Genomic DNA, 122,500 nt, shown 5'->3' with positions numbered 1-122,500 from the left:
CTTTTTTTCTTAATTTATTCTAGAGGAAAGAGTTTATCATAGTCCATAAATGTAAAGCAGGGTTTTATAATTAAAAGGTGGGGGTAAAATTCCATCCGAGTTTTGCAAACAGATGAGAGCAAATGTCGTCGTAAAATCTTTTCTTGTCAATGGTCTTTAAAACTGAAAAATCTTCCAGTCGACACGGATGACTTCTATTTTGGAGCAGCTGAAACAAGATGTACTGAGCGTTCATGAAACTTTTTCTTTTCAATTCCTTCGGCTTGTCTTTTCCGTACACCAGATCGTACAAGAAAGACAAATCCTTAAAATCTTTAATCAACTGCTCTTCCAGATATTCTATATCGTCTCGTTTACCAGCGAGAACGTAATAGATATAGTTGGCATTTTCATACTGGTTCGTGTAGTTGAGTTGTTTTAAAAAGATCAAAATGTGTTCTTTGGTGATGCGAGAGTATTTCACATTGGTGTTTTCAGAAGCGATCAGCAAGTTGAGCGCCTTGAATTTTTTCTCCAATTTTTCAAAGACTTCTTCAGGAATCTTGCAATTTTGTTTGCCTTGATATTGTTTTATGCATTCTTGAAAATGCATGATGCGAGAATAAGTGTATTTGTTTACCGAATTGGATCGGTCGTAGTCTTTATACGGGACAGCTGTTTCTAACATTTCTTGCTGACCCGAACACAAGAGACAGTATTTTTTATTGCTATCGTCCATTTCAAACTGACTCGGGTCATCGTTGATGCAAAACTTGCATTTAGTGCGTGAGACGAGTTTCTGAGTGATTTTAATATCGGTCCACTGTCGTTGAGAAAGCGTTTCTTCCGCAATGGTAAAATATTGACGTTGAAGCTGGTTTTTTTCTTCGTCAAATTTAGCGCGATCCTCAAACGAAAGCTGCGTCTGTAGGATGTCTTGATATCGCTGAATGAGGTGGTTTGTCTTGGCGATAAAAGTCATTTTCTCGGTCTTACGTTTATCCAATTCTCCCTTGATCTCCAACAGATGCTTCAGAGCTTCCTCCGACAGGTCGTGTTTGTTTTCCAAAAGAAGAAACACGGATTTCAAGTGATCGATATCATCAAGATTATCCTTGTCAAACTTGTCCATAATTTTCGTGTTTAATAAGACAATGCTCATTTTTTTAATGAGAGCGAGTTCATTCTTTTAATCCATCATCGTATTTTTCTATTCTACAGTAAACGATAGTGACGTATATATTGTGAAGATGCAAATTTTATATATCTGAAAAATATATAAAATAGTTTTTTCTTTGTACAATTTACAAGAGTTTATTCATAGAATAGCACCTAAAAAGGGAATGCTATTAAAGGGTGAGTTAGGTCCTAGCAATAAGCCAGATCCAATAGATTGATAGTCTTTTCCATTTTTAACAAAGAGTCCTTCACCAATAGTAGGTTTCACCCAAGGTCTTAAAAAAATTCCTGATCCTGCAGCAGTCATTTTCATTCCACTTCCATTCTTTTTCAAGTAAACGATTCCTCTTCCTGCAATTTTATCAACCATAGCAGAGCCAGCAGAAGAGCCTACTCCTGCTAACAATCCAGTAGCGAGAGCAGGAACTACTCTTGTAGCAATAGTGCTGCCTAACATACCTAATAACGGCAGAAGAGCTCCGATAAATCCACCTTCAATGGTTGAGTTGTGTGCAAGTTGTCTTTTGCTCAGTTTGAGTGTGACTCCTTTACCAGCTTCATACGCTTTTGTAATTTTGTTCAATTGCGCATGAGTGATAGCGAGAATATGTTCACCGTTCAAGTCTTGATGAGATAGTCTTATATTGACATCAGTCTTGTCTTGAATCGCTTTTTTTATTTTGTCAGATTGACTTTGTGAAATGTTTAATTTTACTTTTTGGTAACTCATTTTTTAAATAAAAGAAAAAAATTATCGTTGAACAGCGCTGCTCGTAAAAAGGTCTTGAAGCACAGAGCTTATTCTTTCTCTCACGTGAAGTCTGAGGATAATGTCTTCACCTCTGAAGTCGATCAAGTTATTGTTTTGATCTAAAATTCTTGTTTCCATTCTTGAAATTCTACCCACCACTATGGGTAAGTATATCAAGTGGAAGGGTTTTTCGCTAATTTTATAGCCTGGAGGAGAGTCAGGATGAAAAGAGTAAATGTCAGTTGATCTTTTTCCATCATCATAAGATGCTCCGATAGCATCGTTTGTGATTCTAATGATGGTTACATCGTCTATTCTCGAAATTGCTTCAGACTCGTAATAGTCAATATAACTTGTGACTTTATCCGGATTAGCCGGATCTTCTTTTTTCTCTACATAGGTATATTCTGCTTTATTAAATCCGAGAACAGGAGCTAAACTGTTATTCACGTTGAAATCCACCCAATATTTTGTTGTAGTTCCAGGTTTTCCAAATTTCAGAGTAGATCTTAAAGTCATTAGGTTTGCACCGATAACAACACCATCCTTTCTATACAAGGTTCCAACTTGTTTTTCCATTTCCTTCTGAAGATAATCATTAATCTCGCTAATTTCATACGCTCCTTCTTCGATGTAAATGGTGTAGCTGTTTGAACCAGCGTTAGGACTGTATCTGAAAACATTATTTGTCGAATTGATGTTGGTGTAGCTGTGAATAGTGTCAAAGCCGACAAGAGCCATTTCATACTTTTTATTAGGATCAAATTCAATGGGGTTGTCAAACTCGGTTTGGATGACGCTGTTTCTTATGGTTGGAGTTTCTTTTTTTGCTTTTGTAAGGAGATAAAATCCGCTCATCTTTTTATATAGAGTTGGGAAAATAAAAATTGTCGAATCCGCTTCGATATTTTCCACAATCCTTTTTAGAGGATAAATCAATGACGGCGAATCCGTGAGGTTGAGACCAACAATATTTACAAAACTTTTTAAACTCTTCTATCTTCATATCGCTTGAAACGTGATCTTGATAAATGTGGTTTATGTTTTTAAAGTCTTGAGGAAACAAGCAAATGAAATTGGCATTTTCTCGAATGGTTTGTCTAGGTAGCATAAAATAGTTTTGAGCGAGGTAAAAGCAGTCAACGTTAGAATGTCTTCCTCGGATGTAATATTTTTCACATTTGTTTTGTTTTGTCAATTGCAAATCGTCAAAGATCATTAAATTGTTTTTGGATGAATCAAGATCTTCAGGATTAGGCACATCGTCAGCCGTTTCGAAAAATTGGCATTCCATATCTTCTGTGTTATCCCATTTTTTTGAAATTTCATCAATAACGCATTCAGGGCTTACGTTTAATTCCTCAATTTTGCTTTGAATGTTAAACAAATTAAGAATAACTTCCTTTGGCAATTTCTTCTCGAACGAGTTTTTGAGTATTTTATATTCCGGTTGAAAAAGAGATTTTCCAAAGACTTGCAAATGATTATAGTCTAACCATCCAGGTCTTAAAAGTAAATTGAGTAGCAACGTTGTTTTCCCACATCCTGATTTCCCAATAATGATTCCGCGTATACTTCTAGGCAAAAGCTTGTTGTTTTTCCTTTTGCTTTTATTTACATTCCATGACAAATCAATCACTTCCATTTTTTATTATGTTGAATATAAAAAAATGTATTGTGTCAAATGTAAAAAAATAACAGAAACGAACAACTTGTACCATTCTATAAGCAAGAGCAATAGAAATATGCTTAAAGGAACTTGTGCCGTCTGCGGAAGAGGCAAATGCAAGTTTGTTTCTGCGAATGAAGTCAATGGAGGAGACTTGGTGGAATCGATCAACAATTTTTCAAAAAAAATAAAGCTTCCATGGGCAAAATTTCCAGGAGAAATGCACATTCCAGGAATGAATTTTGCAGGACCTGGCACAAACTTGGACAAAAGACTCACATCCACCGATATGTATCAAGATTGGAGCAAACCAGTAGATCGAGTGGACAATGCAGCATACCACCACGATTTAGCTTACAAATATTTAAACGATGTTAAAAGCAGAAATGTAGCAGATCAAATGATGCTTGAAGAAATGAACTCCATTCCAAACCCCACTCAAAAAGAGATTAACGAAAGAAAACTGATCACTCCCATCATCAAAGCCAAAGCTAAATTCGGATTAGGTGTATCCGAAGGATCTAAAAAAAAGCACCGGAGAACTTGAAATGGACAGATCAACTTGCAAACGAGCTTCATAAACCAGTGATACATCATTTTAAAAGAAGAAAAGTGTTTGTGAACGACATCGATGAAATATGGGCTGCTGATCTGGTTGACATGCAATCGTTTTCAAAATTCAACAACGGAGTAAAATATTTGCTCATGGTGATCGACGTGTTTTCAAAGTATGGATGGATCGTTACGTTAAAGAGTAAAACTGGAGTTGATGTAGCTAACGCTCTAAGAAAAATAGTTGAGGAGAGAAAGTGTACAAAGATGTGGGTGGATAAAGGTAAAGAGTTTTACAACAAGCATGTGAAAGCGTTGGGAATACAATTATACTCCACTGAAAATGAACAAAAAAGTTCTGTTGTTGAACGATGGAATAGAACGATGAAAGAGAGAATGTTTAAATATTTTTCAGCCAACAACACCAATAAATACATTGACGTATTAGATGAGATGGTGAAAAATTATAACAACACCAAGCACTCTTCCATCAAAATGACTCCAGTGGAGGCTAGCGACGAAAAGAATAAAGGTAGGGTATGGTGGAATCTGTATGGAAAGGATCAAACATTACCAGCAAAACCAAAATTCTTAATGGGAGACAAAGTGAGGATCGTAAAAAAGAAGTCTTATTTTGAAAAGGGATATACACCGAGATGGACTGAAGAGGTTTTTACCGTGTTAAATGTTCAGCATACGAATCCACCTACGTATAAAATCGCTGACGCTAACGGTGAAGAAATTCAAGGTACCTTTTACGAGCAGGAGATGCAAAAGACGCAACAAGACATATTTAGAATTGAAAAAGTCATTCGTAAGCAAAAGAACAGATCTTTAGTCAAATGGTTCGGGTATCCAGACTCTTTCAACTCATGGGTGAATAATGAAGAATTGATACGTTTGCAAAAATAGTCACGTCGTTTTGTATGATAAGAAAAAAATTTGAATTTTGAGTTAAATAAAAATCTTGTATATAGAAAAGAAATGAGTTTTATTACAATTGAAAATTTTGATGAGAGTAAATTATCAGTTGGAGAAATTTACGCAGCAACCAAACCAGTAGCCTATCAAAAATTGCCAATAAAATATTCTTATTCAACTGGAGACGGTCCTCTTGTATTACGAACACCTATATTATTTTCGTATGGTGTATGCGAGAATAAAGATCCAGCAACACAAAAATTGACTGGATATTCCATGTCCTTCGTTTGCTTTGATGCTAAGAAAGGAAAGACAGAACAAGAAGAAAAGTTTATTAGCACAATGGAAAAGATTACTTTGTTCATTAGAAGTGAAGTAGATAAATTGTCAGCCAAACTTAAAAAGGGAGGAAGAAAAAAGCAAATTAATTCAGACGAATTGACTATTTTAAAATATAAAGCTGACCATGCTGATGCAGCACCAGTGTTTTATGCTAAAATGTATATAACTAAAGGATCTAAAAATGAAGACGAAATATTCATTACTTCTGTATTTCATAGAAAGAAAACAGATCTTGATACACAAAATGGAGTCAAAGGGGAACGTGGTAATAAAAATTTGGTTAGATCTTCTGGACATGATTTTATCAATCAAAGATGTTATGCTATTGGAGGACTTAGAATTGAGGGGGTGTATATTGGTCCTTCGATTGTGTCTATTCAAGTTAAACTGGTCGAAGCCGTCATCGTAAAAAATGCATCTTTACCTCATAGCATCATGATGTGTGAAGACATGAATTTAGAGGTGAAAGAAGATGAAATAGAGCAGGATGATGAAATGTAAAAACCCTTTTTAAAATTTTTCTGAATTTTAAAAAAATGATCAACGTTGAAGGAATTGTACTACCGAACAAACCTCTCACCAACTTTCAATTAATAGATGCTGTGAAAAAGCTAAAAATTAAAAACTTTAGAGGTGTTTTTGTGAGGGATGAATTGCCTAAAAAGCCAAGAAAAAAAGAATGTGGAATTACCAACACGGGAGATTCTAGCACAGATGGGTTTCATTGGGTCTGTTGGTATAAAGACAGAGACAAAAAGTATAGCTTTGACTCTTATGCTCAACCCCCTCTCGTCGAGCTCGTTGACTATTTGAAAAGCCCTGTCTTTTACAACAGCGAAAGAGTTCAGTTTGGTAACACGTCTTATTGTGGGCACTTGTGTCTTTACGTCTTGAAAAAATTACAGGAAGGAGATGACTTTTAAAGCGTTGTTAACACACTTTGGTGAAAAAAAAAGTTGTGTCTATATAAAATGATTGACAAATTTGGAAGAACTGAATTAGGAAGGTATTTTTATGATCCTTCCTCATCAACAACCATAACAGGTGATCTCTATGTCAGAACAGATGGAAACAGCACCATCACTGCAGATTTGGATTACAATTCTCATAAAATCATCAATTTGGGTGAACCGACTAACGCACACGATGCTGCTACGAAAAACTATGTAGACACACATGCATCAGGTGGAGGATCATCGATTGGAACTGCAGACTTGGATTTGAATTTTCACAAGGTGATCAATTTGAACGAACCCACTAATTTGCATGACGCCGCGACAAAAAATTACGTCGACGTCAGCTCGAGTCTATGTGTTAAAACAGATGGATCTAGCACCATCACTGGAATCATCGACATGAACTCTCACAAGTTGATCAATGTGAGCGATCCTACCGCTTTAAAAGACGCTGCAACAAAAGGCTATGTAGACACCAAAGTCTCTTACAACACTATTTCATACACCGACATTAACATGACGTCGCACAAATTAACTAATTTATCTGAACCTACATCAGCTTCAGATTCGGCTACGAAAAATTACGTAGACACGCATGCTTCAGGTGGTGCAGCAGATTTGGATTTGAATTCTCATAAATTGATCAACGTGACTGATCCAACCAACGCGCAAGACGGAGCAACAAAGAATTATGTAGACTTATTGTTACAAAAATCAAGTTTGACCAGTGTCGTTCCAGGATCCAGTTTTACCAGTTTAGGGTTTAAGTCTCAGACGGTTGCAGCATTAACCACTTCGCCGGTGTTTGCGTTTTCTGGAAAATCAGGAGTGTTGAGAAGACTGTGGCTGGCTTTATACAGCTCCTCTGACACGAATATTCCCGGTCAAGTTTTCATTCGAATCTTTACAGACGGAGAAATCAATGTGGGAAATTATGCAGAAACAACAGAAGGAATTGGAGTGGATCAAACAGGACTTGCTACCGATTTGCTTTTTTCACCATTGGGAGGAGCTTTTTACGCCAACTCTTTGCAGGGATGCAACATGTATAACACCACTTCCTTGGGAGGATATTTCACGTTGGACATGCCTTTCAGAAACGACGTCTCCATTCAACTGGTCAACAGAAATGCCACAGCCATCACGTATTGGATTCAACCGTTCATTTCCACACTTGCTTCTATTCCTGCTAGCATCCCTCTTTACAAGCTGTACTGCAGAACGTTTCGATATTTGAATACCACTTACGGCAGCGAATACGTTTTGCTGAACACCAACGGAAAAGGAAATGGTGTGTCGTTGAAATACATCAGGATGCACATCATTGGCGCTTCTGGAAACTGGTGGGAGTCCAGAGTCAGAATGTACGACGGAAATGTACCTCCAGGTAACGGAACCGTTCTCACTCCTTGGACACCATACAACACCAACAATTACACCTACTTTTCAGGATATGACGGTGACAGCACATGCTTCTTTTCCTCCTCAGGACTGGAAGATTTTTACTTGTCCTCATGGAATGGAGCAAATTTAACTTCATTCAACAACAAATCGACAGGGCTGTTGTATCAATCCACTTCATCCATCGGCTCTACATCTACCATCTCTTTTTACAGAAATTTCGGAGAAGCAGATTCTATGCCTACTGTCGCAGCTGGTAGAAGACTCGTTGTCACGCTCAACTCTGGTGATGCTCAAGTCGGTCAATCCGGAAGCTTTTACCTTCTTCTAGGTCAAGTCTATTATTACGCATAAAAATCACTAGTGATTTCCATGAATCCGCAAAAGGATTTAAAAATCATTAGTGAAATTCTACGATGAAATAAAAAAATTGAAAATGACTTAAATAAATTTCTTTTCATATAAAAATAACAATGAGTATGTCAGATAATGAATTTTTAGAAGATCAGTGCGATGATAGTTCTGTTGCTGAGGATAGGTCTTACAATTGGCATATGTTGGTTGACCCTGAAGATGATGATCCAGAGGATATACCTAACAATAATATTGAAGCGAGTGCAAACAGACTTATATTGGTTGACCCTGAAGATGATGATCCAGAAGATTTGCCTTACAATGGACCTTACAATGAATTACCGAGGGAAGAGAGACGAGAAACAATAATTAGACGTACCCAAGGAGGAAATTATGAAACGAGAGCAAACAGAATACGTGATGAGAGAGAAAGAAATCAAGAACATGATATTATCGAACGACGACGAATAATTGAACGTCCTCCGTCTGAAATAATTATAACAGAGCCTACTGAACCTGGTGGAAAAATTAAAGTTAAACTTATTATAAGGAGACCGTCTGTAGTTGAAATTACATTAGAAGAAAAATTAACTCTTAAAAAACAAAAACGATATGAAATAATTGAAAGAGGACCAACAGTAATATTTAATAGACACAGACAATAATCATTTTATTCTTTACATGTGAGTAATAAAATGATGTATAAAAATTAATTTTTTTGTGATAATAAAAATGGAGAATCATGTGCATAAAAAAAATTTTTTTAATAACGATCGAAAGGCTCGCCATAAATCATATCTTTTTTTCGACAAGTATTTGAAGCATCCTCCTGTAAAAGTGGGAAGTAAGTATGAAATATTTGCTCAAAAAGACATCACACTACTTCGTCTGAGTCATCAGAAATTAACTTTTATGTTTGGAATAAAACTTAAAAGCGGATTAGCTTTAGTGAATTTGAGAGAAAGCATAAAATCTAAATTGGATTATTTCAATCAAAGCATCATACTATCAGAGTCGGTGGATAATGTGATCATGGAAATTCATAGTAACAGCAAGTCAGATGTTATTATTAAAAAAGGGGAAAGTTTAGGCTTTGTCAATTTCATTAATGAGTGAAAAAAAAATATTTTTTTTGTAATAAAAATGGAATACAATCACGATGCTAAATCTAAACTTTATCCAGTTCTTCCAACAGCTCCTGCAGATGATGGAGGACACATTTACCGTCTTCAAAAAATAAGCGAGGTTCAAAAAGAGATGGATAACGAGAGGAAAAAGAGAGTGCATCTCAGCAAAAAGTATCATCGCGCTTTCAGAATCATTTCTTTTGTAGACTCTACGTTGCAAGCAGGTGGTCTTGCACTTGGAGTTGTTGGAATTGGAACTTTGAGCACCATCGCTGCTGCTCCTATTGCGATTGCGTGTGAAGGTGTGGCTATTGGAATGGGGTTTTTATCCATTGTAGGAGGACAAGTCAACAAAAAGCTATCATTAAAAGCGGAGAAGCATGAAAAGATTAAAGTGTTGGCCGAGTCGAAATTGAACACCATCAACAGTCACATTTCAAAGGCTTTAGTAGACAACATTGTGAGCGATTCAGAGTATGAATTGATTTTAGACGAGCTTCAAAAATTTAAGAGTCTGATGAAAGAAATAAGAACTAAAACAAAAATCAACATTGACGAGATAACTAAAGAGTCGTTGATCCAAAAAGGAAGAGAAGATGCAATAAAAGCGTTCAACAACATGTTTAAGAAAAATTAATATTTTTTAACGGATTCGCAAGCGAATCTAAAAAAGGATCAACGTAGTCGTTAAACATAGATAAGTTTACGTTTAAGTTTTTTTCTTGCGTTTTAAAAAATGTCCTTTTTTAAAATACTAGACCCTAACAAGAGGGATGAACTGGTGAAAGAATTTGTTGAAAGAAGAAAAAGAATCTATCAAGATAGTTTGAATGAGAATATTTATGATGCTAATCTTCAGACTGATTTGAGCAAGCTTTACAAGCCTCTGATTGAAAGCAATGAAAAGATGATCAAAAGCATCGAAGAAAGTCGCAATGAACAAGTGCCTCCCAGTTTTGATGAGACAAATCATTTAGGAGACATTTCATCCGTTTATTTAAATAAGTATAAGAGTTCTAAAAAAAGAACTTATGAAATTAATAGATATGGTAAACAAATGTACATTGGAAAAATGGGGTTGGAGGTGGATGGAAATGATATCATTGTTGGAGGAGAAAAGTATGAAGGAACACAAGGTCTTTGGGAGTTGCTAACCAATCCGAACATTTCAAAAGAGTTTTTGAACAGCAGCGCTATAAGCAAAGAAGATAAGGATAACTATACAAAAATTCTTTTCAACTCTGGTGCTATTTTTTCAGAATCAAACAAGATAAAAGGTTCCAAAGGTCTAAAATACAGAGAACTTATAAAGCCTGTTTGGGAAGAAATTAAAAGTGAAACCAAAGTCAAAAAAGGCAATGGTGTGATTATTCTTCCAAGCGATCCAAATGCTCTTGTGGAAAATCTCAACTTGAGCATCGCTGCATGGCATGCTGGAAATAAAGAGTCGAGAAATGTAGCTGTTTCCATTTGCGATGAGCTGTTGAGGCAGAATAGGATTAATAAAGACGAGTACAAGGCTATGATGGCGTATATCGATATGAAATAAAAAAAATCTTTGGAAATAAAAAAATGATCGTTTATAGAAATAGATATGTTAAGAGGCATATTGTGGGTGGGAGTGGAATCATGGACACGCTTAAGAATTTCTTGAGAAGAGCGGCATCTTCAAGCGCTTCAAGAGCAGCATCTACTTTGGCTAATAAAATTGCAAAAACTGAACTGGGAAGAGAAGCCATCATGGCTACTAAATCTGCAGGAAAAGAGCTGGCTTCAACAGCCATTTCCACTGCTAAAGATGTAGCTATTGATAAAGGTAAAAAGACCATTGAGAAATTGTATGCCAAGACTGGAACTCCAAAGCCTCGTGAAGCTGCAAAGAATGATCTCAGTATTAAAAGCAAGGAAATTATTTCAAGCATTGTTAACAAAGCAGCGGCAGCAGCACCACCAGTTATAGATGAATATTCTATGTTTGGATCAGGATTGTCAAAGAACAACGCGATTAGAATACAAGACTTGGTAAAAAGAGGAAATGGACTTTTGATTGCATGAGGATCTAAAAAATTTTTTTCTTCGACATATAAAAATGGCAAATTCCGATGTTTTAAATTTTACAGAAGAGATTATTGTTGATGAAGAAATTGAGAGATTCGAGTTTCATGAATACGAGCCTGAGAGTAAAAATCTAAATGTGGATGGAGAAATAAGGATCAATATTGAGAAACAAGATTTGTTCACGCTTCCATCTGAGGCATACCTTTTGGTTGAAGGAAGACTTTTAAAAGCAGATGGAACTTCCTATGCTGATGCAGACCTCGTTACTCTTGCTAACAACGGCATCATGTATCTGTTCAGGCAGATTACTTATCGTTTGGATGGTCGAGATTTAGAAATCATTTTCGACCCTGGACAAGCTACCACCATGATTGGATACCTCAAATATCCAATAGAGTTCCAATTGTCTGAAGGAATGAATCAGCTGTGGCAAAGAGACACATCAGCTTTAGCAAATGAAGCCAACACTGGATTTATCCAAAGACGAGATTACATCATCAAGCAAAGTGAAGAAAAAGGATCGTTTTCGTTCTGCATTCCTTTAAAACACATTTTTGGATTTTGCGATGATTACGATAAAGTGATCTATGGAGTTAGGCATACACTTACTCTTGTGAGAAAGAGTGATAGTGATGCTATTTTTAGAGCAGAAACAGCAGCTGCAGGAAAAATAGATCTGAGCAAATTATCCTTGTTTATGCCTCATGTCACACCCTCTATCGCAGCTAGTAACAATCTTTACAAAATCATTGAATCAAAAGTAAAGGTTCCAATTTCGTTCAGATCTAGACAATGTGACACCATCGCTGTTCCTGTATCCAACAACTTTAGTTGGACGCTAAGCACAAAATCTGGTAGTGAAAGACCAAGGTATGTCATTGTTGGATTTCAAACCAATAAATCTGGAAGTCAAGTAGAGAATCCTGCAGTCTTTAATCACTGCGACTTGAAGAACATGTATGTCACTTTAAACAGTGAAAGATATCCTGCTGTTGATTACGATTTAGACTTTAATAACAACAAATACTCAAGAGCATATAGAGACGCCTCTAAGTTTGACAATAGACTTTATGGTGTAAACGAACTTATATCTCAACCTAATTTGACTGCCTTAAATTATAAATACATTTGTCCTCTTTTTGTTTTCGACGTAAGCAAGCAGTCTGAGAGGTTAAAATCTGGAGTGGTAGATATGAAAATAAAAGCGACATTCAATGCAAACGTTCCTGCAAACACTCAAGCCTTTGTTATCGTCATTTCCGATAGATTGCATACCCTTGAATCAGATGGAAACAAATTTACTTTTGTTTATTAGATGTAGAGCATCCAATTCATTGAAATGTTTTTCAAAAAATAATATTTTTAAAATAAAAAATGAGATATACGATAAAGGATTTGAAAAAATTACTGAAAGAAAACGGAATTTCCAAAACGTCAGACAATAAAATGTCATTATTAATGCTTGCGATTGAAAACAACTTGATTGATAAAAACATATTGATTAAAGACGTGAAGGAAGATCGACCTGTGGGTAGACCTAAAAAGGATTTAAATCTGTTAAAAGAAGAATAAAATGATACAGTTTTTTCCATTTTTTCTAGAATGCAGTATCAAAGAGACTGACGCAAATAAAAAAAGACATCTTGAGCTTCTTGCATTTGGAAAAACAGGTGTGTTTCACGAATCTGTTTACGTCACTGAAAACGAAAATTTTAATATTCCAAAAGAGTACAGTGATGAAGAGAGAGACAAGCTTTACCGACTTGTATGGAGTGGTGAGACAGAATATTCACGAATGGAAAAGAAAATCAAAGAGCATCTCAGTACTTGGAAAGCCTTGCCTAAAAAAGAAAAGCTAAGAATGATTGACAATTATGTGCTTGGTTTTGATTGTGATTTCAAGGAGAAGAAAAAGATTTCTGGAAATCTAAAAAGCGCAATTTTAAATCATTCACTAGGTTCCAATGACATTGTGTATGAAAACTTTAGAATCCTTCGGATCCATGGAAATTCTTCAGATGCTAGAAATGAAAAAAATTGATTTAAATAAAATCTTGATATAATAAAAAAATGCCATACACAAGAAAGTTTTTGAAAAATTTGTTAAAAGAAAATAATGTTTCCAAAACGTCAGACAATAAAATGTCGCTCATGATGATTGCTGTTGAGAACAACTTGATTGATAAAGATGTCATTTTGGAAAACTCGAAAGAGGTGAGACCAGTGGGAAGACCGAGAAAAAATGAGAAAAAAGAAAAGAAGCCTCTTGATCCTAAATATGCGAGACTTGGTTTAATTAGAAATAATCCTTTAAGTTTGAGAATAACTCATGTTGATACAGGCGAGGTGGTGGAATACAAGTCTGCTTACGAGTCACAGAAAAAGACAGGACATGGATGGAATTACTTTGAATCTAGAAATGGGAAAGTAATAGATGGATGTAAATATGAGATTTCTGGAACAAGAAGTTTTTAAATTCTTTATTGAATTTAAAAAATTGAAAAATGATATAAATAAAAAATCTTGTTTTAATAAAATGGAAAACAAAACGGTGAAAGAATTAAAAGAAATTGCCAAAGGACAAAAAATAAGAGGATACTCTAAAATGAGAAAGGGGGAACTTATAATGGCTTTGCAGCCTCCTAGAGTTTTCTCTGCTCCTGCTGCTTTTCGTAGACGAACGACTGAGGCAAGACCGCTGCCTGAAAGACCTACCATGGTTAGGTTTGTTCGACCAGCTGTAAAAGTTTCTATAAAGCCTACAAAAGTTTCTGTAAAGCCTACAAAAGTAAGGTTTGCTGTTGGTTCTGAAAGACCTGTTCCAGCTCCTCGTCCTGCAGCTGAAAGACCTGTGCCAGCTCCAAGACTAAGGTCTAGCGACTTGATTTCATTCGAGCCTTCTACTCTCTTGCAAAATCAGACGACAAGAGATGAACCCTCTATTCTTAACACACCGGTTGTCGATTCAACAAACGTTATTACACCTAGACCAGTCATTCCACCTAGACCTTCATTTTTTTCAAGTCTGACGGCGACTACAAAAAGTGTGGCGTCCTATGTTAAAACTAAGTTAAATGATGTTAAAGAATGGATAGAACCCTACGTTCCTGAAGTAGTCAAGAATCAGGTAAGCAAAGCAGCGAACAAAATCGATGAAAAGATAAAGTCTATCAAATCGCTTATATCAAAAACAGAGTATAAACAGCCCGTTCCAAAGCCAATTATAGTAAAGTTTAAAATGACTGAACATTCAGCGGAGGGTTCTGTGAGACAATTTTCTTACACACCATCTTCTCGATACCAAGACATTGCATCCTTTTTTACTTTGGTGAGAGAGTCTGCCATTCAAACCATGGAAGGGGAAAGAAACACCAGAGTAAGAATTGTTTTAACGTGTGAAATGAAATCTGTAAGCATGATGACTGGTGAAGAAGTGACTCGGGAAGCAAGCTTTTCATCAAGATCAGAGATTATTCTAGCAACTACGGATGTAAGAGAGCTCATGGGTGAAATGGAAGGAAAAGTCTTGGAAAATAGTGTCAAATACAATGCTTTAGGTTCTAATAGCATCCTATCTAAGATTTTAAGAATGGATATTAACTTTACTGATTATGAACCTCTCAGCGGTTCTTCCTATATTGAGTTGTCTAAAGAGCTGAAAGACAAAAAGGCGATCATCAACATGGAAAACAAGGACGATCAATGCTTTAAATGGTCAGTCACTCGAGCGTTGAATCTGAAAAATAAAAACAACGAAAGAATCGATGAAGACTTGATTAAAAAATCAGAAGAGCTGAATTGGGATGGAATGGAGTTTCCCGTCAAGCTTAATAAAATCAAAAAGTTTGAGAAAAATAATCCAACGATTAGCATCAACGTCTTTGGGTATGAAAATGAAAAACTTTACCCTTTGCGAGTATCTGAATTTGTTGATCGAAATAACTGTGTTGATTTGTTGTTTATTTCAAACGAAGACACTGACCATTATTGCATGATTAAAAGTTTGAGTCGGTTATTGTCTACACAAACATCAAAAGGTAAAAGAAAACAACATTATTGCAGAAATTGCTTGCAAGGTTATGACCAAGAAGAAAAGCTTCAACATCATCAACCTTATTGTTATGATAACACCTCAGTAAGAATCGAACTTCCTAAAGAAGGAACAACCGTTCAGTTTAAAAACTATCAAAAGGGTATGAAAGTTCCATACGTCGTATACGCAGACTTTGAAAGTTTCATCAAACCCATCGAGGACAACACTGAATATAATAATAAAGAGTCATACACCAAACAATATCAAAAGCATGTCCCAAGCTCCTTCTGCTATTACATCAAATGCTTTGACGATAGCCTTTACAAAGGAGAACCAGTTTCATACACAGCTGAAAGCGATGATGACGATGTGGCTCAAAAGTTTATAACCATGCTTGAATCAGATCTTATAAAGATTTTCGATAAGATTGATTTAATAAAAAAGAAAGTCATGACTGTTAAGGATGAGAAAGATTATGAATCTGCAACCCTATGTCATATTTGCGAAAAAGACCTTAACGGTGACAAAGTCTTAGACCACTGTCATTTGACTGGAAAGTATCGAGGAGCTGCTCATAACAAATGCAACTTGGATTATAAACTTCCAAAATTCATACCTATCATTTTACATAATTTGTCCGGCTATGACAGTCATTTGTTCATCAAGAAATTAGGAGGGAAATTAAAATGTATACCCAACAATGAAGAAAAATACATCAGCTTCTCTAAACAAATCAAAGTGAGAGAATTTACTGATAAGAAAGGTAAACTAAAGGAAGTATGGAAAGAGCTAAGGTTTATTGACAGCTTCAGATTCATGGCTGGTAGTTTAGACAGTTTGGCTAAAAATCTAAACAACGACCAATGCAAAAACGTTGCTCAATATTACTCTGGAGAGCAGTTTGGTTTATTAAGAAAAAAAGGTATTTACCCTTATGACTGGGTAGACTCGATTGAAAAGTTCTCCGAAACGCAATTGCCTCCTATTGAATCATTCTATTCCAAACTGAATGATGAGGGAATAAGCTCTGAAGACTATGCGCATGCAAAAAACGTTTGGAATGTATTTGGATGTGAAACATTTAAAGATTACCAAGAACTGTACAACATGTCTGACGTTCTGATACTTGCTGATATCTTTGAAAATTTCAGAGACGTGTGTCGTAACTATTACAAGCTTGACCCTGCTTGGTATTACACCTCACCCGGTTTAGGTTGGGATGCCATGTTGAAACTAACTGGAATTCAGTTAGAGCTTCTGTCTAATGTTGATATGCTCAACATGATAGAAAAAGGAATACGCGGTGGAATCTGCATGATCAGCAAACGACATGGAACTGCTAATAACAAATACATGAGTGATTATGATCCTTCACAACCATCCACATTTATTCAGTACTTAGACGCTAATAACCTTTATGGATGGGCTATGAGCAAACCTCTTCCCGTTAGAGGATTTAGATGGATGACTGAAGAGGAACTCACCAATTGGAAATCCATGCCTTGCATTCTTGAAGTCGACTTGGATTATCCTAAAAGCCTACACGATTTACACAACGACTATCCTTTAGCTCCTGAAAGACTAACCATTGGAAAAGTAGACAAGCTTGTTCCCAATTTAAACAACAAGGAAAAATACGTCATTTATCATGAAAACCTAAAACTCTATGAACGACTTGGATTGATCGTTACCAAAATTCATCGAGGTATTACCTTTGAAGAAGAACCCTTCATGAAACAATACATTAACCTCAACACTGCATTAAGAGCAAAAGCTAAAAACGAGTTTGAAAAAGAATTTTTTAAGCTCATGAATAACTCTGTCTTTGGAAAAACCATGGAGAATATTCGAAAGCATGTTGATATTAAACTGGTTACCACAAGAAAAGAAGTCTTAAAATTAACAAGAAAGCCTAATTATGATAGAAATACCATTTTTGATGAAAACCTTGCTGCGGTTCACATGAAAAGAACAAAACTCTTTTACAACAAGCCTGTTTACTTAGGATTGTGTGTTCTAGACATAAGCAAAATTCTCATGTTTGAGCATCATTACGACTATATCAAACCTAAATACGGAGATCGCGCGAAATTACTCATGACTGACACCGACTCGCTCATTTATGAAATCGAAACGGATGATTTTTATCAAGACATTGCTAACGATATTGAAGCTAAATTTGACACGAGCGAATTTCCAAAAGACCATCCTGCCGTTCAAAACTTTGCATTTGACGTTGGGTTTAAAAATAAAAAGGTTATAGGCAAGTTTAAGGATGAGACTGCTGGTAAACAAATTAAAGAGTTTGTTGGACTTCGTCCTAAACTCTACTCTTACAAGATCGCTAAAGATGAACACAAAAAATGCAAAGGAGTTAAAAAGAAAGTCGTTCAAAAACACATCACTCATCAAGACTATTACGACTGCTTGATGAATAAGACAGAAAAGCTTACAGCCATGAACGTTATCCGATCACATCAGCATAACATTTACACCGAAGAAATCAACAAAGTCGCTCTCAGCGCTAACGATGATAAAAGACACATCTTACAAGACAGAATTCACACCCTTGCCCTAGGACACTACAAACTAAAACCCTGCTTTACATTTATGGACTATGATAAACTCTTTCCTCTAGAATAAATTAAGAAAAAAAGATACAGTTTTAAGATCTTTGCAGGTTCCGGCATGATATTAACAATGAGATGGAAATCTAATAACATTTTTACATTTTAAAAACACAACACCATCTTGAATTCCTTAAGTATGGAAAAGTATCAATGAGCCAGAATCCGCAAGTCCTAGTAGTGGCATCACTCATCATGGAAGTAAAAAGAATGCTTTAAATGAAAAAATTGAAAAATCTCCTTCTCTTGATATAAGTAAATCAATTGCGGAAAAGTTTGGAATTATTAAGAAAAGAAGTATCTTTGACGCATCAACCTAGCTTTTTGTCCCTGGCGACTCTATAGAATTAGGCTGAATCCTTTGGAGGCTCAAAGTAGTTTTGACCCTATCTGATCAACTGTGTAACTCTAATCTTAGAAAATTATATATATATATATATATATATATATATATATATATATATATATATATATATATATATATATATGATTTTTTTAAAGACTATTTTTAAACCAACATATTTTATTCGATGTTAAACTTATGCGCCGTTCATACTAACGCTAAAACAGGGTTTAATCGAAATATGGTATACGAAGAAACAAATAAACTTTTTACATAACTTGATTAAACTAAACTAGATTTAAATTTTGGGTGAATAGCAAAATATGAAACAAGTTTAAAATGATATAATTAAAACCAGTTTTATTCTTGGTAACAACGGCGGATTGATTAAAAAAAAAATCGTCTCGAGTTTTATATTAATTCACAAGTTTGAACCGATGATATAAATAATAAATTGAATTAAATGCTTTCTCACGCTTTTCTTTCTCTATTTAAAAAAGCGTATTGGTTTTTTATTGATGAGCATATTTGAATTCAGCAAAAGTTCGGTAACAGTTAATTAAGTCAATTATTTATATTAACCATAATTTGAACCTTTATTTAGTATGACCTAACTAATCAATTATCCTTATCACTGTTATCAAAATTGTTACGGAAACTTAATGAAACTTCAGAATTCGACACCATAGAAACGTTTAAAGAGAAGTGTCAACAATAATTCAGTTTTACAGCTGAAGTTTTGAAAAAAGATAAAATTTTAACTGGTTTTGTGCAGAAATCAAAATCCTTGGTAGCTTTTCTGTAAATTGTAGGTTATTGATTTTATGCTTAATTCAGAAAGTATATTTTATACAGATAATTTATCTATCTTTAAGGAGTAAAAATTAGTAAATATTCTTTAATGTTTAAATTATTTTTTTATATCTATACAAAAAAATCTTTTCTTTTATCAAACTTTAAATTTGGTTATTATTTATGTAAATACTTATGTAAGACTTAAATATATATACAATATATTGTTTTGTTATTACTATTTATATATATATATATATATATATATATATATATATATATATATATATATATATATATATCAATAGATATAGACATTTAACATAAACATGGGTAGTAATCATTCAGCATTCAATGAAGATGAGTTAATAGAGTATCAGGAACTTACATATTTTACTCAGAAAGAAATTTTACATTGCCATAAGCGCTTTAAAGAGCTAGATGTGTCAGCAGTAACAAAAGATAAAAATGCTCGTTTACCTCAAAGAACAATTTTAATGCTTCCAGAGTTAAAAGTTAACCCTTTTCGAGATCGTATATGCAAAGTGTTTTCCTCAAGTCCAGAGACTGGTGATATGTCATTTGATGATTTCCTTGATATGATGTCTGTTTTCTCTGAGAATGCACCTAAAAGTGTTAAAGTTGAATATGCTTTTCGAATCTATGATTTTAATGAGGATGATTTTTTATGTACAGGTGATCTTTATCGTGTTATTCGTAGACTTTGTGGTGAACAAAAGTTATCTGAGGAGAACATGGATGCTATTGTAAAAAAAATAATGGCTGAAGCAGATTTAGATGATGATAATCGATTATCATTTGCAGAATTTGAACATGTTATTTCAAAAGCACCTGATTTTGTCAATTCTTTTCGAATTCGGTTTTAGTTTATATGCACAGCTATGTGCACTTAATTTGTTGGAATGCTAAATAAGATTTTTGTATAATTTAAAATCATTTTCTATTTAATTTAGTTTAAAAAAAAAATCACTTAATGTTATAGTTAATCATTTTGCAATAAATTATTTTGTTGAATTTTACTACTTTTAGGTAGTTGTACTTTCAACTTCATATGTTGAAAGTACAATTACCTAAAAGTTGATGGAGAAAAGCTCTGATGGAGAAATCAGAAGAAAGATTTCAAATGTTCACATGTAACACAAATTTTTGAAAAAAAAAATTTTAATATTGTATTTTAGTATAAGTATATTAGACTGTACAAATTTATCTTATTTTCATTTGTATGATAATGCAGTTTATGTTTGTGTAAATTAATTTTCAAAAAATATAAGTAATGTTGTATTTTCTATTGGAATAATAACCAACGATTTTTATTAGGAATATTTTAGCTGTTATTTTTTAAAATGAGTGTGTTGATTCTTCTTCTATTATGAAGCTATACATTTTTCTTGTCCTAATTTTATTCAGAAAAACATTTTTTGTTTAGCAGTCTTAAGAAATGTCTAGTAGCTCTGATGGAGAAATCAGAAGAAAGATTTCAAGTGTTCACATTGATGAACAAAAAGTATGTAGTAATGCATCTTCATTTTCTTCCTTACTTTCTGACAATTCATCAAGAAAATCTTCAAACAGTTCTATAGATCTTTTGAGAGAAAGTTCTACAGATCATTCATACCACGAAACAAAAAGAAAAACTAAGGAGTGCAGCATTTTGAGCAACACATCAAGAGAACAGGCTAAAAAGTTCAGCTTTGATAAAGACTTATCAAGAGAAAGTACTTCAAAATCTAGCATTGTAAATAGTTTATCTAGAGTGAGCACAAATGAGTATGTGAATACATGTTTAAAAGTTGATTCAAATTGTGAGAGTGATAGTAGTATTATTTCTGAATCATCCTCTAACAACCAATACTCTATGGATGGGTTCGAAAAAGAAGATAGCATGCTTGTTGAGCGGGAAGGAAAATTTGAGCTTATTGATGCACAGAATTTAAAAGTAAAATGCTCTGATTATTTAAACAATAATTCTAAAGGCAATCACCCTTATAGAAGTAAACCAGCCTTAAAAAATTCTGAATATCAGCACATTAAGTCAAAATATGCCATGCCTGAGTTGCTGCAGGAAATGAAAAAAAAGAGAGTAAGTATCATTCAAACAAGGAAAGAAGAGGAAAAACACAAAACAAAATTAGAAGAAAAGCAAAAGCAATTAGCAGCAGAAAGATCGTTTCAGGTAAGTTTTTTTAAATTTCTTTTGTATAAAATTTTAACATGCTTAATGGTATTTTTTTCACTGTGCTATAAATGCTTTAAATTTTATTTTACATATCATTCCAGAAATGGCTAGAAGAAAAAAAAGAAACAAAAAAACTTAAATCTGAAAATCTGAGTGAATCTGTAAAAAAACCGATTCTTGATAAAGAAAGAATTGAATTAGCGCAGAGAGCTTTTAATGAATGGCTGCAAGTAAAGCAAGCTCATCAAAAGGAAGAAAAAGAGATGGAAAAGTTAAGACTAGCTGATGAAGCGCAATTTTATGTGATAAGAGATAGAGGGGTATGCAATAAAGCTTTTAAAGAGTAAGTGCCACCCTTGCATTTTTATTTGCCTATGAAAAAGTTTTTTTTTTAAAAAAACAGCTTAAATTTTTGAAATAATGTTGTACATGTATATGTTCAGCATTCTATGTATACATGCAAGAGTATATGTTTATGCATAACATTCAATACATATATGCAAGAGTATATGTTTATGCGCAATTACAATTAATATATCCAATATTACATATACCTGGAAGTTTGAAAGCAACCAAAACAATCACACAGTAATCACATGGCAATTACCTTATTTAGCTTAACTGTATAACATTTTCTTGCAGTAGAATTAAGTGTCAGTAGCACCTAAAACTGCCTAATAATACAGTTATTTTATTACTGTTAATTTAGCATACTATTACAATTTAGTATTTATTAATAATTTAGCAAGTAATAAAGTTGTAGATCCTAAACTTAGCTAATAATGTTTTTGTAATAAAAAGCATTCTGATTTTAAAAGCAAGTTGAAGTTAACTTTCTGTTTGAAAAATTTGATTTTTTTTTTTATTCAAAATTCAAAGAGTTGAGCATTTCATTTTCTTTTTAAGGAGGCAGCAAAAATTCCTCAATATGTAGAATGAAAGTACAAATGCCAAATGACAGGAAAAACCAAAAAAATATTTTTCTCAAATAGGTTTACCAGAGTATTGTACATTTAACATTAAGAAAAGACCAAAATCCAGCCTAAAAAGACCTAAGTGGCTGAAGTGACAACTTGCTTATGTTTCACATCTTAAGTTTTTTTTTGTCAAAAGAATGCAAGTAGTTAAACCATATTATTAAGAAAAAATGATATTCACTCTCTTCATAGTCATGAAAAAATAAAGATTAAACTTCAAATTTACAGAAATAATTATGAAAATTTTGTTTGTGAATTTGTAATTTTGAACATTTATACCAACCTCATGGTAAATATTTAATTTTTACAATTTCAAACTTTAATTTAAAGGAATAAGAAATTTTTTTACTTTAATTTATTACAACTTATACACTTATTATAATCCAATAAGTGGTTTAAAAAGTAAGAAATTTATATAAAAAACTATGGAATAAATTCTTCTCAAAACTCACAATGAGTGTTCTCAAAGATGTTTACTGTTGTAGTCAAGAAAACAGCTTTCTAGCCTGTTCCCAAATTCTACATTGCTTGGAGTTCTTTTGCACCTCTACCAGTGGTGTTTGAAGTTTTGGTGAGCAGTTTTAACGACCTGTTTACTGTAAACAGATAGTGAAGATTTGCAATAAATAAAGTCTTTGATGTGATGGAATATTGCCTACTCTTTTGGAGTGATACTTCAATTTGGCATTGCCAAATATGATCTTTTGAATTGGTCAATCTTTTCAGTAAATTCTGCATCCAGCTTGTTTCTAAATCATGCTTTGACAACATGTAAAAACTTAACTGTTTTCTGCATGAAGCTGAAGTGTATAAATATTGTTGAGAAGCTTTTCTGCAGTCATTTCCTTCAAAATATCCTCCATGTATGATCTTTGCTGAATGTTAAGTTGAACAGGAAAACTGTCTGCTTGTGACCAGAAACCTTGCAGCGTTTTGAATAGATGATTCACAACACTGATTAACATATGAAGCTCCATAGTTGCAATGATGTCTAGAACAAGAATGCTGTCATGTCCAGAAATGATTACCTCATGGTTAATATTTTCAAAAACTTTGGCTTGCAAAAGATCACTGTCTGCATTTCTAAACTTTTGAAGAGAAGCCTTGAGTGGGTCTATTGTTCTCAAGTTCTTCTAGTTTGCAATCTGTTTTTAGTCAATCACATCATGTACATAAATGTAAACTTGAGTAATTTTTGGGCTTTAGTCACACTAAAGTTCAGCAATTCTTTGTGTTAGCGGTCTTTTTTGAGGAGGGGATCTTAAAGTCTCAAGTATTAGTGGATCTTTTTCAACTACTCCTAGACAGAACTTCTACAAACCTTTTTCACTGTCTATGCCTAGCTTGGGGAAATACTCTAAAGAAACTTTTTAGGAAACAAGAATCTGATTAAGAAGGTCAATCAAGTTTATGTAGTGGACTAGTTGATCACTCATACCATCTTCTTTTGAATTGGCTGCTTTTATTATTGTTTCCATACAAAAATCTCTTAGCAGTTGACCAGCCAGTTAAAAATTGGTATGGAAATTAGACTATTTGGGCTTGGGTTGTCACGGAAATTGAATTAGTCTTCATCTTTACACAACTGGAATCTAATGTTTAGAATATAGTAAATGGTTTATGAATGAATTTTACAGATAAACTAGAACCATTGACATTTTTAATAAAGCAGCTTTGCAATTGACCATGTTAGGATTTTAAGTATTTTGACATTTGCATTCTCAATATAAAATTACCGTCAAAAAAAAGACCAATTAAAAGATGTTAGTAGAATGGGAAAATGCAATCTCTTGACCTTTGTCCTATTAAATAAAAAGCAATTTAATTATGTTACCTGGAGTAAGAGGAAAAGATGGTCCTCCAGTGTCTTTTGAAAAGCCAAGTTCCATAGGGTGAAACTTCTTTCGATGACAATCACAGTTGATGCAATCTGCTCAGCTGTCTTGGCATCTTATGCTGGCAGAATTTTCAAATTATCTCTGAACATTTGTGGTGTGCTGTGTTTTATGGCAAGCCTTACCCAACTAGGGTCGAGCAAGTCAAATATCTTACACTTGAGGATTTGTCTCACTGTTTTGGTTTTGCAAGAGGGCATTTCTCATTAAGTTTTTTTGTCCAATCTAGCAGATCATACAGCTACAGTCTTGTTCACAAGTTTCTATTCTGACATGAATAGTTTTAAAATCAAACAATTTGGGTAGTACAACCTCTTTGCCTTCATCCTTTCTTCTCAAAATTATAGGCCTTGTGGCCTTCTGGCATTACAAACATCTAAATTTGTTTGATAGATTTGACAAATCCTTCTTGCTTGAAAAGCATTGACTGAGCATGAGCACTTCTGAAGGAAAAGCATGCAAACGTTTTTCCTGTTCTGATTGTGGTCTTTTGTTTGGTAAGGCATCTTAAAAACCTATATCTCATTTTCTAGTCACTTAGCACTTAGACTAAAATTTTTTTAAATGAATCAAAATTGCAGTTCAAGTTGACAGTAATTTTTCTAATTTTATGTAAGAATAAATAAAATCTTACAACTATCTTTTACAGATGCAATAAAAATATCACCCTACAGACCAGGTCTAGCATCCAATATTAGAGGTTATAAACATCGTGTTGGATCAGAGTTTGTTAAAAATTGTTTAAGTAGACAACACTTGTTTACAAACAGGGTTCTCTTTGGATGGAATAATTTACCGGAATTGGTACTGGAGTCTACATCAGTCAAAGAGTTTAAATCTAGACTTAAGCTGATTCACTTGTAGATAATATTGAACAAGAAAAACAGGTTGCAGCTAAATTTTTAGACATCTATTGTGTTGGCTGTCATAGATATTGCCTGGTGCTCTATCTCAACAGCATTTGAATTAATATTATTATCATCACAATTTTATCTTTTCCCAAAAAAAGATAAAATTGTGATATTTTTATTGCATCTGTTAAAGTTTTTTTTTTCAAATTTCAAAATTTAAATCCCTAATTGAAAAAATAACAACAAATCTAATTTGTAAATTAGTTGCTAATTGATATATTTTATGTTTTTTTTTGTTGAATAAAAAGTACTCATTTGTAATCCTAAATATTTCTACTTCTTTTGTAGTTTTTGTCATTTTACCTGCACTTTTCTATGTCATTTGTTATTTTACCTGCATATAATGAATTTTCATGTTTTACAAGTATTTTATCAAGTGTTATTTACATACAAAAAAAAATGTTTTATTCATATTTCATGACATAAGGGCGTGTCTACTTGCAATCTATTTAATCAGAAATTTTCTACTGCTGTAAAATGCAAAATTTTCATATGCTGTCATTTAGTTCCTTTATGTAGAAAAAAATGAAATAGAAAAAATCAATTTTTTTCCATTTGATACTGTAATGAGATTTTAAATTTTATATTTTTGGGCTCTGGGGAGCATACATTTTCATCTCATATAAGTGGAGTTCTTGGATTAGCTTGACTGCTATTTTTGACAATAATGGGAGGTAGAGGGTTGTGTATTGGAAATTTAAATGTCTAAAAGACCATTTTTAGAAATGAATTAAATGACCATTAGAATATATTAAATGGTCGTTAGCAATGAATTAAATGGCAGAATGTAACCAAACTTATTCTGTGATTTGAAATTATATTATAAGCATAGCACCAATATCAATATTTGATTCATTGTGTGAAATTGTAATATATTTCTAATAGGATTATTTATAATTTATCATGTTTATCATATTTTCAATATTACTCTTTAGTTTTATAAATTTTATTTAATAACTGAGAAAAAATGAGATGCAATTCAATGAAAATAAACTGGAATTTCAAAAATTTGTCTTGCTGGAATTAATACATAAATGATTGCGTATAAATTATATGCAGAGGTATATTTTGTTAAATTGATTAACAGGTGGCTGCAAAAGAAGGAAGCCAACAATCAGAAAAAACAGTCAAGTGTGCGACCACCTAAGCGTATCAAATCAAAACTTTCTATTTTGGGTCACTGAGTTCAAGAGTTATTAAATCTAATTTTTACTATTTATATTTAGAACCTGTATAAATGTTATATTTTATATAAATTCAAAAAAGGTTTCTATTGATTATCAGAAGTAACTGAGTTTCGCGTTTTCATTAGGAAGAGCAATGTGGGTAAAAAGTTTTTTTTAGTTCAAATTCCAAAAAAAACCATCAGATTTAAAAGGTTTGTAAATTTTGAAAAGCGCAATTATATTTTTTTATTTATGACGTAAATATATTTTTAAATGTAGTATTATGATTGTTTATTTATGAATTATATTTTAAAATGAATCAGTGAGCTTTTCTTCGCCTTTTTTGATGCTCTTAGCATCAAAATAATAAATTTGACACTGGCACTAGGTAAAATCGATTTGATTTAATTTTTCAATCCAGAAAACATAACTTACTATCAAAAATCATAAATAGCAAACTGATGGTATCAGTCTATTGAATTTTCATTATTCTGAAAGTTAAAAAACGAAACATTTTTGAATTTTATTTTTAACAAGTAAAGCATATTAGTTTATGCTTTTAAAACAAAAAAATTTGTCATCCTGTTTTTCTTAAAAATGACGATGTTTTTTAACAAAGTGTAACAAGCAATAAACAGAAATCCGAAAATAATTCAAAACGATGACAGTGTACATTTTAAACCTTTAAAAACGTAAACTTGTTTTTTTTTATTTCTATTCACGTTGTAAATAACTAGTTATCAATAATACGTTTTTTTGTAAATATCTACATTCTCTTAATTGGCTTTAAACGCTTCGTATCTATAATAAATAATTTTATTAGAAAATAAGTAAAAAACCTAAAGGTTTTTATCCGATTTATTGATATAGTGCAGAGATATCTTCCCTAGATCAAAGGTTCGAGACTAGTTCTATAAAGCATCTAGCAACTTAGAGGTAAAGTTAAAATTCCTAATCAGGATTTTACAACACAGTCAAAAACCCTGTTCTTATTACCCTACATGCATGTTCGAAGTTAAGAAATATTTTTGAAAGAAGGTTTCAAATAAAAAACTACAGGAGCTGAGAACCCACTATTCAAAAAGTTGAAGAGCATCTGGTTTTATCCTTTAATCTAGTAAAAATTGGGAAAATGTTGACTTGTTTGGGAAAAAAAAAAAAATTGGGAAGACTGATTGACATTTGAAAAGTTAAATACAAGTAAAATGAAAATGACGTTTTGTTGAATCGTCAAAAAACACAAGATTTTTTTATCAAACCTAAGTATTTTTGTTAAAGTTTTAAAAAAAGATTCTAAAAAGTTTAAATAAAACTAGGGAAAAATTAGGGTCTACCCATTTGTTCTGATGTTTTTCATCTTTATCTTGATATTGTGAGGGTTTTTAGTTTTAGATAAAAGTTTAAATATACAAGTTTAATTTACTTTTTATTGACTATTATATTAAAATCCAAACAACAATTTTAAAAATTGAGTTCAAATTACTAACACATTAAAAACTTCTGCTTTTTAAAATAGTTTTAAAAAAGGAAAGACTATATCTAGTAATGAAGAACTCGTTACTTCAAATGTATAGAAATTTAATTCTCTATAACATATCCGGCATCTTAATGTGCTACCCATACAGAAGGAGTGGCGTTAATAATAAATAGATTAGTTATTTATATTTGTTTGTTAGTTATATGTGGTTGTGATACGGTTAGGGTTTAGGGAGGTATGGATTTAGGGTTATGTGAAAAGGGTCTTGTGGAAGGTTAAGATCGAGGTTGAGGGTCCGTGGATTACTTGGTTAAGAAAGAGCAAGGTTAGGGGATAGTTTGGTTAGGAATGGGCAAGTTTTAATCGTTAAAGGACTAATGTTGTGTTAGTGTCCTCAGTATATTCTATTATACAATATAACTCAATAAACTTTCTATTAGTGTGTAATGGTTATCACTCTTTTATTCATTGCGTTTGTAAAATACAAATAAAATTCTCTTACTCTACTTGTTGTGTTCGATCCTGTTTTTATCAAATACTTTTCTTCTTTTTTATACGAATCTCTTATTTATTTGAAACTTCTGGTTATTCTTCTTTAATCAATATTTCTTCTGATTTCAATTTAGTTCTTTACTTCTTCTGATTATCAAAATTTTCTTCTTCTTTTTCTCATATGTTCACTTATAAGACTTCTTGCTTATCCCAATATTCTTCAATCACAAAAATTCTCTCTCTTTAAAATTCTTCTTAAAAAACTTTCCTAAAAATTCTTTTACTTCTCTTTAAAATCCTGTCTTCCTCCTCTTCTCTCCGACTCCGACTCTCATTATATATTTTTGAACTTTTATAGTTTTTGCTTGTTTTCCGGTTTCGATATTCATCATTTATTTATATGGTAGGTTGAATAAGTCTCAATGAGTACGTCTTTTCTCAGTTGTTCTCAACTTTTTCTTCTTCCCGTTTTATCGTTTATTTATGTGAAGAGTTGACGAGTCATCTTGTGTACGTCTTTTCCTATGTTTTTTAATTTAATCCTCCTCACAATACTTTATAGCAATTTTATACCATGCCCAATGAACACTTTATACCATGTCTAATCAACACGTAATCGGGATTTGTTATTTCTCTATACGAAAACCCATCATTCTTCATCTTAACTAAAATAACGGGTGATTACTAAAAATCTGGACAAAACTAAATATTAAATAACTTTTAATCTAGAAGACCTATTTTATTGTTTTAAAAAGAATAAAATAGCAAATTTATTCGAATTTTAATAAAAACGTTTATCTTAATTCAACAAGACCTTGTCTTCTTATTGTGTCTAGTCTTCTGCTAGTAGACTCTGCCAAGCGTTGTACCAGCTCTTTGTCGAATTTCTTAAAACAGCAAATTATTCTAGAGTGTAATTGATCCAAATTCTCTGCCTGCCAACCATTTTTGTAAACATCTCCTTTGATACAAGACCAAAAATTCTCAATACAACGACATTCAGACATATTTGGAGGGTTTTCACTTTTTGTTACAAACTTTACACCATTTTCATTCAAAAACTTAACAGCTTTGTTTGAGTAATGGGCACTTGCTAGATCAGGCCAGAATATGTATTTGGTATTTTTTGGAAGCTGTTTGATATGTGGTAATAGTTTTTTAGTCAGACATTCATTAACATAAATACGCTGGTTAATAGCTGTTCCAGACTGTACAATGTATGGAGTTGATAGGCCAAAAAGCGAAATGACCACGTAAACCAATAATTTTTCTTCAAATTTCTTTTTTTCTTTGAATTTAACATTGTTTGGTGTTAATTCGATGTTACTTAAATAGAAATTATCATTACCATTAATTTGGCTGTTCGAGAGAGTAAAATAAGACTCTTCATCAAGAACCCAAATAAAATCTTTATAATTTTTATAAAGTTGACCACACAAACGTCGGTTTTTTGCTCTCAGGCTCTCAGTTCGACTTGAAATCTTCATTTGTTTTCTTTTTTTTATTGATGTTTTGGTTTTCAATGTCTTAGAAATAAGTGGCTGAGAACATTTGAACTTTTTTGAAGCTATATGCTGAGAAATGCCACATTTATGGTCAAAAAGCTGGGTAAGTTGACTGATGGCGCGCTTAGTCATTATTTTCGGCTTCCTACCACTACTAGTTTGCCTTTCAAATGGTTTATCTTCTTCTACACGTTTAATAATTCCATATATAGCCAATCTTGATAAGTTTTCTGCTTCAAAATGAGAAACAGTGAATGATTTAGGTTTATCTGAATTTTCTTGATAAAACTGGTACACACGTTTTCTCTGGAGCTCTTCGTTTGACGTCATTTTTAATACTAAATTTAAAATACTTATATAAAAGTTAATGTATATTTCAAAAGAAGAATAAATTTGCAACATTTTAAAAATTGTTTGAAAAAATAAGTGTTAGTTGCATATAGAAATATGATGTAAGCAATTTTGTCCAGATTTTTAGTAATCACCCGTTATTAAGTTCATTATCAGAGCAATTTTTTTTTCTTCTGCCCATTAGGCCAATGAAAATGATGCTCACAATATATTTAAAGTTTTTATTTCGAGCTTATTAAGCTTGTATAGAATTTCTCATCAACAAAAGTGGTCAGAATGGTCACCCAATCAGGTTAACTGACAATATTTTACTGTCAATTAACCTGATTCAACGGTCATGAGCCGTGTGACAAGTTGTTGTTTGCATTGATTTTAATTTAAATTAGAATGCGATTCTGAAAGATTATTCAATCAGCTCTATTTCCAATCCGTCTCTACATTATTGAGATTGTCCGCCACAGAACTAACCAATGGAATTGAGGCTTTCAAAACGATCTTAAAAACGACAGCCTTTTGTTCATATTGATTTTACCAAAAATGGGTTCTTATTATTTGTAAAATGCCAACATTGATATACATAAAAAAAAGTATTCGAGGAAAATTGAAAAAACATCAAATTGAACAAAAAATATATTCTATACACATAACAAAACTACACTGGTCTGGGTTCAAAGGAAATCGTCTGTTGACCTCGTTCTGGATCTCGCAGTTTAAATATCCTGACGTTGTTGCTGCTAGTCACATTACTAATAAATAAAATGACTATTGATTAATAAAACAAAAAATTAATTCAATTAAAGATTTTTTAGATGGATTATTAAGGGGTATGCCCCCTGTTAAACCTAAAATGACAACTTGGTGTTGCATGCAATGGAACGATATATTTTATAGATCCTACAAAATTAGTGCAAAATTGCTAAAAAGAATTTTAAAAAAAAGATTGCAGTCGTCCATAATGGCTGCAATTCAAGAAAAAGTCAAATTTTTTAGCAATTGATAACTTAAGAACTGTTTAATATATCTAAATGAAACTTTGACACAAGACTATAAAGTAAGATCTACAACTTAAACTAAAAAAATATATAATTTTTGCCTCGATTCCCCATAGTATTTGATCAAAATATTTTAAAATAGGGACAATATAAAATATAAATTATTTATTGGTTTAAAAGACCTAACTCAAATGTTTTTAGTTTAAGTTGCAAGTACAAGTCATAAAAATATACCCTGAAAATTTCACCACTCTACCATCTATAGCTTAGGAGATATGATTTGCTAAAGTTCGATTATCGAAAAAAACTCTTATTTTATGAAAAAGAACTTTTAAGTTCAAAATTTTTTTTATATATGGTTATTATTATGCGATGAACAAAATTCAATTTTTGAGACAAAATTGCTAATATTTAAGTTTTGAATCATCTAAATTTGGATTCTACGTTAAATTTTTATTTAAAAACAATCCTATTATTTTTTTGAAATAATTAAAAAAAAAGTCTTAAATTATTGGGGGGCATACCCCTTTAAGCTTACTGAGATTTTAAACTAAGATAATAAAACCAAATAATCCCCCCCTAACCCCCATTTACAAAAGTTTAGCAATTTCTCAAAAGGGGAGAAAACATGATTGTTCACTTCTTCAAAAACTGCCACCATTTTATTTGCTTACAAAATTCTTTTCTTTTTATGTTTGACTAAATCTTTTTATACGGTTATCTTCTAGCAATGTTGTTTTAGTTTCTCCAAATGTTAAGTCAATGTGTAATGGGTATTTTTTTTGCTAAATTATGGAAAAGAATAAAGATATAAAGAATAAGAATAAAAGATATAAAAGATAAAAGATATAAAGTATAAGAAAAGAATAAGAAAATATAGGGAAAATATATTTTCCTTTTATTTTCATAAAAGCAAATGGTCAGGCTTCATATACTTAGAAACAAGTATTGAAATGTTTTGTGCTTTGCAAATTCAAGAGCTCGTATTTTAGATGTGCTTGTAGTTGTAATTCTTAAAATAAAAACTAACGTACACTACATTTTAATTTCAGCAATAAAAAAGATCCCTCTCCCTGCTCCCAGTTACTCTTAAAGCAGGTATTGATATTTCTATGAACAAAAACACTTTGAAAAAGTTTTTTGCTTAATATTCTTTTAACTATACCGGACTTATAAACAACACCACAAACAAGAGATAAGTGAGCGCACAATTCTCTCGAAGATTTTTAAGTTGAATAAACTTATAATTCAATTAACAAACCTCATGTCTTGCGGAGTCAACAAAATAAACTGGCGTTCTTCTGTTTCCTTTGCTAATTTCATTAGCATATTCATAGAGATTCTTCGATTAAGCATATCCTAGAAGCAAGAGTTTTCATACTTAAAGTTAATACAAATGAAACAGCAACCGAAAGAACATTTTAATTACAAAATTAGCGTCGGATAAAACAAGGCCGAACTTACCATAAATACATCGAACTCGTCTAAACATCTGAAAGGGGCTTCCATCGCCTCCCATAAAGCCATAATAAAACAGATAGTCGAAAAAGAACGCTCTCCTCCAGAGAGTGATTTTGAATCGTTAGTCGAAGCACCAGTTGCGTTTTCCACGTTCACCTAAAGGTTGGCCATTTAATAAAACTTAAACTGTTAGAAATACAAATTATACAAGTTATACAAGTTCATGATAAATCGAAAAAATATTTTAAAAAAGAGTGCAACGCCATATTTACTTGAATAGTGAGCGTTTTTTCATCATGATTTAATGTTAACTTTCCGGAATATCCCCTTTGAGAAAGTAGCATGAGAAAATTGTATCGGGCACGGTCAGTTATATACTTTTGAAATTTAATAAACCGATCACTGCGCCTGCGTAAAGCTTTCTCGATCAACTAAAAGAGTAAGTAAATTCGTTTAAACAACAACAACAATAACAATAATCCAAAATGATTATGGCAATTATAACAAAATAATATCGAAACAATTTTTCATTAATATTAAAACTTAAAATTAAACGATAAAAGGTTGCATGAATTCATGCATGGTGTCCAGTTAGGATAAATAACCCAATTGAAATGAAATATATTCCAAAACTGAATAGCATTTTAGTGTACAGCTTTTTTCTGGATGTCTGCCCTCGCAGCCTTTAGGCATCATAGTCTGAGGCATCGATATCAATTCAATTCAAACTAGGAAAATATTGTTTCTAGAACTTTTCAAAAATTCTTATTACTAGTAAGTTTAAATTATTTAAATAATTTCAAATATTTAGGAAATCTATAGTTTTAAAATATCAATTTATTTTACTAAATCATCTGGTCACTCCATAATAAATTATTATCATACCTGTACAATCATCATATTTTTTGATATACTCAAAATATGATGCGTACGTTGTGATCGTGGGATTCTAAGTTATTATTTAAGATTTCTTTTTATAAATCCAACATTACTCTGGATTTGTTATTATAAAATTCCAACGTCACAAAAGTAAAACTTTTGCGTTTTCTGCACACAAATCCTAAAATTTTACTCATTTGTTTTTGTTTTTTGTTTTTTGAAGAAACGGCAAAGCGATTGGTGGGTTGTTGATTGCTTACTTATATTTAGCAAACTTACATCGGAGAAACTAAAGTAACAAGTAACTAAGTAATGAAGGAAGCCATATCTCTGTAGCAAATTTTTTCCAATACCTTCAGAGCATTTCCAGAACTGTAAAAAGATGCTTTTAGTTTTTTTAGTTTAACTTTTCTAATTTCATTTTTTAGAACTACAACTTGATACTATGTATTCTTTATGTGTTTCCCATCAAAGTGCAAGCTCCAGTTTTCGATTTTTAGAGCTTTCATAGGATGTTTTTTAAATTTTTCTCCTGCTTCTATTGTAGCTTTGTAAACACCACTTTGACTTGAAGCTAGAGATTCGACTTTCTCGCAAAAGTTTTTTAGACTGTGTGCTTTTCTTGTACTCAGCTTTGCTGCTGTCACCGAAATTCAAAACCACTGCTAGAGTCTTGTTTTTCTTCTTCAGTGAAAAATTTTCTTCATCTTCACTACTTAATTCATGATTGGTATCTTGACTGACTTTTTGTTTCAATAAATTTGGTTTTCTAGGATGAATTCCTTGTGTATTTTCAATTGTAATGCAATAGCCAGCTCTTCTATTTGTTGACATCTGAATATTACAGAAGTCTTTATCTTCCTGACACAACCATCTATCACCTGACACAACCATTCTACTTCTTTATCAGTTAGATTGAAAATGTTGGTAAAGTGTTGCATTCCTGGTTTTCTGTGATTTTTTTTTTCGTATTTTTATAGTACATTTAAAATTTTTCTTTACATTGTAGATTAACCTTGTTCAATTGGAAGATTCAGCAATTTCCATAAGATTTTTACTTCTTTACCCACAACTCCTGTTCTATTTTCACACTTGCAGCACTTAAAGTCTATAATTGGTATTAAACTTCAACTTGAATTGACTTTCCAGTTTTACGTCCAACTGAAGCTGGTCCTGTAGTTAAACCATCAGTTTAAACACATTCCTAAATGGGATCTCATTGCAAACAATATATTTTTGCCATTGAAACTGTTTACCAACTGCTGTTGTTTCAATTTTTTGAATGATTCTATTTCTAATATTTGTATTTACATTTGTACCATCTGCAACTAAAACTTGCAGAGATTCTATAAAATTTCTTTTGAAGAAACTTTCAAAACAGAAACTATTTCATGTGATACATAAATAGTCTTCTCTGATTAAGAAACAACATAATCAATATTCTATCACCAGGAAAAACAACAACAGCACAATCATTTTCTATTTCAAACTTTATTATTTTTCTATCATAAAAATACTTCTCTACTCTTGTCCATCAAATCCAACGCAAATAATATCCTTGTCATCTTTGAACTTTTGTTTGCTAAGATATTATCAGCAAACTATTTTCAAGTCCTTTAGAAGACCATTGATTAATTGACAAGCATTCTTATTTGATATACCAGTGAATTCCATTATCTAACACAAGTTTGGAAACTTACTCTGTTTTGTGGCATTTTAGTAATTTCTTCAATGAAGATAATTACTAATTTGTCCTTTTCACTTGAAAATTTTTTTGGTATGTAAACATCTCTATTTTGACAGATTTTATCATCATAGAAAGTGGAAGCTGATACGACACTAATACTATTTTTAACGTGATGCAACTTCTTTGGACTTTCTGCAAAATTGTGTTTGTAACTTGGTTTCTTTTTTGTCTATATTACCAATTAGCATATTCCTTAACCTTTTTTGATCAAGCCAAAAAACCCACTCTAGTAATGGAACTTTGACATTGACATTTGTAATTTTAGTTTATATAAGTTTAATAATAAGTTTATAATTTTTGTTTTTGTTATTAAAAGATTTTTGAGGGTAAAAAGACTTTAAAGACTTTCTCAAAAGACTTTATAAAACCTCTTCATACAGCTGATGATCTTGTTTCATTCTAAAGTCTCTAAGTTTTTCACTCTAAGTATTTTAAGTCTCTGTGCAACTTCTACCAATTTGGATAGATAATAAAAACACTGTTTGAAGACAATGGTTTGTATAGCAGCTTTTCCCCAAGCAGAAACTTGAAGTTGGTGTTTTACTAAACAAACAAACAATGAATTCTTTCTGATTTAAAAAGCATAAGTTTTGGTTGGTAGAATTTTCTTTGGATGACACTGTAAGGATTTCCAAATATACTATTACATGAATTTTTTCTTGTTGAGATTTTATAGTTGAAAATAGCAATAGCACATGAAAAACAAGACAATTATGAAAAATAGAAAAAAAATTGGTAGTTTTTGTTTAAAAAGTAATTTCTTTTAGTGGCAAGGGAAATTTCCAAAAAAATTTTTTTAGCCAAATACTCTTATGTGAACATTTGTATAGGATTTATCTTTACATGAGAAAATTTACACAAACAACTATTTTAAAGCAAAAAATATTCCAAAATCTACCATATTTAGTATAATATTTTGTGGAGAGAAAGGAATTGGGCCAAAGTGTTTATTGGAAAGTAGTCTGGTTAATAGATTAAAATGTAGAAAGAAAAAAAGATTTATGAAAGAAGCAAAGAACAAGAGTTGAATAATAATAATTTTTTTTTACTCCTGGAAGTGTAAACTTAGCTTAACTGCCAAATTTGAGAAAAAATTGCTTGTTTGGATGTGTTTCTTATCTGAACCAGTTTCTAACCCTTATTTTGCTCCAATTGGTCTTGCTACTAACCAAAATAAATATGCAAAAGAGAATACTTAGTTAAAAGATTAGTTAATTTCATTGAAACATAACATTTGGATGGTCAATAATATTCTGGTTTGACTTAGCATCTATCAATTACACCAAATCTATTGTAAACTTTTTATAAAAAATATAAACTTTATTGAGAATAAAGAAAACCCTCAAAATGTTCAAGAATGCTGATCATTTTAAGACTTTAGGAGAAATCTTGAAAGGAGAAGTTTATAAAAACCATTGACACGCTGAAGCACTTAATTAGTTGAATATAGAATAAATATACTTTCCAAAAGAATCGATCTTGAAGCTATACAGAGGCTGTGCAGATTAGTCTATTAAATTTTATTTAAAAATTTTGTATTCAAATTTAAGGGAACTATCACCATTTTTAAAAAAGTGCAGTTTTTTTATAATCATTTGTTATAGATAAAATGTAATTATTTTGCTACATACCCGCCTGAAGTTTATGTGTCTTTCTATCAATGATTTAGTATCATTGTATCTTTTAAGTGCATTTTGATATTCTTGAGTGATTGCATCTGCACTTCCACGACTAAAATTATAAAATATATATAAATTATAATAAAATATAATAAAATAAATATATATACAAATTAAAAATATTAAACAAGATCAATTATTGATATTTTTGAGAAACAAATTTCTGAGTTATTTGTTTTCTAAGTAATTAGCTAATTCTAGTTACCTGGCTTCTTCACGTTGAATTCTTTTCTGAAACCGAACAATTTCACTTTCCAAACTTTCAACTTTTCTTTTGGATTTTACTTCTTCACAATATTGCAAAGCTTGCTGCTGTGTTTTCTTTTTATTTAAAAAGACAAAGCTTATAGAATCTAATGAACAATCATAATCCCCTAATCTTTAATCCCCATTTATTGATAGCTTAATAAATTTATAAATTCTTATGTTCATTTTTAAAAAAATTAACCAATCACCTTTTATCATCAATTTAGAAACTCAAATCCATTAGAATTTTATAAAAAAAAACTTTTAGCAGTTTAAAAAATAAAGTAAATGGCATAAAATATTTTTCAAAAGATGTAAAGAAAAAAACTTGAACATGAGAACATCTAGAGCACAATGAGTCAAAGAAAAAATAAGTTGAGCTGTACTGAAACAGAGCTTAAGAGAATGCATCCTGCGTATGGTACATAATAATGAAAAAAAAAACAAAAAAAACAAATCACATTCTTTCTGAAAGATAGATTTAACTTGTTGAGTGTGCATGCATGCGTGTGTGTGTGTGTGTGTGGTGTGTGTGTGTGTATATATATATATATATATATATATATATATATATATATATATATATATATATATATATATATATATATATATATATATATATATATATATATATATATATATGAGTATATATATTTTACTGAAAACACATACTTTAATATTAGTATCGAGGTTACCTCAAATTCAATTTTTAGCAAACTATGTCTTGCTAACAGTTCATTAACAACTATCATCAACTCATTAAATTTGTTTTCATAATGTGTTTTATTGTTCTTTAGTGTAAGAATCTCAGCTTCACTGTTGTTAATGTCAGACTAAAACAAAAAAAAGCATCAAGGAAAGTGTTTGCAAATCTTTTAAGAAAGTTTATTTTAAAGAGTTTTAAAAAAGTTATAAAGTTACATGAAAATTTATACAGTATAAAAAAATAAAAACCTGGAGAGACTCAAGCTTTACAGTTGCCTCTTGACATCGATCTGCGTTAACTTTCATTAGCTCGTTATGATTTAATTGAGCAAGAGTTTTTTCTTTTAATGTCTCTTTGGATTCATTTAGCTAAAAGTATATTTTAAAAATATCAAAATTAGAAAAATTTTTATGCTTGAAAGAAAATTTAATTCCATTAAATGTAATAAAGTAATAAAGTGAATGACTTACACTTTGTTCTAAAATTGTTAATTGATTGTCACACTCCATAAGATCATTGACCTTAAAAAAATTCCATTTCAAACACTATTGTACTTTATTTCTTATCACATTACAAAAATAAAACTAAAATCTGAGTTTGAGTTTTTCAAAGGGGATAGACTTTCAAAAAAACCAATCACTGCAAACTTTTCATAACAAAGACTAGGTTTAAGGCTTATTAGGTTTTGTTAAAAACTCTTCATATTTTTAACTACTCTATTCAAATTTAATAAATGAGATTGCTGATAACTGAGCTGATAACCAGTGCATTTTGAATATATTAATTTAGAACTAAAACTTAAAAATCTATTAAAAGTCTTTTTATTTAGATCAAATGTTTGTGAATTATAGTTATACAGACGTAATAAAAATAAATACCAGTTCAGCAGCATCAGGAATCTTTTCTACTTCAAAAGCTTCTATCTCTTGTATTTCCTGGATAACATTTTGAATTTTAGATTAGCCTCATAATTTGATGTTAGCCATTACAAAACAGGACGTAATGACAACAACATCCACAAAAATAAATTGTAAACAACCACATATTACCATTGCAGTGTTGTTTAATTGATCCTGCTCATGCTGAATTTTTTGTCGTGTTCTATCAAGTTCAATCTAAATAAACAAATCAACTGGGTAAATAAATAAATGAATTGATAAATAAATAAATGAAATTAAATGTTTGCCAAAAAAAAAAAAAGCTATTAACTTTTGAAAAATAAAAACTGGTTTTAATTTTTAAATATATTTCTTATTTTTTACTATAAAGAAATATTTAAAAAATGAATTATCAAAACTACTTGATCTTTTTGGATTTCGCTGCTACAAACTTGAACTTGTTCGTTTAAGGTCTTCAACAAATGCTGGGCTGAAAGAAGCTCTTGCTCAGTGTTTCTAAACAAATTAAAATAAAGACCAACAAATTAAATCTAATACAACCATAACAGAATTCATTTTTTAAATAAAATTACATAAAATCATCACAACCTCATTATTTGAGCAATGTCAGTCTGAAAGTATGTTGCATGTTTTCGACTATTTGGATAAAACTTTGACATTCGTCCACCAATTATCTCAGCTCCTGTTATACTCAATGCCTGCAATAGAAACAGTTGCTTTCAAGTACAAACAATAGAAACAGCTGCTTTCAAGTACAAACAAATTTAAATAAATCATTACTCTTTCAGTCATTACTCCTCTTCTAATTGAAACAAATAAAATTCTTTTTCAATGCAAATACAAGTGAAAAATTTTTCTTACAAGAAAAAAGTAACTGGACATATAAATTGGTGAATAGAGGCCACCTAATTCTTAAAACTTTATAATAGGTAAACATTAGGAGGTATGATATAAAAACTTCAAGTTTAATAGAATATGTTTAAATGGGACAGAGTTAGCAAGTGCTGTTATTTGTTAAGCCTTACAGAACTGTATAGTTTTTTAGTAAAAGTAGTCTTTAATAAAAGCTTTTCCTTTTTAAATTTAATCTTAAAAATAATCTTGTATAGTTTGTTAGTAAAGGTTTAATAAAAGCATGTTTGTTAGTAAAGGTAGTCTTTAATAAAAGCATGTTTCATTTGGTTTAAATAAATTACAAACTCCCATAATTAAAAATTTTATCTTAAATTCTATAGTAATTAGATCAAATTAAACTATGAAAAATACAATAAATCAAAAAATATTATTTTTGGTAAAAAGTTTAAAGAAAAGAAAATTCTTCATGATCAACTAAACTTTCATAAAATTTTAAATTTCATATTTGTATGACTTCTATCACTTTTTTATTATTTTAGGCTTTGAATTCAGAAAAATTAAATTACTATAATATAATTATTATATTATAAATTATTATAACAAAAACTACAATATTATAAGATTAAAATTTATTGAAAAAACTCATTTTGGCAGAAAATATTTGGGTTTCTAATGGAAAATATTGGGTCTGCTAAATCACACTTATAAAATACAACCAAAAAATAAAAATTTTATTTTTTGGTTGTATTTTATAAGTGTGATATCGCTAAGCATTCCTGATACCAATCATATTAATTTATAGCTTGTTCTAAAGTCATGAAGCAGCACAACTTCAAGGTATCCAACTTAAAATTTATTTTTACTCCATATCTGCCGAAATTTTAAGTATCAAAATTCCCTAACTTGTGCCAGTGCGCAGAGAGTACCCAATGTTTTGTCACCTGTGCTGTAAAAAACTTACATATAAAAATACTAATTTCCATCACTGCATACACATCTAAATCTATAACACAAACCTTATGAGCATTATGGATTTTATTGTTCCAGATTACGTCTCTGGCTTCTTTTGGATCAGCTACCAGTATAATTGATTCAATACCACACTATGAGTACAAACAAATACAAACATGCTTATAAAGTTAAAAAACATAAACTTTATTTTCTTTTTAGAAAAGTCAGTTGAAAGATCTATAAGTCATTTGATATTAAGGACTACTTAGAAGTATAGTAACAAGTACAAGCTTGTGTCATTTGATATTAAAGACATATATATATATATATATTAGGGTGGTCCTTATTCATTACAAAAAAAATTTTCTTTAGTTTTCTGATGGAGCACCCCCTTTAATGGTTGACGTTTATGAAAAAATAATTGTACTGAAAATTTTTTTTGAAAAAAATACATTTTAGGGGTCTCTACCGCAGAGTTTATATCTATAAAAGTGCCCACAGAAGGCTCATATGCTCAGTATTCTACAATATGAATGATTAGGACAAATATGATCACAGAGCACAAAATTGCTTTATTGAAGCACATTTAAACAACTGTTACAGTGTTACATATTGTAATTATTATTGTTCTTCTGTGTTGAGATTGTCAAAGTGACAAATACCGTCTAGTTAGTCCATTGCCAGGGTATTCTTCGCTCGATCAGGAAATCGCTGGCGGTACTTCTTTACAATGAAGAGAAGGCACTGTTTCTGCTCCTCATCATTTGTGTGCAGCTTGTTGTATTTGTCCATTAAGGCAACTCCACGTTCTGCTATGTCATTCACAACTCTCATACTACTGACAGTGTTCTTCGCCAACTGATAGTCAGCATCTGCAGGCCAGAGCTTCACATCTTTGTTGAGGAAAGTTGATGGTAGACCAGTGATGGTGAAGAATCTACGACTGCTCTCGGTGACAAAGTCTTCCAAGTTCTTGGAGCTCACCAGCGTAGGATCAACAGTTATCCTCTTCAAAGGATATTCTGCACCCGGTGCTTGCAGGGCACTGACCATCAGACGTTTAGTGTCATCGGAGACTTCGTCATCAAAGAAAGCCAATGCAATCAGTTCTTCTGACAAGTACCACAAATGTCCTAAAATTTTCTTCATTGCGATCTGAGAGACTGCTTGATTCTGTGCCTTGTATTTGTCGATCTCCTTGATAAGCTCGAGATCAACACGAGGCGAAGATGGCGCTGACAGCGCTCTAAACCAGGCCTTGACATACAGAGTCACTGTGAAAAGACACACGTCTGCTATTCCCTTCTCTTCTTTCTTTGTCATCTTGAACTGGCTTCTCAGCATCCATATTTTCAATGAATAAATAGCCTTGGCCATCCATCTGGCTCGATGCAGTCCTGCCGGAGCTTTGAATGAGCATCCTTGAGATGGAACGCCTCCCAGAAACATTATTGTCAGCTCTAGCAGTTCACGATAATCATCACGAGGCTGAAACTGTTGCAGTTGGTTTTCAGCAAATGCAATAATTTCATTTGCAACACTGGAAACGGCACTGTGCACGATGTCATTCGAACTAGATGCCTGAAAGTTTGACCGGTCAATGATTTCCCAACTGCTTTGAAACCTTTTAAAAATCATAATGTCTGGACCCTTTGAAGGGCCAAGAGAAAGAGTAACCGTTGCCTCTAAGACTATTTCTAAAATGTGATGACGGCAAGCAAACCAGAGCAAATCTTTGTCAAACTTCTGCTCCAGTAGGATGCAAGCACCATTTCTTGGACCACTATTTCTTGAAGCACACGCACTTGACTTTATCAGCTATGCCCCACGCTACAGTTACATCATAAACAGCTGTTGCTGCAGCTTCTCCAGTTCCAGATGGCAGCTTCGGTACACAAAGAAGTTGGTCAACTCCTAGTCCAGACACGAGGATTGGGAGCCGGTCCACAATTTTTTTGCTACTGATATCTTCCAGCAATTTCCCATCCCAGTGTATTGTTAGTGGAACTGTTGGCTTGAATTCTGCTTTCAAGTTCTCTGCCATTCTCTGCCTACATTTCATCCTTTCTCTTCGAATGGACGATCGATTGATATTAAAATCTGCTGGGTCATGACCGAGGTGCTGCAGTGCTGGAGTCAGGACTAGTGCAGCATTTCTATCACTGACCTTTGCCATATCCAGACATACTGCTAACTTGTCATTCAGTATTTTGTGTGTGCCACGTTTACGTTTAGTTCTCTTTGAAGTTGTGGTTGATGAAGGCTCACCAAATGCTTCATTATCATTACCAGACTCCTGTTCGCTTTCGGAATTCTGAAGAATAGCTTTCTCCTCTCTGGCCACTCTGTCCTGTTCTTCTCTCTTTTCTTCTCTTGAAGTTTTCTTCTCTACTGTGAACATCTCTTTCTCTTTTGGCCATGGCTTTGCCAACACTTACCACGTTGTCCTGCCTCATGCTGAGCTAACAGGAACTCCCTGTCCTCCTGCATGCTAGTCATCTTCATGGCGTCCGCATGAGCAATGTCAAAAAGACTCTCTAAGCCATCCTTCGATTCTTCTTCCTTCTTCAGTAGACTTTCATAGCGCTTTGCTTTATTTTCCTTATTTTTCTTCAGTTTGTCATATTCATGGAACAGACATTCAACTTTTTCAACAACGTGTTTCTTCAACCGTGTCGGGATGCGGGCTTTAGCCCACACTTCAAGAACGTCATTAGTTGTTGAATGTGATGCTTCACGAACGGTCTGTTTGGTGGCCTCTTTGTAATAGAAGAAAAGTGCCATGACTTCATTCTTTGATGGTAACTTTGTAGAGCTGAGAATTTCAGACATTTGGCCTATCAGTCACAACTCAGTTTCTCGTCTTGTAGTTGGTTTCGAAGTCCTACAGCAAGCATTGGCCATCTCCCTTAAAATAATAAATTTTATTTGTTACCATCCAATTTAATTATTCAAATTATATGTAATTTCTAACAAAAACTTATAGAGCTCAGAAAACTAACTGACAAAATTTATGTTATGCAATATAAATAAACAACAATGACATATGAAAACTCTGACAAGGTCTAAAACCAATAAATAAAATACACAATTATGTGCATAAATGAAAAGTCAAGTTCGATACTATGGCACTCAGGCAATTGATATTAATTAACAATTTAAAATGGATTTAGCACAGCGGATCGGTCATTCTGTCTGTTTTATAATAATTCATTGTTAAATCAATATAATTTGGCAAATTAATATTTAAGCAAAAATAAACAAAGAAAACACTCACTTTTGATCCAGTATTCACTAGGTCAGTTGTTACGGAAGTTTCCCTGAGAGAGTCAGTAGTCACTAATTCAGATTCATCAAATATTATTGTTATATTGAGTGTCTGTCAGTGTCTGATTACAAATGGCTGACAGCTGGTGAAATGCGTTCTGGATAATTTAACAATAAATAAGTAACATCATATTGATAAATTATGCAGGCGGTATAGTGTGCAGTGAAAGAGTTCACCAGCATAACAACTAGTGACATGCAGCCACAGAACCCCACATGATACTTAACTATTATATATGTGGTAGGGACCTCTAAATGTTTTCAGATTTAGCTGATTTTTTTTGTGAATTTTTTATGCATGCATCAAGGGTGCCCTGTACAAAAATCAAACTTTGAAAATTAAGGACCACCCTAATAAATATATATATATATATATATATATATATATATATATATATATATATATATATATATATATATATATATATATATATATATATATATATATATATATATATATATATATATATATATACAGCTATTCACAAAAGTTTAAACGATTGCAGAATTTTTATCAAGTATGTTTGGTTTTTGTTTAATAAAGAAAAACTGTAAAATGATATCGATTTAATTTTTTTTTATTTATTAAAGAAAAAGTAATTAGCTTTAAAATGAATATGAACATGTTATAAAAATTTTAATATTTAGTTAGAAAAAAGCTATTACAAAAAATCTTATAGGAAAAATAAGAAGCACAAAAGTTTAAACGAATTGCAACATTCAAACAAAAAATGAAAAAAAAAGCCAAATTAATATTTGAAGTGTCCTCCTTTGTTTTTAAAGCAAAGATAAACTCGTTTATGCATTGATTCAACTAATTTCATGCACATCACGCGAGGTACCTTCAGCCAGTACTCATTCAAAAGTTGCTTTAAATGCTGAGTTGATTGAATTTCATGGTATATCAGTTGATTGTCGATCCAAGACCAAATATTTTTGATTGGGTTGAGATCTGGTGATCTAAGGGTACCAGGGCATCACATTGAACTTTTTTTTCAAAAAATATTCTTTGATTGAGTGTGCTGTATGAGCTGAAGCCCCGTCTTGTTGAAAGATGAATTGCTTGCTTCTGCCATACAAGTGTCTGACTGATGGAACTAAACATGTTTCCAATGTGTTCTTGTAGGTGTATTGATTAATTCGGCCTTTATACAGCTCACAGAAGCCTATACCTTTGTGAGAAAAACATCCCTAGATGCCAACCGAACCTCCACTGCCTTGTCGACGATGTTGCAAAAACCTGTCTGAATATTTCTCAGTTGCAAATCTTTTGACATAGATTCTTCCCTTGCGGTTTACAACTTGAAAGTTAGCTTCATCACTCCAAATAACTTTTGCCCACTGTTCTACAGACCAGTCCAGCCTTTCTTTGGACCACACTCGTCGTTTACGTTTATCCGTGATTGAAAGAATAGGTTTTTTAGCAGCTATGTACGTTCCAATACCTTTGTCCGACAATGTTCGTCTCATGAGCTCTCTGCTAACTTTTGGATTATTTTTTGACTCATTGAAGATTTGTGCTAGCTTTCTGTAGCTGAGTCTAGGGTTTTCTCTGCTCATTCTGAATATACCATTTTTGTCACAGTTGCTGAGTTTGGATGGTCTCCCAGTACGCGGCATGTCGGAGACGTCCTTGCTAAGTTCCCAGGTTTTGATGATTTTTCTAATGCAATATTCAGAAATGTTAAGTATTTTGCCTATTTGAACGTTTGTGTGATTTTTTGTCCGCGCCATACCAATAACTTGCCATTTGATGTCACTAGAAACTGATTTTTGACCCATTTGCACGCAATTGAAATTAATTTGAAATTCACAATATTTTAAGTTGATTTTGAATGAATTAAAAGCTGCCTGATGATGTTGTGATGAATTTTTGGATTAAAAAACTACTCAATTATTTGCTAATTAATTGATAAATTCCCTGCGAAAAAAAATTTCGCAGCGGATTTATCAATTTATTAGCAAATAATTAATCCTAAATAAAAAAGTTTAAACTTTTGTGAAAATATGTCTTTAATATCAAATGACACAAGCTTGTACTTGTTATTACATTTCTAAATCTTGGTTACTAGTTCATGTTTGTTATTTAATAAATTTTTTCATTTAAATATAGGGTGCATCTTCTTTTGGTTAATTGGTAAGGCTGACATTTCCTGATGATACTCCATTTAATCAATGGTTTTTTCTTTAGTTTACATGCCACACTTCTTTAAATAACTTGGTGTAATTTTTGCACCTCATTATCTTAAATGACTTGATGTGGTTTGCATAACACAACTCAAATAGTTCACTAATGTCTATATATACTTAATCTATATTGTTTAGTGTTTTCACTTAGGCGAAGTTACTTAATCGGGTATTGCTGAATGTTGGTGCAATTGCATGATTTCTTATTTAGGCCTGCAACTTTGTCAATTTTGTGGTTGTATGAATTTACTATAAATTTCAATTTGCAGTTATAGCTAACTTTTCAAGTGTTTTTATTAAAGATTTTGTTTAGTCTATGCTTTGCTGGAAACTACTTGTCTAATTAATTAAGGATTGATTTACTTACCTTTGTAATAATATTTTTTGTTAAATGATGGGTTGAAACATAATACAGGGTGCATCAGTTATTTGAAAACATTGCCTAATGTCATCATTTCTTTATAATACATTAATTTTTTTATTTTTTGCAGATAATTAAAAATGACAGATAATAAACTTACACAAGAAAAGACATGCTGTAATTGTGGCATTAAAGGCAGAGCATAGTGATTTACAAATCGCACAATTTCTTAAAGTTGCCCGATCTTTTGTTTTTAAAGTTTGCAAGGAGTTAAAAGAAAATGATGGTGATTGTAATCAAGCTGCTAAACATAAAAAGCACAAGCAATGGTTAGACACAACTAGAACACCTGAATTTATTCATCAAGTTCAGAGGGCCATTGCAAGAGACCTGGGTGTTTCAGAAGCCACAATTTGAAGGACTGTTCATGAAAATCTTCGCTACAAGTCTTATGTGATGAGGAGAGGTCAGTTTATGTACGAGACCACCAAAGCGAATCATTTGATAAGGTCTAAGGTCTTCTGTTTACTTTTTGATCTTGATCAAAGTTTTTTTCAAATGAGAAAAACTTTGATCAAGATCAAAAAGTAAACAGAAGAAATGAAAGATGGCTGTGTGATGACCCTTGCAAAGTTCCAACAGTCATGCACAAAAAATTTCCTGCAACTGTTATGGTTTTGGGGGTGTTAACAACGAAGGACATGTGATGCCACCACACTTCTTTCCGCAAGGACTAAGAGCCACTTCTGCTGCTTAGATTGAAATCATGGGTACTGTTGTTAAGCCTTGGATCGATAGAGTAAGAAATGGAAGGCCCTACATTTTTCCATAAGAATCTGCAAAAGCACATAAGGCTCAAAACACTTAGGAATGGTTGGCAGACCATTTTTATGATCACATCACTCCAAACTTGTGGCCTTTAAACTCTACAGACCTGAATCTGTTGGATTATTATGTGTGGGGCATAATTGAGAGAGATGGTAATAAACATCCCCACAACACCAAAGATTCTCTGAAAGAATCCATTTTCCAAGTAATGGATAACATAGATGAGGGCCATCTCAAGCGCGCTTGCAGTTGGTTTAGGTCTCGAATAGAAGCTGTTATTGAAGTAGAGAAGGATTTCATTGAATAAAATCCCCCCCTTTACTTACAACAATAGTTTATCTTATATTATTTATATAATTGATTTTGATTAAAAATATTTTCTGTTTGACTTTTTATCATTTATAAAAAATTAAAAACATGTTCTCAAATAGCTGACGTACCGTGTATTTCACTTGCATTTATACTTCTTGCCATTATTAATATAACTATTATTATACCTTAATTTGTAACAATAGCTTGCTTTAATTAATATTTTGTCACACGCAATTGCTTTGTTTTCTTATAATCTTAACAAAATAAATTCTAAAGAAGGTAGTTTAATTCCTTATATATGTAGGTTATTTGATTGCTGTAGGGTTGGTAAGTAGAATTGTTTAAGGTCAATGTAATATCAAGGTAGTTAACAAATTTTATGTTGCATCAAATGGTGATATTTAATCATAGCCTTATAACATTTTTATAATTGTTTTTTTTAAACTTTTTCCAATTCAGCACCACTTAAATTCTTGAAAACCACTTAACCATTTTATTGGTAAATATCAATACATTTTTTGTAATAAAGAAATGATAGCTTATCTAGTAGTGCCATTTGCTTCCCTACTTTCCCTACTTATGTTTATCTTATTTAATTAAGTTGTAATTCACACTGAGAGAATATTTGCATTGATATATGAATATTAATTAATTTACATAAACCATAACATGTATAAACCATAACACGTAATAAAATTTGAGTATATTTATAAATCTTAAAATTTTTTTGTTGAATGCTGATTTAGTTAGGAACCACTGCAAAAAACACTTTTTTTTTTTACAAAATTCTTTGTAGAATTAAAATATTTGAATGGACAAATCAAGAACAAAAAAATTTCTAAGTGAGGATTTAATAATTAGGTATTTTTTATGGTCTTTCACCTGTAAAAAAAATTATTTCTCAGCTTCATCTTTTGTGATAATGTTGTTGTAATCTTAGAGAGTTTGGGACCTTTTTCTGCAATAAAATTCACAACAAATATCTTCCCAAGTTTTCACTTTTGTAACTAGGTCATCCTTCCATCAGTACTATTTGACAAAAGTTCAATGTTTATAAAGGAAGAAAAACATTTTGGTGCAAAATCAACCTCAATATTACCTTTACCTGTTTCCTGTTGGAAGATTGTCATCAAACAACAATAGATTTTTAGGAAATGTACTGGATGTCCTATTTATCATCCTATGCTAGATACCCAATTTTTCATCAATTAACTGAGAAAACTAACTGAGCACTTTAAGACTCTTATGTTTTGCTGATCCTTCAGTCATCAAAAGTGCACAAATTCATGCATCCATAATTAGTGTAGAAATTAAGCACCAAAATATAATCAGCCTTAAAATAGAGAACAACTTAAAAAAATAACACCTAAATACAAAAGTTATGTTGACTCAAATTTTTGCTCCTAAGTAAAAGTACCTGATCAATAAGTGTGTTTGCAACAATGTGGTTTTCAAACTCTAACAAATCCATAACAGTTGGATATGTTGAAGGATGAGGTCTCTATAAATTTGTTATACAAAATAATAAGCAAGAAAAATAAGAAATACACAGTTCAACACAAGTACTCTTTAATTAAATAATAACTATAAAAATTAATGCTTACACTTTGGCTTGTATCATAAATATATTCCTGGAAGCAAAAATAAACATAATATTGTTAAACTGAAATACAGAACTATTTTATTTAAATTTCAAATATTCCCAACTCTCATTTAAACTTAAACAGATTTTAACTCTTTAACAAATGCAAATAATTTTATCAAATATGTTTAACTCTAGTGTCTGTTTCAAGACAAACATGATTTTAGTTTTAAAAAAACTTAGTAACAGATAACATAAGTGTAACAGAGAACACGTGTGTAACAAACAAAAAAAAAATCAACTTTGTGTTTATATTCATAATATGTAACATATTATGAATATAAACACAAGCTATTTCTAAACTCCTTTGAAATTAATCGTAAATACAACTTCCAATATTAAAGGTGTAAAACAATTTGTGTAAATAAACAAAATTAAGAATATTGTCAAAGCACTCAATTGGCCTTCTACACCTGAAAGTTCTTTAGACTTGAGTTTATGGTGAATAGTTCTGCAACTCTAATATATGGTTATTAATATCATGGTTGTAAAAAATATGGATGAAAAAATATATTTTTTCTAAATAAGAAAGTCTTACAGAAAATGTGCTGACAATAATAGATGGGTGTTTTTCTTTGGCACAGTTCTGGCGAAATATTTCTTTTAAAACTAACATATCTTGACCATTGTCACATGCATATGCAACCATAACTTGACCAATACATTTTTCCACAGCTAGAACCCATGCATAATCTTTAAGTTTTAACAGTGATCCTAAAAGAATAAGTAAAATTTTTGTGTAGTAAACATCTTATAAAGCTATCAACTTGGTTTTAAACATCTTGTCTGATCAAAAACTTAAAAAAGGTTGTAAAATCAAAAAACAGACCTAATGGACCAACTGGTTTTTTTCTGAAGCGCCCTTGTGTCATAGCCTCATTGATAGCATTTAAAATTGCAGCTGTTGACTTTCCAAAAACTGAAAGACAATCTTTTTGGTTTGACTCTAGTTTCTGAAGATCATTTCTTTTAATATCCACAAGTTTTTTAGCATCTCTAATATCATTCCTTAAAATTATAAAAAAAAAAAAAAAAAAATTGCTTAAACTTGCTTTCTTTTTAGAAAAAAGTTTTTATGAATTTAATTAAAATTAGGAATGCTAAAGAAGATCACTTTAGTCAAGTAAGATAGTAAATTTAAAAACTAAATTTGATTAAAAACTTTGTATAAACAAAAAATCAATCAATTAACACAGATGGAGATCTTACTGAAATTTATGTTTAGATTCTTGCTTTCTCCTCATCTCCATAGTTACTTGCTGCATATGATGATTGGTAGTGTTAAACTGTAACTGAATCTGCTGCAAAGTATGTTTTTTCTCAGATATTAGCACCTCCCTTTGTTTTTGTTCAAACTCAACATCTCTTTTAGCGCTTTTAAAAAAAAAGTATGAAATGAGTTATTTAACAATACTTAAATGTATAAACATTGTTAAGATAAATGAAAAAATTGTATAACAATATTACTTAAGATTGCTAAATATTAGCACCATATTCCTAAAATTTGTGATACTGTGAAACATTTAAAAAGGGGATCAACCAACATTTACAATATTTTTTGATAATCTAAACACACTAACGTATTCCGAATGGTTTCAATTTCTTTGACTAATGATTCTTTATCTTCCTTCATTTGTTTTATTTGTGATTCAAGATCTTTGCATGTGTTCTATTAAAATGAGAAGACAAAAAGAGAAGAATTTAATTCAAACTGTTTATTTCAAAATTTATTTTACAAAAGCATTTACAAAAAAAAACTTTTCAACCTGAGATTGTCTCAATGCATTACGGATTTCTCGTTGAGTTCTTTCTAACTGCAGTTTTTCATTAAGTATAATGTTAACCTCTTCTGCAAATGAATTCATTTCTTTTTGATTCTTGTCATAGGCTTTTTGAACTAAATCAATTTGGTCCTGAAAAGAAAAATATATCTGTAATGAACAAAAAATAAAATGAAAATAAAAGATAAAAAAAAAACAAATTCTTTTTTTATTTACAGTACAAAAATAAACACCTCAGTATCTGATACATGTTTTTTATAGTTGGGCACTTTAGCTTGATATCTAATTAATTCTTGTTCAACATCCAACATTTCCTTAAAAATAAAAAAGAAATTAAACTATATTTTAGGAAATGATCAAAAAACCACAAAATAGACTTTAGATTAAATACTTAAAATGTATAAACTTTCAAAATTTGTTATTTTATAAGCTTTTTAATTAAATAATACTTCAGAGATTCAGACTTAAAATTTTCAGATTTTCAAATCTTCAGGTTTCAAATGATTTAACCATTTTTGTGTAAAACAATCAATGAAGCAATATAATTGTTCTTTGTAATAAAAACAAGATCAAGAGCATAGAGTAGAAAAAAAAGTTAGAAGTAGGAATATACTGTTACTATATAATTTAGGGATATACTGTTTCTTTATCACGGACCATGGCCCAAGCTAGTTCATTCTTTAATTCTTGAACCTTAACCTCCATGTCTTTTAATTGTTGCAAGTCTTTGTATTTTTCTTCAAAGACTTTTACTTGGTTATAAAGTTCAGGAATAACCTGTTTGTTTAAAAAAGTACAATAAAAAATTTTGAAAAAAAAGCTAACCAGAGAAAAAAAAATTAAGTTAAAGTTGAAAATTATAAATACAATAAAAAGATCTTTTTATAACAATCAAACCCCTAAACAGTATTTTCTTCTCCTACCTCTCTTTTACACTTTAAAGTTTCTTTTAAAATTTCTTTTTCTTGTTGTATCTCCTGATAATCAGTTGTCATTTGTTCTAATTGGGTAGCCTTTAGAAAGAACTTAGAAAAAAATTTGCACTATCAATAATACTTTCATTTTATCTTTGTGATTTTTAATAAGTCTAAAAAAAATTCATTTAATTCAAAGAATAAATATAACAAGGATAAAAATATACAGTGTATTTGTCTTTTTCATTTGAAGTATTTAAAAATGATCGAGAAGTATCTTGCGTGAGAATGGAGACTGGATTATCAATCTAAATAAGAAGTAATAAAATAAATCTAAAAAAATGTTAACAGGCAAAAACAAACAAGACTTTAAAAGTAAAATAGAAAAAAACCCATTTCATAAGAAATAAAACAGAACCTGTATGGTTTAAATTGTCATGGAAAATATAGATTTCATAGCATAAAAAGTAGTTTACAAAATAGAAAAAAACCCATTTCATAAGAAATAAAACAGAACCTGTATGGTTTAAATTGTCATGGAAAATATAGATTTCATAGCATAAAAAGTAGTTTACAAAATAGAAAAAAACCCATTTCATAAGAAATAAAACAGAACCTGTATGGTTTAAATTGTCATGGAAAATATAGATTTCATAGCATAAAAAATAGTTTACAAAATAGAAAAAAACCCATTTCATAAGAAATAAAACAGAACCTGTATGGTTTAAATTGTCATGGAAAATATAGATTTCATAGCATAAAAAGTAGTTTACAAAATAGAAAAAAACCCATTTCATAAGAAATAAAACAGAACCTGTATGGTTTAAATTGTCATGGAAAATATAGATTTCATAGCATAAAAAGTAGTTTACAAAATAGAAAAAAACCCATTTCATAAGAAATAAAACAGAACCTGTATGGTTTAAATTGTCATGGAAAATATAGATTTCATAGCATAAAAAGTTTGTAAACATACTTGTATATTAAATTGGTCAAGAATTGCCACAAGTTCTTCTTTTTTTGTTGATATAACCTGGTCTTAAAAGATGAAAATTTTAAAAGATTTTAATTATTTATAAAAGTTCTTTAATTATAACAAAAAATCATGCTTAAATGATACAAACAAATACATTATCCACAACTATTTATCTAAATTTTTTTTTATATCTAACTTAATTTAAACTTAAATCTCAAATATCAACAAAGTTAAAAATCAACAATAATCCATAACAAAATCTATAGCAATTTTAGAACTTTTTACAAACTTTGCTTTGATTTAATTTTATATGAAGAAGAACCATCTGCTGTGATTTTTCGTTCAACAATGATTGAAGGTCCATACTGTTCAGGCTTAAAAGCATCAGTGCCTTGATTTCTCAAAGTGATTACTACACTACAAGCACTAAAAAAACAAAAATGTAAACAAACTTAGTAATTAAGTACTGATGAAATTTGAACTTATTTAATTTCTATAAATAAAATAAAAATTAACAATAAAAAACTATATAAGATGGTGACAAGAGTTGATGTTTGTTAAGAGATAATGGCAAACATCCTGAAACTTATTTTTTCTATGTTACTCTTATTTTGTCCATGTTACTTTTTATCATTATTTCGTCCCTGTGTTAGCATATGCATAAATTTTAGAAGTAAAAAGTGATTGCATATATTTTGTACATTCAAAAACTAACAAAAACATACTGATTAAAAAGAAAAGAAATAATTATCATTAAGTTACATAATTGTATTGTTATATGATTATTTGGTATATATGTTAAACAGCATTAAATAAAAATAAAAATCAATCATTTTAAATTATGAATTTTTTTGTTGTTGAATCCTGTCTGAAGAGTTTATACAACCTGAATACATTAGAGACATTTTTTTTTTCAACCATACCCAACAAAATTATTTAGGTATGGAATGGTCTACACAATGGATCACAAAAAAAATTTAGAGAGTTAAAAAGAAATTATCAATCACAAAACAAAAAAGTAAACCATCATAGCAGGGTAATTATAAGAAAACTCATGTTAACATCCATTAATAGAAAGAAAAGGTTCCAATGGGCCAAAGAACATAAAATTGAACACTTGAATTTTGAAAGAAAATCCTATGGAGTCTAAAATCAATGAAGATGTTGGTTCATATAGAGACTAGAAAACATCTAGCCAATGTTTGATAGATTTTGTAAAACATATTGCGATTCGATTAGTAATATTTACAAAATTGATGGGATAATGAAAAAAAGAGCAATACCATGATATACTGAAAAATCAAATGTCATCCATATAGACTGGATGTTTTTGGGAGAAACTTTGTGTTCCAGCAAGATAATGATTCCACCAATAAATACAATTCTAAGCTTTGCAGAGATTATTAATTTAGCTTCTTTTTTAAATAACATTATAAATATATTCAAATTATTTTATTAAATAATAATTATAAACTTTATAAATAAAAATAGAAGTGGTAATTCGCTTCATTTTATACTTTTTTGATAAATCTAATTTTTTGATTAAAGTAGTAACTATTTATTTTTATTACTTATTACTAAACTATTTTCATTAAAATAAATTTATAATTCAAAATTCATTATTCAAAATTTATTTTGAATTTAAGGAAATCATATAAATGCCTACATATTTTAATTATATTTTTAATATATACTTTTAAGTACATTGAAATTTCTCATCCTGAAACTCATTTTCAGTACCTGCACCCTTCTTTAATAAAACCTCTTAAAGAATTCCCTCTACTGGTGATATTTGCTTTTCCACCAAGCCCAACAATAATGGCAGTTAGTATAGCGCTCTTCCCACCTAATGAAGAAATTATAGTAGTAATTTTTAAGTACTTATTTTTGTAACTTAAAAACCCTCAACATCCAGCAGACTTGAAGGTTTTATTCTTCAAAGTGTGACCTAGAATTAAAGAAAAAATAGTTAGATCATAATAATAAGTTAATGTGTACTTCCATTTCTTCCTATAATAAAGTTCACATTTGTCCCAAATGCGACTTCTAACTTTTTGTGGCACATAAAGTTACTGAGCACAATTTTCTCTAAAATTCCTGATTCTGCTTCTTCCTGCAATATAAAATAATTTTTATCAGAGTAAGATTCTTTTTTCTTTGTTAGATAAACTAAATCAAGTTGTAAGATATTTATTGCTATGATAAAGATATTTGTCTCATTTTAATCAAAAAAATTAACTTACATGAGCTCTTAACTCTGGCACAATTTCATCTTCTTTTGCAGTTTTCTTTTTTTTAGGCTCAGCTTTAAGTTCTTTTTCAATTTCGCTTAAACTTTCGTGCTCAGTTTTCCTTTTCATATCTTTTTTTCTTTTTTTTTTTTAATATATAAACTTTATCTAAGTTTTAAGGCAGCTTTACGAATGTATTATTTCATGTAAAAATTTTTAATATCTTATTAAGATATCTAATAAAATTTAATTAGCTTTTTTTTCTATTATATTGTTTTTGTTTTTTTTATTTTTTTTTTAAATTTTAGCAGCCCATTTTATTTGAACATAAAATTACTACTATTACTTACTTAAACTGCAAAAATGAAATATTTTCAACCAAAAATTAGAATTGACTTTCCAGTGAAATGAGTAATAAAAACAAAACTCTAATAAGTTATACCATATTAATAATTTTAAAAATTACTGGATTACTTCAATTTTCAAATATAAAGATCAAAAAACTACAATTCATCAAATAAATTTTTTTCCTTATTGCTTTCAAATAATTTATTTATTCCTATTTCAGAGTGAAAATAAATGTCTTTGATTACTTCTTCTGATACCTGTCTATGTGTTCTGTGCTTTGCTCTTTCTAACACCAAACTTAAAGGTACACTAGCAACTCTTTTCACTTTAATTTTATATCCTTTTTCTTTTAAACGCAGAATATATTCCTCCAATTCTTTATATTTAACACAAGTTCCTTCAGCAACAAAACTTATATTTTCATCAAGTAACCAGTCTGTGAGCTTTATTGATATCATTCTTGCAATTGGATAAAAAACATCAACTTTGTCTGGATGAAAACCATCAATCAGTTCCATAATTTCATCAGTATCAACAAAGCTATAATGCTGATAAAGTTCATACTGTCTAAAATCTCTATTGATAATAGTTGTTTTCCCTGAACACATAGCCCCAAGAACAAACACAGCTTCATAGTACTGCCTTTTTATCAAATATTTACTTTTCCATCTTTCTAAAATTTCTTTCTCAGACTGATGAAATGTAGAACTCAAATGATGGAAATCTGTCTGATAACTAAAACAGCGATATAACTCATGATTTATATTTTTTCCATAATGAAAATAGGCTTTGAATTTCCAAATCTCTCTTTCTGTTTTGACTGGGAAATACCAACAATGCAAAGGTACTTTGAATTTATTGAAATGTTTTATTGAATGCATTTCTTAACAGTCATAAGTTGCTAAGTAATTCCAAAAAAATTCACTATTTAACAAAAGCTTTAAAATATAATTTCAAATAAAATCAACAAAATATAAACAACAAATGTATATGTCCATGTCATAGTATATAATAAATAGCTTGATTTTAATGTATATGATAAACAAAAGTTGCAGTTTAGGTATTTCATTAACATTGATCATTCATTTATAGCTTAGATTTGGTTTTTACAATATTGATCAAGCTTCTTTTTTCATTAAGTTTGACAAAATGAAGAATTTATTGAAAAATCTCAAATTTTTAACTGTACTTTCATATTTTTATATCCATGCACCTAAATTTATTAACAATTAAAAGCCTAATTAAAAATACATTTAATAAACATGCAAAAATATGTAGGATTCAGATGTGTCCAAAAGAGGATATTTAAAATGGAAATCAGCTTTACGGTTTTTTCAAGTAATTCTTTTGGTGCTATGTTTTTAATAAGTTTTAAATGCTAAAGCACTTATTTATGGAAATTAATTTTCTACTCAGAACTGCATGTTTACCTTTCTTTGTTTATCGCGTATTTGTTTATAAATGCATATCAGTAAATCAAACATTTGAATAACAGAAAATAACATTTAAATTACAGCTTATACGTAATTAACTTTAAATTATTGAAGTCTATACATTATAGAAAATGCAATTGTAATTATTGAAAATTATATCAATGTAATTATTACGTTTGAGAATTACATTGCACGGCTTACAACATGGCTTGAGGTTATGTTTTGGTTTTCGATGTATAACTTTTACCCTATGAAAAACCCGCCAACTTTTTGCCGGAATGTTGTTTCGCTGGAAAAATAAAATTTAGATTTTTAATTAGTAAGGAAGATATTGCTTTTAAAAAGAAAACATAAGCACTTAAAGCTTACACCTAAAAGTCTAATTTGTAATAAACGGCCATTAGGCAACAATTGATTTTGTGCCGAATATAAAGTATTTGAAAGACTGAAATAATAACACTTCTGTCTAGAAGGGCGTCCTCATTTACAAAGCAGCAAGTGAATAAAACAACTTTTTAGTCATATAATGAGTTATTCTTAAAAAATAAGAAACATGCCATTGAGGGATTCTTGAGAAATCGGTCTATTTGCGAGAAATTGGGTAATATAATTCCCAACAACAACATTTGCTTTAAGGTGTACAACTGATAGCCAGTTCTCTGAATACTGATTCGTATAAATCTTGTAGGAATAAGACAAGAACAAAGTTTTACTAGAAGAACAACATTTAAACATTAAGCATTGATATTACAGGAAAATTATTTCTTTGAATAGCCCAATTTTTAAATTATAATCTACAGTGGTTTTCATAAATTTAGACGCACTCATATTTGAGAATTTAAATTTTTAGTTTTTTAACGATAAAATAATAACGAAAAAAGATTTCGGTTTAGTTTTTTTTCTATTTATTAGATAAATACATACAGAATGCAAAATTTAAAAAGAAATTTACAAAAAAAATACAAATACTAAGTAATATTTAGGTACAACTACATGGTGTTAAAAAAACAAGATAAAAAAAATTATTCATAAATTTAGACGCACGATCCATTAGGAGGCGTAATTTATGAACCAATCAATATTTTGTGTATCCGCCTTTTGCTTTAATACAACTAAGAACTCTTCTAGGCATAGACTCAACAAGATTTTTGCACATCGCTTCTGGGACCCTATACCAGGTCTCCTTAAGGACGTCCTTCAGCTGGCCAAGTGTGGAGATTTGAACCTTTGCAAATTCACGGTCAATTCAAGCCCAAATGTTTTCAATCGGGTTCAAATCAAGTGAATAAGGAGGCCACGGTATCATATGGACGCAGGAGCGGTTTCTTCACAGCAGAGTAGACTCCAATCTTGTATTTGATAAGTACTCGGCGGACTGTGCTTTGAGAAATAGATGTATTTCTCAAAGCACAGTTATTTTGGTTCCTTCTTTGATGTGAGCAATAATTTGCCATCTTTCAGCTTGAGTGATACGTCTTTTGTCCATTTTTCGCGGCTTTTTAGTGCAAAACTAACTTAACTTTTGTTTATTTATTAAATAATGATTAACTAATTCCAGGTAAGTCATATTTATATATGGTTTTTCGACAAAATCAATCAGTTTAGGCCTATTAATGAGAAATATGGGAAAAAAAACTACTAAATAACCATCAATTAACAAGATATAAGACTTTTTTTGATTGTGCGTCTAAATTTATGAATAAAGTAAAATCAAGCTTATCAATTAACTTTTTTGTGTTAATTGGTATAGAATGAGTAATAAACATCCTGTAAAAAAAATTAAGGTACTCTATAATAGAGTTTCACTTCCTCTTCTAATCTATATATCAAACATAGCGGTAGCACTTTTATTTTATTTTTATTTTAAGTATTTCTTACATATATGTAAAAAAATGAGTGCGTCTAAATTTATGAAAAACACTGTATAACCAGAAATAGAATTTATTATAATAAATAGAACTTTAGTAAAATTTCTATTTTATATAGAATTTATTACAATAAATAGAACTTTTTGAAAAGTAATATGATGAAAAATGATTAAAATACTATGATAAAAAAATGATCAAAACAATATGATGAAGAAGATGCCGTTCAAGTTTGTAAAAAGTACAAAACCAAGGTTAAAAGTTTTAAGCTTAGAGTTGAATTAGTGTCTTTAATGCCTATAAAAAATGCGTATTGCGCGTGCATACCCCGTTAACCAACTTAACGTTGCTTTAACGGGGGTGCGAAATCAATTTTTAATCTCAATCTCAAAGTTCTCTAAAAGGCATTTTGATATATTAAATGCGTGTTTAAGGAACCTGTGGGAGGGAGCTAAGAAAAAGGTAAAAAACACGGTTCAGAAAGAAATGATATATGTTCTAAAATTGCTGGTTGATGTCTATAGATGTGGAGGATCTGGAAGCTTAAAGGAAGGCAATACAGCATGTTATTATTTCAAATTTTCTCAGTGGTTTCAAATATTTTTAATCCATAGACGCTAGGTAATGAGCGTTGAGAAACTCTTTATAGGAAATTTTCCGAAGAATTTAGGATTGTCGACTTCTAAGCTTCTTCAAAATACCAATTGACTCCGTATAGTTTTTAAAATCTTCGATGTAAATATCAAAGATTTAAAATTTTTGGTGTAAACATTAAAGATTTAAAAAGTCAGAAAGGAGTTTACCTTTAATCACGAATTGGGCGAGAAGATTCCTCTGATCCTGTTATTTGCAATATGAGAAGATGCATGAGAAGATTCCTCTAATCCTGTTATTTGCAATATGAGATGCATTAGAATAAAAGTTAAAAGGGTTTTTATCATAATTTACATATGGTATGATAGGATTTTTAACATTTAGGTTGCAAAATTTTTTTTTTTTTTTGGTATAAGGAATATAAGGAATTCAAATCAAGAGTCGTAAATTTAATCCTAAATTCCTAAAAACCGCGTACACGCAAGTACAGGTGCAGTAAGGGTCTTTTGAATGTATAAACATAAACTTTATTTGTTCTAAACAACTTTTGACGTAAACGCGGTTCAAACTTTATTTTTTCCAAAATTCTCCATAAAGTTACTAAAAACTCAAGCCACTCTCCGCCTCTACATTCTTCAAAAACATTTCAAATGAATGAATCTTTGAACGATGAGACTTTACTATTAACCTGGTGTATTTTGTTACTATTAATACTGTGATAAAGGCTCAAATTTCCAACGCTCAACGACGCATTCGCATGTCATTCACTAGCAAATATTCGTTCGTATACCATTCATTTGTTTGTATTAATTATAAGAAATGCATCAATTTTTTTCTATTTCTTAAATGTTGTAACTTATAACATTAATTACTTTAAAGTGTAGCAGAATTCACTTAAATACTATACTTTGAGTATACATAAAGTTCTTGTTAGGACAAGTAATAGAAGACAAAAAAACATAAAGGAACTGCTTTAAAAATAAAGTCTAAATTAAATCTAATTCCAAACAATTAGAAAAAAATTAACTTTTTTTTTGTTCAAAGAAACTAGAAATTAGTTCTTTTCACTCTCAACACTGTTTTGCTGATGTTTCTCATTCTCTGTTTCAATTTGTTCAGAGATTCTTTTGTTAGTCCATGCCATATTAGACTGACAAAACACCAACATAAGAATATTTTTAGGGTCAAGATTGTCTCTGACTAGTAACAAACTGATATTGCCGGAATAAATGAATTTTTAGATTCAGTGCAACTTTTTTTATCAGTGCAACTTTTTTTTTAGTGTAACTTTTTAGCACCAATTTTATAAACGATCAATGCTATTTGACCGTTTTTAAACGATGGAGAACGAACGTTACACTGATGCTTACCGTATGGTTAGACAAATGATGCTGAGAATGCGCTGGACATCCAAATAATGTACACTAGAAAAAAAAGCCTCAAAATTGTGAAAATTGTAAAGTGAAGTTGCAGAACAAAGCCAGCTCCTTAAAGATATTTAAACACAGTGTATACAATATTTTGCACGTACAATTGTTCTCACAATGGATGACAAGGTGTTGAGGATTCAGAGCACTGTTTAGAGCTGTTTTGGAAGAATAAACAAGATTTTTTGCGTCGGTATGTGACATATGATGAAATATGAATCCATCATTACAGTCCAGAGTTATGTCGGCAGTCCGCTGAGTCGAAAATAGCGAATGAAAGTTCTCAAAAGATACAACTCCCAGCAGGAAAGATTCTGACAAGTATCTTTTGGAATACGCAGGACACAATATTCACCGATTATCTGGCAAAGGGAAAAATCACCAATAGTGTATATTACACAGTGTTATTGAATTGATTAAATACTGTCAAATATTGTCAATCAAAAAGAAACATGACAAATGTTCTCTTTTATCAAATAAACGCAGAATGTGAAATGTCGATGGCTACGATCGCAAAACTGAATAAAAAAAGCTTCCGATTCGCCATTCAACTCACTTTGCAGGTCTAGCCCCCCAGTGATTATTACCTCTTCGCAAGTCTTAAAAGAATGCTATTCGACGCAGATTATGTCGAATAGGAAACTGAAGCGTTTTTCGGAGGTCTCGACAAATCCCTTTACAAGAAAGGCATGTAAATGTTAGAAAAGTATTAGAATTAATAACTCTTCAAAGAGATTATGTTGATAAATAAAGTCAAATTTAGCAAAAAGTCTTGCACTCATTAAAAACGCTGAAGTCATTTAAAAATCTTCAAAAAAGCTACAACAATATAAAAGTATAAAATACATTTATCAATCATAATACAATATAAAAATATAAAATATATTTATCAATCATAATACAAACTCAAGTATGCTTCTTTTAACTTTATCTTTTTGATATCTTTTTCCGACTTGAGCTAAAAGTAAATTTACAAAACAAACCTTAGTTTTTAAATACCATAATAGGAAAAAATAGTCACAAATAAAAAATATTTCTACTATTCATTCGTTCTTAATACAAAACCATTAAGCCTTTTGCCGGAAATTCAAATAAATTTGTTTTATAAACAACTGAGGAATTTTTGCCTAGTAAAACAATAAATTCAAATTTAGTTACACTTCTGCAATAATAATTCTGGCGCCGTTTTTTCCAAAGTTTTATTTAATATTTAATTAAAAACACTCTGAAAACTTAATATCATCAACTCGTAAAATTTTGCGCTGCTGTAGATAAAATAATATCAGATACATACAAAGTCAGAGATTTAATGACAAAAGTGAACAATTAAGTGCTAAAAAAAACAACATCTGCTTTTTAGATTTAGATGAAAACTTAATAAATTTAACTTTAAGATTCTAGCAACTCAGTTTTAAGCAAAAAAAGGTTGGTCTATCAAAAACATTTAAGACTTAGATGTTTGCGCAGCAACTTTTATTGATAGCAAATAATTAAATGTTGTCAATAACATCAAAGAAAGGCTTCGGTGTTAAAATATGGGAATTTAGGCATATACATTTAAACGTGAACTCACCAAAATTATCTCAGGAAACCAATAAACCGTCTGTGTTTTTATAGATGAGTATTTGGGACAACGTTTCTTAAACAAAGACTTGGCGTTTCTTAAAAAAATTACTAGCAAGTAGTAATCACAGAAGTAGTAAAAAAACGACATGTATTATGCAATACTGCAATGCAATAATGTATTATGCCATTTTTTTTACTACTTCTTATCTTTTCCTTATCGTTTCTTGAATCAAGACGAAAAAATGATTTTTTTAAATCAAGCTTTGTAAAAAAGAATTATCGAAAGCTATCATCGTACATATTGATGCAAACAAAAAATTGAAATTTATTAATCAAAAAATTAAATTTCTTTTGGGAGTATAAATTTTTGGTAGATTATAGGGGAGACCAGGGCTGGTTGGCTACGTTTTTAGTTTTTGAGTATGTGCATTTCTGGATAAAATTTTTTGAAAATATCAAACTGCAGTTCAAAAGAATGTGAATTTGAAAAGCATGTTCAAGTGTCAAACATCACAAAAGGAAAAATATTTGCCTACTAACCCCGGGCAGGGGTAAGTTGCCAACATTCGGGGTAAGCTGGCACACCATGTAAAAAGAGACAGATTTAGAAAAATTAAGCATCTTCACCATGTGCAATCTTTTTTAGCAAAAATTGTTAATAGTTTTCACCCAATAATTAATTTGACCTTACCTTTTTTGCCCTTAAGCCAATATAATAATTTAGAACAAGATTAAATATCATGAAAAAAAGTAAAAACAAAACAAAATTTTAAAGCTAATTAACTTAATTTTTATATTAATATGAACAGTAACAATTATACTACTAATCATCATAATTACAGTTGTCACACATATAAGATAATGTGTTTCCAATTATGTAGGACTCCTGAGCCTAAAAGTGACATTTAATGCACTGAATACAGATTTTCTCAGGTCTACTTTTAGAAAAGGTACAACATAAACTAAACAAGAACATTTCTCATCATCAAAGTTATTTTTCATAATTGAGATTTTTTTTTTTTCATTAAGCATATGCTTCTTTTACAAATTGGCTTTTTACTCATCTCAACTTTAAATTTGTTAAACTTTTTTTTATTTTTTTTTTTATTTTCCATATCTAACTTTTTCTCCTTTTAACATTGATGTGCTACCTTTCTTATTGCCCTTTTTATTTAAAACTACTTTTTTTTTTACTTCAACTTTTTTGAATGGTCTCAAATTTTCAGGAGTTATAATTACAGTTGGCTTGTCTGCAGTCAGTACATCATTGTTGTCTGAAGATGAAATATGGCAATATGGCTTTAAATCTTTTGAGCAATTAGCTTATGGCTTCTAGTGTATGCAGGCATAAAATCATGTTCACTGAAAATGTTAAAATTTAGTGGATCTCCAAAAATGTGAAATATCAAAAAATGAAAAATGTGACAGGTTAGAGTGAACCTTACAAAACATCGATTAGAATTTTCTTGCAGTTAATGTAATTGCTTTTTAAAACTTTCTTTGTACATGAGGTAATTGTCCTGATACAAAACTGGAAGACAAATTCTGGAAATATCTGGTGGAAAACTCCCAAGTTTTCTGTACCCAACTACCTTTGGTCTCCCCTACTCATAAATAATTCTATTTTTAGGTTGCATTATACTTTTAGAAAAGTATAACCTAAAATTAGGAGTAAAAATTTTCACTTAATGTGCTATTGTACACTGCATGCTGAAATTTAATATGTATATGAATAAAATATGTATGAACAAATAATAATTTTTTCAAAAATCTTTCTTGAAGCACCCCAGTATACGTCAGTATAAAGTATTAATCTATATTCATCTTTATAAGAGTGCCTCTGAAATTCCACCCATGATAAAACAGACCTTATTAACTATACTTGCAATCAAACTCAAGAAGCAAATAAAACAGCAATTATTACCCTCAGCTTTGCATTTGTTGCCTCGTGAAAATGAATGTCACTACAATCTCTGACTTTAAAGAATTGTGAAAACAATCTAGAAAAAAATAGCAAATAACAATAAATAAAATTTACACACAAAAAAAAAAAAAAACATACAGAAGCACTCAAAAAATTTTAAACTGGACTTATGTCAGAACTTTGGCTAAGTCTATGCTTCAGCCAGTCAAAAACACAGACTTTATTAGATGTGAACCAACTTTTGCAACCTTTAAAATGTTTTTAGAGTCATTACCATGCTGGAAACACCATTATTGACATATTTTTACTTAAAGATGTGGTAGCACATAAATTTTTATCAAGTTAGTATAGTAATTAGCATCTACAATGCCCTCGATTTGAACTAATGGCCCTATCTCAGGAAAAATATTCCCACACCATGACACTACCACCTTTGTGTTTTTTGGTTGGCATGGTGTACCAGGGATCATTTTTTTTGTTTTTTGGTTATCTAGCATATTTAATACCAGCAGATGAAAACAAATTATATTTACTTTGATCACTACACAATACTCTACTCCAAACTTGTTTAGTCAATCGTAAATGCTCTTTGGCAAGTTTTAGTCTAGCTATTTGGTTCTTTTCTTAAATAAATTGTCGCCAGATTTTTTTAAAGTTGAATCAAATTTTTTAACTTCAGAGTACTTGTTATATTCAGAAGTAATCTGTAGTGCAGTAAGGCAACCATCACCTTTTGACAATTAATATAGCTGAGGGTCATCTCTTTCAGTAGTTTTTATTGGTTGAGTTAATATAGGTTTTGTTTCTAAAGTTCTCCTGTCTACTTTTATTGATTCATTCACATACTTGCTGATTGGATACTCCAAATTGACAAGCAGCTTTCACTTTTGTGATTCCATGATTATTAACAGCATTTAATACTGAATTACAAAGATCTTCACCATACTCCTTATGTTTTCCATTTTTGAATGTGATTTTAATAAATTTCAATAAAATTTACTGAAAAAATTCTATGTAAATATAGGAACTTTTAAAAAAATAATTCTAAAATTAAGAGTAAAAATATTTTGGAACTAACATTTTCAAAAAACATAAAAAAACTGAATGTAATTATTTATTAAAACAAAAGAACTTCTACCAATTAAAACTACATTTATACAGGGGTACATTTTTATGGGTGTACATTCCACAAACAAAGAATGGTTTAAATGCTCTCCTTTAAAAAGTTATTGGATTAAAAAACGATAGTAAAAATACTTTTGATTGCTACCATTTCTTATTTTATGAAAATACCAGAATAAAAGTATTATATACTTATTACAAACTCATCTGTTTTAATTTATAAGTGAACAGCATCCACAATATGAGAAAGTAAGTTAAAACCTTGTTAACAAATGCAAAGCTCTCTGAAATATTTCAAAATACTTTTAAAGTTGATGAAACTTATAATGATTCTGAAACAAAAGATTAATTCCTGATAAATGATTTAGGTATAAAGGAAATAATACCTTTTATGCTCTTCCTCTGGCAGATTTTTTTTAAAAATGTCATAACAAGGTCGACACAAACTCTTATTCTTGCTGTTTTTATAGTAATCACCAATTGGCTCATTTAAGCAATTGGTACACTAAATAAAAAATATTATAAACAAAACAAAATAGTTTCATACACCATATGCAAAAAATGAAAGTGGTATATATCTATATACAAAGTATTATCATATTAAACCAAAATTATAACACAGAATGTGGTAGATAATATTTAAATGATTTAAATTTTAATCTATGAAGTCCTCATTAATCAAAGTCTGCCATTTGATGCCTTTTTATGCTGAAAGTAAATTCAGATAAAAGCTTATCAGCCTTAAAGCTGATTGACAACATCTACATGCTGTGATATACATAACTTATGAGTTACAAGATTATCATAAAAATGAATACTCTGGCCAGTCTAACTGAATTAAAAAACAATTGAACAGTGCTGTGCTACCAGGAGTATACTAGATAAGGCTGTGCAAGAGGGATTCTTGTGTATAAATTGGTAAATTGACTAATTGGTTTTTTTTTTTGAAACATAAATATTTTGCACATATAAATTTTAATAGAAAGATTGATATATTTACAAATATCTATCAGATAGTCTTAAGAAAACATAGTTTTCTTGAGACTATTTAAGAGATATTTGTAAGTATATCAATATATCATAGCTCAATTATCCAATGAACCTGTTAAAACTACATTTTCTTGAGACAATCTGCAGTAATACTTTATTGACACCTGGACAATTATTCATGAGTGAGAAATTTTTAATTAAAAAAAATTTCCTAAAAGGACAAAAGTCATAAAGCATGCAAATTCGAAATCACATAATTGTGATATCTCCACTTGATCATTGATTTTTAACCCTAATAAAATGATTTGTAGATTTATAAAATTTAAAAAGGAAAGATTTAAGTGGAACATCTTCCATACAGTGGCCTAGTAATGTTCAGAGATATTAGTAATATTATAATATTTTTAATAAAGATGTAGAGAAGGTTTTTTGGAAATTTTAAATTTCTAGAAGACATCAACAAGTCTAATATTTTTAGAGAGAGCCATTTTTCTGGAACTAAACCCTTTCAAGTTACATAGCATAACTAGAAAGGGTTAAAACTGCATAAAATATCTTTGAATTTTTATCTAACTTAGTTAATTTTTGTTATAATTAATCATCTTCAAAATGGAATGGAACTTTTTGAACTAATTGAAATAAAATAGTAGAAGACAATCAAGAATCTTCAAACAAAAGTTTTAAAAAAAAGTTTTTTCTTATACAAGATTAGAGTTTGAAAATCAGAAATACTATCTTTAAATAGATTTAAAAAAAAAAAAAATTAAATCAGCTTCTGAAACTCTACACCTTGCAACAAAGGAGCCAAATAGTCTTTCTGTCAAGACATTATTCTCACTTTAGGCCTGTAATATTAAGTGATATTAAGGCAGAAACAGCTTGCAGTATTATAAGAAGCTCTAAAAATAAGGACAATTTATTAGAACTTTTTTTGATGTTAAAGAAATATGTCCAGTGGAGAAATGAAAAAAATTGATTATTGTAAATATGTGCTAAAATTAATTCAATCAACACTTTTTTATTCAAGAAGAGTATCTTAAGAAGTTAAAAAATGATACAGAAGGAGGGCTTTTAAAGATTTTTCTAAATAATACAGTTCTGTTTAGATACATGCATCTATTCCTAAAGAATAGATTTTTCAAGTAAAATTTAAAATGATCAAGTTTTTGATTTTTTTAAAAAACTTGTTTATTAGTAACAAAATGATGCATAATTTTATCAAGGTTTATAAAATTTTATTTAAATAGCAATGTATTTATAAAGTAACCATGAATTTCTTCAAAACCAGCAATTTAGTTTAGACTCATTACTTTAATTGGATATTTTTTGAAATAACTATTAATCTTTTAACTTTTTTTGAAAATTAATCATTAATTAGTGTTTAAATGACAAAACTAAAACTTTTATTTTTAAAAAAAAAAAAAAAAAAAAAAAAAAAAACAAAAAACAGATTTAGCTACAATAATTCAAGTTGGTAAACCTTGGTAAATAAAGTAGTTTAACTATAAATTGTAAAACACAAGTGATTTTCAAACAGAGATGGAATACCTTTAATAAAAGACGAGGAATACCTTTCAAAGTTTTGTATACCAAGGATACAGGAAGGTGAAGGATCTGGTAGAATCTGGGGATGTATTTCCCATAATAGTAACAGATGTTGAAATATTTACACAAGTCAAATCAACCAATTCATCAACACAAAAACACTGTAAAATGGCTTTTACCATCTGCAACTTATGATGGTAGCCAAAACCGGTATATTTCAACAAGACAGAGAACTCTTCGCACAGTGAAACTAATTTCTCAATGTTTCATTAAGAATAATTTAACAATCATACAACAGTGTGCAAGATCACCTGATCTCAACCTTATTGAAAATATTTAGTCATGGATATACAGAAAAATGGTAACTAACATATCACATTAATGAAGGACCTCTATCATAATACATCTATTTTTAATTGTTACATTTGAAATAATGCATTTACCATTATCTACTTTTCTTTTTTAGTTTTTTGTTTTTATAAAATAAAAGAGTATATAGAAGCATTTTTTTAAAATAGTATACAAGGATTTTTTTAAATAGTTTAATAAGTATTGAATAAATTTAAAAAATAACTTTTTTGATATCTTAATCCATTCAAATGCAAATTTACAAAAGCTATCATTTTTGTTATAAAACTGCAACCACGTGTAAATATACTAGGGCAACTGTATAACAACTAACAGATCTTCAAGATTCTTCAGCTAAAAAAATCTGGAGGTATCCAGAGACATAAATAAGTTAAAGTCTAAGAAAAAATGTATCATAGGATGACAAAAAGGTCCAAATCCCAGTCAAAACCAGAAATGCTATGGCTGGTTTTAATGTAGATGGTAATATTGAGAAAAATTACTTGCTCTACAAAGTTATTATTAATTGTACAGGGATTTTTACTAAAAATCTTTCTAAAAATACAATTATTTTCCTGTAAATTTTTTAATCATGTTTTAGTGTTCCTCATAAATTCTTCTTATAAAAATCTTAAAGTTAGCAACTTTTTCAAAAACACTTAGGCACTGACATGGATTTTTTTTCTGCTAACTGGTAAAATTGATTGCAAAATGATAAATTCAGAAATAAATACTATTGATCCTGATTATTGATAAAGTTGTTGAACTTGGCAAAAAGAAAAAAATAGAGCATGTCTTCTCCTTTATATAAATTTTTTGTACACATTTAGAGATTTTTCAGTTAAACTTAAGTAGTAATAAACTAAGTAGTAAACTTAAGTAATGCTACTATTGATAATTAGTTGAAAAATTAGTTGAAAAATTAGTTGAAAATTAGTTGAAAATTAGTTGAAAAATTAGTTGAAATAAGTTGAAAAAATTAGTTGAACGCATATCTTAGATGATTAAATTTTCCATAATGAAATTTTGAGATTGATTTATATTGATGATTATTGATTTATATTGATTTATATTGATTTATATTGATGATTATTGATTTATATTGAAAAATCAATAAAAATCAATAATCATCAATATAAATCAATAAAAATCAATAAAAATAACTTAAGTAATTGGATAAAAACAGATCCCTTGCTTCAAGCACTTTTTGACTGACTCCCAGAGATGAATTTTGAAACCAAACATTTTCCCTTTGGAATTGTAGACTATTGCCATTTTAAGCAATAAAAGTAAAATAAGTAAAATTATTGATTTATGCTACTGATTTAAAGAGATAAAATTGGTAATAGATTATAGTAAAGCTTAATCACATGTCTTTTAACTAAAACAGATTAAATAAAATTATATTATTAAAGATGTTTGTAATTAAGATGTGATATCAAAAATTTTGCTTACAAATAACTTATACTTAAATGAAACTCCGAACTTAAACTGCTAACTTAAATGAAACTTTAGTTCTTTTCTCCTTTATTGCAAAAAAGTTTAAAAGAAATGAAAATGTTAACAAAATGACATGATACTGCGCAACAACTTTCAATATAAACTGAGTGATTAACATTAAGTTACAACAAATATGAGTTGTAGATCCAAGACTCTTAATGATATTTCTTTTCATATTTTGTTAACTTATCCACATGCTTTAATGTTGTTTTAGTGTCATCTTGAAGTAATATATCAGGGACTAAGTTCTTATCACAAATAAAACAAGCTTACTTCTCTATTTAGCTTTTCAAACTGAAAACTCTAATGCTATCTTTCACTTTTCCTAACCAGCTTTTCACTCTATAGGGTATTAAAGCTGTCATTAGAAGCAGAAACTTTGAATAGTATAACTTCTTTATTGTCTTCAGAAAAAAAAACCAAAAATTACAACCATTACTACAACAAAATATTTGATTTCTTGAAATGTACAACTTAACACATTTTAAGAAATCAATTGAAAAATATGTATATCAACTAAATGACCTATGTAAGGGATAATCTGAAGACTTATTGATCAGTCTGTAAAAGTATCAATTTTTTTATTTTTTTCAGAACCTGTGTTAAACTTCTGTATTGAAATTTACAAAGCATTTTTTAGCATTTTCTTCACAATATTAAAAGTGGTTAACATATAAAAATAATGACTAGATTTTTTTTTTTTTTTTAAAGTAAGCATGTAAGACATTTTTTGGGTGGTTCAATTATCAACAATACTGATATTATTTTGATGAAATTCAAGCTATTTCCAGGTCTGTGCAAAATGACCACAAAAAATGCCAGAAACCAGTGCATACCACTTTATCTAAGCTTTAGATAAACAATTCATGTTACCATTCATGTTTATTAAGTGTTATCTTAGATGTAACAGATTTTCTCAAAATAAACAGATATTATCATACCAGAAAATTAAAACTATAACTTACCATATCTTTAAGATCATTTTTGCAAATAACTTTAATAGATGTCCGAAGTGTTTGAGGACCACCAAAAGAACAATAAAATTGAATTTTTCTGTTACAAGGTATATCATGATTATAAGTACCAGGTCCAGGTGTTGTCTCTTGTTTTATTTTTGGAAACCTTGAGGTGCCACATTGAAATGGTTTTACTGTAAGTGTTTTTCTCTTTTGCTCACTTACAATTGGTCGGTTAACTGAAGATCCTGGTTTATTTTCCTAATAAAAAATCACAAAGTTTTTCATAATTAACACCATCTTTATACTTAATAAAAGCTAATTTAAAAATTTCACCTTGCTGCATGTATAAAATTAAGGCCATTTGTTATCAGAAAAGACTGATAATATGTAAATTTTAATTTAAAAAAGTGAATTAACACATAAAATTAGCATATAATAACTTTTTAAAACATCTTCACAGCACCATATTTGGAACTTTTTTTACAAGCTGTTTTTTCTTTTCTTGCAATCTTAAATGTGGCTTCCTAAAAAATATCCTAAAACTATAATTATTTTAAAAAGTGTAGTTAAAATTCATCTTACTTAAAAAATTTATGTTAAGCATTTAAACTTATACTAAATAATTTTTATTTCTAAAATTTTAAGTTCATGTTCTTGTTAGTTATATAAAGGTTGATAATATCTTCTTTAAATTCATAGTACTATTTTTGAGAAATACAAGACTTATGCATAGGCTGTTAAGTAGAAGCAAATTTTTATAGTGTTAACTTATTTTGAACAGATATTTTATATCATCTGTTAAATTAAAACTTAGTAAGGGACAATTTCAACTTTCAAAGAAAAACAGATTTGAACCACTGAAATTTCATATACAATTTTTAGAACTTTTTTTTGGTGCATTATAAAAACCATTCCTATATGTTTGTAAACAACTTCATAAAAAATAAAAAGGATTTTCAAAAACGTATACATTTAGCACTTCACACCAATTAACTTATGTGTATGATTTTATTTTAATTTTTAAAGCTAAAAATAATATTAATTTATACAAACAACAGTGTTAATAATGTTTTTCTTTATATCGTTAGAAATTTTTTATATATAAAATGTAAAATATATAAATTATTTACTGTCTTCCAATTTCATTGCTATCTCTTTTTATGAATAATTCATTGTAAAAGTACCTACTCAAATTTAAAGTGATAGACAAATCTTTCTGATGTAGCAAAATTGACATACTTCTAGAATTTATACTAATGAGAAGTACATTACATCATATGCTATTATAAATTGCCTACCTTATCATTTTTATGGAATACAACTCCAACATTAGAAATATCTTCCAAAACGTATTCTTTGTTAATTCTACTAAATAGCATTTTCAAGGAAGTTCTTGAACCAACCTTGTTTGAAATATATCTTTTGAATTTACTTTTTACGAAGAGAAACTGTATACACATACGCAAACTTGAAAATTTAATTGTTTCGAATAATTAAAAAAAACAAAAAGTTTTTTTTCTTTTTCTTATAAGGATATAATCATGATTCACACTAGGTTATTAGCTTAAAAACGTGGCCATTATAAATGGAAGATTTGTTGCCTTTGGCAACAGTTAACAAATGGAGTTCTCGCTTGTTTCCCCTTCATCCGCAAAAAATGAATGTCCTAAAAAAACTTAAAATGGTCACTACAATCAAAAAAAATCCGAAGATTTTTTTACGTAAAAACGAGATTTTGCGAAGGCTAAGTAAAGTAATTTTCTTGCTCAGGAATATATTTCTCAAATATAAACTTCTAAAATGCTTTTCAAAATTGCTTGTGGGACAAGTTTTTCCCTTAAAATACCTAAATGTTTTTACTGTTCATTGCATTGGCTTCGGATGTGTTATCATTAGTTAAAGTATACTTTAAAGTCGCACTCTTACCGTATGATGATAAGATTAGTAGATCGGTAGTTGGTAGATTTATTTGTATAGGATTGTCCTAACCTTTGTCTTAAAAACTAGCGATCTGTTAATTGAACACTTCAAATACTCTTTTACAAGACTTTGTGAAGCGACTTCAGAATTACCAAGTGGCAGTTTCAGACAGAGTTTAGAGCAGATTTCTCAGAATTAAAAATTATTCAAAGCCAAAAGTTTTGATAAAAATATTGCTTAGCTAAAAGGAAGTTTATAGAAGTTAGTGCAATATCATTGTAAGACTTCCATTTTGGGAATATATTAGAACGGAAATTTGAACCATATTTTTACTGGTATATTGAATCACTCAACCTGTCTAAATGAAAAAATAAAGCATTTGTAAAAGAAATTTCAAACGTTAATTGACGTGGACAGGATGAAAAATGGCTCCTCATCTTAAAAATTAAAATTCTTAAGTTAAAAAACCATGTGGTATTTTAGTATTCTTTTGCTTATTTTAATTTTTTTAATTCTAAATATTTGACCACACCAAAAAAAGCCCAAATTTTTGCTTTTTTTTTTTTAGTTTTGTGCGTTTTTTTGCTGGAAGAAAAACGATAAAACAGTCATAATTACTGGAGGAATAGCGAACACGAAGCAGAGACTGCAAAGATCAAACGCCTATTGAGCGTTAAGTGCAGATAAAATGCTGAGATTAAACGCGTATTGAAATAAGTGCAAGCTGGTTATAAGCGTGACGCATATTTTTACACAAACTGGCGCAGAAGCAAACTGGTTTCAGCGCAACACGATACAAAGAGTAAATTAAGCGCGAATCTGCATAAATTTGGAATGGTATAAGATTTTACATGAACTAGCTATTATATCCAATATATATCTACAGAATGAATGCATTTAAAGCTTCAAATTGGTTTATATTTCTATATTCTGGAAAAGCATTTTAAATCGAGTTTATAAAGGTTGCATAATAAGTTAAGATTAACAACAAGAATCGTTTTACATTTTAAAACATCTTTATTTTATCTGATTGTGTTTAAGTTGTTTAAAAAGTGCCCAACATGGATAAAAATGTACTATTAAAATTTCCATATTGCGTAGCTCGTTCACATAGTAAATATTTAAGTTCTGTTAAGATATTTGAAGTGTGAGCATGTTATTACTACGCTATGTTTGATGAAGAGTAAATGCTATAAAGAATAGTTCAGGTATTAAAAAGGTAAGTGTTCGAGGTTTATGTGTAAAGAATACGGAGGTTGGGGTTGCGGTTAAGGGTCTGGGGACTTTTTCATTAGGAAAGGGCAAGGGTGAATGGTTGAAGGGTTAAAGTTTAGTGTGATGGTCGAAGGGTTAAAGTTCAGTGTGCCAAAAGTCAAATTTTTTAATTTTATTTTTTGCATTTTAAACTACTATTCCACGCGCAACATTTCGGGTCATATTAAAACGTAAAGATTGTTTATCAAACAGCTTTCAATAAAAATTTTCAATTTTAATTTCTCTCTGAATAATATTTTAGGCTGTTAAACGTTTTTCTAAAAATATTGTAAAAAAATATTTTTATTATATGTACTGATATTAAGAATGTCAAAAAATTCATATAATTAAATCATAACTTTTGTTCTAGGAACTTTAAAAAACAGCTAGTGTTAAGAAGAAGGCTCTTCCAGAAGGTGTTCTGCAGTTGCTAAAGAGCAGTATTTAGATGTGATTTTCATGAATTTCTTCGGGCCACATTTGGTTCCTTGTATATAAATCATTGTTTAAATTCAAGTAGAAACTTTTTTTTAATTAAGTTTAAATTCTGCACTTCAGTTAAAAGTTAAAAAGATAACATATACATGTATTTGTGTCACCAGGGCATGAGAGAACGTTTATTATACAAAATTGGTAAACGTTACTAAAAAAATTCACATGTTGCGATGGAAATTGAGTATCCAGAGCAACCAAATTTTGTTTCTAACCTGCCGTGTTACTGGTGAGAGCCAAATTATTGAAAGCTATTACCAAAAAGAAAACTAGAATAATAACGCTAAAAGGATTGATGCAGTTTTGAAAAAACAAAAAATTCGGGATCCTGATGTATCAAATTTAAAAGTAAACATGTTTATATTAATAACATGTTTTGTACAATAGCGTACACGTTTGTGTGTACAGAAGCGTGCAAAAGTTTGGGAACGATTTGTAATTATATCCTACAGTTGGTTTAAAAGTCTACAATAACTCTCAAAAGTTATTTAACGGGTGATTACTAAAAATCTGGACAAAACTAAATATTAAATAACTTTTAATCTAGAAGACCTATTTTATTGTTTTAAAAAGAATAAAATAGCAAATTTATTCGAATTTTAATAAAAACGTTTATCTTAATTCAACAAGACCTTGTCTTCTTATTGTGTCCAGTCTTCTGCTAGTAGACTCTGCCAAGCGTTGTACCAGCTCTTTGTCGAATTTCTTAAAACAGCAAATTATTCTAGAGTGTAATTGATCCAAATTCTCTGCCTGCCAACCATTTTTGTAAACATCTCCTTTGATACAAGACCAAAAATTCTCAATACAACGACATTCAGACATATTTGGAGGGTTTTCACTTTTTGTTACAAACTTTACACCATTTTCATTCAAAAACTTAACAGCTTTGTTTGAGTAATGGGCACTTGCTAGATCAGGCCAGAATATGTATTTGGTATTTTTTGGAAGCTGTTTGATGTGTGGTAATAGTTTTTTAGTCAGACATTCATTAACATAAATACGCTGGTTAATAGCTGTTCCAGACTGTACAATGTATGGAGTTGATAGGCCAAAAAGCGAAATGACCACGTAAACCAATAATTTTTCTTCAAATTTCTTTTTTTCTTTGAATTTAACATTGTTTGGTGTTAATTCGATGTTACTTAAATAGAAATTATCATTACCATTAATTTGGCTGTTCGAGAGAGTAAAATAAGACTCTTCATCAAGAACCCAAATAAAATCTTTATAATTTTTATAAAGTTGACCACACAAACGTCGGTTTTTTGCTCTCAGGCTCTCAGTTCGACTTGAAATCTTCATTTGTTTTCTTTTTTTTATTGATGTTTTGGTTTTCAATGTCTTAGAAATAAGTGACTGAGAACATTTGAACTTTTTTGAAGCTATATGCTGAGAAATGCCACATTTATGGTCAAAAAGCTGGGTAAGTTGACTGATGGCGCGCTTAGTCATTATTTTCGGCTTCCTACCACTACTAGTTTGCCTTTCAAATGGTTTATCTTCTTCTACACGTTTAATAATTCCATATATAGCCAATCTTGATAAGTTTTCTGCTTCAAAATGAGAAACAGTGAATGATTTAGGTTTATCTGAATTTTCTTGATAAAACTGGTACACACGTTTTCTCTGGAGCTCTTCGTTTGACGTCATTTTTAATACTAAATTTAAAATACTTATATAAAAGTTAATGTATATTTCAAAAGAAGAATAAATTTGCAACATTTTAAAAATTGTTTGAAAAAATAAGTGTTAGTTGCATATAGAAATATGATGTAAGCAATTTTGTCCAGATTTTTAGTAATCACCCGTTACAACAACACAAAGAACTTAACACTTGATTGGATTGTATTTGCTTGATAAGTTTCTCAGCTAAATGTTCTCCCAATATTCTTTGATTGCTGTCACTAAATTTTTTATTTGTCGATTTCAACCAACTATTTGACGATTAAAAAATCTCTCTTTAGGATTATAATCAGGTTTTGCAATAGCTAATCAAGAGCAATTATTTTTCCCGATGAACAATGAACATCATAAAGATTTAACTTTTTTTTAGGATCATTCTCATTTTTGAAGATTTATCTTCTTAGCAGCTTTTCTCTTGAATGTGGCAGGGTTGTTTTTAATTATTTTTTTGTATGAATCTCATCTTTATATAAATATCATTTTTTTAAAAAAAAAAAAATAATAAGATAACAATATTCATATGAAAATATGCGGCCTCTTATACCAGTTTACGTTTAATGCAATCTTTGCATTGTATTCGCACCTAATCTAGCACGCATTTACGCATAAATGTATATCACGTTAGCACAGTTGCTGTTTTGTATTTAGTAAATTCGCATTTATATTCGCATTTATTCGCCTCCCCGAATTACAATAGAAATGTTAATCAGTTTTAATTGAAATTTAACTACCATATAACATCATTTTTAAAAAGATTTTTGTATATTTTAAAATCTTTAACAGGTTCACTTTTTTATTTTAAATCGTTAAAATAATTCAATTTTTAAATATTTGTGATGATTAAAAATCTTAGCGAAGATAATTCTTGGCTACAAAGAATTCTGTTCAATGAGCAACTTCCAGTGCCGTGTTTCCCTTTAAATTACCTAAGCAGCCGCCTTTTAGTGTGTTACAAAAATGGCGAAAAAACGTTGTGTTTACGATTTTTGCGCTGCAGAAAGTTACTAACAAACAGAGACTGATAAAAAACGAAGTTACAGAGTTTCATTAGATTGTGTGTCATCAGAATTAACTTCAGAATTTTATAAAACAATATATTAAAAAGGTAACACAATATAAACAAAAATCATAATTAAAAATAATTTGAATATACATGACTACACATGAATTATATTTGTTTTTGAAAGCGTCAATCATTTCGTCGTTTAATCGCGTTCGATTTTTTTGAGCATAAAAACCCAGCCGCTAACAATGCTCGTTCGATTCCACACTTGTTGGCCATGTAGATACTATATAATCATATGCTTTTTGAATCCTTTTTCCATAACTTCATTTGATTGTTCACTAATAGTTTTGATCTTATTATCACACTCCTTGCTTTATCACACTCATCACACTTATAGCACTCCTTGCTTGATCAAGCCTCGTTCAGTTGAACATGACTATTTACGTCTGCTGATGTAATTATATCTGCCAAGTTAAGACGCTTTCTTAAGTTTATTATACAAAAACATTTTTCTTTCTTAGGTTTATTGTACAAAAACATTTGGGATTTTCGATGATGTAACCTGGGCATTATGAAAATAATAAACTGTGCTACTTAATGGTGCTCCCCTCTCTTTAATTCAAAGACTCAAAGCGGTATACAATTGAAGACCACACTGGAAAAACGATCAAGCTACATTTTTGCTTTTTTGGGGTTTTTGCCCCTTTTATACTCGGCTGCAGTTTAACTATATAATAATTGACTATATAACTAGAAAACCGATCAAATTACACAGATATTTAGCTTAACAAATAAGTGAGCTATGGTTTTTTGAAGTTTAAAATCTAATTTACTCAAAACAATAAAAATGTAGCTTGATCGTTTTTCCAGTGTGGTCTTCAATTGTTTTCCAATTTCGGATTGTTGTTGTTTTATTTTGGTCAACATAAACTCTAATGCAATGTCAGCTGTAGTTAAAGTTGCGTCTCGTCGATAAAGTACTTCTACAGTTGCTTTAATGGGAGTCAAAGGTACTTCTAAATCTGATATGGTTCGATGTTCGTTCATCTTAATTGAATCATCAAAGTTGGAATCAAATTTTAAATCTAGAAATGGCTTTTCAAACAATATTTCAACTTTTCAAATCTTTCAAGCATAAGCATCGGGTTTTGCCTTTGACTTTTCCAAACTCAATTTTTACGTACTTTTATAAATAACTTTCATTCATTGTTGGGGACCTTTTAAACTTTTTAAAAATGTTCCTGACTTTTGTTATAAAAGGTCCGATGATTTGATGTTTAATTGTAGCCTCAGATGTTTCATTATTTACAATAAATCGTTCGAATCCCGAGTACAATCTTCCTCTTCATAAACATATTCACTATTATAATTATCATCTTTGTCTTTATCGTCGTTGTTATCTTTGCAAAAACAGTGTTCTCATCACCTAAACTTTCATCAACTTCCAAGTGACTGGCGTCTTTTTTGTAAAGAACTGAAATAACTGCCAGCTGTAGAGCGTGGGCAAAGCATAATTGTTGATCAATTTCTAGAATTTTTCCAAGTTTCTTCACAACGCACCATCAGTCGTAATACTAATGATATCATTCTCAAGGTTTATTTTAAAGTTGTGATGTCTTTATTTTAGAAGTAAAACGCACTTTTCTGCTGGCATAGACCCTAAAATGCAAATCACACCTAAATTCCAACAGTTTTTCAACTCATGTACATTCACATTCATATATCTGCAATTTCCAAAAGAAATCCACTCACCAAGTGTTAAGGAAAATTTAGAGCCTTTTGATTTTGATCAGTTATCTCCTTTATAACTTGCTTTTTAATGTGCTCGTAGTAGTCTAACACCATTTTACTTACAGTATCATGTGATTTCGGGACATTTTTATATTCTCGTGCAACTAACCCGGCTCGTATATCAATGGAATTACTAATTGTACTAAATGATATACCATCTTTTGCTACCATACGTCCCAACACTTCGGATAGACTTTCCTCTTTTTTCGATGTTGTTGAAATATAGTTCGTGATTTTCGGTTTTTTTATTTTGAGATTCTTCTTCTAAATCTTTCGAACTTGAAGCTCTCGTGGAAAATCATAACCTTGGTGCTTTAACATTGCAATCTTACTTTAAGTTTATGTTTAGACTGTAAATGGGAATGTAGACCTTTTGTTGAACCACCAGAAATTTTCAATATTTTTTTGCATGTACTAACTTTGCACACGGCTGTTTCATCTGTTCCTCTTAAGAAATGTCTCCATATCAGATTTGTGCTATTGAATTCAGCGTAGTTCGTTATGATATTTGCTTAAGTTCTAATTTTTTTTAAAGTTCTTAAATTATTTCAGCTCACGTTTCTTTATCAGATCTATAATTCTAACTAAATTTGTTACTGTGAAAACGATAACCACTTTGAATAACTGTAAAAAAAGTTTATTTATTTAATAAACCCGTATTTTGAAAACTTTATCAATTTAAACCGAAGTGATTAAACCGAAGAATTTTTGAGAATCACGCATTTCGTCGCATAAGAATTATAGGGTTCTAATTTTTTTGTTGTTGTTGTGAGAATTAACTTTAAATTTTTCTTAGTTAAAGTGTTTTATTCTTGTCATTTTTTATAATTAAAACTAAACATCTTTTTTGTTATTTTTGTTTCATAATTAACCTGATAATATTTATAAAGTTTTTAAATTTTATGTTTTTATTATTAATTGTTAATTAAAGCTTTTATTAATAAATTCTTATAATATAAAAAAAAAGCAAATAGAACTCTCTATCTCTCATGCGACGTTTTGAAATTAAAATAAAGCCGAAAATTCGAAAATAAATTAAAACATTGCAAAGAGAATAAACAGCTTTGAAACAAATAATTTACCAAAAACTATATTAACAAGACACTCTATGATGTACAAATAAGTTAATAGCTCAATCCCTATTTATCATTACTTTTTTTTATTACATCACCGAAGCAATGATATTTAAGAATAACTAGATGTCTAACTGCCGTAAATCGGCATAAGAAAAAGTGAAGCAAAAATCGGTCATTATGGGGGGCAAAATCTTTACGCTATTTATCATAACAAAACAAATACAAAGCTTAAGATTTTTTAAATTTGCCCCTCATAATGGCCGATTTTTGCTTAAAAAAAAACGCGGAAGTTAGACATCTAGTTATTTTTAATATATCATTGCACCGAAGTCTCGGGAAACTTTTGTAAAAAATCCCGCGATTACGGAATCAACAATTTGTACAAGATCCCGGCATTGCCACCCCTATATGAAACATGTATTTACTTTTTACTTTTACTTGTTAATATGTAACATGTGTGCAACATCTATGCTAAACTTTGTATTTCAAGTTATACTTTACACCTTTTATTTTTTTTATACATTTTTATGGAATCCACTTTTAGTTATTTTTTATATTTGTATGGAATCCACTTAATTTTGTTAAAAAGACATCGATATCATTCATTATAACACGATGTTAAATAACAAGCATTAGTACTTTTATCTAGTAAATATAGTATAGTAAACAATTCGAATACAGGAATGTAAATGTGTATTCAAGAAAAATCTTACTAATATTTCAACCTTTCTTTGTTCTTATGATTGAAAAATGTGTTACTATAACATTTTCAACGGGCTAAAAAAAATTGCAAAATAATTAGTTTTTATGATAATTAGTTTTCTGTAATTACTTTCTATCTCAAATTTTAACAATTTAAATTTGAAGCATTTTTGCTCAAAAATTTGTATGACAGCCATAAAATTTACAACTTTGATAGAGTAAATCATTAAACTGTAGCAATTTTGGAGATAAACTGCTGCAAGAAAAGGTCTCTCTTAGAATAATCTTTTGCAAAGTAGAGAACCGTAAAACTCAATGAAGCGTTTCGAACATTTAAACAGGTCTGTCAAATAGAACCAATAAACATTTCTGGAGCGTGGTTGGCTCAGAAAAGAAAACAATCTTATTATCAGACATGAAGCAAATGCGAAAGAAAAGTGGTCACTGATGTTCAAAAATTAAGCATCAAAAATAAAGGGCGATTAGAACCAAGAAAATGATTTGAACGATAACTAATAAAGCCGAAAAACGTCACGTAATTTTTAAAATTACCGATCAAATAATAAATTACGCTGTTGTTACAAAACAAGCGATTGAACCGCATGAGAAAATGTAAATTATTAATAAAAAAAATAATTTTAAATGTTTAATTCATTTTCTTTGTGCATTAGTCAGCTAATCGGTCGTATTTATGATTATTTTTTCCCATTATTTTCAAAACTATTTGTTTACCAATTTTTTGTTCTAATGTAGAGTTTGCGGAACTATTGATTTTGCTCTGGGCGGCATATTACGCAGTCAATTAAACCAATTGGATTTGTGGCGGTTGTTTCAGTTACATTAAAAAAAAAAAATTATTCATAAGGAAGCATTCCAGTAGAATAGCCTTAAATAAAAGATCATGTACGAGCTCGCAATCAAACTTGCAAGACTTTTATAGACTTAAAAACATATTAACAATATTCTGTTCACTACCAAATATCACGCCATAAAAACTATCGAATAGAAAAAGTTTATATAAGCTTTTTAAAGCGTACTTTGCGCACATCCTGCCGCCATTTATACAGTCTCAACTAAATTAGGTAAAATTATGTACAAATATAAGACAGTTTCGAGTCGCAATGCAAATTAAACAATGTTTTCATAATTGGAACAAGCTTATCTTGAAAAAGTTTAAACCAACTTATTTTTTTAGTTACTTAATGAATGCAAATGTTCAATTATAACTGGAACATACTGAGCGGTATTGCGAATGCTCTTTAGTCAATTCAATTGCTTGCTTTCTATGGCGTTGCTGAAATGGATAAACTGACTTACTTTTGTAAAAAAGATCGCGTTCGTCTAAATTATTATTTTCTTTCGATTTCAACGAAGATCCACAAACGAAGCTTCGGCCATCGCATGTTGTTTCGTTTGTTTGTGCTGCCCATGTACTGCTTATGTTTGCAGAAGCGTGTATGGAAACTTGTGGAGGACGCACGACACCGTAAGAACTTTGAGCATTTTTTAAGTCAAGGTTCTTCTTGTTTGATAAAGAATTCTTTCTAAAGGTCCCTATCGGACAATCTGGAATGACACTTGCTTCACAATCTAAATCATCGGCTGAAGAAAAGCGGGTGCCATTGTAATTGTCCTCAAGTAATGAATGTTTTTCATTTATTTCAAAAGTGTTAATTTCAAACCTCTTAGATAAAGTATTATCTAAAGATGAAAATTCTCTATTTTTACAAGCAGTATAATGATGAAGGGTACTTGGCTGCAACATTTTCTTTGTTTGTCCTAAATACTTTTTTTCTTCCATCGTTTTCAAACTACTAATGGCTACCAGTGATTTATTATCAAGAGGTGGGCAATCATGGTCAACCTGTGTAGATTGGCAAAGCTGTCCAATTTGGGTACGAAATTCTTTTGTAGGCCTTCCTCTAGATTTTAAAACCACTAACTTGAATGCGTCATTCTGAGGATCAGCAATTTTAGACGATGTTAAAGAGTTAAAACAAACACTCAATGTGTTCGGTTTTTGGGCAGTATGAGAAATGTCATTATTATGAAGTAGGAGAGAATGTGTTGGTTTGCAAGCGTATGAAGAGTTTGTTTGAAGCTCTAAATTATTTTTCTTGCAATTTTTATCTTTTATTTCTTTTTCATCTTTTAAAATTTCTTTACCCCCGTTCAAATACTCAGGTACTTTCAGCCCAGTTTTACTTAGCAAATAGCTTTCAAATGGAAGCAGCAGGCTAAAATAAAATGCACACAAAACTAACTACAGTTGAAATGTTGTGTTAGAAAAATGATGGAAATACTAAGACAATTTAAATCAACATTTTTAAGTAAAAATAAATACTTTTCATAAGCCTTCCTAGTGATTGTAGCAGAATTAGTGATTGTATTACAATGACCCAGCAATTCGTAAACACGACGCCATTGCCTTTTGAGTGTAACCTGTATAAAGTTTATACATTTTAGAATAAGTTACATGGAGGAGTGACCTGTAACAAAAAACTCCCCTTTAAAAAAAAAAAAATTTTAAATTTGTTTTAAAATAAAAAAATTAAAACATTGTAATCATTAAATAATTTACTTAGAAAAAAAAGCAAACAAACCAAAAACTGTTTAAATAAAAGGTTTTTTTAGAAAAAATTCTTACTTCAAAGTATCCGCCATGAATATCAACCAATGAAAACAGATTAAATAAGTTTACTAAAAAAAGTTAAAATCATCAAATTGAAAAAAAAAGAAAAAAGAAATAGTTATTATCAACTTCACATTAAAATTATATATAAGCAGTATTATTCTAATAATTGCATACACCAATCAATAAAATGGTAGGATTGTGAATGTGACCCAATCATAATAGTAATGCGTATGTTACAGCTAATAGGTAAAAACTGTTAAAACATATTTTCCTTAAATACTTCAGTTAATATGTAAAGTATATTAAACTAATTAAATCATAACCATCAAAGGTTCAATTTTTCGCAAGGACTTTTACAACCACAAAGTGCAATCTATAATATTTGAATGTTTTCTCTATTTTACTTAAATAAGTTCTTTTTTGAAAAGCAAAATTTTTTTGTAACAATCTCAAAATGTGTTTGTGACATATTTTAATAATTCCATTATCCCATTTTTGTTCATATATATTTTGATAAGAAAACTTATATTTTTCACAAAAAAAAAAAAAAAAAAAAAAAGAACAATCCACAAAACTAATTTTTTTTTTAATTTGAAAAATATTTTAAAAAAGTAACCTTTAACATAACCAATAACAGGAATCTTTGTGATTGGTGTTCCACGATTCCTCATGAACTCATATAAAAAGCTTTTGAACTCATTGGGATCAGTTGGGTACACCTTTAAAATATCAAATTAATTAGATAACTATTTACATAAACAAATTTAATGACAAAAGCATAATCAAGTTATATATACTTTGCTTAAATAAATATGACAAGCAGAAATGAACTTAGGGTAAGTAAAGCCATTAGTGAATTAAAAAAACTAATTATAAATAAAAAACAACAACAACAACAACAAAGAAAACAAATGTAAATATATACTATCTTATGAGTATCAGATTGCTTAGATGAAACAGAGCTAACACCAGTGCAGGAAGCAGCTTGATTCATAACATCATTGTTAGTTTCTGTACTAGGTGATAGAACAGGCAAAACCTCTTTGACTTCAGGTTCATCTTTAAATGATAATGCATTTTTATTTTCTTCTGAGATTAAAGCGCGTCTTTTACAAATGTTTTCTTGCTGAAGAATGCATTTATTTTTTCTTTTACGAGGCCTTCCTCTGAATTGTGGCACTGAAAATTTATTATTAAATTAAATATAAACTTAAAGAAAAATGAAAATCTATACTCTAAATATTAATTATTAAAATATCTAAATTAGAATCTGATTATTTAGATAAAATAATTTTTACCTTTTTAAAAATAAGATATTACCTAAGACATCCTGTGTAGGTGAAAAATCAGTTACATTCTCCTTTTGAATACTTTTTCTAGAAAAGACAACCAGCACATGCTGATTATCAAACTTAATTCCACCAAGAGCAAGTATCATCTTTTCAGATATTTTTACTCCAGAATCAACAAGTTTTTTGTAAGCTTGATAACGACAGTACTGTGGAAAACTAAGAACCTTGATTACACATTCATTGTGTGGCTTCTGACCAGGAAGGGTCCCTAGAAACTCACCTGTATTAGTATACCAATTCTCAGGAGAACATTCCCAGAGCGGAAACTTATGGCATTCAACAACAACATTACGTTCTGCTACAACTAATTCATCCTAAAAAAAATGATATGAGTTTCTTTTTTTTCAAAGTATTAATAGGAACTAATAAATTAGAACTGTATTAAAAGTATTAATAGGAACTAATATTGTGTGTTTTACACACACACACACACACACACACACACACACACACACACACACACACACACACACACACACACACACACACACACACACACACACACACACACACACACACACACACACACACATATATGTATATGTATATATATATATATATATATATATATATATATATATATATATATATATATATATATATATATATATATATATATATATATATATATATATGTGAGTGAGTGAGTGAGTGAGTGAGTGTGTGTGTGTGTGTGTGTGTGTGTGTGTGTGTGTGTGTGTGTGTGTGTGTGTGTGTGTGTGTGTGTGTGTGTGTGTGTGTGTGTGTGTGTGATTTGATTTGACACACACATTTGACACACACACACACACACACACACACATACACACACATATATGTATATGTATATATATATATATGTGTGTGTGTGTGTGTGTGTGTGTGTGTGTGTGTGTGTGTGTGTGTGTGTGTGTGTGTGTGTGTGTGTGTGTGTGTGTGTGTGTGTGTGTGTCAAATCTTGATAATAACTGATTGAACTTGTAAAATGCAAAATACTTTGCCGTAGAAATTCGTTTCTTCAGGCTTTAAATATAACTTCGTTGAAGCAAATTTTTTATCGGAATTTTTACTGGACCAAATTAAAAGAATTTCTGCAATAGCGACTGGAAAATCAGCTGACTTTCGAACAAAATAAAATGATCCGAGTTGATACTTTTTATTTTTAAAAGCAGATCCCGATACCATGAATTCCTTATAAAAATAATTTGTTCCGTGCTCACCAATAGGCTTCTCTCCGGCCTGTTATACGAAACAAACAAAAAAGTTAAAGAAAAAGACAAAATAATTAAATTTCCATATCTATCTGAATTAACTTCGATTTACAATAATTTTATTTTAGAAATTAATATTTTCGTTCATAAAATTATCAGCAAATATTCTTTAACATTACTAATTATTACTAAAATTACAGAAAAAAAAAATTGATGAAAATTAAAAATATTTGCAAAAACACTTTTTTAAAATTTTAAAAATTCAAAAATTAGTATAAATTTATTTCGTTAAGATTCAAATTAGAATTTCTTACCTCAGATATTCCACTCATTTAATATTAAATATTACACATTACTATTTAGATTTTTTTTAAATTTTGTATATATAATAATCTTTAAGAAAGAAGTGTCGATTTAAATCATTACTCAGAAACCTCTTCGCTAAGTTGAAAAGATTATTACGACCGTTTAAATGTTGTTCTTTTTATACCGGGGGTAAATAATCTAGCTAAAGTTGGTTTACTAATTTTTTAAAAATATTTCTTTAATTAAAAAAGTAAGTAACATAACGATATTTAAGTTGAAAAATATAAGTTAAAAAATAAAATTTCTAACTTATTTTCGTAACTAACAAGCTATAGTAAAGATTTTTTTTTTACCCTAACTTTAAACGAATGAAATTCTTAAATCACGTGCTCAAACAAGGGTTTCGGGAAAAAAATTCGAAATCTTTTAAGTTAATTTTTTTTTTCAAAAATGAAAGCTACTTTTGCAATAAATAAAAACTCAACTGATAAATATTAACGAAGTTAAAATAATTATGATAATAAATTTTTAGGAATGATTTTTTTAACTGTTTAGGAAGGTTAGTAGAATCTCCCTTTTAATAGAATGATATTTTTGATTGAAACAAAAAAAAAGAAAACACCCACTATAATATAAGCAAGCAGAAAGTATATAGCGCACTTGTTGAGAACGTTTGTATTGTTGACATCCATCTTCGCATGAAAATTTCTTTTGAATAATTAATTTTAAAATATTTTTTAGTGTAAATGATTCAATCGCGTTTTTACCGAAATTAATTTATATATTTACTAAACGTAGAAGTTTCACTCTGTAAAACTTTTTGTTCTGAATAAAGTAAATGATTAGAAATAAGATTTTAAAAAATTCTAAATGAAGAGAAAGGAAAGTATCTTTTAAAAAATATTTTTTAGATGAACAAATCTCAGTAGTCATTATTTGGTTTAGAATGAGGGGTAATTAGAATATTTAATTTTCAAAAGTTTCAGGATAACCAACCTAAAAATCGATAAATCAGTCAACGATATCTCTTGTTTTATAGCAAATCTACTAGATACTATATTAAGCGCAAACCAACATTTTACGGATGCCACAAAGTTCAGGTTCTGCAAGATTAGCTTTTGTGGAAGCTGATTTTTTTACAAGAACAAACCTTCACTTTCTGATAGAAAGAGAACGCCCCTCTTCCACCCTTTCATACGAGATTACGTATAAAGCAAATTACAAGCAAGTTCACAATCAGATCTTGTTAGGCTCCTACCGAAGAATTGGTATGGGCATAGTTGTACAGTTATATTGTTCTAGTCTAGTTTCAAATATTGTATTTCTTAGCAAACAGGAATGCCTTCTGTATGGCAGCCCTGGGTTTACTACAACAATAAAACAGTTCTGTTTTTTTACCCAACTGTGTGATTGTAAATGTAACAAAAGATAAGAAAATTTAATTTTAATTTAAACATTTACTTTTTGCAGTTTACAGTTCTGATAAATATGTTTTTTGAGCAGTGTTTAAAAATGTATTTGCTGCAGCGATATTTATGATACTATATATAGCTTTATTTAACTGCAACAGGCTTAAAATAATACTTGCATGTAATAGAGGTGTGACTCGACAATTAGTTTTTTGAAAGCATTCATCAAGAATATTTTAAAAATGAATAAAAGTGAAAGGAAATGAACGAAACTAAAGTTAAGTAAATAATGAATAGTCGAAAAAAAGAATTGAACTACCTCATTTTATAGCCGAAAAAATCCCTAGATTTGTTGTAAACTCACCCCCCACCCTGAACCCACCCCGAACCCACCCCCAACTCAAACCCACCCCACCCAAAAGCCACCCATTCCCTCCCCATCCCCCCAACCCACCCACCACTATATTTATAACTTTTTTCTATTATATATCTGATCAACCATTCATCTATAATGTTACATCAAAATAAAACAAATAAAGAAAAAACAAACAAACAAACATAAAAATTGATAAAAAAGCTAACATTTTTTAGTTACCAAAAATTAGTCCCATCAATTTATGCAAAGTCTTTAAATTTGATATAGGAATTTTTTTTTTTTTTAAAACAAAGAACTTTTTAAAATTATGTTTTAAGCTACCTATGTTTAAAACTTAAAATATTTATCACTTTTTCGTTTTTGTCAAGCTAGTTATGCATTTTTTGTCAAGCTAGTTATGTATTTTTTGTCAAGCTAGCTATGTATTTTTTGTCAAGCTAGTTATGCATTTTTTGCCAAGCTAGTTATGCATTTTTTGCCAAGCTAGTTATGCATTTTTTGCATAATTATTTAAAAAATAGCCAACAAAAAAAAAAAAAGTAGTTTAGACCTCTAAATTATGAAAATCACTCAGTACATGTAATATTTACTGCAGTTTAATGGATTGTATGTTATAATTTCATTAAAAATAGGTGCATTGAGGTTTTTTAAACATTATTTTTTCTAAGCATTATAAGAGCCAACCAAAAAAATAAACATCAATTTTACACATCAAAGAAAAATCTCAAACACATCACTTTGATATTCACTAACTCAATACCCTTTTTAAACTTTATTTTTAGCAAGTACTCGTAAAGATTGAAATTGATTTAGCCATTTAGTTCTATTCTCAAACCAACAAAATGTCAACAATTTATTTTAATCTGTTAATTAAAAGTTTGTGTAAAAAATCTCAATCTTGATAAATTTAATTGCATTTAAAGATTTTAAAGAGTTTTTGAAAGGATTTCAATGTCAGATGCAAAAATAAGCAATAAGCGAAGCGACCGAAATGAGTATGAATAATGACTTCAATTTTAGAGAAATAGTAAAAAGTTTATTAGTTTTTTTAGTATTGCATGAGAAAAACTCTAAAAAGTTGTAACAAGTTGTCTTTGTTAAGTCCAGAAAACCAAAAAAGCCACTAAATGCGAAAATAATATTACTTTTTCTGAAAGCTTAAAATAAGTTAAAAAAAAAAAATAATAAAAATAAAATAAAAATAAAATAAAAATAAAATAAAAATAAAATAAAAATAAAATAAAAATAAAATAAAAATAAAATAAAAATAAAATAAAAGTAAAATAAAAATAAAATAAAAATAAAATAAAAATAAAATAAAAATAAAATAAAAATAAAATAAAAATAAAATAAAAATAAAATAAAAATAAAATAAAAATAAAATAAAAATAAAATAAAAATAAAATAAAAATAAAATAAAAATAAAATAAAAATAAAATAAAAGTAAAATAAAAGTAAAATAAAAATAAAATAAAAATAAAATAAAAATAAAATAAAAATAAAATAAAAATAAAATAAAATAAAATAAAAATAAAATAAAAATAAAATAAAAATAAAATAAAAATAAAATAAAAATAAAATAAAAATAAAATAAAAGTAAAATAAAAGTAAAATAAAAATAAAATAAAAATAAAATAAAAATAAAATAAAAATAAAATAAAAATAAAATAAAAGTAAAATAAAAATAAAATAAAAATAAAATAAAAATAAAATAAAAATAAAATAAAAATAAAATAAAAGTAAAATAAAAGTAAAATAAAAATAAAATAAAAATAAAATAAAAATAAAATAAAAATAAAATAAAAATAAAATAAAAATAAAATAAAAATAAAATAAAAATAAAATAAAAATAAAATAAAAATAAAATAAAAATAAAATAAAAATAAAATAAAAGTAAAATAAAAGTAAAATAAAAATAAAATAAAAATAAAATAAAAATAAAATAAAAATAAAATAAAAATAAAATAAAAGTAAAATAAAAATAAAATAAAAATAAAATAAAAATAAAATAAAAGTAAAATAAAAGTAAAATAAAAATAAAATAAAAATAAAATAAAAATAAAATAAAAATAAAATAAAAATAAAATAAAAATAAAATAAAAGTAAAATAAAAATAAAATAAAAATAAAATAAAAATAAAATAAAAATAAAATAAAAATAAAATAAAAATAAAATAAAAGTAAAATAAAAATAAAATAAAAATAAAATAAAAATAAAATAAAAATAAAATAAAAATAAAATAAAAATAAAATAAAAGTAAAATAAAAATAAAATAAAAATAAAATAAAAATAAAATAAAAATAAAATAAAAATAAAATAAAAATAAAATAAAAATAAAATAAAAATAAAATAAAAATAAAATAAAAATAAAATAAAAATAAAATAAAAGTAAAATAAAAATAAAATAAAAATAAAATAAAAATAAAATAAAAATAAAATAAAAATAAAATAAAAATAAAATAAAAATAAAATAAAAGTAAAATAAAAATAAAATAAAAATAAAATAAAAATAAAATAAAAATAAAATAAAAATAAAATAAAAATAAAATAAAAATAAAATAAAAATAAAATAAAAATAAAATAAAAATAAAATAAAAATAAAATAAAAATAAAATAAAAATAAAATAAAAATAAAATAAAAGTAAAATAAAAGTAAAATAAAAATAAAATAAAAATAAAATAAAAATAAAATAAAAATAAAATAAAAATAAAATAAAAATAAAATAAAAATAAAATAAAAATAAAATAAAAGTAAAATAAAAATAAAATAAAAATAAAATAAAAATAAAATAAAAATAAAATGAAAATAAAATAAAAATAAAATAAAAATAAAATAGTAATTTTAACATATTTAGGGTCGTATACATGTGTTCTTAAATAAGCTGAGTGTGAAAATTCGGATCATTGATATGCACAAATTTTCCTTTAGTAAAAACTTTTTTTTAAAAAAAGAGATTATTCGGCATTTAAGTAAAATCGGTTGTACTGCTATGGATAGCGGCGTTTCTCGACGCCTGTCTGGTACCTCTACACGAAAACAGCATCTTGTCACTTTTCACATCTGTTAGATCATCATTCTGATGCTACTACTTGTTGCGGGTTTTGTTTTCTAGCGAAACTCTCAAAATGTTAGTATCTGAGTAAAACCAAAATGCAAAATCAGCAACACAAACATTAAAATGAGGCTGCTGATTTCTGTTGTATTATGAATGATGTCGAATAGATTGACTAACATTATTTGCATTACAGCACCACTTCCTACCGTAATGGCTTCTTCCCTGAGAAATGTAAAAGTTTAAATTCGAAATGACATTCATGGGCAATCGTCCGTGGAGATTTCGCCCAAATTTCAAAAGGAATAATTTTTTTGTTTTTACAGAAAAGTCAAAAAAAAAAAAAAAAAAAAAAAAAAAAAAAAAAAGAAGAAAGATAATTAACAGAGAATTAGAACTGCTTACCCCCGATATAAGCTGAAAAAAATATATAGTCTAGTAACTTCTAAATTCATTTGATACTTTGATCAGAAATTTTCAGCATTAATTCCTTGTAATAGAATAAATTGATTTACAAAATTTCATAGAAGTCTAAAACGATGCTTCAATTTTCTAAAATGATTTAGGGGATTGGACTTGGAAATATTTCGTAGCTTATATGTTCTTTTTTGTCATTGAAGTCGAACACTAAACAAACATTTTTTTACTATTATTTTTATTATTTCCCAATGTTGTTAATGTTTGTTACAAAACGTCCGAAGAATCGTTATGAAATCTCCTCGAAAAATTAAATAGAGTTTGTTATAAAGCAAAATATTCACGTGTGACTGTATAATGACAGTTTCATATTTACAAAGCTAAAGAGAAATATAGTTCTATAATAATAAAAACTCTTTACTTATGAACATATTTGTGTTTGCTGAGTGTTTTTGAGCGAGCAATGCATGTGTGTTTGTATTTAGTGCAAGTGTGTATGTATTACACATACATATGCACACTACATATGTATGTACATACATACTGATACATATACAGTATCATACTGACAAATGTATTTAGTTCCTTCATTAGAACAAATAAGAAATGACAAGTTCACAATGAATAAATTTACATCAAGAACTAAAGAGCAACTAACAGAAGAAGTCAATAAACTGGTTTTAGCTTACAAAGATCAACGATCTATATCCTGCAAGCCTGAGACAGGAAGTTCTACTACTTTATTATCAAATCTAAATACACTGAACTTAAGTCCATGGGACTATAGCTTAGATCCAAATATTGTTATTAAAACCGAGAAAGATCTTGCTTTCGATAAAAAGTATTTTGAGGGAAGTGAAGATTTGAAATCAATTAGTTCCACAGCTAAAGATTATTTTGAATGGTTAAAAATGTATAATACACAGACAGGTGAAAAGAATGCTGTGTGTTTTGCATCCATAAAGCCAGAATCTAGCTCTTATGAAGAGAATTATTTAAGTTTAAAATTTTTCCTAGCTGGATGTAATACAAGTTTTAAAAGAGAGTTATCAACTCTATTGTGTCCTATATTTGTTCATTTTTATCTTGATTTACTAGCAAAACCTGATCTTTCTGCAGCACAATCTTTCTTTACCAAATTTAATCATGACCATGAGGAGCATCAAAAAGAGTTAATTGATAATCTCAGTAAGTTAACTGACATCAATCAACTAAAGCTTTATAAAAATATTAAATTGCTTCGTGATTTTAAAACTGTAATTAAAATTTCACCAAATGTTTACATGTATCTACTTCAACACTTAAGACACGGAAACTACACACTTATTTTGCAGACATTAAATTTTCGGTTTTGTATAAAAACTTCTCACCCAAACCTAAATAGTAAATCATGTAATGATCTTGAAGCTTATAATAATGAGTTTGATGAGTTTAATTTTTCCTGGTCAACTACTATACCTGAACAGCAAGCACTCAACAGTCTTAATCAGTCAATTGCAGCACTCAACAGTTCTAGCAAGTTATTTAAGCCATCTATTTGTTTATATAGTTTCCAAAATAATTATAAAGGGTAATTATGTTTTTTAGTTTTCATTTTCTATGAAATATTTTTAATGTAATTTATAGAAGTTTATCATTTTATATACATTATTGGCTGAGAAAACTTTTTCACTTAAACCTCTCCATTAAAACATCAGTTTTATTTGGCAATACAAAAAAGTTTTGAGAATTTTTCTAATAATAATACTATGAGTTCCAAATAAAAATGATATATTGTTTGTCTAATAATGTTTTATTTTTATTACTATTAGTAGCATTCTTTAAAATTATTATGTTTTTCTTATCATCATTATAAAATGGTGTTTTTTGATTTGGCAGTTATATAATAACTGTATTGTTTTTCATTTCATAGAATTTCTTGCTCCTGTTTTTCCTCTCAAAATACTTCTTTAGCTGCTGGTTTTGATGATTCTTCTGTTCAACTGTGGAGTTTGGCTCCAAAACATTTTGGTGATAATGGTAGTTCTGAATTTCAATAATGATAGTTCTGTAAACCTGCTATAAATCTAATAATTTGAAAAAGTCTGTAAAGCAGATATTTTATTCCTTTTATTAATATTCTTAAATGTTTTATTCCTTTTATTAATATTCTTTTTTTTGTTATTGCTTTTATTCATGCAAGTTTTCACTTAACATATTTTTTTAAAAAATCTATTTTTTTTAATGGTACATATTTTATAAATTACATCTGCTTCATTGACTTAATTTAGTGGCAGATGAAAATAGTTCTGAATGGATAACATTACGTGGTCATAATGGTGTGGTTTACCAGACACATTTTCTTCCTAACAATAGCCATCTGCTAACATCATCTAAAGATAAATCAGGTTTTAGTATATTAATCTCACTAACTTATTAAACTATGGAACTATTTAACTTTTCTTTATGTTGAATTTTTAAAATTTTTTTATTTCTTTTATTTTTTTCTTCTTAGTTCGATTATGGAATGTGTCAGAGAAAAGATGCTTGGCAGAGTATAGAGGCCATGATTCAGCTGTATGGGATGTCACTTCTTCCCCATATGCAACATACTTTGTATCAGCTTCTTTTGACCGGACATTAAGACTTTGGAACACAGAATATGTGTATCCTCTGCGAACTTTTGCAGGTCATACTGATAGTGTTGATGTGAGAGAAATTAATTTTTATCTTTATTTGGAGTCTAATTTATCTTCACCCTCCTGTATAGTTAGAATGGCAATAACAGAATGGCATGTGTGTGTTTGTGTGCAATTTATGCATGTACATATAATGGTGGTTGATGTTTCAAGCCTAATGGTAATTGGGAGTCATATAATAAAAGTCAAATATGAAAGTTTATAGTAATATAATGCCAATAAGATGAGCATATCTAGTAAAAAGTTTTGTTTTTAATGATATATCAGTTGAATTTTTATCTTAACACATTGACCACCAATAGGATTTTGTAAAGTGTCTAAAAATTGTTTTTACGTTTTTAGGTTTAATTTAATATAATGGGTTGAAATACTATTATTTCATTTGTTTTGAGATATTTTTGAGGTGATTTATTGTGTTTTTTGATGTGTCAGCCACCGGTGGTCAAAGTGGTGCCAATGGTAAAATATTATAGATAGTGCTGCATCAGTTGACCAAAATACCTATCACATTCATGCATATCTTTGAGAAATATGAAGATATCCTAAGGCCATATTGAAGGAAATTAAAAGAGGGTTGTATCGGTCATGTTCAATAGTAGTTTATTACAGGGTGCATGCCTTACAGGCAAAATTACAAGCTAAAGTCAGGTATGTCATGTCGACCACCAGCCTAATGTGCCCCAACTGGAATACCTTAATATAAGAATCTTGAGAGTAAGAGAATTTCAACAGAAAGTTTAAAAACATTTTGATGTTTGTCATTGCATCTGATCAATTGATATATTTTTTGAAATTGCAATAATAATACAGAAAATAATTTAATTTTGTAATTCATATAACTCAGCCACAAGAAACAGTAAGTTATGTATTAATAAAGAATATGAAAAAAAAAAGTAGAATTAAATTTCTTATCTGATGCATGAGATGCTAGTCATGGGCATTAGAACCCATACCTCTGTAGTTTGTAATTTATAGCGATTTTTAATTTTGTCTTGTATTACATGCCTGAATGCTGTTAGACATGAAATTTTAAATAACATTCAAATAATTTAATTTTCATTTGTTGCTCTTAATTTTACATACGCCAATGTCTATGTAATGACAACTAATTTTTTTTAAAAATTTCTACAATAGTGTGTGAAATTTCATCCTAATGGTAATTACCTAGCATCTGGTTCTTCTGACAAATCATGTCGCCTTTGGGATCTTCAAACGGGGCAGTTTGTTCGTGTTTTACTTGGCCATAAGGTAAAGTAAATCTATTCCTGACAGTGATAAATTGTCAATCTACTTGTTTTAATTGTTGATTGCATTCATTTTTGTTAGGCTTCAATATACTCTCTCGTTTTCACAAACGACGGAAAAAACTTAATCTCAGCTGGAGATGATTCCAAAATATTGGTTTGGGACTTATCCAACGGAAGGTTAATAAGTGAAATCCAAACTTCCTCAAAGGCTATCCACAGTTTGACTATTTCATCCGATGGCTCCATGCTTGCATCTGGAGGACTTGATTCAACTATAGAAATTTGGGAAGTTGAATCTCTTTTAAAGACCAATATTTCTCATGGAAAAACGATTTATGAACCTATAGGGAGACATCGCACTAATAGAGACAGAATTATAAATTTAAAATTTTCTTCAGGAAATTTGTTGTTGGCAACTGGTTTTTCTGAAGAAAGGTAGCCTTCGTCATTTCTAAATGCTAATATTTTATGAATTGCTTGAATAAAGCATGCAAAAACAATTTGTGTATATATTAAAAAAAAAAAAAAAAAAAGCCCATTAAAATTGCTTAGTTTCAGATTCGTGCAACTATATTTACGCTGTCCTCCATAACTAAGGTAACTCTTTAAAAAAATGCTTTTCAAGGAAACAAAAGCGCCTAAAATAATTCTAAAACGTTTTTGAGTTAAAAACTTTAGTAGGTTTTTTTTAAATTTTACTATTTACTAATAAAATTGGACGATAACAGTTTCTTTATATGAATACTAAATAGTATAAAATTAATGATACTTCAAAAACACGGAGAACTTTTGCTTGAATACCGTTATGTTTGTGGAACAGCACCGCTATTTATTAAACAGTTATTTTTTTCGAATCTGGGTTCTTGTTAAAATAAAACCCTTCAAATATTTTTTAGTAGAAACTTATAGTGAAACTATTGCTAAATGACGACAGAATGGCACAAAGTTAATATGGTGTTTTTAAAAAAATAATGACATTTTACACTTTTTCTATAACTTACTTTGTAGTGTTCGGCATTGATGGTTACAATGCTGAACACTATAAAGTAAATTATAGAAAATGTAAAATGTCATATGTCAATTAGTTAGTAAATATAAAAACAAAGGATTTGTTGAAGCTGAGCATCTAAGTGAACGACTGAAGAAAAGTACTCCATATACTAATCGCATAATTATTAGATACATTAAAACGAGAGAGCTTTAAACAAAAAAAAAAAAAGATCAACTTATGCCTCAGTTACTGATCGATATGTCATCAATTACTGATCTGATATGCTTGCAATGATTTACTCTTGAAAGTTCCTTTAGTTTTGGCTTCTTAGTTTTGGTGGACATATTTTATCATTAACATATATATATATATATATATATATATATATATATATATATATATATATATATATATATATATATATATATATATATATATATTAATGATCAACTAAATAAAGATGATTCCAACAAAATATTAGAAACAAGAAAGCTTAAAGAGCTTTGTTTACATCGTTGTTGTTATTTCTTGTTGAACGAAGAAATTCATTAATTGGAGAATTCCGGTCCTATAGGTCTTTCATTCATTGTCATACTGGCGGAATCTTTTCTACAACATCACGAAGAAAATGCTTTTAAAATTGCAACAAAATTAAATCCTCCTCTCGACTTAAAATCTTATCTAAGATACTTTGATGATAGCCATATTAGATTTTCAAAAATTCAGAAAGCAGAGCAATTCTAACTTATTTTAAACAAACAACACCCTGCATTACAATACACAATCGTAACCGAAAATAAAGCTTTGAAATTTCTCAATGTAAAGATAATAACCCTAATGGTAAATACGAACTTAAAGTTTACAGGAAAGAAGCCATTAAAACTTCAAATTAAAACTCACTCAAATCACGGACCAAAAATTTTAAGCACAATATTTAAAGGTTACGTTCACAGCACCAATTTTCCCCTTTAAATGGAGGAATTAATCTTGATAATGGACAGTTTGAAAAACAAAATTTTGGACTCTTAAAACTGTTTTTTATACTTAAATAATTTTACGAGCCGATGATGCTGGTGAACATAATCCAGCGAAAATTCCTTATAATAAATTATTATTTGCATTAAAAGAATTTGTATTACTTGATATTATTTGGATAAAGAGAATTTGTATTACTTGATTATTAACATAACATACACTCTTACGCGATTACGCTGTCCAACTATCCCCGACTAGACTTGGTAAAATAAAAGTTATGTTATGCAAAGAAAGGTAGGACTTTGGACCAAACTGAAAAATAATATCAAAGTGTATTAAATGAATAAAATATTAACACTTATGTAAATGCAGATGTCTTATAACAATTTCAAAAGAAAAATAATATACTTTTTTTTTTAAAATTTTTAGTATCAAAATAAACAAATTGATCGTCTAAAACTATTTTTTGTCCCTTGTGTTATCCTCACAAGTCTCTATCTTTCTTCCATTATACGTTTTGTCACCAGATGCATATTTTTTGAGATGTTTTAGTTGCCAAACTTGCCCCTACACTCAACGCGCCACGCCTTACCCTTCTTCTTTTGTGTTTTCACTAATTAATAGGATTTCCGTTAATCATAACGTTTTATATTTAAACAGTTGATCAAATTTTTAAGGCTTTCTTTTTAATATTTCATAACTTCTTTTTTCGATGCAAATAATAATTTAAAGCAAAAATAAGCCAAAATTAATTCAACAATTTGGGTGAAGTTTTTTAACGTTAGTAATTTTTAATTTAAAATTGATTTTAAAAATGTCTAGGTTTTAAAATTGGTTCCTTGCTCAAAACAAAAACCTTCATTTCAAACTTTTCAAACCAAATAAATTCTAAAGCAACTTTTCATAAAGTTTGCAGTTACGTAGAAGGTTGTTAATAGTAACAGCCATATATATTTATATCTTATTACATAAAAAATCATTATTAATCAAAACCAGAGTATTTTTTTCTTACACCAACATACACTTTCTGAATGGCATCGAATCCAGAAAGTACACCTGCTCCCGCAATTCCTCTTAAGATGTTAGCACCTGCACCTTTAAACATTGCTGTCATTCCTTCATTCTTAAGAATTTGGGAAATGCAATCGATTGATCCTTTGTATTTAACAGCTTGTCCAGATGTCATCATCATGCGTCTTCTAATAGTATCCACAGGATACGAAATTAGACCAGATGTTACCGTGACACCGTACCCGAGAGCAAATGACATAGCAATGTTGGCATCATCCCCCAGAAGAACTGGTTTAAGAGAGTCATAAAAGCCAAAATAGCAACCTCTATACACGATAATTCCAACACAAGATACAACAAAACCGCGATAAAGCCCAACAATACCATCGGTTGCTAATGTTTTACGGTAAACATCTATCAACCCATTGTATTGCCGTTCACCTCTTTTTTTTTTTGATTTTAAATCATTTGCTAACTTGGTACGCGCAAAATCTAATGAGTATACAAAACAAAGGGATAGAGCGCCGGCTACTCCTCCAGACGCAACATTCTTGCTAAAACCAACTAGTGCCGAATCGCTGGAATTACTCTTGAACATGACTTTAAACTTGTCTTTAAAAGCAAAGTTCAAAGCTTGCGTCGGAAAATATCGTATGCAATTAGCTAAGTTACCACGCCAGAATGAAAGCAAACCTTTTTTGATACACAAATAAAGCGATATGTAAGTAGTATTGAATTTGAAATCAAAACCCATTTTTTATCAAATTAAATAAAAAAAAAAATTTTTGAGACTTTTTATATATCTATTTCTACATACCTTCACTTTTTACGGTCTTGATAGTACAATCAATAATCCCTTTGTAGGGCTCAGACAATGTACCTTGTTTAATCATTTCGCTTTGATTTTGCACAAGAAGTTTTATTCGCTCAATAGGAGCTGCTCCTGTCTTCGAAACAGCTGCTGCTATGCCACTTAAAATAAAATTTTCTGCAAAACCAAGTTCGAACTGTGGCTTTTTTTCATTTATCGGAGGACGGTTTTTTTCAAAATTTTCAGTCATGGCATATTGTTTTTCTCAGCCGTCAAAATGTGATTTTCTGTTGCAGGATTTTTTTTGATTTTCTTCAAGGATTATTTTTCTTAAATCAAATTCATTTGATTTTTATCAACAAATTCATATCTAAAAACCAACGAAATAGAAACAAACGTGTGTTAAAGATGTAAAACGTTAATTAACGAAAATAGATTATCCAGCAGAAGCTCCGTCTACATACATACGTGTAATCACTTATTTGATTAAAAAGTAAACTAATATACGTTTCGTAATTACTATTTTCTTAACGAGTTGGTTTCTGTGTAAGAGATTCCAATTTTCAATGTAGAAGGGTTTCTTTACGGTATTTTCTGAACTCAATGTTTTTAAAGTTTTGTTTTTATGTTTTTGTTTAAAATTGGTTTTATTTTTTTTGTTTTTTTACACCTTCTTAATTTCTTTACTTTCTAAATTCTAAATAAAGTAAAAAATACGAAAGGTTTTGGCACGAATATTATTCTAAACTATTATTCTATTTCCTTGGTACATTGACTTGTCCCGAAACTCTGTAAGTTATCTCCATATAAACATATTTTCAGTACCATATCATATTGACGATTTTAAAATACTATAAGCATCTTTTAACAATTTTCCTGATTTTATTGGAATAACTGAATCTTGAACCAAAGATGTGTTTATAACTAATGTTGATTTAGATGGATATGTATCTGTTCACACGTCAACTAAAGCTACGAATGGTGGTGCATTGATGTATATTAAGTCTAGCTTAAGCTTTAACATTAGAACTGACTTGATCTTGGTTAAAAGTAAAGAACTCGAATCTATATTTATTGAAGTAATAAATGCTAAAAAAAAAGCAACTTTATAGTTGGTTGTTTATATTGTCATCCATCAATGTGTCCATCTAAATTTGTTGATCACAACCTAAATCCTCTTCATGAGAAAATTAGCTCAGACAAAAAAAATGTTTATGTAAACAGAAGATTTCAACTTTGAGTTGCTCAAATACAATACATCCAATAGGGTTTCACTTTTTGTAAAATTAACGGTTTCAAGTTCTCTTATCTTTTTAATATATTGCTTACACGCATAACACATTGATTTTTTTTCTTCTGATGTAATCTCAGGCAACCTCACCGCTTCAGTATTTGATCATCTTGCTCAGTTTATAATAAAGCTGCATTCCAAAACCCAAACTTCACCCGAACCTATTAGGATGTCCTTTCAAAATTTCTGGCTCGTTTAGAATTGCCGCGAAGCCCAAAGCAGCAAAGAAGCCTACCGCCCCTGTTGTAGTCGCAGCCAAAAAAAACCTAAAAAAGAAACCAGAATAAAGAAACACGCCAAAAAGAAAACTACGCCAAAAAAGAAAGCTGCAGTAAAAAAAGCGACAGCCAAAGAGAAAGTGCCAAAAAAAAAGCTGTAGTGAAAATGACTCCTGCGAAAAAGAGCGCCAAATTATCAGTTGCTAAATCCGTGGTAAAGAAAGCTTAACAGCACCTAAGCCGTTCCAACGGCTTAATTTTAAAGTAAAGTTCGACAAAACAAAAGTTCGACAGTACGTTAACGTTAATTTTACTATTTATGCATCACTAAGTTTTAGGTTCAAATTTACGATATGCATGTCAAGCTTGGAGACAAATCGAAAACTGTCTGTCTTTCTAAAATCTCTTCACTTCAAAATAAAGCAATATGAGCATTTCTGCCCAAAAAACTTCCCTACCGACACCCTGTATCTTCAAAATCTTACACAAAGTTTTTCATTTTAATTATTTAATCCAGTTCCTAAATTGTTCGTTTGTCTGGGATCAACAACAAGGTACCATATTTCACAAGCTACCATATTTCATAATTACTTACCATATTTCATAACTACTTTAATACTAGAACAACGTGTAGGCTTAATTTAAGATCAGTCACTTACAACAACTTAACTATCCCAATAAAACAGACAACTAAGCATGAAATAAATTCCATTACAAACCAGTATATCCTTTCTTTGAACACTCTTCTATACCAACCTAAAAATAGATTTTATCCTTAGGTCCATGAATCTGTTCTTAAAGCCACTCCATCATTTCAACCAAAAAAGTTACGCTTAACTTCATCCTCTTTTTTTTATATATGAATATGTTTTTCTATATGTATATGTATATTTTTTAAATTTTTTATTTGTGCATATGTGCATGTTTATATGAATACATTACATTGACTATTTGTTCTATATTTGATCTCTTTTAAAAATCTGTTTTTTGAGTCTACTTTTATCATGTGATTAGTTATTTCTAATGTTTTTCATTTGTCTTTATTTTATTTTATTTCGGACATACCGTTTTACTACTGAATTAATATTTGGAATGACCAGGATTTTTTTGTAAAAACCTTATTAACAACAAATATCTTGATATTGATTTAAATGATCAAAAATCTATGGTTTTTATTTAGAGATATGTTCAATATGTTTGTTCGATGAAATTAGATAAACGATTCATAAAGATAAACCCAACAGAATTTGAACCAACACGATATTTAGTACTTTTACGTTTGTTCTTTTATTTGGTTGGTTGGGATATTTTTAAGTATTATACGCAATCAACAAAATATTTTATTGTTTTGATGTATTTTGTCTATTTCTAATGCATGGAGTTCTACCATGCATTAGGAATTTACAAGGTATACCAAAATAATAAAATATTTTTCATTTTGGCACAAATTTACAAATTGAACAAAGAACTCGCTGAAAACATTGCCGACTTTCACCTATAAGAAGAATGGTCATCCATCGCTCGTTCCGGGATCTTCAACGGTCATCCATCGTTCTGTCATCGGGGATCTTTCAACGCAACACAAACTTTCATCGTTTGTAAAAATAAGTTTGAAGACTGCCAGTTTGTTAACTTCGTTAGTTTTAACTTTTATTTCAAGCTTTTATTTATTACAAACGATTGCCATTGTCGCCTAAACAGATATGTTACCGTTACCGTTACCGCGTTATTACAGCTGTATTGTCGTGATAATTACTACGAAAACACGGCAGTTCCCGCTATTGTATCACTCTCTACCAGTTAAACGAGTTTGCGATTTATAACGGAGGGTTTAAAAAAGCTTAATGCTATCAGACCGGGTTGATACAAGCTCATGGTCCAGATCGTATTTGATCGATTTGTTAAAAACTCATGGCCAACAAATAAGGCCTATATAAGAACAGTAATGAACACCGTTATGTCCTCAGTTAAAAAAATCAGTAGTTGTAATACAGATTAGTAACTGCAGATAACCAACAACTTTTGTTGTTTTCCTATCGAAAAAAACACGCCTTTTTTGGCTGCAATACAAAATATTGTGTAATATGATAAAAACAAAAAACCATTTCTTTTCAAATTCTGATTAATAAATTTAAAAACCGTTAAATCATCTCTTGAAGGTTCTTGGTGTCAGAAACAAGAGTAAACAAGTTTCAAGTGTAAAGAACGAAGACTAATAAATCTGTAACCATTATTTTATCGTTTTGATTCATGGAACTTGATGTTTTAATGTTTCTGCCGAATTTTAACACTAATCGTTGCAGAAATTCAAAAGATAACCTTAGAATTGTTAATCAAAACACATTGAGGTAAATATTTTTGTTTGTTTGAATACTCCGTGCTCATTTACTCTGTTCCATCGCTTTCTTCAGAATTAGTGAGATTAAAATTGGATTTATTTTGGCTCTGATAAATTTAAAACTAAACCTAAAATAACAAAAAAGTAAAAAATAAAAAAATAAATGCTATTTTTAATTACTGTCGTTTTTTATTGATTTAACATTATTTTACCATTATCGTATTCATTTATTTAATAGTTAACTTATATTAACTTCTTTTTTTTAATTTTATATACTTATATTTGTTTTGTTTTAATTCCTGTTTTTGCTTTTACTTTTTAAGTACTCAAAGATCAGAGTTTCGTAAACATACTCTGGAAAATACTTGTTATTGTCCCCCGTATTTTGGCAGAAAAGAAATAAACACGCAAAAGATGAACAGTGAAGTTCCTGTATATTTAAGTCATGCTAACATAGAAATTAATACAAACTAAACATTGCAACGCAATGTTTTCTCTATATTATTTTAGCAATTAGAGTTCTTACGTAACGTTTATTACTGAATGTTAAAACTGATGTCTGAAATTAATCATTTCTATTGAACCATATGAAGAAATGTAGTTTTCATGTGCGTATCCAATACTTTTGGATACGCACATAAAAATGTGTGAGTGAAATGCATATTTTGAGGAAAGATGGTTATGAGCTGTGAGTGTAATTCATAAAAATGAGTTTCCTTGTTTCACGAGAGGACAAAAAAATCAAATATTTACATACTGAAAAAAAAACACAATTATGTATTGACATACACTTCTTGTTAACACGTGCCTAATTGAATCATTAAATCAATAAGACAATGGTTCGTGTCATGAAAGAAAACATAGCGGATTTTCTTTTTGTAAGGAGAAACTTTTTCTAACCTTCAGTATGAAAAGAATTGACGTTTTGTTACAAATAGCCTGAGATCTTTTTTTGAAGAAAGTTCAACTTTTTTCAGTGAAAGAAATTACAAGAAAGATTTGTGTCATAGATTAAAAGATAAATTTTGTTAAATAGTATCGAATGGCATGTAGTTGAAACATGTATCGAATGGCATGTAGTTGACCTTGATATTTCAATTTATCAGATTACATGAAAACCTTTTAAAGAAACAAAAGATTTCTTCGTTCATTTTGTGTGGTTAAAAGTTATCAAATTTTCGAAACTTCTTAACTGTTTTTTTATACTTTTTTTTTTTCTTCTTTTTGTTTTAGCAGTGTAACATATCTTAAATATCAACATAATCTTAAATTATCGTCATGAACTGGGCTTTTCTAATGATGTTAGGATTTGCGCTGACTCAAGGGGCTTTGCACGTTGTTAGCGAAGACGAACCTTCTCTCGTGTTAGTACAAGATAAAATGAAACATCACATATCAAAAAGAGGTTTGAATCTTCGAAAAGCGACAAACAATGGAACCGAAAACACTTTAAAAGAGCCCTACAAATCAGAGTTTGTATTCCAAAATGATTCGAACAACGTGGCTTTTGTTTACTGGAAACATTCAACTGACGGTGTTATCTTTTTGCTTACATGCGAATCTGCAAACGTGTCCAATTATAATAAACTCATTAATAAAGGCTGCAACAGTCCCAGTAATTTGTATAAATCACTTGATGACGGGAAAACGTTTGATCTACAGAATAAATTTTTTGGTGACGCACTTCTTCACAGTCTTTATTTAACGCCTTTAAATAGAAAGTTTAAAATACTTACGGACCACAGAAATAAATACATATATTTAACCAGAGACAATGGTGTTTCTTTCACGCGCATCAAAACAAGTTTTGCGCCGACGTTTATTCATTTTCATCCGACTATGCTAAATTATATTGCTGCTTACGATTACACTTCCGAAGGCGGAAATTCCGTTTATATTAGCACTGATAGCGGTTTTACATGGTCAAAAGCAGCGAGTAATGTGAGGAACTATTTTTGGAGTTACAAACAAAATATTACTAGTTTTTTTATAGAAATTGAAGAGGGAATACAAATTGATAAAAAGTCTCAGTCTTCTGGCTTGTATATGTGCAGTGTACCTTGTAAATCAATTTCTAAAGTTATACCAGATGATCTTGTACCATTTTCCATTTATGTCGGTGTTAACTTCGTTCTGGTTCAATTTTTGACTGATCGAGAAATTTATGTTTCTTATAACAGCAAAATATTTGAAAAGCTGGTATTCGACAAACAATTTACCAAAGCGCATCTACACCACGCCGTCCTGAATGAAAACAGCGATGAATATTTATTAGGAATTATACACCCGGATCTCACTGTGAGCTTATACTTATCGGGACAAATTGGACATAACATGCAATTTATTCAGTCTGACGTTGTTATGGAAACGGGATTCAAAGAAAGTTTAGTTCCGAAAATAGACTTTTTGGAAATTGGTGGTTCATTTGGAACGTTCATTGTAAATAAGAAAAATATTGGCACACTAATCAGCTATGATAAGGGCCACCATTGGCAGCCTATTCGAATCAACAGCAAAGATTGTGATACTGGAACTTGTGAACTTACCTTGTACGTCAAGGTTGAGCAAGCGTTTTCGGAATTTACCGCTCCACTGATATCAAAAGATAGCGCACCTGGAGTAATAATTGCACAAGGTTATCTCGGAAAAGTACAAGTTAATGAAAACAATTTTAAACCACACAAAATTTTTGTTTCTTTCGACGGTGGTTATCACTGGAAAGAGCACCTGGACAGTATGTATGGGTATGCTATTCTAGACCACGGAGGACTTATAGCTGCAACACCTTTAACTTACACAATAGATCATGGTTTATCTTACACAATAGATTACGGGAATACATGGCAAGAGGTAGCAATCACAAAACGATACTCACGCATCGCTGCAATTATCACAGAGTCCTCAGGTACAAGTCTTCAGTTAAATGTATTCGGATTTTTACAAGAGCAGCCATTTTTATCAGGAAATAAAGTGAACACTTGGATTGTTTGGCAATTTGATTTTAAAAACCTTTTTATGGGAGTTTGTAAATCAAATGATTACATACCGTGGGTGATGCATGATAATAAATGTATCCTCGGAAGAAACATGACAAGCAAAAGGCGGGCTCCTCATAAAAACTGCTTAAATGGAGATACTTTTAAAAATGAGATAACGATAACGCCGTGCGAGTGTGTTTTGGACGATTTCAAATGTGATTCAAACTATTTTAAAAACAAAAGTGGTTTTTGTTTGCCGTACAGTGATAAGCAAATATTTGACTCAAGCGGTTGTAAAGATAGCTATTTAAAAACAAAAGGTTACGTTAAAAGATTTGGAGACGTTTGCAAAGGAGGTATTGAAAAAATGTTGATGCCTTCTCTTGAGCCTTGTCCATTACTTCCGCCTAAAGTTGTTAAAATAACCGCTTCAACAAACCCTCAAGCTGTTTTTAATAGCATCACTTTTAAAATCAATCAAATTTACGGATTTTCCAATACAACATACCAATGGAACTTTAATGATGGAAGTGAAAATTTGGTTGGAACTTTTAACAAGATGAAATTAGTTCGGCATGTATTTCATAGTGAAGGAAGTTACGTTGTAAAAATGACAGCATTCAACAAAGCAGGAAATGCAACTGCAACTGTAACAGTTAAAATAGTCAATGAAATTTTTCTTAATGCAGATATAAAATATATAGAGCCAGCACTTGTTGATCGACCGACAGAATTTATATTGTCAGTCTTCGACGAAGACGGAAAAAGGAGCAGAGCAAATGTTAATACTGCGAGATATATCTGGTCATTCAATGATAAGTACGAAATAGGTCTTGGTCCTCAGAATACTTACAACTTTAAAACGCCTGGAACATACAAAGTAGAGGTGCAAGTTATAACACCATCCAGGTGTCAATCAATAATAAAAAACATACCTGTATTTTTGTCCGCTGCATCAATTGATTTCACGATTGAAATTGCTAAAGACCAATCGATGGACGAAGAATTCTTTACAAAGCTTAAGGAATATTTGATGGCCGAAAGTGGTATTTTAGATGAAAGCAGAATTGTTTTTGACTCAGAAAACACACTTAATTCGAACGTGCGAGTATACTTTTGTGATTACGGAGATTATTACCCTCCTGAAAATAGTGCAAAGAATATTGTTGAACAATTGCATTCGCATGTGATTTATTTTAAACCAATCATATTCGACGGTTCACGAATTACACAAGCTTCATTAACTACTAATTTGAACGTAGAAAATCTAAGGAAAGTTAATGAAAACTCAGTGTGGATACCTGTAGCTATTCCAATAGTATTAATGGTTGTTGCTCTTTCAATTGCAACTTTTCTCTATCGCAAAAAGGTTTGGAGATACTTTTTCAAACCGTACGACATGAGAAACGTACTGGTTTTAAATATGGATGGCGAAGAGTTTATAGGTAGCGAGAGGATTTAAGGTCTATTAATAAAAAAATAATTTTTAATATATTTGAAAATATTTATAAAAGATATACAAACAAATATATGTAATTGTAAATAAATACATATTACATAAATAATCTGTTTTCTCCAGGTTCATTTTATAGTCGTTAACATTTTTGTAAGTCATAGCAAACAAAGGATTCATTAAAATTAAAAGAAACAAAAAGTTTTATTTATTTTTAATTGCTCTCAATACAAGTAAATTAAGTCTAGATAACTGGGTTTAATGCTGTTTTGCTTTTTTGCTACCAGAAGCATTTATGTTTTATTGATAACTCTAGAGACTTGTTACAGAACATCTTCAAAACGAGAAAATCACTCGATCACTCGATTGAGATGCTACGTAGAGCTTTTTATCACTAATCTTAATTAAGAAGATAAAAAGAATCGGTCTTCACCTATTCGGTGAGCAAGCAACAGAAGCTCTCCATTCTAATGTTGAGGGTCACTGGGACAGATACAAGATACCACTCACACTTAGAGTATTTTGTGTGATGTAATTTTTTTTCTCCAGAAAACAAGTTTCGGAAATTTTTGACTGTTTCATTAAGGCTGAAATTATACATCTCTGAAAAATATGTGTGTACCGAAGAAAGTGAAACAACGTTAATACTTCTTCGCATATTACCTTCGTATGAAAAAAGTTGAAACTTGAAAAATTTTTCAAAAATTTCAAACTTCAAATATATAAAAAAATACAAGATTAACAAATCATTTATAACTGTGAATAAAACTGTGTTATAAATGATTAAATACATTCAAAAAATATATAATTTTACATACATACATACATACATACATACATACATACATACATACATACATACATACATACATACATACATACATACATACATACATACAACATACATACATACATACATACATACATACATACATACATACATACATACATACATACATACATACATACATACATACATACATACATACATACATACATACATACATACATACATACATACATACATACCCAGCTAGCACACATACATTGGGCCAACGTTGGCACAACGTCGGAAGCGTTGCTTTATTTTATCACTTAAATGATAACGTCGAACCAAAGTCGGGCCAACGTCAGAATACGACTGAATTTTTGCTTTTTTGAATTCGTTCAGTGTGTTACAGGTTTTAGTGTTAAATAAGTTTTTCGCCATTCTTAAAAAAATCCCGTTTTTAGTTAGCTGTTGGTTATGCAAAGAAGTTGTAAAGAAATTATTCTAAAACAAAGAGATTGAATCACGAGAAGAAGTGGTCGTTATAGAACTCGGAAAGGTTGAACCACGAGAAGAAGTGGTATTAAAAGAATCAAAAAAGATTGAATCACACGAAGAAGTGGTTGTGAAAAGAAATCCCCTTTGTTAGAATCCAGTTTGTTAGAGAGATACAGGTACTTTATTTCCATTTTTGTGTTTATTTAACTTTAAACTAGTAGTTTACTAATTATGTAGCTACATAATTTGTAAATAAACTTTTTCTATATTACATTAGAGATAGTAGAATTTTTTAATTTTGTATCAAGAACTTGAGTACCCTGTTTATTATCATGGCCTGAAGCTAGTTTGTGCTGCTTCACCAAATTCTCCTCAGAGCAGCACTGATTGCAGGAGAATCTACAAAATTGGGCGCTACTCCACTTTCTCCCCCCCCTAATTTTATGATTGATTCTGATAGAGAATTTTATGCTGATTAAGAATCGTATAAAAACATGGGTCTCAAAATCAACGGAAAGTGCTCTAATCTGATGTCGAAAGTACAAAAATATACCACAAATCGCTAATATTCGCCATCTTGAAAAGTGATTTTTTTTTGTTTAAAAGTTATCCTTTCAAAGTATCAACAGCCTGGTTTTTATTTTTTATATAAAAGATTTCGAATAAAAGAACAAAGAACCGGTGCGTTAAGTTTCATAATCAGGTGTATTGACCGCATTTTTTTTCTCTTACCAGGTAATGAAATTCAATGGCATTTACTCTTATCGCGTCAATTTGCTTCAACTGGATTCTTAGTTTGTTAGCTTGAGTGTCTTTTAAAACTTTTGTCAAATAAGTTGAAAAATTCTTTCATTGATTATATTTTACAATTCACTTTAAAACAAGATAAAAATTTTTTAATTATAAAAATAATTCTTTAAAACTATTGACTTTCTTTTAAAACTTCAAGTTAACCCCCCGTGAATTCATTTTCATTATGTTTGTCATATAAAAAGGAGTGCTTCAGAATAGTTTTTCTGCTTCTTCATTTATCTACATATCATGGCTCTTCGAAGACCAACAATAGACGTTTTTGACTCACTTTCTTTGACAGAAATAGGAGCAAAATTCAAATACGATATCGAAGCTACAATTCACTGGTGCAGAACTTATGGTTTACTCGCTGAAAGCATGAATTGTAGTGTATGTAACGTGCCCTGCACACAGCAAACAAAGAATGGGTCAGTTGATCAAGTTATTTGGAGATGTCCAGTCAAGCGCTGCAAAAGAACCTTTAACATTAGAAAAGGCAGCTTCTTTGAGAAATCTCACCTACAATTGTGGCAAATATTGGGCTTAACTTACGCTTGGAGTAGAAGTGCAGGTAAGAGCCGGGGATTATCAATAAGTGATTTAAGGCAAGAGTTAAATATCGGAAACGACAGCACCATTGTTGATTGGAATCAATTTTGCAGAGACATTTGCGTCTCATATTTCCTCAATAACCCTGATCCAATAGGCGGTCCAGGGTGCATTGTTGAAATAGATGAATCTGTTTTTTGTCGAAGAAAATATCAAGTTGGTAGAATAATCCCGCAGCAGTGGATATTTGGTGGGTATGAACCTGCAACGAAGAAAGGCTTTTTGATTCCTGTCCAGAACCGCGATGCTGCAACATTAATTCCTATCATACATCAATGGATACTTCCTGGCTCTATTGTCTGGAGTGACATGTGGAGAGCATATAATGATTTGCAAGCTCCAGCATATTTACATGGTACCGTTAACCACACCCTCAACTTTGTAGATCCACAGACAGGTGTAACAACAAATCACGTGGAAGCTATGTGGTGTCGAGCAAAAGCAAAATTCAAATCAATGATGGGGCCAACTAATCGCGAAATGGTAGCTGATTATTTATCCGAGTTTATGTGGATGCAGAGATTTTCCGAACACCGGTTTTTTCACTTTTGGGATCAAGTTTTAACAGCATATCCTGTTTGACATCCTGTGTGCATCAAACGTAACATACATTATAATTCATGCCTAAGGTTGTGTAAATCAAAAAACGGCTATTTTCATAGCCACACAAAATTATTAAGAACATTTTTTGCAAAGAACATTAAGAAAGCCCTTTTTTTTTACTCCATGAAAGTTTGTCTTTCCAATTAATTTTTTTCTTTAATAACAAAAAAAAAAAATAACCGAAAAAATAATCGTAAATTCTGTTACAAAACTAAATTTCATAAGAAGGAATCGCAATTTCGCAAGAGCGACACGTTTTATAACTTTATAACTCGATCGTCTGCCTGATAGCTCTGGAAAGAACTTACGCGTCTATATTAGCCATTCCAGACGATTTTTTTATAATTCAAATAAACATATACAATGATTCTTACGTCGCGAAAATAAAAATAAAAAACGTCATAAAATATGCGAAGGAATATAGATATATATATACATAATTTCTGTATACAAATCCTTAGAATCTATTCTTCAAAAAAACATAAATAAATACTTGTTATAAAAAGAGAAAAGAAAATAAAAAGAAAATTTCGTGTTTTTTGTCAAACGTCAGATGTTTTTCGTTGAGCCGTGGAATCGCTATCTATATTAAACCAGAAAAAATTCCTTATAGTAAAAACCAGGCTGGCAATGTTTTGCGGTTAAAAACAATATCAACCGTAAAGTTCGTGAATTCAAGATGGCGAATATTAGCGATTTGTGGTATATTTTTGTACTTTCAACATCAGATTAGAGCACTTTCCGTTGATTTTGAGACCCATGTTTTTATACGATTCTTAATCAGCATAAAATTCTCTATCAGAATCAATCATAAAATTAGGGGGGGGAGAAAGTGGAGTAGCGCCAAAGCTTCTATTAGGCTATCATATCATGCATTAAGACTACATTTTATGCTCTTATATTTGTATTTTATTCAAAAGATATATGTTTCTTAATAAAAATTGAATTGATGAATCAATATTTGGACTAATCAATATTGATAGTAAATTTCTTAATGTTCTAAAAAAACTTTAAGTAATTTACTGTTTATATAATTATGATAGGATGTAAAATTTGTAAAAGATATAAAATGCTAGAATGTAATAATAGTAATAATAATAAATTTTTTGCTCTACACATACAATGTGGTGAGTCTAACATCTGTAGATGTTAAACTTTGACAGCTTTGGGAAAGTGCTCATTTTATTTTTCATTTTTTCATTATTTTTTTATATTTTTATTTTCTTTTGTTTGTTTTTGAAACAATCAAACTTGTTTTTGAAGACATTCACATTATCAGAGTTGATTATCTCTCCTGTTTAATTATTACAATTGTTAACTGTTAGGTTTGTGAAGACATTAAATCTTGTGGTAGAATGTGTGAACTGCTTTTGCATTTTCTGAGTATGACCTCTTTTTATTGCATATTTAATTATTTTAGGAGGATGATTCCATTTAACTTTATCCATATTTTTACTTATTTTATAAAATAAAATTGAATTAAATCACCTCTTGCTCTTCTTATTTTTAAAGTAGTCAAGTTAAATTTTTTTTAAAATTTTTTTTTTTTGTATTAATAATAGTTTATAATATTAGGCTACTAATATTATACAATATAATTTAACTGATACTAATAGTTTAGATGGCTGCTTCATATGCAACAAACAGAAGAAGAGTGAGAGAGCAAGTTGATAAGATATATAAGAAATTTATGGTGAAAGTTATCAGAAAAGTAATGTTTCTACCTGCAGTATTTCTAATGATTGTGAAAATGTTTGTTATGATGACAATTCATATGAGATTGATATTGACAATGATGAAGATAATTTTCCTTTTCAAATTCTTAATAATCACTATGACGATGATCAGGATGAACGCTATTTCACATCAGACTCAAAAAATTAAAGTGATCTGGATAGCAATCCTGATGAAAAAGGTATTATCGCATCTTTAGCTGAGTGTTGTGTTAATTTAAAATTTCTTTGTTTCATTATTTACTGAATGAAACTTTTGTTAAAATTTTTTTTTTCAGTTATGTCTAGTGAAGCATTTGTTTTGTAATTTGTCATTTGTTACCATATCCCTCTTTAACAGCTGTTAAAGGGGGATACGGTAATGTATTTTATATGCATTTGCAGCATTTTAATGGTGATTGGAATTCATATATTATTTGTATAAGAGAAATTTGAAGCATTTTACTTCTAGTTTTTGCAGTAAAATACTGATACTATTTTTCAATAATTATTTGTTTAGATGTGGCATTAAAAAATGAAAGTGAAATATCAACAAATGTACTAATTATTTTTAAAAAAATATTTTGTCGCCATGTTTATGCAGGTAATACATCAAAAATATTTTGTTTTTATTTACTGAAATTTTATTTGTATATAGTGCTTATATCTTACATATGTTTGTTATTAACTATTTTATTATTTAAATATAGATTTTGTATTTGATGTGTGTGTGTATGTGTGTGTGTATATATATGTATATGTATATATATATATATATATATATATATATATATATATATATATATATATATATATATATATATATATATATATATATATTCATACATACATACATACATACATACATACATACATACATACATACATACATACATACATACATACATACATACATACATACATATATGCAGTGGCATAGGAAGATCATAAAAGTTGTGTGGGGGGGGGGGGACTAAAACAAAAGTTAAGGGGGGAAAATCAAAATTTAAACGAAAAAAAAAAAAAAGATATTTTGATAATTTGAAGAGGTTACACCCCCTCTATTCTTACAAAAACAAAGCAATAATAAATTATTAGAAATCACTTTTAAAGACTTTTCAAAAATCCAATTAGCGATTAGTCCTCCCCTCTCCCTCCAGATTTCTGAAAAGTCTTTATTGACGAAACTTTGGGTAAAAAAGTTGAAACTGATAAGTGTTTGCTAATAATATATATAAACACAAAAATATATGAACACCTATAATTTTAGCAGTAGCTATGGCAATGCCTAAAGCTCATAAAACGAAAGATTTCTATCAAATTGTATAACGAGGAACATTCGAACTTTGTTGTAGTCTCAAGTGAAGTAAAGATGCAAGATTCGTAAGGATGCTTAGCAGTCGAGAAGAACGTTATTTTGTTTGAACATGTGTACAAATATTTTAACATAATTAAAATGTTTATTACAACAAATATTGATTTTCTCTTAGTAATTGTTTAATTTAAGTTGGTTCATTAATCAATGTTTTATTTTCGTTCATCAGCGTCAAATTTTATTCAAACTTATTTGGACATTACATTTTATTCAACATTACAAAGAAGAAGTTACGCTTTAATTAAAAAAACATTTACCCTTTAGTTGAAAAAAGTTACACTTTAGTCAAATTAATGGTTTTAATTTGATTGCAAAGACTTTGTTTTTGATTGAAAAGATAAGCACACCTTTTGAATCAAAATCAAAGTTTTTGCAAACAAGTAAAACTAATATTATTTGAATTATACGTTGGACCAACGTCAGAATGCGACGCTCGCCCAACGTCGATATCCGACGTTGGGCCAACGTTAACCCAACGGTTGGTTGCGACGTCGCGCCGACTATCAAATCCACGTTGGCTCGATGTCGGTTGCCGACCATCGGCCAACGAATTTTTCGACGTTGATCCAACGTTGGGCCAACGTCTATGTGCTATCTGGGTACATTCATACATTCATACATACATACATACATACATACATACATACATACATACATACATACATACATACATACATACATACATACATACATACGAACTATAAAAATGAAATTTTAAAAATTAATGTTGTTGCTAATAGTCAGTTAGTTTCAATTGCTATCAAATATCATTTCTGTAAAAGATGAGTCTAAAAGCTTCAATACACTTTGAGAAAATTTAATAAACAGAAAATGTTTGGATATCCCATATTATAAAAATAAAAACAGCTTTAATATTACAAAAAAAAGAAAAGATTAATAAAAAAGAATTTCAATTTTTAATCGCTATCAATGCATAAACCACATTTAAATTCGTCTTCATCAGCCCCTGCACATTCTGTGTGGGCTCATTTTCTGCAAGTTTGGCACATGAACCACTGCTCTCCTTGGCCATCTTCCGAGAATAAGCCAGTTCAGTATATGCATGGAGTGTCATTATCAACCATTAACGCACTCGTCATTGTTGCGCCTGTTTGTTTTGACTTTTTTCGGCTTTTTTTGATTTTCCTTTTGTCTTTTCATTTTTTTCAGGCTTCTCACTAAGCGATTGTTTGTAAGGGGAACTTGTCAGCACGGCAGTAAATCCCTTACGCCTTCTGGTTCTGTTCACCCTTTCTTTGGCTACGGGGTAAGGACTTATGTCACTAGCCAACATGGGTGTATCACTAGAGGTGCCTGGTTAGCTCAATACTGACAATACAATAAAAGCAGAATTAGCATTGAAAATATAATAAGATGAAAAGAAAATAATGGAAATAACGTGGGTAATATGGGATGGTATCCCATATTACCCCACTATATAGCACACATCTAATTTTTTTTTTTTTTAAGTACTACGTGGAATGGACAACCCTTAAAAGGCATTTTATGTTTAATAATTGGTCAGTTACTAATTAAATTCTGAATATAGTAAGATAGTTTACCTTTTTAGACTATTTTGGCCTCCTGTAACAAAGTCGATGTTATGTAAGGTTCACTGGTGAAAACTTGCAAGGTTTTTTTCAGACGCAAATAATTCGAAAGAGAACAACCTATACTTGCGGAAGTAACCTCCTGATATTAGCCTCGTTTCAAATTCAACAAATATTTTATAGCACTGACCTATAAGTAGATAATAGGGGTTTCCCATATTACCCACTATTCCATATTACCTGACTTTCCCCTAAAGATAAAAAATTAAGTTCAAAATAACCGTGGAAAAATTTTATTTTGGTTTTTCTGTAGAAATACATGTTTTTGTTTTTCTGTGAGAAACACATATTTTTAGGAGAAAAAGAGTTTTAATGTGACTTTAAATTGTTTCTGATTTTTTATTTTGGTTCGAGTGTGGAGAAAACTTTTTCAGGGGCAGTTTAAATTGTCAGTTCTCTTCTGAAATGCATTGTCTTTCAGGTGATTTTAACGTTTGTGATGATCGATTAGCTTTTTTCAGCTGATTTTGAAGAATATTGGATGGGAATAAATTTTTCATCAAAGTCTAAACAAATTGTTTTGCTTCTGCTTTGGAGCAGTATTCAAAAATTTTGTCAGACGTTGGCTCCCTGGCTCTTTTTTGCTCAGATCATTTCGCCCTTAAGAAGCTTTGTAGAAATTTGATAGAAAATCCTTCAGCTTCAAGGGAAGTAGAGTTTTCCTTGCTGAATTCAGTAAATCATGCATCTATTAATCATGCATCTTTTCTTCTTCAACGGTTTCCATTTTTAGTTGTAACATTTATCAAATATATGTAAGATATGTGTAAGATATTCAAATTCTAATATTCGAAATTTACTCTAATATTTATTTGATAAGTGATATTTGAGAGAAAAAAAACAAAGTTAATTGTGATTACAATTTGTCGTGCAATAGTAGAACCGAATTTGTTAAAATGTTCTAAATCAAATTGCCTAGAAACTGCTTATAATGAAATAACTTTTAAGAACCGAACAGGTTTAAGATAGAATGAGAAGATCGAATTTCATTAAAGATTTGATGGAGCAAAAAGCATTGCTAATTTTTCATACAACTAATTTATCGCAGAATAAAACTAGCATCGAAAATATTAGAAATTTGTTGTCAGAAATCAGGAATATTCGCTTTAAAACACGAATAGTTAACATAATAAAATATTAATAGAAATTGCATTTTACTATTTTTTATGTTAACTAGTTTATTTTATTTTATGTTAACTAGTTATTTTTGTCTATTAAACATTTCTAAAACTTAATCTTAGTTGCTAGTCCTTATGTGAAAAGAAATTGTCCCATGAATGCAGACACATGCTTTTTTTTTTTTTTTGTATATAATCCTTTCTATTTAAAAAAAACAAAAATGGAATACAGAAAATTTAAAGGTTATAAACGTAAAACAATGGTATAACTTTTTATATAAAAAAAAACAGGATTTATGTTTAAAAAAAAATGTTGTTCTCCAACAAGTTGTTGTTTGTGAATATCAAAGATGCGCTTGACAAGGTGTTATAAAAAGAACTATCCTAAGTGAAAAGTATGAATTCTTAACAGATACCTGACCTTCTCGTAACAGTAACCCATATTTGGCTTTAACACTCTCCTATGTATCAAAGATATTTGGGGAAAGAATATTCGTCATAAAATGCAGTTGTTTTGATGATCATCATATTGAAAATGCAATTGCAACCAAACTTGAAAATTGGGTATTTAAATTTTCTTTAAAAAATGAACTGTGTTTTTATAAATACTACTTAAAACAATTAGATGATATTTTTTTTTGTCAGATAATTATAAACTTCTTCTTATAATCATAACTTTTAGTGTGCATTTAAACAATACACAACGTTTTTTTGTTGTTAGGGCATGTGGTTTCAGTTAAAAGAAAAAATAATTTTTTATATTATGTACCGAGACATCTTGAAAGCATAGATTTAATGAGACGATCAAACTGTTTTTGTGAGGTATTTGGCCTACTCCTCTATAAGAGCAAGTTCGAACTTTTGAAGCTTACACAATGCGCCTACCTAAGGAATTCCATGGCATACTTGATTAGATTAAAATCAGATGAATAGATAGGGCATAAAGACAATTTAGTACTGTCTGTGTTGATACCAGAGTTCCTGTTCCTAATACAAATGTATTTGTAAGTTTAGCTGCGTTGTATCTACGATCTCTTTTGGCAATTACTGACAAATACCAATAACTTCTTGGATGAGGGGCAACCTTGACCATTTCCTGAACGTTTCCTGTCTCCAGAAAGAAATTCTTAAGTTGGGAAATTACACTTTGAGATACATGACATGCTTGAGTGACTGCATGCCGCGTTTGTCCATCTTCTAATATACCAATAAGTCTCCAGACCATGGAATTCGGGATTTTATTTTGCTCAGCCAGTTTTAAATCATTTGAATCAAAAAGTAAAAACTAATTCTTTCTTCAGCAGATTTGTGGCCAACTCTTCACCTAGTGGTGCAGGATTTATTCTGGTTAGACTTTCAGTTGGGCAACACAGCATCAACAATGGTGTAGACTTCATTAAAATGTTTTATTATGAGTTAAAGAACCAACCAAAAGAAACATTTCCAAACTTCGACATAAAAAACATGATTCGATGATTTATCTATATTATTGATGTTTTCAATGAAATAATTAAAAAGCATCAGTGTTGTGTCGACTGGCAAGAGAAAATATACTTACAACCAATTACACCTCCAAGTGCAAATCCCCAATGAAAGACCAAAATTGATGGTGAATTCAAATCATTCTTTTGACATTCACATAAAATGTTTTATGTCACATTTAAATAAAAAAAATTGAAAAATAATCAACACAGTAGAATGGTGGAAAAAAAATAGCCAGAAAGCTTCCAATTGTTGTTTGGGGCTGCCAAAAAACAACTCTGAATTCCAGAAAACTGAGCAAACTCAAAGCAAGTCTTCTCAGCTTGAGGTTAGCCACAAGAGAACAAGATTGCAACCAGAAATTAAACAAGCTGATCAATGAAAATTTTCTTTAAAGTGAATATCAAAATAGATAAGAACAATAAAGTTGAAGACAAAGCTGAAAACAAAATGAGTTGCCTGTCATTTCGCCAATCAAGAAAAGTAAGTGCGATCCTATCCGCCAGAAACTCGAACTGCGAATCGTCAAAAGCCTCTCAACAACTAACAACCTTGATGAGTTGTTTCTAACAACGAGCTATTGCTATATTTTAGTAATATTTTAAAAATTGAGACTTTTCTACTATTTATGTAATAAATAGTTATATTTTAAACAAACAAACAAAAAATTTAGTAGTATATTAGTATTGATACACGATTACCTTAACATTTAGTATGACTGGCATTATTTTTAATAATCTCTTTGTTGTTTTATATCTAGATGATCCTATACGTGCTCGATAATTTTTAAATCTGAACCCTGTGAGAGGAGGATGGGGGGGGGGGGGGGGATACAATAACAATTTATAAAGTACTCCTGCGTTAATAAAATGATTTTAGCAGTTTTGGAAGTGTGCTTCGGTTCATTATCTTGCTTTTAGATAAACTTATCCCCAATTAATCCTTATTCCGAAGGCAGGGTTCTTTAAAAAATTGTCTTTACTTTTCCCCAATAGAGGTTTTTTCTCTACTTTCACAATTACTTTTACCAAAAATATAACCAAATATATACTGAAAAAAACGCAAACGAATACCGCCACGATGCTTAATATATACTGCCACGATGCTTAACAGCAGCTTTTTAAGCATGGTTCGACAAGTGCTTCATTGCTTCTCCGCTTAACAATTGTCGTGGATTGTTTCCGAATAATTGAATTTGGATTCATCGGTCCACAACACCTTTTTCCAATAATTGTTTTGCTAACTTTGGCGTTCCTTTGCATAATTTAGTGTTTTATTTCCTTTACGCAAAAGTGATTTTCTTACAACACAGCCATGTTTTATCAAAGATCTTTGACTGTTGAAGATTGTACTGCGGTACCTATAGCTAGTTTTATGCTAACTTTTTTATAATGACGCAAAGAAGTAACTTTTAGAAATTGTTCATCACGTTTATTTAGCTTTCTGGGTCGACTTTATTTTATACACAACATACCGGCTTAAGCGGGCTTTTTAATTACTTTGTGCACCGCGTTTCCAGAATATTTAATATTTTTGACTATTTCGATTTGACTAACGCTTTGTTGGTGTAAAACAATTTCTATTTCTATTTAATAACGAAATGCTTGGATTTTACTTAGAATAGTTTTTTTTTTTTTTTAAATAAAAAATAAGAACTTAATTTAAAGTATTCAACAAATAGAAAATTGACTTGTAGTTCAATGAAAAAAAGAAAAGTAATTGAATAGCTTCTACAGTGGTTTTCATAAATTTAGACGCACTCATTTTTTTTACATACAGCGGTGGCCAAAAGTCTTGGAACAAAACATTTAACGACCAAAAAAATTTATTTTTGATCTAAAGTAAAAATTTTGAAGGTTTGAGGTATATTTTTAAAGAGAATGTTGTTTAAAAAAATACTTACAACCTATCTATTTTTTTATTTATTTTACTGTTATTGTTTATTATTTTTAGTATAAAAATTTATCATAACATAAAATATGTTGTTCCAAGACTTTTGGCCACCACTGTATATGTAAGAAAATGCTTAAAATAAAGATAAAATAAAAGTGCTACCGCTATGTTTGATATATAAATTAGTAGAGGAAGTGAAACTATTATAGAGTACCTTAATTTTTTTTACAGGATGTTTATTACTCATTTTATACCATTTAACACAAAAAAAGTTAATTGATAAGCTTGATCTTATTTTATTCATAAATTTAGACGCACAATCAAAAAAGTCTTATACCTTGTTAGTTGATAGCTAATTAGTAGTTTTTTTCCCATATTTCTCATTAATAGGCCTAAACTAATTGATTTTGTCAAAAAACCTTATATAAATATAACTTACCTGGAATTAGTTAATAAATAAACAAATCATTATTTAATAAATAATCAAAAGTTAGGTTAATAGAGAAATCGCCTGGTTAGTTGGAGTCTCTGAGAAATGCGTTCGGACAACGAAGCAAAACTTTCTTCAAACTGGTGATGCCAGCGAGAAAACGAGGCCAGGTAGACCCTTGTCAACCACCAGAAAGGACGATAGTGCCCTTTTTAGAGCTATCAGAGCCAATCCAAGAATTAGTTACAAAGAATTGGCCACAGAATTCAATACAACGCGAAATACATCTATTTCTCAAAGCACAGTCCGCCAAGTACTTATCAAATATAAGATTGGAGTCTTCTCTGCTTTGAAGAAACCGCTCTTTCGTCCATATGATAAACAAAGGAGACTAAAATGGTGTCGTGAAAGAAGGTATAAGACAATAGAACAATGGAAGAACATTATGTGGAGTGATGAGTGTAACTTTGAGCTTATCAATCGCAAATCTAACATAACAGTCAAAAGAATGGCTCACGAAAAGTATTACGCCAGGTACATCAGACCGACTGTACAAAGTGGAGGAGGCTCGATAGGAATCTGGTCATGCTTCAATTACAAAGGTGTTGGTATGTGCCAAACATACACCGGAAGAATCAACTCCAGAATATACGTAGAAGTACTGGAAAACAAACTAATTCCATCAATTGACCTGCTTATGCTCAATGATAAACCATGGAAACTTCAACAAGATGGCGCTACTGCACATACTGCATACTATACAAAGGAGTGGTTCAACGATAATAATATCAAGACAATACCGTGGCCTCCATACTCACCTGATTTGAACCCAATTGAAAACATTTGGGCTTGAATTGACCGTGAATTTGCAAAGGTTCACATTTCCACACTTAGCCAGCTGAAGGACGTCCTTAAGGAGACCTGGTATAGGGTCCCAGAAGCGATGTGCAAAAATCTTGTTGAGTCTATGCCTAGAAGAGTTCTTAGTTGTATTAAAGCAAAAGGCGGATACACAAAATATTGATTGGTTCATGAATTACGCCTCCTAATGGATCGTGCGTCTAAATTTATGAATAATTTTTTTTATCTTGTTTTTTTAACACCATGTAGTTGTACCTAAATATTACTTAGTATTTGTATTTTTTTTGTAAATTTCTTTTTAAATTTTGTATTCTGTATATATTTATCTAATAAATAGAAAAAAAACTAAACCGAAATCTTTTTTCGTTATTATTTTATCGTTAAAAAACTAAAAATTTAAATTCTCAAATATGAGTGCGTCTAAATTTATGAAAACCACTGTATAAACTATTATATTAGACCAGGACTCCACTGTGTTCTACCAATCTCTGATGATCTCAGAAATTGCGCAAATGAAAAATATGCTTCGCCTTTAATTCATTAAACAAACAAAATCTTGTACATGACTTTGCGGTGGAAATTGTATTAGTTACCGCTTTCATTTGCACAGTATTGCATATGTATATTGTAAGTAGCTATTCAACTCTGAAGAGCATAAAGTTTGCTACTACATTATATATTTCTTGTAACATACTTAACTATACAAAATCATTTTTAGCAGTGGCAAATCCAGGGGATGAGGAAAATATTTTAAAAGATTTATTAAACACCCTTCCTAGGTGTTAATTTATAAGTTCCAAAGGTGTTATTTACTTAGTTATGTTAAATATGCCCCCATGTGACAACATATAATTGTTATATAATTTAACGATGTATAATTGTTTCAATAAGAATTTTTTTTTTTTATATACAAACATTCCACCCTCTTCCCCCTCCCCCCCCGTCCTCGTAAAGATTAGATCCTGGGTCGGCCACTGTTTTTTAATAAATACTTACAACATGTTGTAAAGTTTTGTGTTTAAAACAGAAATAAATGTTAACATCTTTAATGAAATTGTCCTGTAGTTACTCTTACTTTCAGTTTGTCTAGTTATGTTGTTCCCTTTCTTACTTTTGTCAAGTTATGATTCGGCTCTGATGTCGAATTAAAATTAGAACATTTTGTACCCGCATGAGAAAATGGACCACACTGGAACTTATAAGGACGTGGCCTAACTCACTTGAGATGACCTTTTCTAAAAAAAAAAAACACGGAAATTCGTGCTGGCTAAAAACAGGCGAACAACATCAGTTATGAATCTTTTATAATAATATAAATTTAAAAGAACAGATTGCCACCAAATTTTTATAACCGTTTGATTATTTTCGCTAGCATAAATAACCTTCGTAGATTTCCTTAAAACGCCATCTTTGAGAAGAAAGTCATAGATAAATGAAAAACT

General features: G+C 29.8%; 11 protein-coding genes, 1 long non-coding RNA gene and 1 pseudogene across 20 annotated transcripts; 8 read left to right on the top strand and 5 right to left on the bottom strand.

Annotated features, from left to right (window-relative positions):
• Nucleotides 1–11,575: 11,575 nt before the first annotated feature.
• Nucleotides 11,576–12,604, top strand: LOC149890837 (uncharacterized). Its single transcript, XM_090081979.1, has one exon. The coding sequence runs from the start codon at nucleotides 11,576–11,578 to the stop codon at nucleotides 12,602–12,604; it is 1,029 nt and encodes a 342-aa protein (XP_089938105.1).
• Nucleotides 12,605–18,852: 6,248 nt separating this feature from the next.
• LOC145202352 (calcium and integrin-binding family member 2-like) lies at nucleotides 18,853–21,233 on the top strand. Its single transcript, XM_090081636.1, has 2 exons — nucleotides 18,853–19,100; nucleotides 19,393–21,233. Exon 2 carries the CDS (start codon nucleotides 19,414–19,416, stop codon nucleotides 19,969–19,971), a length of 558 nt encoding a protein of 185 aa, XP_089937762.1. The 5' UTR covers nucleotides 18,853–19,100; nucleotides 19,393–19,413; the 3' UTR covers nucleotides 19,972–21,233.
• Nucleotides 20,544–28,519, top strand: LOC145202348 (uncharacterized). Its single transcript, XM_090081635.1, has 3 exons — nucleotides 20,544–21,278; nucleotides 21,383–21,624; nucleotides 26,152–28,519. The coding sequence occupies exons 1-3, from the start codon at nucleotides 20,544–20,546 to the stop codon at nucleotides 26,246–26,248; spliced, it is 1,074 nt and encodes a 357-aa protein (XP_089937761.1). The 3' UTR covers nucleotides 26,249–28,519.
• Nucleotides 28,520–30,672: 2,153 nt separating this feature from the next.
• LOC145202344 (structural maintenance of chromosomes protein 6-like) lies at nucleotides 30,673–55,325 on the bottom strand. Of its 3 annotated transcripts, none has more exons than XM_090080808.1 (30): nucleotides 55,042–55,325; nucleotides 54,797–54,911; nucleotides 54,539–54,644; nucleotides 53,088–53,224; nucleotides 52,799–52,860; nucleotides 52,050–52,130; nucleotides 51,832–51,933; nucleotides 51,548–51,685; nucleotides 51,142–51,222; nucleotides 50,894–51,040; nucleotides 50,708–50,796; nucleotides 50,337–50,501; nucleotides 49,957–50,135; nucleotides 49,666–49,841; nucleotides 49,090–49,116; nucleotides 48,903–48,986; nucleotides 40,536–40,622; nucleotides 39,253–39,362; nucleotides 39,066–39,159; nucleotides 38,815–38,880; nucleotides 38,644–38,700; nucleotides 38,236–38,286; nucleotides 38,014–38,133; nucleotides 37,755–37,892; nucleotides 37,019–37,134; nucleotides 36,766–36,865; nucleotides 32,781–32,939; nucleotides 32,512–32,664; nucleotides 32,309–32,406; nucleotides 30,673–30,801 (listed from the first exon to the last, which is right to left on the bottom strand). In XM_090080808.1, the coding sequence occupies exons 1-30, from the start codon at nucleotides 55,156–55,158 to the stop codon at nucleotides 30,708–30,710; spliced, it is 3,249 nt and encodes a 1,082-aa protein (XP_089936934.1). In that variant the 5' UTR covers nucleotides 55,159–55,325; the 3' UTR covers nucleotides 30,673–30,707. The 3 variants fall into 3 exon arrangements, with proteins under 3 accessions (XP_089936934.1, XP_089936935.1, XP_089936936.1); XM_090080809.1 differs by having other exon boundaries at nucleotides 51,522–51,685; nucleotides 55,042–55,199; XM_090080810.1 differs by having other exon boundaries at nucleotides 51,528–51,685; nucleotides 55,042–55,199.
• A 133-nt stretch (nucleotides 55,326–55,458) lies between these two features.
• Nucleotides 55,459–56,258, bottom strand: LOC145180683 (uncharacterized). Its single transcript, XM_080055616.2, has one exon. It carries the CDS (start codon nucleotides 56,256–56,258, stop codon nucleotides 55,533–55,535), a length of 726 nt encoding a protein of 241 aa, XP_079911742.2. The 3' UTR covers nucleotides 55,459–55,532.
• Nucleotides 55,459–72,284, bottom strand: LOC145202350 (uncharacterized). 2 transcript variants are annotated; one of them, XM_090080811.1, is made up of 11 exons: nucleotides 71,949–72,252; nucleotides 70,657–70,908; nucleotides 65,695–65,813; nucleotides 64,187–64,262; nucleotides 61,603–61,654; nucleotides 61,284–61,370; nucleotides 60,801–61,058; nucleotides 60,640–60,693; nucleotides 59,479–59,561; nucleotides 57,368–57,491; nucleotides 55,459–57,099 (listed from the first exon to the last, which is right to left on the bottom strand). In XM_090080811.1, the coding sequence occupies exons 1-6, from the start codon at nucleotides 72,108–72,110 to the stop codon at nucleotides 61,297–61,299; spliced, it is 735 nt and encodes a 244-aa protein (XP_089936937.1). In that variant the 5' UTR covers nucleotides 72,111–72,252; the 3' UTR covers nucleotides 55,459–57,099; nucleotides 57,368–57,491; nucleotides 59,479–59,561; nucleotides 60,640–60,693; nucleotides 60,801–61,058; nucleotides 61,284–61,296. The 2 variants fall into 2 exon arrangements, with proteins under 2 accessions (XP_089936937.1, XP_089936938.1); XM_090080812.1 differs by lacking the exons at nucleotides 57,368–57,491; nucleotides 60,801–61,058 and having other exon boundaries at nucleotides 56,985–57,099; nucleotides 71,949–72,284.
• Nucleotides 72,285–80,988: 8,704 nt separating this feature from the next.
• Nucleotides 80,989–82,697, top strand: LOC149890836 (uncharacterized). The gene is made up of 2 exons (XR_016450949.1): nucleotides 80,989–81,189; nucleotides 81,331–82,697. It is a non-coding gene; the product is annotated as an uncharacterized LOC149890836 (long non-coding RNA).
• On the bottom strand, nucleotides 81,581–86,825 carry LOC145202533 (AT-rich interactive domain-containing protein 5B-like). 2 transcript variants are annotated; one of them, XM_080075503.2, is made up of 8 exons: nucleotides 86,687–86,825; nucleotides 85,540–85,782; nucleotides 84,533–84,878; nucleotides 84,138–84,391; nucleotides 83,829–83,931; nucleotides 83,225–83,277; nucleotides 82,922–83,019; nucleotides 81,581–82,814 (listed from the first exon to the last, which is right to left on the bottom strand). In XM_080075503.2, the coding sequence occupies exons 1-8, from the start codon at nucleotides 86,750–86,752 to the stop codon at nucleotides 81,794–81,796; spliced, it is 2,184 nt and encodes a 727-aa protein (XP_079931629.2). In that variant the 5' UTR covers nucleotides 86,753–86,825; the 3' UTR covers nucleotides 81,581–81,793. The 2 variants fall into 2 exon arrangements, with proteins under 2 accessions (XP_079931629.2, XP_079931630.2); XM_080075504.2 differs by lacking the exon at nucleotides 86,687–86,825 and adding an exon at nucleotides 86,069–86,224.
• A 4,766-nt stretch (nucleotides 86,826–91,591) lies between these two features.
• LOC145180402 (TAF5-like RNA polymerase II p300/CBP-associated factor-associated factor 65 kDa subunit 5L) lies at nucleotides 91,592–95,784 on the top strand. Of its 2 annotated transcripts, none has more exons than XM_080055290.2 (6): nucleotides 91,592–92,885; nucleotides 93,228–93,334; nucleotides 93,586–93,702; nucleotides 93,810–94,003; nucleotides 95,128–95,241; nucleotides 95,320–95,784. In XM_080055290.2, exons 1-6 carry the CDS (start codon nucleotides 91,888–91,890, stop codon nucleotides 95,677–95,679), a joined length of 1,890 nt encoding a protein of 629 aa, XP_079911416.2. In that variant the 5' UTR covers nucleotides 91,592–91,887; the 3' UTR covers nucleotides 95,680–95,784. The 2 variants fall into 2 exon arrangements, with proteins under 2 accessions (XP_079911416.2, XP_079911417.2); XM_080055291.2 differs by having other exon boundaries at nucleotides 91,805–92,885; nucleotides 93,228–93,325.
• A 2,279-nt stretch (nucleotides 95,785–98,063) lies between these two features.
• LOC145202349 (uncharacterized) lies at nucleotides 98,064–99,557 on the bottom strand. Of its 3 annotated transcripts, none has more exons than XM_090081838.1 (3): nucleotides 99,497–99,557; nucleotides 99,035–99,398; nucleotides 98,064–98,910 (listed from the first exon to the last, which is right to left on the bottom strand). In XM_090081838.1, the coding sequence occupies exons 2-3, from the start codon at nucleotides 99,276–99,278 to the stop codon at nucleotides 98,189–98,191; spliced, it is 966 nt and encodes a 321-aa protein (XP_089937964.1). In that variant the 5' UTR covers nucleotides 99,279–99,398; nucleotides 99,497–99,557; the 3' UTR covers nucleotides 98,064–98,188. The 3 variants fall into 3 exon arrangements, with proteins under 3 accessions (XP_089937964.1, XP_089937965.1, XP_079931386.2); XM_090081839.1 differs by having other exon boundaries at nucleotides 99,493–99,540; XM_080075260.2 differs by having other exon boundaries at nucleotides 99,035–99,557.
• Nucleotides 99,558–102,499: 2,942 nt separating this feature from the next.
• LOC145201971 (VPS10 domain-containing receptor SorCS1-like) lies at nucleotides 102,500–107,380 on the top strand. The gene is made up of 2 exons (XM_090081837.1): nucleotides 102,500–102,885; nucleotides 104,109–107,380. Exon 2 carries the CDS (start codon nucleotides 104,154–104,156, stop codon nucleotides 107,313–107,315), a length of 3,162 nt encoding a protein of 1,053 aa, XP_089937963.1. The 5' UTR covers nucleotides 102,500–102,885; nucleotides 104,109–104,153; the 3' UTR covers nucleotides 107,316–107,380.
• Nucleotides 107,381–109,614: 2,234 nt separating this feature from the next.
• Nucleotides 109,615–110,556, top strand: LOC149890835 (uncharacterized). The gene has a single exon (XM_090081978.1). The coding sequence runs from the start codon at nucleotides 109,615–109,617 to the stop codon at nucleotides 110,554–110,556; it is 942 nt and encodes a 313-aa protein (XP_089938104.1).
• A 1,080-nt stretch (nucleotides 110,557–111,636) lies between these two features.
• LOC149890834 (uncharacterized) lies at nucleotides 111,637–113,854 on the top strand (annotated as a pseudogene). Its single transcript, XR_016451121.1, has 5 exons — nucleotides 111,637–111,704; nucleotides 111,903–111,960; nucleotides 112,194–112,492; nucleotides 112,810–112,893; nucleotides 113,560–113,854. The product of XR_016451121.1 is annotated as an uncharacterized LOC149890834 (transcript).
• The last annotated feature ends 8,646 nt before the right edge of the window (nucleotides 113,855–122,500 follow it).

Source organism: Hydra viridissima, unplaced genomic scaffold, assembly GCF_058129835.1.
Source record: "Hydra viridissima isolate aposymbiotic clone 2 unplaced genomic scaffold, HvirCarnegie_v1 scaffold_3, whole genome shotgun sequence".
NCBI lineage: Eukaryota > Metazoa > Cnidaria > Hydrozoa > Anthoathecata > Hydridae > Hydra > Hydra viridissima.
Note: the sequence above shows the minus strand (reverse complement) of the source record. Positions and strands in the feature narration are given on the sequence as shown.

Coding starts and splice junctions, on each gene's coding strand:
- LOC149890837 (XM_090081979.1), top strand. CDS start 11,576: ATGTATCTGTTCAGGCAGATTACTTATCGTTTGGATGGTCGAGATTTA.
- LOC145202352 (XM_090081636.1), top strand. CDS start 19,414: ATGGGTAGTAATCATTCAGCATTCAATGAAGATGAGTTAATAGAGTAT.
- LOC145202348 (XM_090081635.1), top strand. CDS start 20,544: ATGTCTAGTAGCTCTGATGGAGAAATCAGAAGAAAGATTTCAAGTGTT. Junction 21,279..21,382: donor CAGCAGAAAGATCGTTTCAG/GTAAGTTTTTTT, acceptor ATATCATTCCAG/AAATGGCTAGAAGAAAAAAA. Junction 21,625..26,151: donor TGCAATAAAGCTTTTAAAGA/GTAAGTGCCACC, acceptor ATTGATTAACAG/GTGGCTGCAAAAGAAGGAAG.
- LOC145202344 (XM_090080808.1), bottom strand. CDS start 55,158: ATGAAAAGGAAAACTGAGCACGAAAGTTTAAGCGAAATTGAAAAAGAA. Junction 51,041..51,141: donor AACATGTATCAGATACTGAG/GTGTTTATTTTT, acceptor TTTTCTTTTCAG/GACCAAATTGATTTAGTTCA. Junction 36,866..37,018: donor ATTCAACGTGAAGAAGCCAG/GTAACTAGAATT, acceptor TTATAATTTTAG/TCGTGGAAGTGCAGATGCAA.
- LOC145180683 (XM_080055616.2), bottom strand. CDS start 56,258: ATGCATTCAATAAAACATTTCAATAAATTCAAAGTACCTTTGCATTGT.
- LOC145202350 (XM_090080812.1), bottom strand. CDS start 72,110: ATGTGTATACAGTTTCTCTTCGTAAAAAGTAAATTCAAAAGATATATT. Junction 64,263..65,694: donor CCAGAGGAAGAGCATAAAAG/GTATTATTTCCT, acceptor ATTTTTTTCTAG/ATTGTTTTCACAATTCTTTA. Junction 61,655..64,186: donor CAACAAATGCAAAGCTGAGG/GTAATAATTGCT, acceptor ATTTACTTTTAG/CTCAAGTCGGAAAAAGATAT.
- LOC145202533 (XM_080075503.2), bottom strand. CDS start 86,752: ATGGATGTCAACAATACAAACGTTCTCAACAAGTGCGCTATATACTTT. Junction 84,879..85,539: donor AAACGAATTTCTACGGCAAA/GTATTTTGCATT, acceptor CATTTTTTTTAG/GATGAATTAGTTGTAGCAGA. Junction 82,815..82,921: donor ACTAGGAAGGCTTATGAAAA/GTATTTATTTTT, acceptor ATTTTATTTTAG/CCTGCTGCTTCCATTTGAAA.
- LOC145180402 (XM_080055290.2), top strand. CDS start 91,888: ATGTATTTAGTTCCTTCATTAGAACAAATAAGAAATGACAAGTTCACA. Junction 92,886..93,227: donor TTCCAAAATAATTATAAAGG/GTAATTATGTTT, acceptor TTCATTTCATAG/AATTTCTTGCTCCTGTTTTT. Junction 94,004..95,127: donor GTCATACTGATAGTGTTGAT/GTGAGAGAAATT, acceptor TTTCTACAATAG/TGTGTGAAATTTCATCCTAA.
- LOC145202349 (XM_080075260.2), bottom strand. CDS start 99,278: ATGACTGAAAATTTTGAAAAAAACCGTCCTCCGATAAATGAAAAAAAG. Junction 98,911..99,034: donor CAAGACCGTAAAAAGTGAAG/GTATGTAGAAAT, acceptor GTATCAAAAAAG/GTTTGCTTTCATTCTGGCGT.
- LOC145201971 (XM_090081837.1), top strand. CDS start 104,154: ATGAACTGGGCTTTTCTAATGATGTTAGGATTTGCGCTGACTCAAGGG.
- LOC149890835 (XM_090081978.1), top strand. CDS start 109,615: ATGGCTCTTCGAAGACCAACAATAGACGTTTTTGACTCACTTTCTTTG.